Here is a 119,506-nt window from a genome sequence, read left to right on the forward strand (position 1 = left end):
ATGATGTCTATGTCATCAGCATAAGCAAGTAACATGTGGCTATTGGTGTAAATTGTGCCATTTCTTTTGACATTTGCATCTCGTATTACCTTTTCCAGCAAAATGTTGAATAGGTCACACGAAAGGCTGTCTCCTTGTCTGAAACCTCTTTTGGTACAAAATTCTTCGGAGAGGTTCTTTCCAACTTTAACTGAGGACCTAGTATCAGTTAAAGTCATCTTACAAAGCCGGATGAGCTTTGAGGGGATACCAAATTCAGACATTGCGTGGAATACCTTTGATCGGAGGGGACTGTAGAATGCTGCTTTATAATCGACAAAAAGGTGAAATGTGTCGATCTGCATCTCATGGGTCTTCTCTAGGATTTGTCGCAGGGTAAATATCTGGTCAATGGTGGACTTGCCAGGTCTAAAGCCACATTGGTATGGTCTAATTATTTCGTTGACCATAGGCTTTAGTCGTTCGCACAATATCCCTGACACTATCTTATAGGCAATAGGTAGAAGACTTATAATTGGAGCATACAGTCTTATCTCCTTTCTTGTGGCCGGGACATAGGATGCTCAGGTTCCAATCGTCGGGTACGCGTTCTTCCTGCCAGATGGTGCTAACTAGCTGATGCATATACCTTATCAGCGCGTCGTCTCCGGTTTTAAACAGCTCGGCTGGTAAGCCATCGGCTCCTGCTGCTTTATTATTCTTTAGCCGGTTGATTGCTGTTTTTACCTCATCTTGGCCGGACGGTATGCATTCTATACCATCTTCTGGGATTGGATCTGTGGTATCATCGTCTTCGCTACTATTGGATACCAGCAGATTGGAGACATGTTCCTTCCATATCCTGAGCACGCTATCTGTATCTGTTACCAGATTACCTTACTGGTCTCTACAGGAGGATGTGCCTGTACCAAAGCCATCTGTTTGGTGTTTCGCTCTTTGGTAGAATTTTCGGACTTCATTCTGGCTCCTGTACATCTCGATTTTTTCACACTCCCGCTTTTCTATTTCTCTCTTTTTCTTGCGGAAAAGACGTTTCTCTTCTCTCCTTTTCTCCCGACATCTCTCTCGTGCGCTACGCGTTGCTACTGATTGTAAAGTAGCTCTATATGCCGCATTTTTCTCTTCGGTGGCAGCACGACACTCATGATCATACCATGGATTCCTTGGTGGAGGCCTCTGGTATCCAAGTATGGATTTTGCATGGAGTGGGCAATGCTTTGTCATTGCGCTGATATGTTATCGGGATGAGGAGTGCTTTTATTAAGCAATTGGGCTAGTTGAGTGGAATATGCTGGGGCTATCTGTTGTGATTGCAGCTTACCGATGTCTAATTTTCGTGTTGTGTCTGTTCGTACTTTGTTTGCCACGTTTAAGCGGGTGCGTACCTTTGCTGCAACAAGGTAGTGGTCCGAATCAATGTTTGCGCCTCGAAACGATCGTACATCCAACACGCTCGATGAATGTCTTCCATCTATCACAACATGAACATTTTGATTTCTTGTTTTCTGATCTGGAGACAGCCAGGTGCCCTTATGAATATCGAGATGATTAAATCTGGTACTGCTAACTACCATGTTTTTTGCAGCTGCAAAGTCTATCAGCCTCATACCATTGTCAGATGTTTCTCTGTGGAGGCTCTGTTGGGCCAAAGATATTCTCCTTTCCAATTTTGGCATTAAAGTCGCCTAGAATGATTTTAATGTCGTGGGCAGGGCAACTGTCATATGTTTCTTCTAAGCGCTCGTAAAATATATCTTTGGTCTGTTCGTCCTTTTCTTCAGTGGCAGCATAAGCGCAAATAAAGCTGATGTTGAAGAATTTAGCTTTTATTCGAATTGCAGCAAGTCTTTCTTTAGGGTGACGTAGGGGATGGAAGATACCAAGCAACGGTCCTGACCGGTTTTAACATGGCAAAGCTCAGGATTTATCTTGGTCCCTCTTTCAACTCAAGTGGACACTGACCTCCCCGTGGTGTCACCTGGAGAACTGCCTTTAACACCCGTTAAAGGTAGTGAGCTAACATGTGCCGCGCGTTCTCCCATAAGAACGTTAAAAACTTGGGTTTGGGCGTCGGGTTAGTAACCCTCCCCTAGAAAAAACAGCATTCTATGAAAAAACGAAAGAAAAGAAAAACAACCCCCTCTAAAGTTGACGAACCCCGCAAACGTTTTAAGGACCATGATCTGCGAATCTGCACCTGGAATGTTCGCACTCTTTATAGAGAAGGTGCAGTCTTCGCATTGGCAGACGTACTTGAAAAGTACAAGGCCGATATTACTGCCATACAGGAAACAACAACACCTAAAGGTGACGCACTGTATTATTGCTGCCATGACGTAAAGCATGAGTTTGTTTGCGGATTTGTAGTTAGTCGGAGACTAAAACATCTGGTATCCAGCTTCACTCCAGTAAATGAAAGACTTACCCATTTGCACAATAATGTCAAAATAATTATTCCCATCTCTGCAAAATAAAGCATGGCATAGGTAAAACGAGCACTTTGCAAAAAAGCTTTAAAACGCACATTCACACAAGAATCAAATATAAAGAAGAGAGAACAAGTTTTTAATTTTTTGCAAAAACATTACAATAAACAAAACACTTGGGGTTTTTGGCTGGTTTTAGTGATCGCGCGATCGCGAAGCCAAACAGACCATAAAGCGGATAACTAGAAGAAAACTCACAAACAAAGAAAAACGGACAACACTAAAGGAAAAAACAGAAATAATTAGTGAAAAATTATAAAATAATTAATTATTAAAACTTTGTTAAGGTTACCACCACCAACCAGCAGCAACTAAAGCAAAAATATGTCACAGTAAGTTAAAGTTTTGTAACAAAATGAAACGAACAATAATAAGTAAATAAATCCCAAAACAATTAATTGCATTATTCGGCAAAAAATGAAATGAAAGTCAAGGTCAATTATGACAGCAACACAAAAGGAACAACAAAAACCAAATAACATGATTTATAGACGATAATTAAATAACAAATTATAGGTATTTTTTAAATAAATAATTGACCTTCTTTCGTAGTCAATTCCTTGCCATTTTCTATGTTTTTTTTATACCCCTTGCTTCCCACTCCTTATCTTTATTTTACAATTAAAAATCATTAACCGCTTGAATTGTTTTATAGAAAAGCTGATATTGCCTTGATCGGCTTAGCGGTCATGGGTCAAAATCTCATTTTGAACATGGATTCAAAGGGTTTTGTTGTCTGTGCCTATAATCGTACTGTGGATAAGGTAAGAATCGATTGTTGATGAATTAAAAAATGTTTTGTAACCACTGAATGTTTTTATTCTAAGGTTGAACACTTTCTACAAAATGAAGCCAAAGGCACAAAGGTCATTGGAGCCACATCACTGGCTGACATGGTTAGCAAGTTGAAAACTCCACGCAAAGTCATGATGTTAGTAAAAGGTGAGTGGTAATCTATAGCAGCAAACAGGTGTCATAGCAATGTCATTACTTTTACAATTCCAATTTTTTTTTTTTTTTTTGGTTTTTGTTTAGAAATCAATGTCAATACTTCATTCGGCGTTTTAGTTGCTTGCTGTTATCGTATTGAATATTTACACATGCACTTGAGCCGCATATGTACATGTAAATGTCTACACTCGAATCGAGTAGAATGCTCATACAGCCATCAAAACGCATATCATTATCGAGCCCCCTCTCTGATTACGTCGATGTTCTTCTTCTCTTTTCATTTCAACACGCTTTTATAAACCTTATGTTCTGACATTGCTAAGTTGTTGCATTAGTTTTTTGTGATTTGTCATTAAAAAGGTTTCGAATGCTTGCATTTATTACGAGTTACACGTCACGCCAGATTTTAGTTTATTGCAACGTCATTGTTTTGAAAATTGTCATCGTACGACTATCATTACCTACGAACATTTCCGAAGAAACAATCAGGGCAGACGGATTAGAATTAACGAGAGCATATTATACACACTTTGATGCGATCAAAAATGTGCCTCCTGATAACTATAGTTTAGACCCAAAGTATGTTTGCGAAAAATTAGTCAATATGGAACCGATTTAGCCCTGTTCGTCCGTCTGGCTTGGTTCAAAATTTGGTCCACGTAATATTCTGTAAAAATTTAGATCAAGTTCGAATATGGACCCATATCGGTACTTCCTCCATAAGTGTTCAACTCTTGAACAAATCAACAGACTTGGTACAAAATGTTTTGCTCGTATTACTTTTTCCAGACATAGATCAGATTTGAATATGGACCATATCGAACGGACCATTCCATTAGGTACCTTCCGCGTGTGCTTTAAGGACATGAAAGAATTTTATGGGGAATGTCCATTCTTCCTGAGATAATGGTCCAAAAGCTCTAAAAATTCTTGCCGGCATAAATAACTAATGACGACTATTATTTACTAGTTAAGTATCCAATATGGGCGAAACTTGATACATTGTAAAATTTATTCCGAATGTACATCATGTTCCAAGAAGGTCTACATCGGAAAGCACATTAAAAAAAGAATCAAAATGTTCGCTTTAATAAATTTAGTTGTAAAATTAAAACTAAAATTAAATTTAGTGGTAAAATTTTAAAATAAGATACTACTAGTGGTCCCGTTTATTGCGATAAAATGTTTTGCCCATGAAACATGCTTCCAGATATAATGGTTCCAAAGCTCTTAAAAATGGCTGGTGATCGCAATAATCGTATAGAGTGACTGATATTGCACATCGTAATTGTTTTGAAATTTTCATTGAAGTTAGTCCAGGTGATTCCGACAATATATTTATACCCTCAGCCTTTAGGCTAAAGAGGGTATTTACACTTTGATACGACCAAAAATGTGCCTCATCGAAATAATGGTTTTAGACCCCAAGTATGTTTGTACGATATCCGTTTCAGACAACTTTGAGTAGATCTAGCAATGTCCGTCCGTCTGTCTTTCTGCCTGGCAGGCTGGTGCGCACTATAACTCTCGAACGGATCAATCGATTCGGTTCAAATTTTGGGTATCGAAATATTTTGTCCAGATTCGATTTAAGTTCGAAGATGGGCCATATAGGTCCACTCCTTCAGGTACCTCCCCCACAAATGTTCAAAAATTGTCGCAAAACTTGTGCGCGCGATAACCCTTGTAGGGAATAACCGTTTTGGTCCATACTTTGCACATCGTGTAATTTCTACCGAACTTAGTTGAGGTTCCAATATGGACTCAATCGGTCCACTCCTTCGGGTACCTCCCACACAAAATTTCGGAAAAGTTCAGTTTAGGACCTGGTCTCGAATCGCTTAGATTTTTGTTTACGCAAGTTGTATTCGCTGTCCTCTATACGACGCTGTAAGTTTCATTAGGGGCAAGTCCATACTTCCTGATAAAATAGCCTGCAAGTTACAAAAAATCCTATGACACCGTGTGTAGTGGTTGGAGCGCACGATAACTCTCGAACGGATCTGCCGATTCGGTAATATTTTGTCCAAACTTAGTTCAAGTTCAAAAATGGATTATATCGGTCCACTCCTTCCGGTACCTCCCCCACAAAAGTTCGGAAAATTTGTGCGTACGATAACTCTTGAAGGGAGTAACCGATTTGGTGGTCCATACTTTGCACATTATGAAATTTCTACCAGACTTAGATGAGGTTCCAATATGGACTCAATCGGTAAACTCCTTCGAGTACATCGCACACAAAATTTCGGAAAAGTTCAGTTTAGGGCCTGATCTCGAATCGCCTTGGTTTTTGTTGTAACAATTTGTATTCACTGGTCCCTATACGAAGGTACAAGTTTCCTCAGGGGCAAGTCCATACTTCCTGAAAAAATAGCCTGAAAGTTGAAAAACAAATCCTATGACACCATGTTTATGGGTGAAAGCGCAAGATAATTCTCGAACGGAAATGCCGATTCCGGCCAAAATTTGGTCTTCGTAATATTGTTTCCAAACTTACTTTAAGTTCGTAGATAAGCCATATCGGTCCACTCCTTCAGGTACCTACCCCACAAAAAAATTTTTGCACAGGCTGAGGGTATATCTCTGTCGGCAAAGCCGACTGATACTTTTTTGTTTTTTCTTGGTTCAGTCCATGTTTCCTGACATAATGACCCAAATGCTTCTTTACACGATAACTATCGGAAATAATGACTACCAAAATTACATCCAGTTCCAAGGTGGGCTATGGGCTAATACTAGAGATCTGTCCTTAAGACACTTAGCTCCACTCTCCTGTTATTGTTTTGTGTACAGTTGCAGACTGGGAGTATATTTTTGTCGTTAAAGATGACTGATGCTTTTTACTTGTTTTTCTGTGATTCTGGCTTTGGCCACAAAGCTTCTGCAGATTGGCTGGACAGATGAAAAGTTTGTTGGTCGTATCTTTTCCGCATGCAGTACAGATGCTTTGCAGGTTTCGTCATTCCTTAGCAAAACGTAGTACACCAAACAAGTTGAACTTATTTATTTGAATTCAGTTTAGGAGAACCATATGAATTGCTGACATATTTAAAATAAGGATGAGCTTAAGGTTGAAAAGTCAATATTCGCAGGTTTCCAAAAAAAATATGCAACGTTTGATTTGTTCCAGTAGCAATTCACCTTCTAATTATACATTTTAATTGGCTGTGACAACATAGCTTCTGGAGATAGTCGAGTAGGTTTGACTGGGCAATTGAAAAGGTGCATTGTTCAAACTGTAGCGTAGTTGACACAATACTCGTAATATTTCCTAGTTGCATTGGGTTCAGTTAGGAGCAAGACACAGATTACTATGAAATTTAAATTAGAGAATTGACTTGGGCAGCGAATTCAATTAACCGGAGAATTTATTTATTCTTCCACTTATTGAGCACGAAAAATTATATTTTTCGTGAAATTTTTACAAGAAATCTACCAAATTTTTTCAGAAGATTTTGTTTTCATCTGATAGATCACACTTTGAGCTACTTTTTTTGTTGAAAAATATTACACAGTGTTCTGACAAATGGCCGTCCACGAAACACTGTTTTTACTAAAGCAGTTTGCGGTGCCCACTGTAGCTCGAAAACGAATAAACCGAACAGCTTATGCTTTTGTGGTATCATTCAGAAATGAATAATCTTTTACTTAAGCGAAACGTAATTCAAAAAAATGGTGAACTGTCAAAGTCACTGTTTAAAACAGTTTTTTCGCCATAAATCCGTCAAAAATATTGTTTCAAAAAAGTCTCTCCCACTAAAACATATGAAGATCAGATCATCCGTTTTCGAGCTGCAGTGGGCACCGCATTCCAAAATGCCATTTTGAGAAAACCACGTTTCAAACTTCGCTCATACCCCAGCTAATTTTTGTCCGATCGACTCGAAATTTTTGCAACATAATTTTTTTTTTCGATTTTGTAAAATTTGTAAGTGGCCATAACCCCTTAAAAGTCGTAGGTTCCCAGCAAAATAACCCAGCGAAAAGTTTGCCTCTAAAGAGGCAGTTAAATTATATATACAAGTGATTTGGAAGTGCATCAAATTATGCATTTTCACTCATGATTTTTACAAGGGAGTGACCCCGGAAAGAGGCACTCCATTGCACCGCATTTTAACTGACCCTTTGGCATTGCATTTTAACTGAGCCTTTGGCACTGCATTTTAACTGACCCTTTGGCATTGCATTTTAACTGACCCTTTGGGGTAGAATAGGAGGCAGTCCAGAGCACGTGTTTTGAATAACAAAATAAAATGCATTTATTATTTGTGTAAAACGAAAATATTAATAACTTTATTAAATTAACACAAATTATGAAAATTCTCTATTGAATTCAATCGCAAACATTTGTGTTCCTCTGCTCTTCATTTAACCCAAGCTTAAGTGCTTTTGCTAATTCTGCTAAATGGGTTTGATATTGATTTCGACATGTACTCCAACAGCACTCCATTGGGAAATTTTCTTCTCGTGAGTTACCGGAAAAATGTTCACAAATTAAATATTATTTAGTTTGTATTAACAAATGTTTGGAAATGTTAACACGATTATCTCTTTTTGCAAATGTATTCCGCTGCCTGTAGAGATGTACAAACTGATTTATGTACATACATATAGGGACCTCTAACAACTGCTAATAAAATGTAGCGAACGGAGTGCCTTTTTCACGACTCCGTTTGGACTGCATCCGGATGCTGTTAAACTGTGAGGAATTGGAGTGCCTTTTTCACGACTCCGCTGAACTGCATCCGGATGTTGTTAAAATGTGACAAATGGATGTGATTCTTTGGATTGCATCCAAATGCGGTTAAAATGTGAGGAATGGAGTGCCTTTTTCACGACTCCGTTTGAACTGCATAAAAACATGCCGTGAAAGAACTAGTCTACATTGTACTAATTCCAATTTATTTTGCTGGGAAATTGGAAGTAGTGCAATGTAGACTAGTTCTTTCACGGCATGTTTTTATGCAGTTCAAACGGAGTCGTGAAAAAGAGAATTTTCATAATGTTAATTTAATAAAGTTATTAATATTTTTGTTTTACACAAATAATAAATGCATTTTATTTTGTTATTCAAAACACGTGCTCTGGACTGCCTCCTATTCTACCCCAAAGGGTCAGTTAAAATGCAATGCCAAAGGGTCAGTTAAAATGCAGTGCCAAAGGTTCAGTTAAAATGCAATGCCAAAGGGTCAGTTAAAATGCGGTGCAATGGAGTGCCTCTTTCCGGGGTCACTCCCTTGTAAAAATCATGAGTGAAAATGCATAATTTGATGCACTTCCAAATCACTTGTACATATCATTTAACTGCCTCTTTGGAGGCAAACTTTTCGCTGGGTTGTTTTCAAGAACTCTAGACATACATAGCTGGAATATGCAACTTAACGCTTGACTTGTTGTATTTAACTGGTCACCTTTTAATTGTAAATTCAGAGAAGGAGTCCATGTTGGTTTGTAGGTTGTTTGATAAAAGTGCAGCTACATGAACTGGTGGACCAAAATGATTATGGTGTCAACTGAATAGGTTTTGCTGAGCATTTGAGCATTGCATGTGAATCGGAACATTCTATTTTCCGATGGTTAAAATCAGAGAACGGAATTTATGCTGTATGTCTGATAAGCCTATTGATCTAGCTATATTATGATTAGGACTCCCAATGCAAAACACGAGAAAACATCACTGAAGTAAGAAGCTCACTTACATAGGGCAAGAGCTTTGAGTAATAGGTTTCAGTTCGCCAAAGGTTCATGGAACTTACTGGCAAGTCTGTAGTAAAATATATAGGGGTAGGATGTTACCAAAAAGCTTTTATAATTATCTAATACTTAATTGACCCAAAAGTCCGGTACAAAACCCGGGTTAGACCCGGCTCTACTGGACCGATTGGAAAGCTTATGGAAATACCTATCCAGCAAGTGGTGAAGTGAAGGTGTTATTTGCAGTTGTTCTGGTTATTTAGTCCAAAACCCCGGATTTTCCATAAATCCCTCAAAAAGCCAAAAATAGTTCCATTATTGGTGCTCACTTAATGTAAGAGGCAAGCCATATTGAATCTCGCAAGCTAACCTATTCAAAATGGTGCTATATGTTATAGTACTATGGTCCTTAGAATCTTGTAGCAATCGGTACCGTATAGCCGGACTTCCGTGTCAAACAGAATCTCCCCCAAGAAAATTATACATTCGTGTGATCAACAATATTTACCTCTGCAAAAAATTTAAAAAAATCGATCAGTTTTTACTAAACTTATGTTGCAGTTAAGATACGGGAGAACTTCCTTACTTAACCCAATCACTGCGATGGTTCCATATGGAACCACTTTTAGCGTTTTGGGATTCTGCGAACAAAACACTACAAACATAATATTTTTAAATCGTTGAAAGTTGTTTCTAACAGTAAACACATGCAGCTAACTTTTTCTCTCTTGCGTTTCATGCATTCCAGTTACAGGTGCAGTTCTAGAAGCAAGTTAAAAGTGCATAAAAAAGAATTGAACAAAAAAGTGAAAAAAATGAGTTTTCGCTAGTAGAAAGTGAAAATTAAACATATTTCTATATATTTTTCAAACAAAACATTAATACATAATGAAAGTAGACAAAAAGGTCTACAAAATGTGAAATATCCCCATTAAAAAAAAATAGTTCAAAATGTGTTCAAAAAAAGTGGTTCCATATGGAACCACCGCAGGGACGCACTATAAAACTGTCAAAACAATAATACTCCTATTTTTTTGGGTTTTAAGTGTATAAAAGGGATTGTTTATAAATTTTTTGGACACTTATATGCATTTCATTTAATTTTTATTTGTTATGGTTTATGTTAAGTATGACACTGTATGATATACAAGACTTTTTATACTCTTTGAGTGACGAGAATTGTAAAGAGGAAGAAATCGTTGCCGTTTATGTACAGTAAGGCGGCCCAAAAAATTACAACATTTCTTTATATTTGATCCGAAAACAATCTATAAATGCAATTTTATGGAGATCGAGTATTGCTAACCCCACCAGAGCGATCTTTGTTTCCATAGTAATTTGTATGGGGCTAAAGGTGCTTTTTCACAAAAAAATTGTTAAAGGTTGTATTTATATTTCAATCGATGTTGGAAGATGGAATTGACGAAGAAATTCCCAGAGTCGAGAATTTCAATATATCACAGGTTCCATTAATATAAAGAAATAAATAAAGATTCCGCCAAATGTGCCAAACTTGAAGGAACAATTCAAATGGTCCAAGTCTGTATTAGATGGCTCGAAGACTATTTTTCCCAGACGCAAGCTTTAGGGATTGTAGCAAGGAAGGTCATTTCTTTATTAAACAACAACGATTTGAACAAACAGATGTCAAAACTAAAATTACATACAGTGAGTCAATTAAGTATTTTGCCTCTTTAGAAAATTGAAAAAATATAAATAAATTCATTTACAACCATCAAATTAGTGGTCAGAAAGTCGAATATTTGTATGTATTATGTTTGTGGATATTTTAGTATCCAATGGATGCAAGAACCGCTGCGAAAGGCTTAATGGTTTTCTAGATATTGGCAAAAATCTATAACAACACAAAATATTTTACCTCAAAAAAGTATTTTGCCTTTTACATATTTTTTGAGAAAAATACATTTTTGTTACACGCTAAAGATTTTTATAGTAACCGTTGGAGATTATCACATTATACAACTGTTTCGGCACCAGTTCCACCACCTTGCGATATATCTTCGCGGTTATTTTCTCCAATTTTCCTACATTAATTTCTTTGACAATATGTTTTATTAATTTTGGTCATTACCGACATTAATCTCTAAGAAAATCAGTGAAAAATGATTCGCCGCTACATTCAAATCCTAACAAAAGCGTAAAAAATAAATAAAAAGCTAAGATGCATCGCAAATAGTGAAAGAAATTACAGTTTGGAACTATGAAAATCAAGAACAGAGGCAAAAAAATATTTAAAAAATCGCGAAGATCCTTTCTGACCGCTTCCAAAAATTAATCGTGTCTTCAATATCAATCTCGGAACCAATGTCTTGGATGAAGTGTCCACAAGGTTCCAAAATCCAGAGATATTGATGGTTATGTAGCAAATAAAACATTAGAAAATAATTGGAAAATATAGGGACAACCATCCCTTGCCAAGACCTCTGAAATTATAAAATTGGATTTTAAAAATGGTGCGGTTTAGTGGCGAAGGTATTTAAATATATTTGCATCGGGTGACCCTCACATGTTGCGGGAACATATCAATAAAGAGTGATCTATTTTGTCTTATTTATTAAAAAATAATATGGTTTTTTCTTGCCATAATGCCGTCAATATCTTTGGATTTTAGAACCTTGTGGACACTTCATCCAAGACATTGGTTCCGAGATTGATTTTGAAGACACGATTAATTTTTGGAAGCGGTCAGGAAGGATCTTCGCGATTTTTTAAATATTTTTTTGCCTCTGTTCTTGATTTTCATAGTGCCAAACTGTAATTTCTTTCACTATTTGCGATGCATCTTAGCTTTTTATTTATTTTTTACGCTTTTGTTAGGATTTGAATGTAGCGGCGAATCATTTTTCACTGATTTTCTTAGAGATTAATGTCGGTAATGACCAAAATTAATAAAACATATTGTCAAAGAAATTAATGTAGGAAAATTGGAGAAAATAACCGCGAAGATATATCGCAAGGTGGTGGAACTGGTGCCGAAACAGTTGTATAATGTGATAATCTCCAACGGTTACTATAAAAATCTTTAGCGTGTAACAAAAATGTATTTTTCTCAAAAAATATGTAAAAGGCAAAATACTTTTTTGAGGTAAAATATTTTGTGTTGTTATAGATTTTTGCCAATATCTAGAAAACCATTAAGCCTTTCGCAGCGGTTCTTGCAGCCATTGGATACTAAAATATCCACAAACATAATACATACAAATATTCGACTTTCTGACCACTAATTTGATGGTTGTAAATGAATTTATTTATATTTTTTCAATTTTCTAAAGAGGCAAAATACTTAATTGACTCACTGTACGTCGTTCACGTACAAAGTGCCAAAAATGCGATGTGGCCTTATGAATTTTTCGAAAAATATCAGATTTTCAGCCAACAAAATTGATTGAAAAACGTAAAATTAGTTTTTTCCTCTTTGTTTAATTTGAAAAATCTTTGAACTTAAACATTTGTACATAAACTATATTATTTTTTAATTTTAACAATAAAACTCTTTGATTTACACAAACAAAATAAACATAAATTTTATTTGAATCATTTTATAAGGAGTCCCTGCGGTGGTACCATATGGTACCGGGCAATAACGGTTAAACGGATAATAATACAGAATTTTCTTTATGATTTTCGGATTCAGGAGGTCAAAATTACTTAATGAGAGAATTTTCACTAAAAAAAATCGAAAAAAAATTCTTCGCAGGGATTGGGTTAAATTAGCTAAACTCGATCGTTGTACAATGGATAAAAAGGACTTACCTATAATCACGAAGACACTAAAGAAGTATCAAAATAACACAAATCTTTGAAATACACATTTCCCCATCATTTACGGTCAACAATTTTTTCATTGAAAAGTTATTAAAATATATTTTTGCAAATCGATCAACAACAAAAAAAACGAAAACAAAACTAATTGTGACAGAATTGCCATTCATTGCTTTGTTTTTTTTTTTTCAAGCAGGGTTGTATTTATCGGCAAACAGTGTTGCCGTTACATGTCCTTTTGTGTAGGGATTCCCCTGGATTAAAATAAAAGAGTATAAAGCTCTGTTCCAGAACTAAAAAGTTTTTACAATTTTTACCACTTTTACACATTTTGCGTTCCCGTACACAAAATTTATATGAAAATCGTTTACGACTTTTACAACTTTTACGACTTTTACCACTTTATAAAGTACGGGAACAGGCCATAAAACTCCGTACACACTAGAGCTTTTTGCCGGGTTAACCTTCTTTATGAGGATTTGTTTGACATATAAGCAATGGAATTGACATTTAAAACCCAGTGGGTTTTGTTAAATCCGGTTATATGTAAACGTGCTATAATAGAACGTTTATATATAACCGGATTTAACAAACCCACTGGGTTTTAAATGTCAATTCCATTGCTTATATTTCAAATAAATCCTCAAAAAGAAGGTTAACCCTGCAAAAGGCTGTAATATAAACATGGCCTAATACCCTAGACAGACGGCAGAGTTACCCCCTGTTTTTATAAAAAATGTTATTCTTCTCTCGTGAATTCTTATTATTGTTATTTGACAGATACTCTCTCTGTCCGTAATTGTATTAAAGACCGTGAGCAAGTCTTGTTCTCTCATCATTGCGTATCATTATACACTAGTCATGTCATATTAGCATGTAGCTTTACTCCATTCACTGTGTATTAGAACAAAACGAATATAGTTCTAAGTTTGCTCTGTGCTATCATTTTATTAAGGGGTAGTTTACACTATATGTAAATGTCATCTGACACGAAATAAAAATATTCCATATCTACCCACGGAGGCAATGTGGAGACGTAGTTTTTTTACATTTTTGCTGGTATGGACGCACAGAGTAAATCGCGTAAGGAAAATCTCCAATATTGCACATATTAGCGAATATATAACGATGGTAAATTTCATGTCATATGACATTTACATATAGTGTAAACTACCCCTAAGTACAAAACATATATAGCTCTGTTCCAGAACTAAAAAGTTTTTACAATTTTTAACACTTTTACACATTTTGCGTTCCCGTACACAAAATTTATATGAAAATCGTTTACGACTTTTACAACTTTTACGAGTTTTACCACTTTATAAAGTACGGGAACAGGCCACATACATATGTAATCGAAAAGAAGAAGACTACACAAAATTTATATGAAAATCGTTTACGACTTATACAACTTTTACGAGTTTTACCACTTTATAAAGTACGGGAACAGGCCACATACATATGTAATCGAAAAGAAGAAGACTCAATCATGGTATAAGTAAAGAGGTAGATTTAAATGGAAAAATCTATAGAACCCTTGTTTTTCCTGAATTCCTAAAACATCAAAATTAGTAAACAAAAAAGCAACAAGTGGGTTTGTTTATAATACCTTATTTTGAGCATTTTATAAAAAACGCGAAAAATGAATGAAGTGTCAAGGTTTCTCCACATAATCGAATTGTGGATATTATGAAATGATTGTTTCAATGCAAAGCTGAAGAATTTCTTCCATACAAATATTCTAAAAACAATTTTAAAAATCATTGAATTCGATTGTTTTTAAAATTGTTTGGCATATTTTTCAAACAATACACACACATACACAGATTGTGTACTTTGTTTTGACATTTTAGGAATACTCGAATGAAAAAAATTAAATTGACTGAAAGCTTTAGCTAACCTTTCTTATTAAACCATGGACTCAATAAAAATAATACTTAATACTCACACGAATTGTCAAATTTTGTAGATCGAATTTTAAATGAGGAATTCTTAGCTGTATAAGGAACGGGTATACGAAAAATTAGGTATGTATGTCTTCTGGGGGCTGAGCTATAGATGCCTAAATTATTACGAATATTGACGAACGAACAAAAATAAGTTACAAAAACAGGGGGTTAATTTGCATTAAAAATTCCTTAATTTGAATTAACTTTTTACCCTGACAGACGATAGTTTATGCATTTATGAAACAGCTGTTTGTGTTGTTTGTTTGTACCCAGCAGACCATTTCATAAAGTTTTACAAAAGTTCGCCAAAATATGCGAAACAAATATAAGCTGTGTTCCAGAACTAAAAAGTTTTTACAATTTTTACGACTTTTACACATTTTACTCGAAAAAGCGATCCCGTACACAAAAAAGTTGTAAAATGTTCACTTCTCTTTAAACAAAAATTGCGCTGAATGACGCTCTCTTTAAAAACTTTTTACACGACAAATTTGGGCGAGTAAAAAAATAGTAACATGGTTGCCGGCGTCTGATTGGCTGATACGCCGACTTTGACATTTGTTCCAGTCTTTTTGACGTATTTTCCATTTTTCCGTTCCCGAACTATTTCAAAAAACTTGTGTGTGGGAACAAATTTTTTGCAGTTCTCTCTTTTACGAGTTTTACCATTAAAAAGTACGGGAACGAACCGATACTTTCTACCATTGACCTTTTCACCACGATAATGCAAAAATAAATAAAATTTATTCGCGATATTTTTGTGTCCTTTTAATATTAAAAAATGTCGCAAAACTCTAAAGGAACATTTGAAGAAGATATTATTTTTGATAGAATTGGCATGGTGGGTAATGAAATGCTTGTGAAATTAAAAATTTTAAAAATAGATTTGATAGAAGGCGCGAAAAACGATTAGCTGCTATTCTATTCGAGAAAGACCACTACATATTTGAAGAAACGCGAAAATTTCTGATTTGTTTTCCTTTTTTATTTTCTTAAACATGGAAATTTGACAAAAGACAATTGTTTTTCAATGAAAATTGTGTCTCAGAGCATGAATGTGCTCTCTCTCCTACATGAATATGGGCTCTCTTTTACAGCATTGCCATATTGAAATACCTAAATTCAGTTTAAATTTCTTTTGATTTTGTGCATTAAGAATGTGGATAATGCACGAATTAATTTGAATTAAGACAGTTAATGCAAATCAACGCTGCCGTCTCTCTAGGGTATAATTAGTGACAACGGACTATAATCCCATTACAATAATTCAATTAAAACTGAATAGCTAATTACAGATCTATCTGGTTACTTTCCCAGCAAGAATTGTCCGGCAAGAAATTTCTCAGATAGTAAGGACTTTTTATTCTCTTTTGCAAGAAAATTGTAAAAAAACCAGCAAGCAATCATCTGACTTGCCAAAACAGAAAAATTTGTCCGCCAATGAAGGAACCGAAGGAAGCAAAAATGTTGTATTTTTTTTAAAAATAAATAAGAAAATGATCCAAAAAAGGACGTCCTCCACTTTGCAACTTTGTTCTCCAAATAGCAAATAGCAATTAGGCTTGCTATTTCCACAATAAAATTATTTTTATTATAATATATGTAACCTGAAAATATAAAATTCTAAGATGAAAATATTAAATTTCTGGAAAGGTGTTTCCAAAGGTTTCTTTTGATACCCATATTTCCGGTTTTTACCCGGACTTTCGGTTCAAATAATCGGATAACCGTTTAAGACCGCCGCAGAGTATCGAGATCTATCTATGGTAAAAATTTCAGATTTATCCGACAGTTATAGCTAAACTAGGAATAAGCCAAATACGGTTATGCAACTCTTCATGTCTTCAGAGTTAAGGCCTCGACACATAAGAAGCATGGCATTCTTGCTGAAGTCATATCTGATAAAAAGATTTCAGAATCACATTTGAATTTAGTCGAACTTGGTCTTTAGTCATTTACCAGATATGACTTAAGCAAGAATGTCATGCTTCTTATGTGTCGACCCAGCGAAAAGTTTGCCTCCAAAGAGGCAGTTAAATGATATGTACAAGTGATTTGGAAGTGCATCAAATTATGCATTTTCACTCATGATTTTTACAAGGGAGTGACCCCGGAAAGAGGCACTCCATTGCACCGCATTTTAACTGACCCTTTGGCATTGCATTTTAACTGAACCTTTGGCACTGCATTTTAACTGACCCTTTGGCATTGCATTTTAACTGACCCTTTGGGGTAGAATAGGAGGCAGTCCAGAGCACGTGTTTTGAATAACAAAATAAAATGCATTTATTATTTGTGTAAAACAAAAATATTAATAACTTTATTAAATTAACATTATGAAAATTCTCTATTGAATTCAATATCAAACATGTGTGTTCCTTCGCTCTTTATTTAATCCAAGCTTAAGTGCTTTTGCTTCTTCTGCTAAATGGGTTTGATATTGTCTTCCCATCACCAGTTAAGATTTCGACATGTACTCCAATAGCACCCCATTGGGAAATTTTCTTCTCGTGAGTTACCGGAAAAATGTTCACAAATTAAATATTATTTAGTTTGTATTAACAAATGTTTGGAAATGTTAACGCGATTATCTCTTTTATTCCGCTGCCTGTAGAGATGTATAAACTGATTTATGTACATGTAGGGATCTCTAACAACTGCTAATAAAATGTAGTGAACGGAGTGCCTTTTTCACGACTCCGTTTGCACTGCATCCGGATGCTGTTAAATTGTGAGGAATTGGAGTGCCTTTTTCACGACTCCGTTGAACTGCCTCCGGATGTTGTTAAAATGTGACGAATGGATGTGATTCTTTGGATTGCATCCAAATGCGGTTAAAATGTGAGGAATGGAGTGCCTTTTTCACGACTCCGTTTGAACTGCATAAAAACATGCCGTGAAAGAACTAGTCTACATTGCACTACTTCCAATTTATTTTGCTGGGGAGGCCTTTACTAGTAATTATGGTGCCAAGGCATATTTATACAAGGTAGAAGTGACAATCAACTGTATTCTTACTTTTTTTTTTGTAAATTTAAGCACTGTTCCTTTACGTGCAAGAATCTTCAAGTTTTACCACTTTTTACTCGAAAAGCGTTCCTTTACTTCAGACACCATACAATTTATATGGGAGCAGTTTACAACTTTTACCACTTTTGCCGGTTTTACCATTTTCAAAAGTAAAGGATCAGACTATTAGTTTTCAAAATGCAATAGGGTCTACTCATGAAATTTGAAACTTCGAAATTTGCTACCATAAAATTCTTCTTTTCATCGTATGTGTTTGTTTTGTATTTTAAGGGGAGTACACACTAACAGTCAAAACTGACAGTCAACGTACTTTTAGGACAATTTTCCGGCAAATAACAACTTTTATTTAGCTAAAAACGTTTGAAATACAATATTTACGGTATTATTTAGAGATTACAAAAGAAATTTTTCAGTTAGGCTTTGATATTCACGAAATAGACCTCGATGACTGTCAGTTTTGCTTGTCAATGTGTACTATACTTTAAAAACAAAAGCCCAACAACATGAAATACAATTCATTGCAAAGGAAACTTATTTGTTTTACGAATGAAAACATTTAAGTTTCGGTCGCGGATTTTGTGTTTTAAATGTAATTTGGGACTCAACGTTTTTGGGTAATACGGAAATACGGACGCTTTGGTAGGTTGAAATAGGTGGGTGAAATATTTGTGTACGTCCCGTCGTTATTTAGGTTTAGCAGTAATGTATCAACACTTTTTTGTTTCTACTGAAAAATAAGAAATTTTGAGTTACTACCCTTTTGTTGAAAAGGTTGTTGTTCCCACAACATCCCCGAAGGGACAAGAGAGACTTCTCTCATATCAATGAGTGCACGCATATTGGCTGAATGAATTCGAACAGCGTGTCTTACCACACCACTCGTTGAGAAGTTTTTCATGGCTGAAATACTCAGGAAATGTCACCTATATTACACTAAGGGAGGGATTTTGCCACCACCGAAAATGTTGATGTTCTGGCCAGGGTTTGAAAGCCAGACCTTCTGAGGGCAAGGCGGACGTACTTACCACTGCACCACGGAGGCTCTTACATTGTGTCTAATATGTTGTTGTTGTAGCAGGTAGGCTGCAACCGTATGTTTTTCCCTGTAGATGGAATGTAAAATCTCAATTAGATATGATTGTGTGCTGGTGTGTTATGTGTGGAGTGGGTGTGTATTGGGATATTGGTTGTGTGGGTGAGGGATATGAGTGTGTGGATTGATGTGTGTGGATTGATGTGTGTGGATTGATGTGTGTGGATTTATGTGGTTGTGTAGGTTGTGTGATGGATATTGTGTATGTTGGATGGAAGTGTTATAAAATATATCTATTGTTGAACAAGATCATGTCATGGGCTATTGTTATTGTTGATCTGGAGGAACTGTGCCACTTCCACCGGTCTCACCCAGAGGTCCACAGGGCGCAAATCTGTGGGCCTCGCTGGGCAAGAAAACAAGTGCGACGTATTATGCGGGCTTTGGCGACAATTAGGGCACTGGTCTAGTGTGCCTGGAATAATTCTCGCTCGATAGCAGTTTAGGAATGTACTCCAACCAGATCTGAGCTGGGCTAGTGTTGTTCTGACGGATCTGGGGAGCTGCTGCTCGCTGTCTGAGATTGCTGGAGGGTGTTGATTTAGGACAACGTTAGGGCTGTACCCGTTGACGGCTTCATTAACCGCCCTGGTATGCAGCTGTTTCAGGCCTTGCGTTATTGACAATCGGTTGACGTCCGATGGAATGACGTCTTGGATGTCCGGACGAAAGCGCCTGATGTCCTTCCGGATGTGTCGTGGAGGTGGATCCTGCACCACGATGTGGTGGTTGGGATGACTGGGCAGATGGCAGGCCAGGAGGAACTGTCTCGCCAACAACACGTTATGTTGTCTAACTGACAGAATCCTCGTCTCCTCATGTAAATGATCCACTTTCGACATCTGAACACATCCGGTAGCAATCCGCAATGCACTGTTCTGAACCACTTGCAAGTTTTGCCAGAGAAAGGAAGTCCACACTGGGGCAGCATAACTCAAGATTGAGCGACTGATGGCCTTATATGTCGCTGTGAGTGTTTCCTTGTCCTTGCCCCAGGAAGTACCTGTGAGTGCCTTCAGTACTTTATTCTTTGCTTGGACTTTTCCTTTAATGTACGTGACATGTTTTGTGAATTTCAGGAGGTTATCAAACACAACACCTAGGATCTTCGGGTGTTGGACGGTCGGTATTGTTCTCTCTTCGACCTTGATGTCCAGCTCTCTCCTTAGTTCACGTGTGTCCGAGGTAAAAAGGGTAGCTGTTGATTTGGACGGCGATATAACAAGTTTCCTTTCCTGCATAAATGTGGCGATGGTGGCTATATAGTCATTTATTTTAGCACTTACTTCTTCAATATTGACGCCAGATGCCATTATGGTGCAGTCATCTGCGTAAGAAACCATTTTGACGCCATCGGGTGGTGCAGGAAGCTTCGCAAGGTATAAGTTGAACAGGAGTGGTGACAATATGTCTAATATGTTGTTTAGCACTCTGCTTCGCTTTTGAACTTTCGCTTAGAGATTAGTGGCATGCTTGAATAATGTAAGGTGGTTGTCGAAGGTGACACCCAGTATCTTCGAGTTTTGGACGGTTAGGTTAGGTTAGGTTAGGTTTAGGATGCGCAGCTGCCGTGTCGGCAGCCACTCCACTCGGAGACCTTAAGGTCCATTGTGATCATCCTGACTATTGTGTTGTAAATGGTGATGATTTGAAGGGGTTGTAAGTCGTCTATGAATGAAATAATTGCGGATCCGGCTATATGGTGATGTGTGCAAGTAAATGGTGATGATGTGGAGTAGAAGTGTGATGTTGTGCTTTTTGCCTGCAGATGGTGATACATGATGATGATGAAGTGTGCTGTATGGGAGAAGATGGTGTATTATGTTGGAAAAACGGGAAAGGAGGGAGGTGGAGAGTGATGAGACGAGAGAGAGAGAAATAAAAAGAATAAAAAGAATACTTGAATTTATAAGCCTACTTTCCAGCATGCTATCAATCCAATTAGTAAGGATAGAGGGGACACCCAGTGACTCTAGAGCAGAATGAATGGATTCGAGTTTCACGTTATTAAAGGCACCTTCGATATCTAGGAAGGCAGCTAGGGTGGAACTCGAACCATCCAGATTCTTTTCTATACAACTCACAACGTTATGCAGCGCTGTTTCTGTCGATTTCCCCTTGGTATAAGCATGTTGTGAACTGCTTATGATGTCATCATTCATGTATGATCTAATTTCCAAGTCTAGTAACCTTTCCAAAGTTTTTAGAAGAAAGGAAGAAAGGCTTATCGGCCTATAGTCCTTAGGTAACGAATGACTTGGCTTCCCTGCTTTGGGAATGTAGGTCACAGTTACCTCTTTCCATAGTGCCGGTATGTGCGAAAGTAGAATGCAGGCCCTAAAGATCCTTCGCAGTATGGTAACCAAACTAGTCGGTGCATTCTGAAGCATCGCTGGAATTATACCATCAGGTCCAGGAGACTTGTAGGGCTGAAAAGTACTAATCGCCCATGAAACTCTGTGATCACTTATTAGCTCGTCAACAAGGACCGAATCCTCCAAGGTGTAAGTCCTGCTCAAAGCCACCCTATGCGGGCCCGGATTGGCATCCTTACACCCTGGGAAGTGGGTCTCTGCTAACAGGTCAAGAGTCTCCGAAGCGGAGTTAGTCCAGGTACCGTCGTTTCGCATAATGCTCCCAATGGGTTTGGGGTCCTTTGAGATCACCTTGCGGAACCTCGCTGCTGCACTAACCTCCTCTACGGCCTCGCTAAAGTTTATCCATGAGTTTCTTTTGGCCTTCCTAATCTCACTCTTGTACTTGTTGAAGGCATCTCTGTAAAGATCCCAATCGGTACTGAGTTTTGATTTACTAGCCTTGTTATAAGTTTTCCTACTGTTCTTCCTAAGTTTGGCCAAATCTTTGTTCCACCAAACTGGTTGAGTTCTCCTACCAGGATATGTTAATGGGCAGGTCTTCTCATAGCAACCTCGAAGAATGCCTGTGAGACCTTCAACCTGTCTATCAATTTCCTCCGCTGTGTGGGGCTCAGGAAGCTCACTCAGCCTTGAAGAAACGAGAGAGTTGTAGTTTTCCCAGTTGGCTCTTCTTGGATTGCGATGAGGCGTTTGCCTTTTACTACTATAGCAGACTCGAAAGTGTATCGCTCTGTGGTCCGAGAAGGAACACTCCTTCGATACTCTCCAGTCTGCTATAAAAGTATCTTCCAAATTTGTAAGGGTAATATCAATGACTTCCTCCCTTACCCTATTCTGGAAGGTGGCAGTGTTTCCCCTATTACATACTCGCAAATTATTAACTAAAATAAAGTCGAATATGGACTCACCTCGCACATTGGTGTCACTGCTTCCCCAGTGGAAGTGATGAGCATTTGCATCACAGCCCATCACAAGTTTGCAACTGCCCATGGTCTCCTCCACCAGTTTACGTACCAGTCTGTTCGGCGGGTCAGGTGTCTCATACGGCATGTAGACCGAGGCTAGCACTAAGGCCCTTCCGGTATCCTCCTCTAGCCTCACTACAGTCGTATCGCCATCGCTGTAATTGTAGAGTTGAATAGGATTAAGACTTTTCTTGGCTACAATACAGGTTCTTACCTTATCCTCACTGGATGCAAAGAAGACAGAGTAGCGACCATCGTTTAGTCCAGAGACCCTATTTTTGTATAAATAGGGTTCCTGGACTAAAGCGATGTCTATTTCGGTTTCTGTGAGGGAGAGCAGGAGTTCGGCAGCCGCAGCCTTGCAGTGATGCAAATTAATTTGCACCACACGAAGGCCATGCTGCCTAACCTCCTTACTGCAACTGCGGAATCCGGAACCGAAGTCCTCCAGATCCGAAGTACAGTACTCCCTCACAGTTCCTAATATAGCTCGCGCTCTCATTATCCATCGTGAATTTCATCACGGTTCCTCCACCATTTTTGAAGGACTTCACCAGCCTCCAGCTGTCCGTCAGAAGACCTCTGTTCTGCTTCCTGATCATTTTCAGGACATCCGCCAAGTCTGATTCCGGCGGTGGCACCCATGTCGTGGCTGCGATCCTGCGAGGTATCTCGCCCACCGGAACCGCGGCTAGCCTACAGCCGTCCCATAGTGCACCAGAGTCCTTAATTGTTTGGATGAGGAATTTCTTAGATTCCTCATCCTGACAATTCAGGATCCTGACGCCCATATGGACGACTGCCCTGCCAAAGCCGGTATTCCTGGCATCTACCTCGTCTGAGGTAATCACCTTCCTCAGAAGAGTTTCCACCAGGAGCCAGTGGTCGTCGTCGATCATGCCGTCCGGATCAGATCTATCGATGATCGCAACCTGGAGGTCATCCGGGGCGATCATCTTAGCGGATCTTGTTGGATCCCGCGTCCTCCCACCTGAAGGTTGTGGGGGTTTCAAACCCTGGCCGACTTGGGTGGTCTTCCCTGTTTGAGCCCCTTGAACCGTCTGGTGAGCGGCCACTTCAGCAAAGGAGGCCGAGTGATTGTTCGCCCGATTTTCCGCCGTCCTTTTAGCAGTCGGGTGTGGGTCCTCAGAAGATCTAACCCTCTTTACGCATTCCTGCGCAGATGTCTTCGATTTCCCACCCTGCTTTGAGGTCGATGGACCATCGGACGTACCAGTCACTATCCTCCTGGCTGTACCAACGCCTTTCCTCACAGCGACAGAAGGGCAAGATTTACCAGGGGCAGGCAATCCTACAGTGGTCTGTGAGCCAGTCCTCTGTACAATCGGAGCTCCTGATAACTCTCCGCTCTTCTTTGCCCCTGCAGATCCAGAGGCAGACGCCGACGAACCAGCCGAAGTAGGAGACACCCTGTGCGGTTGGTTGGTTTGCGTCTGTCTCTCTTTCCGCGCCAAATTCGAATCGGCTTTTGACCGATCCGACATCCTAGGGGCCGAGGGTATCGGATCGCTTGACCCTACCGCAGACACCAAGGTTGTCCGCAAAGTGTTCGAGCTGCCCGAAACTCCCGGTTTTTCTTTATTGCCTGGAGACGCTGCCTTCATCACAGCCGTTGGGCTGGAGACTGCTTCGTTTCCAGGGGTTGGAAGCTGGTCGATCGGAAGGAAGATCTTCTCGACGTGAGGATATTTGCGCTCAAAACGCCTCACGAATCGAAGCTTCAATCCGATCTCCCGAAATTGCGCTTGAGTTACCTCAGCGGGATTCACGCCTATGAAGCGCTTGCAGTAGAAGATAGCCCTTTTATAATTATACTTGTCTTTCCTCTGTCTGGGCCCGCTCTTCTTGGCTGCTGAGGATAAGGAGTCTGATGACAGTTCCTCCTCTTCATCCCCTTTCACCAAGGCATCTTGCCTAGACAGGGAGGGCTTGTCGGTAACGACCGACGCTTTTTCCCCTGAGGGAGTAGGTCTCTCGACTGCTGGAACTATACCCCCTTGAGTGGCTGAAGGAGTTACCTCCTTGGACGATTGAGATGGAATGATTGTGACATCCATCTCGTCGTCCGTCAGAGGGAAGTCCTCCCAGTCCCACGGCGGGGGGCTCTCCTGACTCAGTCTGAAAGTCTCATTCTCCTCCAGGAGACCGAGCAATTCCCTGCTCTGAGTATTTATGGCGTCGCTGACTACGTCCATTGTCAGAGTCGTCGTTCTGTCGTCCCCGCCCATGGATGGGGTCATTACTGCACTGGGTGCATCATTGTCAGTTGTCGTAGCCGGGGTCGATATCGAGGGTTGATTGAGGTTTGTTGTTTTTTGGGGGTTTGTTTTAAAATTTGAATTATCCATAGAAAAATTTGATTAATGGGGGAGATGAGGACAGTCATGGCATAGCCCTCCTCTACCATGACTAGGGCGCTGACTACTCGCTGAGGTGCCCAGGTATCAGCGAGGCTCCGTACTAATACAGTTGGTACCCTAACTGCAAACCATAGGAACACCGATGGGCACGAGGTCGCGTAACACCCCGGTGTTAGGGGATCTCACAATTACTTTGGTAGGAGATCGCTACCAAATATATGTCACTCAACTTGGAGATACACTTGGGTTCCAGTGCACTAAGTTGTTGCGTGACAGAGAGTGGATAACCTTTGGTCGATCACAGCCTCCCAGTTCAACACTACAAGAAGTTAAATGAGAAGATTGTGACGTCTAGCCCCCGCATCGCTTCAAGATTGTTATCCCCGGCGGGGGATAATTGCCAAATTTGGAATTGCCAAATTTCTAAATGTTTCATTAGTCCAAGTTTCGGCCCTGTATGAATGATGATAGCGTAATTCAAAATATCCTCTAGCTCTTTAAAGTTCACTTCAGTTGAAATTATGGTGCAGTCTTATGCATATGAAACCATTCGGAAATACAGGTAGTTTTGAGAGGAGTGGTTAACAAATAATTGCACAACTATTTCTTGAATTTTTGAGACAGGTCAATATAGACTATTGTTCTCTTATATGGTCCGGTTTAAACCATTGGCTATATTCGACATCTGTGCTGAGCAATTGGTAGTTATTCAGTCATGGTGGGCAGAGGGATTCCAAAACCTTTACCGAGGGTGATAATAGGGAGATTGGCCTTTATGATTCTCCGTAGTTGGCAACTTTATCCGCTTTTGCTATAGGAATAATTCTGTCCCTTTTCCATAATTCTGGAATCACTGACTTGTTTTGAGATGTCAGGATGTTGACTATGTAGCTCTTTGTTGCTAAACCAATATGTTTGAGCATAACCATAGATATGTCATCCGAACCTAAGGCTTTACTTGGCTTGGTATTATTAATCGCTGCCTTAACCTCATCTGTGGTTTAGCGGTTGTCCTTCCTGGTGTTTTCTTCCAAAATATATTAAATGGTTGGTTCTAAAATGGCATTCTTATTCTTCCTCCTGAAATTTATTTTTATTATTTTCAATTGATAACTTTTCTTAGCTTAACTATTCCACCTGATACTAATAGAATATTAATTTCCTTCTCTTTGTAGCCGGTCAAGCTGTAGACAGTTTTATAGAACAACTTGTTCCTCTACTCTCACCGGGTGATGTCATCATTGATGGTGGAAATTCGGAATATTTGGATACGGCACGTCGTTGTGATGAGCTGAAGGAGAAAGGTATACTCTTTGTGGGTTCTGGTGTTAGTGGTGGTGAAGAAGGTGCTCGTTATGGACCCTCACTTATGCCCGGTGGTCATCCCGAAGCTTGGCCTCTAATAAAACCCATATTCCAGGCAATTTGTGCCAAAGCAGGCAATGAACCATGCTGTGATTGGGTGGGTGAAGGTGGTGCTGGTCACTTTGTAAAAATGGTCCATAATGGTATTGAATACGGCGATATGCAATTGATTTGCGAAGCCTATCATATAATGACAAGTTTGGGTTTGAAACCTGATGAGATAGCTCAACAATTTGATAAATGGAACAGTGAAGAATTGGATTCATTCCTTATTGAAATTACTGCAGATATTTTGAAATATAAAGATGATAAGGGTTATTTGTTGGAGCGTATCCGCGATACAGCTGGTCAAAAAGGTACTGGGAAATGGACAGCCATTGCTGCTTTGCAATATGGTATACCGGTGACACTAATTGGTGAGGCCGTATTTTCAAGGTGTTTGTCGGCACTGAAAGATGAACGTGTGGCAGCCAGTAAGCAACTAAGTGGTCCAAACACACCCATTAAAGTTGATAATCTAAAGGAGTTTTTGAATGACATAAAACATGCTTTGTATTGTGCCAAGATTGTCTCCTATGCCCAGGGATTTATGTTGATGCGTGAGGCAGCCAATGTTAGTAAATGGAATTTGAATTATGGTGGCATAGCTTTGATGTGGAGAGGAGGTTGCATTATTAGAAGGTAAGTAGAGGGAATCATGTTTAAAAATTCAACTCACACATGTTGTATGTTTTTTTTAGTGTCTTCTTGGGTAACATTAAAGAGGCTTATGAAAAAGATCCCAAATTAACAAATCTCCTGTTGGATCCATTCTTCAAAAAAGCCATTGCAACTGGCCAGAATTCATGGCGCCAAGTTGTCTCCAAAGCCTTTTTATGGGGTGTACCAGTACCTGCCTTATCCACTGCTTTATCATTCTACGATGGTTATCGCTCGGAACGTTTACCAGCCAATTTGTTGCAGGCCCAACGTGATTATTTCGGTGCCCATACCTATGAACTACTGGGTCAAGAGGGCAAATTTGTACATACCAATTGGACCGGAACTGGTGGCAATGTATCAGCCAGTACATATCAAGCTTAAGGATATTAACTCGAATTTCAATCAAATTGTTCGGTTTAAAAGGGATTGACGGATTCTCTTACAAATTCTAAATTAAAATTATATAATTTATAAAAAAAATCATTCATTGCGTTATTAAACAAATTCACTTTTCACTTACCCATTTTGTTAATTGGTTATATGCACACATTCATATATTCTTAAAATATATAAACATGTACAATTTGTATAAACAATCGCCTTTTTATAAGCATATAAAAATAAATAATGTAAAAAAATACAGAAATTTAGATTATATCTTTTTTTATTTTAAATCTTAACAATAAACTACTTTTATAGTTTCTTTTTCATGTTCATTTCATACAAAATCGCCTTTTTGAAATGCAAAAACAAAACAAGCCAAAAGTTATTTCTACGAATTAACATAAGACGCGACTAATTATCAACAAACTTTGTGGAATTTCCAATTGAACAGCGGCTGCATTTTAATCGTCTGAGTGTTTAAGTCTTTTCTTGTTTTCGATTACCAACTTTTCTGCCGAGTAGAGGTGTCCAATGATGGCCTGAAAATATATAATAGTTTATACATTGAAATAATTGAAATTCTATGGTTTTTGATTTTCCAATGTATTGGCCTGTTGCAGTACTGCAACATAACATAAAATTGTTATAGTAGTAAAAAGTAGTAGCTTCTTGCAGGTTCTGGAACAGAGCACATATTTGAAAATGCAATGAAAGAAGTATGGGAAACATTTTGGTAATCAGTGAGAATAATTAGGATAGTTTATTTTATTTATTTTATTTTATAATAGATTACAAACATTCAATTACAATAATATGTAATATCCCAGCAAACACAATGTCGGACGTCCGACGCGTCTGCTCAAAGTCGGAAGTTTTTTCCGACGCGTCTGACCGACTTCGGTCCGAACTCTGTCCGACTAGTCTGACGAACTTTTCCCGTCCTCTCTCTCCCTCTCTGAAGGGAATTTTTCTATTTTCTCTTGTGCTGCTTTGGCAAAATTAAGTGTAAATAAGCAGAGAGAAAAGAAAGTGTAATTGTTGATGCAGTACGAACGAAAAATTGAGTGCTCGGGTTTTAATTTCTGTATCGGGGAACAAATTTGGTTTATTTTTGTTATGCGTGTTGATGCATAATAGTGTTTAAATGTTATTCATAGTGATCGGTTGCATAGATATTTCTTTATTTTTATTAAGGTAATGAAAGTAAAGATTTTCTTCGTCAAACTTCAACACTATTCCGTGGAAAGTCATATGTTTTATATTTGTATATGACCAAATTTAAGTTTAAGTTTTTTTTTTAAGTTTTTTTCCACTAATAAATTAAAGTTGGTTTAATAAAATATTAAAACAACGACTATGGGATTAAGCCTGACTATTTTAAAAAACAAAAAAAAAAAAGTTTCTGAACACTTTTATGTGTATCAAAATTTCTTGCATGTGAAGACATGTATTTTTCATATATTAATAACAATTGTTTTACATATTTCACAGAACGTGTTGACGAATTTGTTGTTCTCCACAGTTTGTTTTTCTACCAAATTTAACACAGCATAAGATGATATTAAAACCTTTAATATGTTTATAGTAGATAAACTTTTATAGGATTTGGATATTTCATGAATTAACTGTGTATTTTCAACATCTTTTAATAATAAAAACAAATTCTGTTCGAATATTGGTAAATAAATCAGAAGTTCATACGATATTTCATCTGACTAAGTACCAAATTCGGTCCGAAAGTCGACAAACACTTTCGAATTTCATAAGATTTTACTTCCGAATTCGGACCGATATCTGTCCGATAGTCGGTAAATAAATCAGAAATTTATACGACAGTTCATCAGAGTTCGGACCGAATTCGGTCCGAAAGTCGGCTAAAACATCCGAATTTCGGTCAGAGAACACGTCAACCACGCCATATGACTTTCGGACAGAGTTCGGACCGAATTTGGATCCGAACTCGGACGTTTCATCCGACTTTCGGACCGAATTCGGTCCGAACTCTGATGTTTCTTCCGATTTTGGTTTGCTGGGATGTTGTACTTATATATGTATGTGTATGTAAATCTATATTCGTCTTAACATTTTTGTGTTGTGAGACGGAATGGCATTAAAATTAATATTTTTGTGTAGTGTGTATAAGAAAAAAAAAAAAACAAAAACATGTTTAAAAATTTTAGTTAAATTCATCTAAAATTAATCTTCTATATTGCAAACAGCATACTATGTATTCATACAATGCTTTAAATCCTCTTGTATCATTTAAAATGTCTAGAACTTCATTATTTGTAAGACAGGTCTTTAAGAAATAGCGTTGTCTGTATTGTTTCAAAACAGGACATTTTCCAATAAAATGAGAAGTATTCTCTACTTCATCTAAATTGCATAGTGTGCAGAGGCCCACGGAAGAGGATTTAAAACATCGAGCGTTCAAGTCTAACATTCCACCCCTAGCTTTGATAAGAACACCAACCATGTATGAAGGTAGTTGTATTAAAGATTGTGATTCACCGAAATACGTTAATTGTGGATATAGATCGTGAAATTGCGATCTTCTTGCCAAAGAAATGTTATCCAACAATTCTTTGTTATAAAGAGATTTAAGGATATGTTTCGAGTACATACACAGTGGATTATGAGCATTAGGAGGAACGTATTGAATTTTCTGGCTTATGTTACACCATTCTGCAGCCCAATATGAACCTTCACTGATAACAACATTTGCTAGTATTTTAGGCAATCTGTGATTAGGTAGACTAAGCGCTCTGTTTATGTAACTGAAATGTATTTTTAAAGTATCTAGATACAGACTTGTTAGGCCTGTTTCAAGGAATAACATGTAATTTGGTGTATTTTTTGGAAGTCGTAGCATTTTTTTAATAAAAAACCTTATGAGTTTTTCTACTTCCTCGTGTTTTACATATCCCCAAATCGGCGCTCCATAGAAAAGGATTGACCTGGATGCTGCAGAAAAAATTTTCAATTTATTATGATTGTTAATTTTAGGGTTATTAATATAAGTTGACCATGTAGATGCAATTGACATTTTAGCCGCTTTTAGTTTAGATGATAGGTGCTTCTTGAAAGAGAGATTGTATGTTAATTCGATACCTAAGTATTTGTAACTGTTAACGATTTCTATGTTATTTTCCCCGTATTTCCAGCATAGCGTTTTGGATATTCTTGGCCCGTTACGAAATATTACAAATTTCGATTTTTCTAAATTTACTTTTAAACACCACAAATTACAGTACTCGTACAATGAGTCAATCATTTGCTGTAATTTATCAATAGAATCAGATAATATTACTATATCATCTGCGTAAAGCAGAATTTTAATTGGCGAGCCTGTTACGTCTACACCGTGGGGCAGTGTATCAGCCAGGTCGTTTAGATAGAGAGCAAACAAAACTGGGCTTAATACACAACCTTGACGGACACCTTGGTCAACGGAAAACGGATCTGAAAGTGAGTCACCGACACGAACTTGGCTAGTATTGGTTGTATAATAAAGTTGCAGTATGCGGATAAATTTAGAAGACAACCCAGTAGCCGACAGTTTGTAAAAGAGAGAGTTTCTGGGAATCATATCAAAAGCACACGAAAAATCTACAAAAAACGCATACGTGTTTTTCCCTGCCAACTTATTTAAGTGAATTATATTTACCAAATTGAAAATATTGTCTGTGGTAGAATAGTGTTTTCTGAAGCCAGCCTGATATTCATTGAGTATGTTGTTATGCTCTATCCATTGTGTAAGCCGGTTCAAAAGAACATTGTTGAATATTTTGCAAAGAGTATCCATCAGTGATAGGCCACGGTAGTTATTTGCGCAATTGGGATCACCTTTTTTATGGAGCGGCAATAAGATCGAGTTATGAAAGCTAACTGGGAATTTTTCTTCAACAAATATTACATTAACAATGGTTAGAATCTCTTTCACAAAGCAAGGGGGGGTATTTTTATAAAATTCATAACATATGCCATCAGGACCAGGGGCTTTGTTTTCTTTTAAACTAGATATCACTATATTTAATTCACACAACCGTATGGGGCAATCAAGATCATGGTCTGAGTTCTCTGGTAAGCACCAATAGAAACAATTTTGTTGGGTTGAATTTAATAGATTGCCAAAATATTGTCGAAAATCATCTGCAGTAAGTTCCCCTATCTGCTTGAAGTTTTTCCTTTTCAGGCTGTTTGATACTTTCCACCAGTCTTTGGAAGTGGACACAAAGTTCAACTTGGATAGGTTATCATTATAAAAATCCAGTTTCGTAGTGTAGCAACAGCGTTGGTATTCTTTCCTAGCACTTAGGTAACTCTCTCTATTGTTCAGTGTGTTGTCTCTTCTATATATGTTAAGATGGCTCATCATTCTTTTACGCAGACGCGCACATTTCCAATTGAACCATTTTTGTTTGGGCTCAAAACAGTGTGGTTTTTTGTGATCGACATGAGCACTTCGGATTTTACTTTTGATTGATTCAACCATAACGTCTACAGACTCATTCCTGCAGTTATTTGTAGTGCCGGTTAAGTTAGTAAGATTTTGCGAATATGTCATAGCAGCTTGTTTATTCCAAAGAAGTTTTACTGGTTCATTATTTCTTACAATAGTATGTGTGTTTGGAATCTGAAATTCTATTTCCAATGGCATGTGATCAGAAAAGGGTTTGTTTTCAATTTTTAAGTTACGTGTGTATGCTAATAAACCAATAGAGCATATACAGTAATCGATTACTGAGCAACCAACACCGCCACAAAAACTTATTTCACCGTCTAAATCCCCGCTTATCCTACCATTCAGCACAATTCCGCCTAGAACGTTGTCTTTTGAGTTACGAGTGGCATTTATATGTGAAAATTCTTGAAGAAGCTGTTTGTCAAGGTCTTGTTCTGGACCTATTCTGGCGTTGAGGTTCCCAACAATACAAAAGTTGGCAGGCGAAAGTTGGTTTAAGAAGTCATCGAAAGAGCAGAAGTCATCCTCCCAATTTGTGCAATTTAAATAACGTGGAATAAAATAAATCAAATCGTGATTAAATTTGGCAGAAAGTGCGACATTATTATTTGAAATAGTTGTGAATTTTAAATTATATACTTTTTCCAGATTTCTCCTGTAACCATAGAGACATCCACCTTTAGCACGGCCAGCGTTGTGTGTTTTCACGGCATCAATCCAATGAAGTAAATAATTTTTAAACATATAAGAGAAATGATGACGTTTATCTTGAGTAATGTGAGTTTCAAATAGGAAGAATATGTCGAAATTGTTTATGTATGAAATAAAATGTCCAAAAATGAGCGAGTTTCCGAAATTTGCTACGTTGTACGAGAGTATACGGCATTGATTGGATTGCTATTGAGTTAAAGTAGTTGTTTGTGTTTCAGGGAAAATCTCATTAGCATGACGTTAAGTAACTGATGTGGTAATATTTGAATCCCGAAGTATATTATTTAAAAACTCAGCATCAGATGGGTTGTGGGCAACAAGCTTAGGATAGTAAGAGAAGAGAATTGGACATGGTAACAAAGACTACTAAAAACATTAGTGAGAGAGATGTATGAAGGAGTAACCCTAAATATTGGGACATTTCGGAACCCATATTAAAAATTTTGACAAGACCGGAGAAGTGGCCCTAAACTGGATTAAGGCTCAAAAGTGTTGGGCTTTGCCAAAGAGTTACCTGTAGTGCGATTCTCTAACTCATTTTTTGAGTTACCGACAAAAATCACAAAATTATGGATGAAAAGTTCAACTTTACAACTGCTTTTTATTCGTCGCTAACTTACGGAAAACATCGTTAATTACCGAAATTATAAGCATTTTATTTTTACCGACATTTGTCGGTAACTCAAAAATGAGTTAGAGAATCGCACTACTGAAGAAGTAACCCTATATGGTCTATCGTAGAGCTGGATCTAATAATACGAGTCATTACTTTCGATAATTATAGTATTATGCAGTCATTTTAGTTTGTCACCTTAGGATTTTTAGAGCCTTTGGGTCATTATCGTTGCAATCAGAACCACAAGGACAACCTTCGAAGAAAATTTCAAAATAATTCTCGAATAGCCCTTAAACTGCACCGAAGCAAACATTTTTAACTTTCGTGGAGTGTATGTTTGATAGAAATATTACAATGTGAACAGGTTGGACCAGTGTCAGTCATTCGTTTCGATAACTATCCTGCCAACAGCCATATTAGTATTTTTTAGATCTTTTGCACCATAATATCAGGAAGTATGAACTTCCTGAACGAAAAACTTTATATGGCTGAGAACCTTCGGTAAAAATATCCAACGGATCCCCACATTAGTTTTATGTATAATGTAACCATCTATTTTGTCCTAGGCTTTGTTTGCAGTAACAAAATTAAATAATTGAAAAAATCAATTGAAACGGTACACTTTATGAGTCGGAGAACAATCATAGTCGCCGCTATCCACAAAACAAAGCTCTTCGTCACCTGTAGCTTCCAAAGTTGCGATGGTTTCAACGTTTTACGAATGGTTCGTACAAAAAGCGTAGGGGGAGGACTCGCCTTGCTTATACACAAGTCTGTACAAACAAACCAATATTGCCTCAACTTGACTCTACTGACCCATACAGGAATGTATGGGGGGCATAGAAACTGCCGATGAATAGTTGTATCCTTCGTCATATGCCTGATATTAGTCCGCTTTTGTGGGACTCATCATCATGAACATTGGCATTCCGTTCTAAGCAATGACCAGAGGGCTACAGAGCTGGCCGAGAAAATTGATAGCTTCATTTATGCTTGTGCGAGGATTAGAGGATCTTGTAACACTTATCAGTATTTTGGCGTTGGGTTCTATTGTCGGTGACGAATGCAATGGGTTAAATATGTACCTAGCTGACTTCGCGCAGTTCTTCCTCCTGAGGAATATGAAAATATGCGCAGCTACATCCACTGCCACACTGTTCACCCATGGACGGCTGAAATGAGGCTCCGCTGAACACGACCACATTCCGACCACAAACTACGTACACCAAAATATGGGCGCTTGCCACAACTATTTGGGAAAATTAAAGAAGTGGGAACAATGTGTTCCAATCGCTGACCAAATAATCTTGTGGTGCAGACAAAGAAAACTTGTTGACTTCTTACAAAGAGATAGCCCGGTGTGGTTTGCAAATGTTGGCGCTGAGTGGAAGAATTTTCAAAATGTCAGAATGCCGCCCTGAGGATTAAAACAGGATGCCACCTCATGACACCAAAGGAACATATTCATGAAGATATGAAGATTTTACTGAAGCATCTGCACAACAAGATGTTGTCGATGCATTACCTACTTGGGTGTTACAGGCTTCACCCACCCAGGCACTACAGGTGAGATCTTCATGATCTAGGGAACATCTATTTGATAGAATTCACACTAATGAAGTTACGCAGGCAGAAAAAATAAAAGTATGAAGAAATTGGATTTGGAAATGAAAAATTCGAATTACGAATGAAAAAATTATAAATGTAATAATTCGAATTTCAATTGGAATTCTCAAATAAATAATGAAATCACAACTGAAATTCTTCGAATTACATGTGAAAATGATTTTGCTACAGCATAGGAGCATTGCTGAGGTATCAAGTCTGAAAATTTCTTGAAACAGCTTTGAACTTAAAAGGCTAAATGAGCTGGCGTTTTTACAAAATGTTGCCGAGTTCTTATCCTGATTTACGATTTATTGTTTGCATTTAATTTATAAATCATGTCCTTTATTATGAGTCTGTTATTCGCAGGCTCCCTTTCCGCTGTCACCAACTTATCTTCAGTAATTTAAGTTTTTATCAGAAATATCAGTGGAGGATTTAAACATCTACGTATATATTGCCAAAATAGGGTGACCGAGATCTACCTTGGAAGCAGAGCAATTCCCTATATACCAAACTAATAGTATCACAGAATTTCACCATGTTTATTTTATTTAAATACATACATTCAATAAGATTTTGCACACTCACCTGTCTTCTTAGCATTTCCAAACTTTGTTTTGCTGTGGCTATTTCCCTATCGATGGCTTCAAAATCATTGATCGTTTTGTTGGCTTGGAATGTGTCGCGTATTTTACGTATGGCATACAATCTGAAAATAATAAATTTCATTTAAGTTTTTCTAAAATTTACGTTCCATCTCGAGATAAGAAACAACAACAAACAACATAACAAAAGATAAAATACCTGAAATTATATGCAGGTAACTTTTCAGCTTCACGTAGTAGCTGGCGATACAGGGACTTGGCTAAGCGGCGTGTGGACATCTTTTTAACTATTAATTTCCAATTACTTGTTATTTATTTTTATTGCATAAATTCTCCCAATGCCGCAAACAGCTGATTGACTTATGTATAAAAAAGTTCAATAAAATTTGTTCAGTAAAAGGAACAAAGACGTATAGCAATAAAGACCCGAACAAATGCATTTTCCAAAAACATATGCTAATAGTTCCACATTTTGGTTACAGATGGCTACACAACACACTGGAATTGATAACAGCAATGCCAATCGTTTTTGATTCCCATTTCTCGCGGCAGAAAACATTAACGTCGTGTTTTGTGGCTGAAATTTATTTCTTTTCATTTTTTAATGTTCATTCAATGAAAAAATCAAAAGCGAATGCCGTCAAACTTGAGTTTTAATGTTTTTCTTGTCAATATTCCAATGAATAACAGTTTTCGTTTAACAGAATGTTGCTATGATGTCGTAGCAACAGAGGTTAACTCCCTCTACAGTTAATTTTTCACAATTGACTTTTCCTATCTTATAATATTGACATCTTTGTTTGTAGAGACATAAGGGAATTATAAGCAGACATTTGACCAGCAATGTTCTTATTGGATCGTGTCTATGCTAATGTTGGATTTTCCCCCAATTACCGTTGTTTGGTTTCCAAACCACCCCCATTTAAAAGGAACTCTTTTTTTATGAGATAAAAAGAGAGATTACTTATCAAACACATTATACATTTACAACTGTCAAACAGGGAAAAATAACATACTTGAGCAATTGATTTTTTTCTCGGGAGTGTGAAAAGTGTTTAGAATTTTTAAATACATCGGGAAAAACTGCTTAAAATGTTGAATAAATTATAATGCAGCACTTCCAGGACATTCTACAAACATGAATACAACAGATTGTGAAAAAATTGTGTGTAAATTTGCCAAAGAATTGCAATTTGAGGCAAAGAAATTCGACGAAGGCTTTGTGGAACAAAGCAAAGAAGATGTTGTCCTGTTAACACTAGAAGAAAGTGTTGGAGGTGGTGATGGTAGAGGAGGAGGGCCGTTAGGCATAGACAAGGTTGATGACGACGACACATTTATGACCACAAAAGAAGACCTCGAAACAAAATTGCAACAATTGCGACCAGAAGAAAACTTAAAGATTGGGGAGAGTAGCAGCTGTTGTGAAAATTCCAATGAAAACGAAAGAGAAACCGCTTCGGAAGGTTTTGCCAACTTTTCGCAAATGGTGACAAATAATGAACTTCCCAAATCAACAGATTTGTGTGCTACTGTTGTACTCTCACCACCACCACTCCCACCCGCACCACCGCAAACAAATGACAACCAACCTCTGGATGTTTCCTTGGATTTTTCACCGGGAGACTTTGATGATTCCTTGCAGCCTTTAAGTGAACGTTGGTCTCCCCTTGGGGCCAATTATGATGATGCAGTTACACCCTCTTCGGAACTGCTTAGTCCGGAATCTGAATTAGAACTTTTAAGTCAATCAGATGTCAGTCAAGAAAAGCAGGATTTCGCACATAATGGAGATGATGGCATGGAAATAGCACGTTTAAAAACACTTGAAGAGGAACAAGAAATGCTTACATCCTCCCTGATGGCCTTGACATCCCACTTTGCCCATGTCCAGCTTAGGGTACGACAAATTGTGGAAGCCCCACCACACGAAAGAGATCAATTGTTAAAAGATTTAGAAGAATTTGCCTTTCAAGGTATTCCAGATCAGTCCAACATTTCTGCTCTAAGTAGAACAGCAAGTCGCTGCGGCTCTTCCCTGAAAAATCACACTGAAGAGGCTCGCCAGTTCGAATTAATTGAACAGCTAAAATCACAATTAACTGAATTGGAAAAAATTGCCTATGAATCGGGTGCACCTGTTCTGCCTCAACATATCCTTTTGGAAAAACAAAAAATCATTATTGATGAACTAAAAACCAAACTCAATTTTAAGGTAGATGAACAAAAATTACCCGAGCTTACTGCCGAAGAACTCAAATCGCAGGTAGACAATGCCATTGGTGAATTTGTTGGTCCTTTGAAAATGAAGGAGCAATTGGTGGCCCAATTGAAGACTCAGATAACAGATTTGGAACGTTTTATTGCATTTTTACAATGTGACACTGAGGAAAGTAAAATGAAAACCCTAACATCGGGTAGTGAGAAATTAAGTGAAGCCTATAACAGTTATTCGGCAAAAAAGAGAAATGATTCACTTAAACCAAATGATCCCACGGCGGCTTTAATAAATGGTGAAGAAAAAACTGAGGGTATATTAGTACCTCTAGGCAGAGAATTTGATATTAATATTGTTTTCTTCTTTATATTTATTAAGGTTCCCGTGTTAAATCCTCCGAGGCTACAACAGCTGCAACTCGCGAAAGTTTACACCACAAGGCACATAGTTTAATGGATAAGGCTTCGCTGCTAATGCAAATGTTTGCTACCACACATTTTGGTGCCAAGCCCGAGGAGTTTCAAAAGAATACCCTTAAGAAAACTAATAAAGGAAATCATTGGGGGTAAGTACAAAGTAGGATATATAAAAAAATTGAATCGAAATCATAAAAAATTAAATCAGAAAGGTTGTAAATTGATGTTTCAATTAAGATGGAGTACAACACAGAGAGAGAGAGAGGACCTCTTGAGGTCTTCTATAGACAAGAGAAGACCTCATTAGGTCTTCCATAAACAAGAGAAGATCTCTTGAAGTCTTCTATAGACAAGACAAGGTCTCCTGTGGTTCAAAGACAATAAAATACCTCCTGAGGTCTTCTACAGACAAAGAAAGGTCTCTTTAGGTCATCTATAGACAAAAGAAGACCTCTTGGGGTCTTCTATAGAACAGAGATGACTTCTTGAGGTTTTCTATAGACCAGAGAAGACCTCTTGAGGTCTTCTATAGACCAGAGAAGACCTCTTGAGGTCTTCTATAGACCAGAGAAGACCTCTTGAGGTCTTCTATAGACCAGAGAAGACCTCTTGAGGTTATCTATAGACCAGAGAAGACCTCTTGAGATCTTCTATAGACCAAAGAAGACCTCATGCGATCTTCTATAGACCAGAGAAGACCTCTTGAGTTCATAGTCAATAAAATACCTCTTGAGATCTTCTATAGACAAGAAAATACCTTCTGAGGTTTTCTACAAACAAGGAGATGAATCTTGATAGCTTCTATAAACAAGGGAAGACCCACTGAAAAACCTCTTAAGGTCTTCTGTAGACAAGAGAAGACTTCTTGAGGTCTTCAATAGACCAGAGAAAACTTCTTGAGGGTTTCCATAGAGAAGATAAGTCCTCTTGAGGTCTTCTAAAGACCAGAGAAGACCTCTTGAGGATTTCTACAGACAAGGGAAGACCTCCTGAGGTTTTCTATAAGAAAGAGAAGACCTCTTGAGGTCTTCAAGAGGTTATAGAAGACCTTTGAGGTCTTCTATAGACAAGAGAAGGTCTCCTGAGGTCTTCAAAGATAAAAAATACCTCCTGATCTCTTCTACAGACAAAGAGAGACGTCTTAAGGTCTTCAATAGACAATAAAATACCTCTTGAGGTCATAGACAATAAAATACCTCTTGAGGTCTTCTACAAACAAGGAGATGACCCTTGATGGCTTCTATAGACAAGGAATACCACCTAAAGACTTCTTTAGGCAAGAGAATACCTCGTGAGGTCTTCTGTAGACAAGAGAAGTTCTATTAAGGTCTAGTGTACACAACAGAAGACCTTTTAAGTTCTTCTATAGGCAAGTGAAGACCTCTTGAGGTCTTCTATAGACAAGAGAAAGCCTCCTGAGGTCTTCCACAGACAAGAAAATACTTCTTGTTGTCTTCAAAGACAAGAAAATATCTCAAAGACAAGAAAATATCTCCTGAGGTTTTCTACAGACAAGGAAATATCTCTTGAGGGCTTACATAGACAAGAAAATACCTCCCGAGGTCTTCCACAGACAAGAAAATACCTCCTGAGATCTTCTACAGAAAGGAAATGCCAGACAAGGAAATATCTCTTGAGGGCTTACATAGACAAGGTATTCAAAGACAAGAAGAAAAAAGGAAATGCCTCTTGAGGCCTTCTACAGACAATGAAAGACCACTTACGGTTTATATAGACAAAAGAATACCTCTTGAGAGAAGGCCTCTTGAGGTTAAGGTTTCTATAGACAAAATAATGCCTCCCAACTGTAAATCAAGCCCGTTTTTACTTGGCAGTTTATCCGTTAGGATGTGGGATCGAATCCGACCAAGATCTTTACATCGGTAGGGTAGGTTTCTGTACAAGAGGAATCAAGTTTTAGTCGAATCAAGTGAAAGACTAAATTAAGCAATACTCGCGGCTATCAAGTCCACGATCTGAAAATACCTCAATCCTAATAGACAAGAACCGTCAGGGCAATTCATTCTGAAATAATAATACAGCAATAAGCGACGTCAACACCTTGTAAATGGTAACACCAACTAATCAATTTAAATTCCCCATTTGATTCCAGTGATTTACGTGCCCAGCTCGAAGTGGATATTCAAGAAGTAGCCTCATTGGCAGCAACATTAAATTTTGATCGTGAAAAATTGGCAAAATTACGAAAATCTATGAAGAAAGCACGATCAGCAGAGGTAGCCACCAGTCAACCATCGACATCGGCCGGAAATGGTATGCTGACAACAATCCCTCCAAGAGCTACCAGGAATGGCATAAAAGCTGCCGCAAATTATCGCAATCAAATGAAGCCCTATCAAGTTTCTTCAGATTCCGATGAAGATGATTACGATACGATGAATGATTACTACAATTGGCAACAACAGAATAATCGAAGAATGACTCACTGTGCCCGGGTAAGAGGTGATACCATAAACACTTTGAACAAGGAACTAACTACAGCGGTGAGGAAAAATTTCGCCATGACATTATTGAAACTTATACAACATGGTCTAAGGATAGAATCTTCACCGCAAATGACTTCAAGTCTCATTGTACCTTTCATGCGCTGCCTTAATCCGTCCCCTGTTTTTATGGCTGAACATAATTTTCGGGCACGTGACTGTGATGCTGGTGGTTCATTTTTGTCTTCGTCATCGGCAGCATTTGGTTATGATGATGTTGAGGGTATGGACACCAGCAGCGGTAATATTTGGCCAGATGCTGATAATGGCGGCAATGGAGGAGGTCTGTTTTCGACGGGCAATACAAGGCCCATGCATGCCTGGGAATTAATATTGGAATATTACTATTTGAAACATGGCGATGAGTATAATAATACTCCGGCACGAAAACTGTCGCAGAGTTTTAATTTGGACATTGTTAACTCCCAGGCAGTAACATCTAAGCAAAATTTGTTAAGTACAGTGGGCAGTATAATTGCCATGCATCGTCCCTATAAGAGAAGTTATAATGCACACTTTAAGGCATTTGTTTGTGCTGGCCTAAAGTGAGTGGGAATGAAAAATGTGTGTAGATTGATGCATTTAATTAATCGATTTTTTGCTTTTACAGTTCTCATCAATTGGTGGAATGGTTGAATCTTATATTCAGCTGCAACGATTTGGTGGACAACTATTATATGGCGAATAGTTATGTTGCCTGTACTGGCTTTCGTGATGCTTTACGTTCCATTGATGTCTTAACCAAATATGATTTCGATTTACCTGTTGATTTGGCTGTGCGACATTTTCGTAATCTTTAAATTTTCTTTTGATTTATGACATTGTTTTTTGATCTGCATGTATGGCGGGGGGTGGTAATTGAGTCCATTGGAATATTTCATGTTTTCATGCAACATATTTGACAATTTTATTGCTATAAAGCAGAATCCATATCGTCGTATCCAAATTTAGTTTAAGCAAATTTTCCTTACTACTTACCTTTAAGCACATCTAGGGATCCAATTCTCTACAACATTCTCGCATGGAAGTTCGATTTAAGTATTTTTCCTAGTATTTCCCCATCCAACGTACTGATCATAACTATAAGCTAAAGTGCAATATTAATAAAAAAGTGTCAGCTTTGGACGGATTTATTATGTTTAACGTTTAGCCGAACCACAAACAAATATTTAATGCAATTTATTACTTTTTTGTTCAAAATATAAAATAATCCAAATTAAATAAATTTGCAAACCGTAAATCCCAACCTTATATAACAAAATATTTATATGTATATGGAAGCATATATAAAAAATAAACACTCTAGTCATAATTAATTTTGTTTTTAATGTAAATTTTAATGAAACCAAAATTAATGAACAACTGCATGGACATCTTCGTCCAGAACTTTTTGCCCATTTTCTATCCATTTACATGCATATTTACTTACATACATATATACCCTAAAATACATATAAACACATGTTCTTATATTTAAATGTATTATAGTAAAAATCCAAAACAAAATCCCTTTGTCCTTTTTAATCCTCAAATTAATAAAATAAATAAATAATAAATAAAAATATATCACTATAAAAGTTATAGAATATAACCTAAAAAACTTGTGGCTTTTAATTATGTTTGAAGCTCTGTAGTGCCATTCTCCAACTCATTTTTCCGTTACCGAAATAAATCAGTAACATTAAAACGCAAAATTTTGAATGAAATATGGTCACCAACTTACCGAATACTATCGTTAATTACCGAAGTTATTAGCATTTTAATTTTTCCGATTTTTGTAGGTAACTTAAAAAAATAGTTAGAGAATCGCACTACTGGAACCCATAAAAATATAAACAAGTAAGAAAAGCGTTAAGTTCGGTCGGGCCGAACTTTTTATACCCTCCACCACAAATTTCAGCCATTTCGGTGGATTAATGTTGCCACAACCTTCAAAATACCGAAATTCGGAAGGTACCGTTCTATGGGGCTATATGATGGCGTGGACCTATACCTACAAATTTCTGGGGGAAAGTTTTATACGCCTAAAAAAGACTGAGGCTAAAACGTTCAAGATATCCTAAATCGGGAGATATTGTATTATGGGGGCTATATCAACACGTGGACCTATATAAACATTTTATTATAGAAATGTTTCTTAGCCTCTGGAAACACAAAATACAAAGTTACGACCGATTCTTTGGTCAAATGGGTCAAATACATTCAAAATATATTAAAATGACGCGTACCTTATAAGGGGCCTTATATGGGGGCTATACCAAAACGTGGACCTATATAACCCAACTTTGGTAGGAATGTTTTCTGACCTCTGAAGACACAAAATACCAAATTACAACCAATTCTGTGGTCAAATGGGTCTAATATATTCAAAATATATTAAAATGACGCGTACTTTATATGGGGCCTTATATGGGGGCTATACAAAAACGTGGACCTATATAACCCAACTTTGGTAGGAATATTTTTTGGCCTCTGGAGACACAAAGTACCAAATTACAATCAATTCGGTGGTAAAATGGGTCAAATATCTTAAAAATTCCTTAAAACGACGACGCGTCACCCGTCATTTTATATGCGGGCTATACGAAAGCGTGGACCTACATAGCCCGTTTTCAATACCAAAAATCCTACGTAAATATAACATATTTTCCCAAAATTTCAGCAACCTACGTCAATCCGTTCGGACGCTAGAGTGATTTCCACAGACGGACAGACAGACAGACGGACGGACATGGCTATATCGATGTAGAATTGCACGCTGATCAAGAATATATATACTTTGTGGGGTCTACAATGATTATTTCGAGTAGTTACAAACGTAGTGACAAACTTAATATACCCCCATCCTATGGTGGAGGGTATAAAAATGTCAATATAAGTTTACGTACCCACATTAGAGTTGTACAATCTAGTTCATTTAAAAGATCTAGTTCAATAGCTCAGCTCTTTTAACTGAACTATTTCATTAATCTAGTTCATTGTTCAATATCCAGTTAAATCATTCGGATCGACTACCTTGATCCAAAACATAAACACATCACATTACGGGGGTATCACATAACACAGACGACGGCGTCACTATTCATTTGTGAACGACATGTTGAACTAGATTGTGAATCGTTCGTTCGTTGACCGTTTTTCGTGGATCTTTCGGTTGGCGCTCAGTGAGCTATTGAACTATAATGAACTACATATATTGACTGATCTAGTTCATACACTCTTTTCGATGAATCGTTCAATTGAACTAGTTCATTCATGAACTATACAACTCTAACCCACATAACGTCTGAAATCGTACATTTTGGGATTTGAGTGAGTAAGGTTATATAGGCACCATATTCATTATACCCTTGGATGTGACGCCAACGCCCACCATTTCCCCAGGGGCAGTAAAGATACAAACACTAGAGGTGAGTCAATTTTCAATTTTATATTATCTTACAATCTAAGAATACGTAATAAAGGAAATGTCCCTACCTTTAAAATTAGAGACAGGGAGGAGGTCATTGATCTAACACTGTCAAATTTAGATGATTCTGTCGTCAAGAACTGGAGGGTATCCAACAAATGCTCCTTTTCGTATCATATGAGGATATACTTTGAAATCTCTTTCGACGGATTCCGCCAAAATCCTTATAGGAACCCGAAAAGGACCGACTGGGGAAGGTTCACTGATCTGACGAACCATCAACTGACACTCACCGGAAGGATAGTAACAGTTGCTGAGCTTAACAGTAAAGTGTCCAACCTAACAGAAACCCTTCTTCGCTGCCATAAGGATGCCTGTCCATTAACTTATCCTGGGAAGAAATCCCAACCGGTGGGGTGGAACAAGGGTCTTGGCGAACTGCGGAAAACCACCAAAAAGCTGCAAAACAGGGCGCATGCGACGAAACTTGACAGTGACTGGGAATCGTATAAAGCGAGTTTCAACAAATACAAGAGTGAAATCAAGCGCGCCAAAAAGAAGTCATGGGATTATTTCTGTGAGTCTGTAGAAGGAATAAACGACGCTGCCAGATTCCGCAAGATACTCTCCAAGAACCCTAAATCCATTGGTAGTATCAAAAAACCGGACGGCACGTGAACAGACTCAGATCTTGAGACTCTAAACCTTCTAGCTGAGACCCACTTCCCTGACTGCACGGACGCCAGTAACCTTCACACTGGATGTGACAACTTCGAAGTCCAAGAGTCAGTGGACGATAGCCTCATCGATAAGGTTATAAGCAGAACCCAGATAAAGTGGGCAGTAAGTACATTCAAACCCTATAAGTCACCTGGTCCAGATGGAATAATTCCTGCGATGCTTCATTTTGCCGCACCGAAGATATACCTAATTCTGGAGGAGATCTTCAGGGCCTATTTGTTTCTTTCCTGCGTACCAGATCTGTGGAAGGAGGTAAAGGTAACTGCACCAAAATATTACAGACCTATAAGCTTATCCTCCTTTCCCCTCAAGACACTTGAACGGCTGATCGATCTGGAGATTAGGAGCTTTGCAGACACTGCCTCGCTGAGCAACTCGCAGCATGCTTACATGAAAGGTAAATCTGTGGAAAACGCTCTACATGAGGTCGTGGGTTTTATTGAGAGTAATATGGAGAATTCAAACTTTACCTTGGCTGCTTTCCCGGATATAGAAGGAGCCTTTAACAACGTAAAACTTGAGTCCATTCATCTCTCGCTTAGAGCGGTCAACCCCCCGGAAACTCTGATATGCTGGATAAATAGGATGCTGGAGAGCAGGATCATTAATTCCAGTATTGGGGAGATGACAATAAGGAAGACAGTAACTAGAGGTACCCCCAGGGAGGTGTACTCTCATCGCTGCTGTGGCTACTTGTGATAAACAATATTTTGGCGGAATTCGACAATCAGGGCATCAAGGTTGTCGCATACGCGGATGATGTGATTATACTAACAAGTGGCAAATTCTTGTCCACAATATCGGAGCTTATGCAAAGAGCCTTATCAAAGCTGTCCCGTTGGGCCACGGCAAATGGCCTTGGTGTAAATCCAACGAAAACAGAACTGGTATTGTTCACCAGAAAGCATAAGCTCGGCGACTTCGTGCCACCAACATTGGATGGAGTGCAATTACATCTATATCCTGAGGCCAAATACCTAGGTACAATCCTGGATTCTCAATTGAGATGGAAGAGGAACGTCGAGGAACGGACGAAGAGAGGTATGATTGCACTTTATTCATGTAAGAATTCGATTGGGAAAAGCTGGGGATTAAATCCAGCTATTATACACTGGCTGTATAATAATGTTGTGAGACCCATCTTATCCTACGGATGTCTTGTCTGGTGGCACGCGCTTCGACATAAATCGAACTCCGCCAACATAGACAAGGTGCAAAGGGCAGCCTCGATCCTGATAACTGGAGAGCACCACAAGCAGCTCTAAATGCGATGTTGAACCTCTTTCCCATGAGACTCAGCATCAAAGGTCAAGCAGCACGTAGTGCCCCTAAGGCTACATGAATTGAATCGTTGGCGTGACAGCACCTATGGACAGGCATGCATTCTTCGGGAGCTAGGACCAAACCTTAGCTTAAATCTGCAGGGGAAATTCAGCGACTACTTATCACCAATCCAAAGATTTGAAATTTTTGAGGTCGTTATCCCTAGTAGAGATGACTGGATCCGTAGTAACCCTCCTCTGGACGGTCTGGCTTTCTACGCAGACGGTTCTAAGATGGAAGAAGGTACCGGAGCTGGCGTCTACTGCGAAAAGCTTTGTCTCGAATACTCATATAGGTTGAACAGCGACTGTAGTGTTTTCCAAGCAGAAATCTTCGCGATCAAAATGGCTGCAGAGTGGATGCAGAAATCTTTGAACCAGTGACTATCTTCGTTGATAGTCAGCCGGCTCTTAAAGCCATCAAATCCTCCAACATCAAGTCTGAGGCCGTTCTTGAGTGTAGAACTGCTTTGGCGAACCTCACAAACGCTGTCCGACTCTGCTGGGTACCGGGACAATGTGACATTGTGAGAAACGAGAAGGCAGATTAACTGGCAAGACATGGATCCCAATCAACAAGTCTAGCAATCACTGATTCAATCAAACCACAAATATGTGACCTTTTTCGGAAAGTGGAGACGTTTTTTGAAGAACGAGCCAAGGAACTATGGCATCATGAACCAAGGTGCAACGTGTCAAGAGCCATTTGGCCGACTATATCAACAAACATAACAACTTCACTCTTAAATTTGAGCAAATCAGAAATCAGGGTATTGACGGGAGTTATTACCGGTCATTGCAACATCCGAGCTTTTACCGGCAAATGGCAGATGAGGAGGAAACGGAGACTATTGAGGATATTTTATGTCGTTGCCAGATGTTAACTCGAAAGCGATATAGATTAACAGGAGTATGCTTTCCACCAAGCTAACCTTCTACTCAAACATGGAACCAACAATCATAAACAACATCATCAAAAATTTGAATAGGCTGGGACGGTGCGACCCATAAGCGTAACTACTTCTCTGACAGTTTTCTAAAATCACCAAATAAACCATCCTCCTTTCTTTATTACATCTTCATCTTCATCTTCATCTTTAATAATCCATTTATTATTACTTTCCCAACCCCACCCTCTTTTCTTTACTTTTCTCTTCTTTTGTCTTTTCAGGTAATTCTGACCCTCTTTTTTCTGATTTATGGATGATCACAATGGACCGAAATGTCTCCGAGTGGCGTAGTCAATATATATTGATTACACATCCCCAACCTAACCTTCATTATACCCTCAGCATTTGGGCTAACGAGGGTATATACAATTTAATACGGGCAAAATGTGCCTAATCGAAATAAAGGTTTTAGACCCCAAGTATGTTTGGATGAAATCCGTTTCAGACAATTTGGAGACGATTTAGCAATGTCCGTCAGTCTGTCTGGCTGGCTGGTGCGCACGATAACTCTCGAACGGATGAACTGATTTGGTCCAAAATTTGGCCTTCGTAATATTTTGTCCAAACTTAGTTTAAGTTCGAAGATGGGCCACTGCTTCAGGTACCTCCCCCACAAAAGTTCGAAAATGTTCGGAAAAATTGTGCGAACGATAACTCTTAAGAGTAGTAACCGATTTTGTCCATACTTTACACATCGTGAAATTTTTACCAGACATAAATGAGGTTCCAATACGGACTCTATAGGACCACTCCTTCTGGTACCTCACACAAAAAATTTCGAAAAAGTTCAGTTTAGGACCTGCTCTCGAATCGCTTTGATTTTTGTTTTAACAACTTGTATTTCCTGCCTCCATTACGGCAGTAAAAGTTTTATCAGGAGCAAGTCCATACTTCCTAAGAAAATAGCCCGAAGTTGTAAAAACCCCTATGGCACCAAGTGTACTGGTTGGAGTGCACGATAAATCTCGGAGTCCAAAATTTGGCTGTCGTAATATTTTGTCCGAACTTAGGGCCTGTTTTACTATGTCGAAAGAAACTGAATGCGAACGAAAAACAGCTAAACTTTGCTTTTCATGGTAATATTGACTTTGTTTTTGTTCCGAAACAACTACAAAATTTTCAAATCATACACGAGTTAAGTAGTTTTTCTTTCGTTTTCATTTACGTTCGACATAGTGAAACAGGCTGTTAGTTAAAGTTCAAAGCTTTTCACCATAATGGTACACACGATAACTCTCGAAGGTAGTAACTCCAAACTTTGCACATCGTTATATGTATACGAGACATAGATCAGGTTCGAAAATCGGCTATATACATATGTCAACTCCTTCGAGTACCTCTAATATGCTGTTTATATTAGAGCTTTTTGCAGGGTTAACCTTCTTTGAGAGGATTTGTTTGAAATATAAGCAATGGAATTGACATTTAAAACTCAGTCGGTTTGTTAAATCCGGTTATATCCCAGCAAAATTTGTAGGAAGGGGTTCCATGCGATGACGTGATTTCATGGCATCTTTTGTGTTGGTTCAAACGAAGTCGTGCAAGATCCGATCTTTTCATTAGCATTTGAACCAATGCAAAGGAAGTCGTGAAAGATCCGATCTTTTCAACAGCATTTGATCCCATGCAAAGGAAGTCGTGAAAGATCCGATCTTTTCATCAGCATTTGAACCCATTCCATCGATCCAAGAGAGATTAATTTTGTGTTTTTATCTATACATACATATTTTTTCTAAATATATAAGATAAATTATTTACTATAGGCTTGATGTTGTCGGAGACTCGAAATCACAACCAACGCTGTTAAAATTTTTGTCGTAATGATAATGTCATTGTAAAGGGTTGGTGAAAATGACATGAAAAATCATTGGTGGAAATGACATGCCAAAGCATTGGTGAAAATGACATGTCAAAGCATTGGTGTAAATGACATGCTTTGGATCCAAAAATGAACAGCATCTTTTGGGGTCCACGCACATATAAAATTCATCGATGAAGATGCTAAAAAGATGACATGCCAGATCACTTTCACCCATGATTGAATGGCATCTTTGGCATCGAACATTTTGCTGGGATATAAACGGGATATAACACAAAATTTCTTAAAATGCAGTTTAAGGCCTATTATCTAATCGCTTTGATCTTTGTTGGAACAATTTTTATTCGCTGCCATTACGATGGTACGTTTTTTTTTCAGGGGCAAGTCTATACTTCCTGAGAATATAGCCCGAAAGCTGAAAACCGCTCGATATTAGCTGTGTCTTTTTACGTGATAATTAGTAATAATTATTACAAATGTTTCGAATTTTGACAGTTGTATAGAGGAAAAGTTGCTGAAAAAAATTGTTTCAGCAACATTTAGTAAGCAAAAAGACACACCAATTATGTATTTCGGCAAGACCATGCTTTTCAGACCAACTGAAATGACAAGTGGGTACAATATCTATCAAAATGAATGACTCCAAAAATAAGATCCACTTCCAAAATGGACAATATCGGCTCATTCCTTCAAGTACATCATCCGCAACACATTTGAGCATCAAAACATATATTTTTTTGGCAAATTTCAAAAAGGGACACAAAATCCGTAGATTTGATATTGTCAATAGATTAACGTTTCAATTCACACAGGCTGAGGGTATATCTCTGTCGGCAAAGCCGACTGAAACTTTTTTAATTGTTTTTTTTTTTATAACATAACTGAGTCAAATAAATGATCTCCAAATTTCCCAGCTCTACCTTCACTCATTTCGAACATATAGATTTTTGGGTTCTACTACACTGGATCGATTCACTAACATGTGATTCTCTTGCTGATCGTAGGCTCGCAGTACAACAACGGCTGTAAACAACACTGTCACACACGCATTGCGAACGGATTCAACCTGAATCGGCCTCCAGGCCGTACTGTAGTCGCAAATCTGGATCTGTTAGAAGCATTTAAGAAAGAAAATTGACCATATCACCATCGAGGTCGACTGTTATCCTGTTTACATTCTGGACTCGTGAATGAAGAACAGAACTAAAAATCACAGTCGAAGATAGAACCGTCCCAACCCTCCCTCACCCAAATATCCTTTGTGTTGGTTCGACAACTATCTTAATTTACATCAAAGGAAAAGTCCAGTCAATAAAAAATTCCTTAATGATCTTATGGGAACTTCAATCTGCCTAGTTATCCCATTCATCATCATGCACGACACATTCGAGGGGACACCAGAAACTTCCGTCCAGACATTCAAAAGGTATTACCAACTGACGTCAAAAAATACTGCATTAAAAGAGTCTTATACAGCATCCTCCAACAGTGTCCGATAGCAAGAGACAACTTCCTAGATCCACCAAAACACTCATGACACAACTCCGATGTGGATGGATGAAGTATCTAAATTGATATTCAGATAGAAATATTCCATGCACTCAAGACCAATGACGCAATTTCCAACAATCTGCGCACAAAACAAAACATTTATTTTGAGCTAGGCCCACAGACTTGCGAACTATGGACCTCTGGTTGAGACCTACCCACAGGTTGTAGGCAAATTGAACTATGGAACCTCTGGTTGATATCTACCCACAGGTTGTAGGCAAATTGTTACAACAACTACCTCTTTCAGCGTTGTTGTGGTTATAACGTACTGCGGCAGCATCGTACCAGAAGTGGAAGAGATGTACTAGCGTCCCTGCTACACCAGTCTGTTGAATTTAGACCTATCTCGCTTGAGTTACTTAACGTATACATTCCGACAATAGGCCGCAATTGGTAATGACTGTCCGGTCTTAGGGAACTTTAATGCTCAACATGAGTTGTGGTAATTGGTCCTAGGTAATGACCAGAGGGATGGCTGCGCACATTAATGCCTCTACGTTTTGCACTGTCAATGAGGACACCGCTACCGGAATCGCAGTTAGCCAGACATAACCAACGTGTCACATACACGTGAGACACGTTGGCCCCTCCAAACGGCATCGAGATCGTAACGTACGCGGAGATCTTAACGTCTCCTTGCGTCAGGTACCTTCCCTGATGACATCTGTGAGAGACTGAACTCCTATTTAACCGATCTCGCCACCTTTTTCCGCTCGGGCAATATTCAGATTTCCGCCACAAAATCTACAGCCACTCTGTTCACCACATGGACAGCGCAATTCGGAAGAGAGTTGAATGTCGTGGTCGACGGTACCAGAATTCCGACCGCAAACTGCAATCGACACTACGTTCAAGTCGAGCGCGCACGCCACATCTATCTGCGACAAACTGAAAAGTAGGAACAAGGTCCTTAAGTCCCTAGCCGGCAGCACTTTGGGTGCAGATAAAGAAACCTTGTCGACCACATATAACGCGATAGATCGGTCTATGGTAAGCTATACGGCCCCTGTTTGGTCCCCGGGATTATGTGATACGAATTGCAAAAAGATTCAAACCTGTCAGAATGTCGCCCTGAGAACAGCAACAGGCTGCCTCCTCAAGTCTTCAGTGGACCATTTGCATGAAGAGGCAAAGATTCTTCCAGTACAACAACACAATGAGATTCCCAATTACCATCTGATGGGTATCCCGACACATTCAGGCACATCAGGAAGGATATCCACGCTCTAGAGGGAGAGTTTCAACGATACAGGAGATAACCCTTGATCAACAGGCATATCAAGCAGGTTTAAATAGCATTCACACGGACGCAGCTGCTAAGGCCATAAGTAAATATAGTGTGAATAAAGTTCTATCGCAGCTGAGGTGCATCCGCTGACACGACAAACCTGAGTAATTTTGGCTCATCTACGTTCGGGATATTTTATTTATTTATTCATACAAAACTAATACAAAATCCTTCAAGGCCTATAAATAGTATTAACAAAATATTAATTTCCGAGTAGAAATAATTATAAAATCTAATTCTAAATGCGTGTTGATATAATTGGCTCCACAGCCATAAAAAAATGAAAATCAGCAAATGGCCAATAATGCAGTCGCTTAAATTCTTATTGGGCGACATGAGCCCGCACAACACAAAGCATCTTTTCAACTGTCCCGCCAAACCTACTCACCTAACTCCAGTGCTTCTGTGGCTACATCCCATCGAAGCAGCCACTTTCCTGGAACTGGAGATAGACCCAGAGCCAGATTGAACAGAAGAACGAACATAGAAACATAATAATAACACTGTTACAACAACAACGTGTCACCTGATTTGACAAATGACGTCACCTGGCAACCAGTCGTTTCTTTTGGGTCAGACCTTCTCCCCGTAACTGTCTCCATCAGCAGACCGGCTCATTTCATCAAAGCGTTAAGTTCGGCCGTGCCGAACTTTGTATACCCTCTACCAGGGATGTACGCAAGATTTCATTTCGGGGGGGCCCAACACAAATTCTCCAACAGAATTGACGCACCAACTAAAAAATCTTTGAAATGAATATTACCCATATAAGTTTAACTTTTGGTGTATCCCAGAAATTTCAACCACATTAGCTCTTATTTGGACTTTTGGGTTCTAATTTCCGCAGAGAACTGCTAGTATAGGTCCAAGTTTTCGCTATCGAAAGATTTTCAGTATTTCAAAGCTTTAGCTAAATTTTTAAAAACATTGTCCGTAATATGGATTTTGGAAATACTTTTGGTGGGAGAACCACCTTTCCGAAAGTGGTCAAAATAGATCCACGTTTGAATATAGGGATTGCAGGGATTGACGAATGGAGATATACAGTGTTTATGCGGTGGAGGCCCGAACACAACACACTACCTTCCCATTAAAAAAATTTTGTGTTATTTTTGCCCTATTAATTTTACAATTGAACACATTTTCGACCACGAGGACTGATTCTGATAAGAAGATCTATTTCAAAAACTTTTTAATGTTATATGTATACCAATTATTAATTAATTTAAATAAATACCTCAAAAAATCTGCAAGTGCAGGGGCCTAATTACGACATTCGATTCGATCGAGAATTTACTCGTGAATGAAAAAATCGAACTATGAACACCTTTGTGCTCTCCAAAGAACACTAAGAAGGTAGATGGTAAAAAAATTGTTTATTTTAAAGCAAAAACTAAAAAACAAAATTATTAACGAAAAAATGTAAATATTTGTTGAAATCGTTGAATAATACTTTCGGAATGAAGATGTGCTAGAAAACTGTACGAAATTATTTATTTTTGTTAAACTTTTTGACTTTGTTGTAACAAATTTCTAATGCATATACCTTAGTCGATGGTCAGACTAGCAAGGTTTCATGAAACCAATTTCGTTAAAGTTTCTTTTCAAATTTCGTTAATGTCCACACACGTTAACGTGAAATTTAAGATCTTTGCGTGTCCTCTTTATTTTACCATTCGCGTTTGTTGTGTTTCTCATACCAATAAAAACAAAAAAAGACATAAATAAACCAAAAAACAACACAAAATAATTAACATTAATAATTAAATTAATATTAATAGTTAAATTTTCACTATTTCATTTATTAAATGTTTTTATTAAATATATTTATGTTTGTTTTGTTGTTAACGTTTGCTTGAGAAAATAAAAATGAAAGAAAATTGAAGAAAAAATCTTGCAACGAAGAACAAGAAGAGGCAACACAACAAACACAGAAAACCATGTACATGGGTTTCACTACTTCATACCCCTCGCCTATAAACTTGACGTCGCCATGTTGAAATCGTGCTAGTCTGACCATCGACTTAGTAAATTTACAGTTGGTGGCGCGAATAGGTTTTCATAGTTTGAGTTTTTCAATCTCGAGCAAATACTCGATCGAATCGAATGTCGTAATTAGGCCCCAGATTAGACTTATTTCTATCTTAATTGTACGAGTAGATGTTTATGGACTTGATGACTTTAAAAACTTTCCAAGGACTATGCCCAACGATTAATCACTTCTGTCGATACAGCGTAAAAGGTATCGGCGTTTTAATTTCAATAATTAGAAAAAAAATCTAAAATAATCGCGGCTTAATATAATAAGCTGTTATTGTACTAAATTTTTTGAAAAAATCTATTATATCTTCGCAATAGTTTTAAATATCTGTTTTCGCACAACTTAAGCAGACGTATAGCTCTATTTTTTGCTTAGGAATGACACATCGAAAACGCGTTTTAATATGCGATATTTTCATAAACACTTTTAGAAGATTTTCCAAATTTGAGGGGTATCACATCCGCCCATCTACTGGATAGATTTGGACGACCTTGGCTTATTAAATTCACAATCCAAAAAAAAAAAAACTCAATTTACGCGGGTTTCCACGGAAATCGAAACTTTCCGACAAGAATATTGAAACATTTGGGGTATATAACTTCACGATTATGGGCGTTTCGAATAAATACCTATATTGTGCTCATGAATTTGACTTCGATGAATGCGTAAAAATTGTTCACCTTTTTGGAGAAAATACCTGAAAGAATGGGCAGATATATTCCATTGCAGTGCACTGATTTAATACAAATTCGAACCCAATCTGTCTCGAAAAAATCGATCTGGACCATCGATTGTTATTGTGCGCATCATTTGTTAATATGATAGGAAAAAATGCAGATGGGTATGTTAGTTATTGCAGATATAAGCACTTTGTGACGCACAAAAATACATTTTTCTCCATTATCTGCAAGTATATAGCAACAAATTTAAATAAAATATGAATACAAAATTTCGATTAAGGCACTGAAACTATTCTCTAATTGGGTTTTGCGAAATACTCCTTGAAAAACCTTGATATGTCGTAGTATATTTTGTCCAATAGACATGTCATGTCATGCACTTTTAATCCGCACAATACTGAACTCGTAATATTTTGAATACAGAATGAGTTTATAGCTTCAAGGTCCTTATATTCACTACAAAATTCCTCGACCCTTTATTATTTGATCATGAAATTACATGGCATAAAGAATAAATTCAGATTTTACTGGAAACTGGAAGTTTCGCTCAAAAAGATTATTCAAACAAATTTTTTTTTTAATATTTCTTAAGGTAAGGTCGCATTAGGCAAATATTTGCTCCAGTGACTGGCAGTGTGTGCTTACTGAGAGCAAGTGAGCGTAAATAATGCGGTCGCTGGAGCAAATATTTGTCTAATGCAGAGGTGCTCACATTGAAAATGCGTTTCTCCGTTGCAGGCCAAACAACGACTGATGCTTACTCTCAATTTACGCTACCGTGAAGAAATGAGCAGCCCTGGTCTAATGTGACCTTACCTTTAGACAACTTGTTAATAAAGTACACTTTCAGTACGGAACCTTCAGAACAATAAACGTTTTCATTTGAAATTTCCAAAGAGAAAACCCTAATTATTTGTTAAAATAGCTAAAAAAAATGTATTGGACCAAACCATTTCCCCCCTGCGTACGTCCCTGCCCACTACCATTAAATATTCTGAACTAAAACGGAATAATAATTATTTTCTTTCAAAGTTTGGATCTATGTTTGTGGTGGAGAAGTGACCTCTGGGAACCTCAAATGTCGAATTTCAGATACTTGGTTCAAAAATTGTAGCTAAAATCCAAAAAACTGAAAAACGGGAGGTACCGTTATATGGGGGCTCTACCAAAACATGCGGAGGGACCGTTATATGGGGGCTATACCAAAACATGGTCCTATGTTGACAATTTATATAGGGGGCTATACAAAAACATGGACCTATGTTGACAGTTTTTGGTGGAGATGTTGTGTGACCACTGGGAACCTCAAATGTCGACTTACAAATAGTTCGGTCGAAAATTGTAGCTAAAATCTTCAAACTACCGAAAATCGGGAGGTACCGTTATAGGGGGATATACCAAAACATGGACCTATATTGACAGTTTTTGGTGGAGATGTTTTGCCACTACTGCGAACCTCAAACTTGAAATTTCAGGTAGTTCGGGCGCAACATGTATGTACAAACCTCAAAATACCGAATATCTCGAGGCACCGTTATATGGGGCGGTTCCAAAACGTGGTCCTATGATTACAGTTTTAGGAGGAGATGTTTTTTGACTACTGGGAAGCTCAAATGTTATATTACAGGTAGTTAGGTTAAAAATTGTAGCTAAACTTCTCAACATACCGAAAATCGGGAGGCACCGTTCGTTATATGGGGGCTATACTAAAACATGCACCTATGTTGACAACTTTTGGTGGAGATTTTTTGTGAATACTAGGAACCTCAACTGTCAAATTACAGGTAGTTCGGCAAAAACTTTTAGCTAAAATCTTCAAAATACCGAAAATCGGGAGGTACCGTTATATTGGGGCTATACCAAAAATGGACCTATGTTGACGGTTTAAGTGGAGATATTTTGTACCCAAACGTGATATTACAGGTAGTTCGATTCCCAAAATACCGAAAATCGGGAGATACCGTTATATGAGGTCTATACCAAAAAGTGGTCCGATATAGCCCATCTTTGAACTTGACCCCTATGGAAAAAATACACTCGGGTGATTACAACAGGCGGACATGGCTAGATCGTCTTAGAATTTTATCCTGAAAAACAAACTTTATGTACCCTCCATACTATGGTGAAGGGTATAAAAATATGCGATCTGGTCGATGATGCAAAAGTAACGGATCCGTGGGGGTTTTAAATACATGCCAAATTGAGATGGAAAATGTTGTTTTTTTCATCACCAACAAATAATGTGGCCTCTTCTGGTCGGATCTTGACCTCCCCAAAAAATTTCGTGACGTTCGGCCCATAATTGTAGCCTGGAGTTTTTATTATAATTTTAATGGACGGACGCACATGCATAGTTAGTTCACTTTATCTCGTCGAAATATGAAAAATATAAATATTTTATTTAAAAAAAATCCGTAAATTGAAGGACAAGGTCGTAAGTTCCAACAAAAATTCAAAACTATACGAGGAAAAGGTCGTAAGTCCAAAGATAACACTGTGCAACATTTTTAAGGTGATCTTGTGCAAACAATTCGAACTGAGGATTTTTTGAAAGTACAGACCCAAACGACGAGAAACCCTAGTTGTGTTTTGTTGTGCCAGATCCAGTTTGGATTTTATGGCCCCATCTAAACATGGTTAAATATTGAGTTTTTAAAGAAATTCGGGGCTATATCTCTGAAACCAATGCGAATCTTCTTCTAACGTCTGAAGCAAATTTGTAGATAAGGACAAGAATAAAATATTTGGAAAAATAATAAACTCGAAAAACTACATTTATTGCCTCAAAATTCAAAATATATGCAAAAAACCCGTTAATTTTTTCTGAATATTTTCTTTTGGAAAAATATTCCCTGGAATGTAATACACAACTCTTCAGTACATGTCATTGTTGCAAAATGCCTCTATGCCGTTGTTTTCAGTACATTTTTCAACGATGATTTAATAAAAATGTCAATAATAGCTGTGTCTGGTTACCCTAAAATTTGTAACAATTTGTACCAATTGTTGCTGGAAGCCGTCTGTTAACACAAAAAACCAGCAAAAGAGAGCGATTCGAGAGAGACATTTTGACAGTTCTTTCACTGAGAGCTTGCAAATTCTTGCTGGACAAATTTCTTCTAGCAAGCACTTGCAAGCTCTTCTTCTTCCTGAAAACAATCAATCAGTTGTTTTTAGTTTTTTTGTTGATTTATGTTTGTGAACATTAAAAACAATTTTATTGTGGAAATAACATAGTCTAATTGTATTGTTTTATGGAGAACAAATTTGTAAAGTGGAAAAATACTTTTTTGTTTCATTTTCTTTTTTATTTTTAATAAAATACAACGTGTTTGCTTCCTTTGTTGGCGGACAAATTGTTCTGTTTTGGCAAGTCAGCTGATTGCTTGCTGGTTTTTGCTGGGAAGGTGTCTGTTTACTTTTTAAAATTTTCTGGCAAAAGAGAATAAAAACCCTTTACTCTCTGAGAAAGTTCTTGCTGGGAAAGTACCCAGACAGACTTAATGTAGTGAAATCCGAAATGCGAGAATAAACTGTTGGTGTGAACTGTGTTTGAAATACGTGTTGTTAAAGATATGATGCTAAATACCGCTGAAACAACATGAAGAAAGCATTTTAGAGTTTCAGAATGTTCTAAAGAATTGTTGAGAACTTTATTTGGAAGATTTTGAAAAAGATTACTTTGTTCAACTCCCAATAGTTTAGCCGATACTGACTAGAATTTCAGCAATTACGTAAAATTTTCTATATTTAATAGATTTTGATGACCTAGATGGAGTTTTTCTAAAGACAGCAAGGCCAAATTTCTATTCGTTTCGGAGATAAAGGCCTGATAAATGCAAAAAAGTGTAGATTTAGCCCGGTTTAGATGAGGCCATAAAATCCCTACTAGGGTTTTTGTAGTCTAAATATGTACTTTCAAAAAATGCATACTAGAAGTTGTTTGCATTTTAAGTGTTGCATAGTGTAACCAATTATCTCCTAAACGCGATGAAATTTGATCAAACAAAATGCAGATATCAAAGCCGAAAAAATAAACGAGGAATACTGTTTTTACCACCATAATAAAATCTTTAATACAGAAAGCGGTAGATTGTTTTTTCTTCCTCCTGAAAACGAAATGTTAAAAAATGTAATTTGTTTTTTTATTTATATTTTGTTTTTGTAATATAACAAATGTTTAAAATGTAGTTTAATATAGAAAAATTTCAAGAAAATCGAAGAGTACAATCATTGATAAAACTTGATTTTTAATATTAAATCGCAATAATTTCACCCAAGCCCACCCACAAAAGATTTTGTCTTTTTGGAACAATAGTAAAGAAGTTATGAGTATTTCTTTACCTATAGTTTTTACAGAACTCGAATTTTTGAAGGCGCGATATTTCTGGATCAAATGAAATCTGAAAATAGGTCTGTACTATAACCCAAAAATTTGTACAAATTCGTACAAATTTTTACTGAATGCTGTTCGATGACAAAATTATCCAGCAAAAGAGAGCGAGTTTGGAGAGTTTTGTGGCCGAGAACTTGCAAATTTTTGCTGGGAAAATTTGTCCCGCAAAAATTTGCAAGTCTGATCAGCTGACTTTTAATCACCTGTTCAGTGTAAACAACTCGAAATGTTAACATTTTTGACCAAGAAAAATTCACATTTTCAATTTTAAAATTTATGTTTTTGTTCCGTTTGGTTTAAAATATCAAAAGAAACAAAAACATTTTCGTACATTTTCGGAAACAGCTGACTTTCTTGCAGTTTTTGCAAAATGCTGTTCGATATCTTTCTGCAATGTTTCTTGCCTGAGAGAGTAAAATTCACTGCGAGAGGTTGCTGGAACTGACTGAGTAATTATTGCTGGGAAAGTTATCGTACACACCTAATATACTGCATAGCAAAAAAATAAAGGAAATCAAAAATCTCTTTTTGGAAAAGTGTCTGTTTTCACTCAGAAATCCCCATATACTTTATGGGGTCGCAAATAAGGTCCATCCCTGTTATTGAGAACAATTAGAAACGCCGTGTCACCATAGACAAATTAGCTCTGTTCCTTTACGTGCAAGAATCTTCAAGTCTTACCACTTTTTACTCGAAAAGCGTTCCTTTACTTCAGATACCATACTACTTATATGGGAGCAGTTTACAACTTTTGCCGGTTTTACCATTTTCAAAAGTAAAGGAACAGACCAATTATCGTATAGACAAACAAATACTCATGTTATGTGCTGTCAACCGACTCCAACAGAAAAACTCAAAAATGTTTGAAGGCGATATTTGAGGAAAATGGAAAGATTTTCTTCTATATTTTTATCTGAGGATGTAGATTTCGTCAAAAACTAACCCCATACAGTCTTTGTTAGAACAAAATGTTTATAAAATCGTGTTTATTGGCATTTTTAATTGAGTTGTTCTGTCAACTAACTAAATGTTAACAACATTGGTGAGAGCATTTCTTTGCCTATACAATTCAATTTGTCTATGGCAGAGCTGAGCAAAATCGAGAGAGAGGCAAATTTAAGGGAGAATTAATATTTAATTTTTCTTGATGTTTCATTACTTATTTCAACATTTTTTAAACATTAATGTTGTCTAAAATCGTCCACAATGTAAATTATTAAAAATTATAAATAAAAAATTGCATAAATTTTTAATTGTTTATGGTTCACAAAAAACTACCCAGCAAAAAAGTCCTCCCAAAATCATGGGTTTCGTAAGGGATTTTTGGCAGCCGTAACTACTCTCAAACCCCTCTTTCTTCCCCATTATTTTTACAAGGGCATGTCGCATTCAGTTTGTAGTTATTTTATGACCACTAGAAGTTAAAAAGTAAGGTGTAAAAAGTAAATTAAAAAAAGTAAAATTATATTTTTAGAACAGTAGATGTAGAGAATTTGTTTTTATTTCATCACACTTCTTACTTTTATTTTACTTTATTTTATTTCCCTGTCTGCCCGAATTGAACCCACGAACCCTCTGATTTCTAGCCAAAGACACTACACACTATGCCACGCATACGAATATTAAGGTTTGCTTAAGAAGTTAAATGTGCAGTGCACATGTGCACCACGAACTGTTATTGTTGAATTAAAAAAACTCGCGTGCCGACGGTGAGCGTTGAACACACAACCGTAGGATTTATAGTCGGACGCACTCTCACTGTGCCACCGTCGTCATTACTTAGTGAGGAGTAAAGTAAGTAGGTTTACCTTGTACATTTTTAAGAAGTAACCCATTACTTTTCAAATTACTTGTAATGCGAAAAGAAGCTTGTTTACATTACTTTGTAAATGGTTACTAATGACTGCCGGCTCCAAATTTTTGCTGGGTAAGAGTATGTTCTTACAATTTGGCTGTGTGCTAGCACACAGGCGTGCTCACCCCTGAGTCTATGGTGTCACTCGTACATACATACTTATCACAGTAACAGTAAATCTCTTCAAACTCAAAATTCTCATTAATGAAACTTTTTTTCATTTGCAATGGAAACAGTGTGGAATTGAAAATAGTTTAGCCATTATAAAGTAGTAGCAAACATTGCAATAAAATCACTTCAATAGTTTTTTCTTACACTCAAATAATCTTATCAGCTCCGCAAATATCTGTCATAAAAGCTCTCAAAATTCGCCTCAGTGATATGAAATTACACTTATAATTACTACCTACTCAGTGCGTTAGAAACCTACTTGTAGATCAGTTAGTAAAATGGATTTCACCGGTAAAGTTGCTTTAATAACTGGTGCCAGTTCGGGTATTGGTGCTGCCACTGCCGAAACATTGGCAAAATATGGAGCTCATGTGGCGATAGTTGGACGTAACTTGGAAAATCTCAAAGAAACTGAGAAAAAATGCAAAGCGGCCAATGAAAAAAGTATCTGCTTGTCCATCATTGCTGATGTCACCACCGATGCAGAGCGAATCGTCAATGAGGTCATTGGAAAATTCCAGAGATTGGATATTTTAGTTAATAATGCCGGAATTCTCGCTGTGGGAGGTCTTATGGATATTGATATTGAACAATTTGATAATGTGCTGAATACAAATTTGCGTGCAGTGTTCTCGTTAAGCAAATTGGCAATACCTTATCTAATTAACAGCCAGGGAAATATTGTCAATGTTTCAAGTGTTGCTGGTTTGCGTTCATTTCCTGGTGCCCTGAGTTATGGTGTCTCCAAAGCGGCTCTGGATCAATTCACCAAATGTCTGTCATTGGATTTGGCCAAAGAAAATGTTCGTGTAAATTCGGTGAATCCTGGTGTCGTGATAACCGAAATCCATAAACGTGGTGGCGGTATGTCGGAACAAGATTATGCCAATTATTTGGAACGTTGCAAAGATACTCATGCTATGGGTAGAGTGGGTAATGTTTTTGAAGTTGCTGAGACGATAGCATTTTTGGCTAGTAGTAAGGCAAGCTTCATAACCGGTGCTTTGGTACCCGTCGATGGTGGTAAACATGCCATGTGTCCACGTTAAAAGTGAATTTTGTCTTTTTGTTGTTGTTATTTGATTTGTAAATAAATTTAATTATATTGAAAACAAAATTACATGTATCACTATGAGGGGAGGGAATTATACGTTAGATTTCCAACACATCGGAATAGCGGTCGTAAACCAACCTTCAGACGATCTGACATTTGTAACATCGTTCATTGAAAATTGTGTTGGTATCTCTTCGGATGAGAGGGCTCTTATACGACGTGGCACATACCTGTTTGGCCTATGACTCTCGGGGTGCTCTATAAATTGCCGGTTAAAATAACACGCACCTCTTCAGATCTGTCACTGTAACGCCGTTAATGGGCCACCAGTCCCGGGTTCTTTTGAGTCCAACTGGTAGTGGTATTTTGCTACGAGGTCGGCAGATAATGTTTTTATGTGGGTTACCAGTCCCGGACTGTTATGTTCAGCTGGTAGTAGTCTTGGCTACGAAGCGTCGGTAGAGGTTTTTTTTCAGTGGATTACCAGTCCCGAACTATCTGGAGTTAAACTGGTAGTTATTTTTATACTACGAAGCTTTTATATTTTACTAGCTGAACCCGGTGCGCTTCGCTACCCCGACTAAGATAACACTATGCAACACTGAAAATGCAAACAACTTCTAGTATGCATTTTTTGAAAGTACATATTTAGACTACAAAAACCCTAGTAGGGTTTAGTCCTGTCAGGTCCAGTTCGGATATTATGGCCTCATCTAAACCGGCCTAAATCTACACTTTTTTGCATTTATCAGGCCTTTATCTCTGAAACGATTGGAATTTGTCCTTGTAGTCCTAAACGAGTAGAACTTATCTTTTGAAAAAAAAAAAACACATAAGAAAAACTCCATCTAGGGCATCAAAATCTATAAAATATAGAAAATTGTACATAATTGCTGAAATTCTGGTCAGTATCGGCTAAACTATTGGGAGTTGAACCAAGTAACCCATTGCAAAAATCTTCCAAATAAAGTTCTCAACAATTCTTTAGAACATTCTGAAACTCTAAAATGCTTACTTCATGTTGTGTCAATGGTATTTTGCATCATATCTTTTACAACACGTATTTCAAACACAGTTCACACCAACAGTTTATTCTCGCATTTCGGATTTCACCCCATTATTGACATTTTTATTAAATCGTCGTTGAAAAATGTACTGAAAACAACGCCATAGAGTCATTTTACAACAATGACATGTTCTTAAGAGTTGTGTATTACATTCCAGGGAATATTTTTCCAAATGAAAATATTCAGAAAAACATAACGGTTTTGGAGATACGGTGCGAAATGTATAAAAATTGTGGAATTTTTGCATATATTTTGAAATTTGAGGCAATAAATGTTGTTTTTCGAGTTCGTCATTTCTCCTAACTGCTATGCCTAAATACGACCGTATTCCAAAAACGTATGAGGTGAAAAAAGTAGAACACATGTATTCTTCTGGGTGACGTAGGGGATGAATGATACGAAGCAACTGTCTTGACCGGCTTTAGCATGGCAAAGCCCAGGATTTATCTTGGTCCCTCTTTCATCTCAAGTGGACACTGACCTCCCCGTGGTGTCACCTGGGGAACTGCCTTTAACACCCGTTAAAGGTAGTGAGCTAACATGTGCCGCGCGTTCACCCATAAGAACGTTAAAAATTGGGTTTGGGCGTCGAGTTAGTAACCCTCCCCTAGAAAAAACAGCCTACTATGAAAAAACGAAAGAAAAGAAAAACAAACCCCTCTAAAGTTGACGAACCCCGCAAACGTTTTAAGGACCATGATCTGCGAATCTGCACTTGGAATGTTCGCACTCTTTATAGAGAAGGTGCAGTCTTCGCATTGGCAGACGTACTTGAAAAGTACAAGGCCGATATTACTGCCATACAGGAAATACGATGGATTGGGAAAGGCGTCACAACAACACCTAAAGGTGACGCACTGTATTATAGCTGCCATGACGTAAAGCATGAGTTTGGTTGCGGATTCGTAGTTAGTCGGAGACTAAAACATCTGGTATCCAGCTTCACCCCAGTGAATGAAAGACTTGCTGCAATTCGAATAAAAGCTAAATTCTTCAACATCAGCTTTATTTGCGCTCATACTCCCACTGAAGAAAAGGACGAACAGACCAAAGATATATTTTACGAGCGCTTAGAAGAAACATATGACCGTTGCCCTGCCCATGACATTAAAATCATTCTAGGCGATTTTAATGCCAAAATTGGAAAGGAGAATATCTTTGGCCCAACAGTCGGGAAATTCAGTCTCCACAGTGAAACATCTGACAATGGTATGAAGCTGATAGACTTTGCAGCTGCAAAAAACATGGTAGTTAGCAGTACCAGATTTAATCATCTCGATATTCATAAGGGCACCTGGCTGTCTCCAGATCAAAGAACAAGTAATCAAATTGATCATGTTGTAATAGATGGAAGACATTCATCCAGCGTGTTGGATGTACGATCGTTCCGAGGCGCAAACATTGATTCGGACCACTACCTTGTTGCAGCAAAGGTACGTACCCGTCTAAACGTTGCAAATAAAGCACGAACAGACACAACGCGGAAGTTGGACATCGATAGGCTGCAAACATAACAGATAGCCACAGCATATTCCACTCAACTAGCCCAATTGCTTAACGCGAGCACTCCTTGTCCCGATAACATAACAACACAATGGCAACATATTGCCCACTCCATGCAAACAGCCGCAAAATCCATACTTGGATTCCAGAGACCTCCACAAAGGAATTTATGGTATGACCAGGAGATCTTTCGTGCTGCTACCGAAGAGAAAAATGCGGCATATAGAGCTACTTTACAATCAGTAGCAACGCGTAGCGCACGAGAGAGATATCGGGAGAAAAGGAGAGAAGAGAAACGTCTTTTCCACAAGAAAAAGATAGAAATGGAAAAGCGGGAGCGTGAAAAATCGAGATGTACAGGAGCCAGAATGAAGTCCGAAAATTCTACCAAAGAGTGAAACATCAAACAGATGGCTTTGGTACAGGCACATCCGACTGTAGAGACCAGCAAGGTAATCTGGTAGCAGATACAGATAGCGTGCTCAGGATATGGAAGGAACATTTCTCCAATCTGCTGGTATCCAATAGTAGCGAAGACGATGATACCACAGATCCAATCCCAGAAGATGGTATAGAATGTATACCGCCCGGCCAAGATGAGGTAAAAACAGCAATCAACCGGCTGAAGAATAATAAAGCAGCAGGAGCCGATGGCTTACCAGCCGAGCTGTTTAAAACCGGAGGCGACGCGCTGATAAGGTGTATGCATCAGCTAGTTAGCACCATCTGGCAGGAAGAACGCGTACCCGACGATTGGAACCTGAGCATCCTATGTCCCGTCCACAAGAAAGGAGATAAGACTGTATGTTCAAACTATAGGGGCATAAGTCTTCTCCCTATTGCCTATAAGGTAGTGTCAGGGATATTGTGCGAACGACTAAAGCCAATGGTCAACGAAATAATTGGACCATACCAATGTGGCTTTAAACCTGGCAAGTCCACCATTGACCAGATATTTACCCTGCGGCAAATCCTAGAGAAGACCCAAGAGATGCAGATCGACACATATCACCTTTTTGTCGATTATAAAGCAGCATTCGACAGTCCCCTCCGACCAAAGGTATTCCACGCAATGTATGAATTTGGTATCCCCGCAAAGCTCATCCGGCTTTGTAAGATGACTTTAACTGATACTAGGTCCTCAGTTAAAATTGGAAAGAACCTCTCCGAAGAATTTTGTACCAAAAGAGGTTTCAGACAAGGAGACAGCCTTTCGTGTGACCTATTCAACATTTTGCTGGAAAAGGTAATACGAGATGCAAATGTCAAAAGAAATGGCACAATTTACACCAATAGCCACATGTTACTTGCCTATGCTGATGACATAGACATCATGGCACGATCAGTAAAGGAAGCAACTGATACCTTTAGGAAGGTTGAAGCAGAATCTGCGAAAGTGGGTCTGGCGGTAAACGGCGAAAAGACCAAATTGATGGTGTCGACGCGCAAAGCGTCCATAGAGCTCGGACCAACTGTGGAAGTTGGTACCTACAATTTTGAGGTAGTTAAAGACTTCGTCTACCTCGGCACTGCCATAAACACAACAAACAACATCAGTTGTGAAATAAGAAGAAGAATTGTATTGGCCAACAGATGCTACTATGGTCTAAGTAAGCAATTTAAAAACAAAGCCACATCTCGTCAAACAAAAATAACACTATACAAAACGCTGATATTACCCGTGCTAATGTATGGTTCCGAAGCATGGGTACTTGCGCAAGCAGATAAGGCAGTGCTTGGTGTGTTTGAGAGGAAAATTCTTCGAAAGATCTACGGGCCGATTTGCGTTGACGGTGAATATCGACGTCGTATGAACCACGAGCTATATAAGCTATACAAAGACATGAATATAGTTAAACGTATCGAGATGCAACGATTGCGTTGGCTAGGCCATATCATGAGAATGAGCGATGATGAACCCGCTAAAAAGGCGTATGAATACATGCCACATGGCGGTGCACGCAGAATCGATGGAGCATACAAGTGGATGAAGAAATGACAAGGCGCGGTATTCCAAAAAGTCAAGCGAAAAACAGAGAGGAATGGAGATCTTTCCTTAGTTCGGTCTATGGAACAAATGTTCTGTAATGGGCCAACTAAGTAAGTAAGTACATGTATTCTTATGAGAACTACCGAAATACGTCGAGCGTATACTTTTTTAAGTTGAACATTTCCAACTTTGACAGAACGTACGATATGTTATTTGGTGTGTCTTTTTACTTACTAAATGTTGCAGAAACACATTTTTCAGCAACTTTTCCTTTATACAACTGTCAAAACTTGAAACATTTGTAATAATTAGGTTTGTCCTTTTACGTACTGAACTTTACTGAACATTGTTTCTTCAGTAATGTTTAGCAACATTTCAATTATACAATTGTCAAAACTTTACTGAAGAAAAAATGTTCAGTAAAGTTCAGTACGTAAAAAGACAAACCAATTATTACAAATTATCGAGTACGCAGACAGGCATATTGTATGTGTGTGTTTTGTATTTTGAAAACAAAAGCCCAACAAAACATGAAATACATGGTTTGTTCCAGAACTGCAAGAATCTACTAATTTTTACTATTTTTTCCGATAACATAGAGGAAAAAATGCTATCGTAGCAAAAAATAGTAGCTTCTTGCAGGTTCTGGAACAGAGCAACAATATATTGCAAAGGAAAAATGTTTGTTTTACGAATGAAAACATTTAATAAAGTTTCTGTCGCGGTTTTTGTGTTTTAAATGGGATTTCGGATTCAACGTATTTGGGTAATACGGACGCTCAGAGAGCATTGTTGTGGTAGGTAGGTGAATATTTTTTGTACGTCACGACTTAAATTAGGTATAGCTGTTATATTTTATTCTTGTCCTTATCTACAAATTTGCTTCAGAGGTCAGAAGAAAATTCGCAATGGTTGCAGATATATAGCCCCGAATTTCTCTAAAAACTCAATATTTAACCATGTTTAGATGGGGCCATAAAATCCGAGCTGGATCTGACACAACAAAACCCAACGAGGGTTTCATGTCTTTGGGTATGTACTTTCAAAAAATTCCCAGTTCGAATTGTTTGCACAAGATCACCTTAAAAATGTTGCACAGTGTAATATATAACACTGTGCGCCTTAACTTACTTTCAATGAAAAGTGCTTACACCTGGAAAGTTTCTGCACATTATGAAACTGCAATGTTCATAGATGGGAAAAATCAAAAAAATAAACAAAAATCGCCGGAGGGATTTTCAAATAAATCGCGGTCAAAGTTCGCATTTTTAGGTTTTCACGATTTTGCTTGGAAACCGCAAGCTCTATAAGATTTGAGAAAATGTTATAGCAGTGAAAATTCTATACAAGATTAAGCTTAATGGTATTTTCGTAGATTTTTGAGATATAGAAGTTCAACTTTCAACTTTCCTGCTTCATTTTTGACATAATAAAAACAAGTGAGAAAAAGGCTATAGTCGGTACGGAGCCGACTATGTGATACCCTACACCACTACCTCTGTGCATAATCTTTTTACTCGAAAACGTTTCTTTTATGGAGATACGAAAGTTTTCACCTATCTGGTTTTTAAACCAAATGACTTAAGGCGAACTGAACTAAAATAATTAATATTTAATTTTATATCTGACTACTATCGACATCACCAACATCAATAGGCTTCTTTCTATCTCTATGAGAAAATTTCGTGATGATCCGATCAAAATTCCGACCTGTAGTGTGATTGCAGAAAAAGTGGAAAAAAGCGATGCATTAACGACTATTGCGATATCTCTATTATTTGGCTACCTACGCCAACCTACTTTGCATATTTTAAAGGTGGGATTTTCTGCCTTCTTAGTCAGGCTTTGCTTTTAGAAGGTCCCCAACCAAAGGTGTGATATCCGTCATTATTATTAAAATCGCAAAAATGAAAAGTTGGGTTCTATTAGCGACTATTGCGATATCTTCGTTGTTTGACCACCTACGACAACCTACGTTACTTACTTACTTAGTTGGCCCATTACAGAACATTTGTTCCATAGACCGAACTAAGAAAAGATCTCCATTCCTCTCTGTTTATCGCTTGACTTTTTGGAATACCGCGCCTTTTCATTTCTTCATCCACTTGTATGCTCCATCGAAGCTTAGGCCTGCCGATTCTGCGTGCACCGCCATGTGGCATGTATGCATACGCCTTTTAGCGGCCTAGCCAACGCAATCGTTGCATCTCGATACGTTTAACTATATTCATGTCTTTGTATAGCTTATATAGCTCGTGGTTCATACGACGTCGATATTCACCGTCAACGCAAATCGGCCCGTAGATCTTTCGAAGAATTTTCCTCTCAAACACACCAAGCACTGCCTTATCTGCTTGCGCAAGTACCCATGCTTCGGAGCCATACATTAGCACGGGTAGTATCAGCGTTTTGTATAGCGTTATTTTTGTTTGACGAGATGTGGCTTTGTTTTTAAATTGCTTACTTAATCCATAGTAGCATCTGTTGGCGAATACAATTCTTCATCTTATTTCACAACTGATGTTGTTTGTTGTGTTTATGGCAGTGCCGAGGTAGACGAAGTCTTTAACTACCTCAAAATTGTAGGTACCAACTTCCAAAGTTGGTCCGAGCTCTATGGACGCTTTGCGCGTCGACACCATCAATTTGGTCTTTTCGCCGTTTACCGCCAGACCCACTTTCGCAGATTCTGCTTCGACCTTCCTAAAGGTATCAGTTACTTCCTTTACTGATCGTCCCATGATGTCTATGTCATCAGCATAGGCAAGTAACATGTGGCTATTGGTGTAAATTGTGCCATTTCTTTTGACATTTGCATCTCGTATTACCTTTTCCAGCAAAATGTTGAATAGGTCACACGAAAGGCTGTCTCCTTGTCTGAAACCTCTTTTGGTACAAAATTCTTCGGAGAGGTTCTTTCCAATTTTAACTGAGGACCTAGTATCAGTTAAAGTCATCTTACAAAGCCGGATGAACTTTGCGGGGATACCAAATTCAGACATTGCGTGGAATACCTTTGATCGGAGGGGACTGTCGAATGCTGCTTTATAATCGACAAAAAGGTGAAATGTGTCGATCTGCATCTCTTGGGTCTTCTCTAGGATTTGCCGCAGGGTAAATATCTGGTCAATGGTGAACTTGCCAGGTCTTAAGCCGCATTGGTGTGGTCCAGTTATTTCGTTGACCATTGGCTTTAGTCGTTCGCACAATATCCCTGACACTACCTTATAGGCAATAGGGAGAAGACTTATGCCCCTATAGTTGGAGCATACAGTCTTATCTCCTTTCTTGTGGACGGGACATAGGATGCTCAGGTTCCAATCGTCGGGTACGCGTTCTTCCTGCCAGATGGTGCTAACTAGCTGATGCATACACCTTATCAGCGCGTCGCCTCCGGTTTTAAACAGCTCGGCTGGTAAGCCATCGGCTTCTGCTGCTTTATTATTCTTTAGCCGGTTGATTGCTGTTTTTTCCTCATCTTGGCCGGGCGGTATACATTCTATACCATCTTCTGGGATTGGATCTGTGGTATCATCGTCTTCGCTACTATTGGATACCAGCAGATTGGAGAAATGTTCCTTCCATATCCTGAGCACGCTATCTGTATCTGTTACCAGATTACCTTGCTGGTCTCTACAGGAGGATGTGCCTGTACCAAAGCCATCTGTTTGATGTTTCACTCTTTGGTAGAATTTTCGGACTTCATTCTGGCTCCTGTACATCTCGATTTTTCCACACTCCCGCTTTTCCATTTCTCTCTTTTTCTTGCGGAAAAGATGTTTCTCTTCTCTCCTTTTCTCCCGATATCTCTCTCATGCGCTACGCGTTGCTACTGATTGTAAAGTAGCTCTATATGCCGCATTTTCTCTTCGGTAGCAGCACGACACTCCTGGTCATACCATGAATTCCTTTGTGGAGGTCTCTGGAATCCAGGTATGGATTTTGCGGCTGTTTGCATGGAGTGGGCAATATTTTGCCATTGTGTTGTTATGTTATCGGGACAAGGAGTGCTCGCGTTAAGCAATTGGTGTAGTTGAGTGGAATATGCTGTGGCTAACTGTTGTGTTTGCAGCCTATCGATGTCCAAATTCCGCGTTGTGTCTGTTCGTGCTTTATTTGCAACGTTTAGTCGGGTACGTACCTTTGCTGCAACAAGGTAGTGATCCGAATCACTGTTTGCGCCTCGGAACGATCGTACATCCAACACGCTGGATGAATGTCTTCCATCCATTACAACATGATCAATTTGATTACTTGTTCTTTGATCTGGAGACAGCCAGGTGCCCTTATGAATATCGAGATGATTAAATCTGGTACTGCTAACTACCATGTTTTTTGCAGCTGCAAAGTCTATCAGCCTCATACCATTGTCAGATGTTTCACTGTGGAGACTGAATTTCCCGACTGTTGGGCCAAAGATATTCTCCTTTCCAATTTTGGCATTAAAATCGCCTAGAATGATTTTAATGTCATGGGCAGGGCAATGGTCATATGTTTCTTCTAAGCGCTCGTAAAATATATCTTTGGTCTGTTCGTCCTTTTCTTCAGTGGGAGCATGAGCGCAAATAAAGCTGATGTTGAAGAATTTAGCTTTTATTCAAATTGCAGCAAGTCTTTCATTCACTGGGGTGAAGCTGGATACCAGACGTTTTAGTCTCCGACTAACTACGAATCCGCAACCAAACTCATGCTTTACGTCATGCTCTACGTTACATCGTTGTAAAGGTGATAATTTCTACTTTCATTGCCAGGTTTTGCTTTGCTTGCTTTTTGTATACCCTTTATAGACGCTGAGATATTTGCTATGGAATAAAATGTTGACTTTTTCTCCAAATGAAGTTTTTGCTCATTCCGACCTCTAAATATTATCCGACCATCACCAAAATCAATAGACTTTTTCCTCTGTGAGACCCTCAGTAACTCTCGAAATTTCGTGACGATCCGATAAAAATTGCGACCTTTAGCGTGATTTCCAAAAAATGGAAAAATGGGATGAATTACCGACTATTGACATATCTCCGGTATTTGGTCACCTACGCCGACCTAGTCTGCATCATTGTAAAGGTGGAATCTTCTACTTTCAAAGTCAGGCTTTGCTTTTGGAAAGTCCCCAGCCAAAGCTGTCATATTCGTCATTATATTTAAAATCGCAAAAATGAAAATTTGGGTTTTATTTGCGACTATTGTGATATCTTCGTTGCTTGATCACCTACGAGAACTTACTTTACATCATTAGAAAGGTGATATTTTCTACTTTCATTGTCAGGTTTTGCTTTTGGTTTACCCCTTATAGAAGCTGAGATATTCTATTTGGAAAAAAACGTTGTCTTTTTATCCAAATTAGTTTTTTGCCCATTCCGACCCCTAAATATTATCCGACCATCACCAAAATCAATAGGCTTCTTCCCCTCCGGGACCCTCATCAACACCCAAAATTTCGTGACGATCCGATATAAATTGCGTAGCGTGATTACAAGGTTTAGATGGACAGACGGACGCACGGACGGACACACATAGCCAGATCGACTCAGTTCGGCGAGACATTCATTTTGATATATATTTGTTTTGATATATATAAGTATGGGTCTACGACCATTATATCGATGCGTTACAAACTTTTTGGCCAAAACCAACTTATAATACCCTCCCCACATAGTGGTGTAGGGTATAATAAAAGAATAAAGGTGGCCGAGCAAATTTCGAACTGGGTTCACCTTTTCTTTTTTATTCCAAAGATGTCAATATTATAAGATAGGAAAAGTCAATTGTTAAACATTAACTATAGAGGGAGTTAACCTCTGTTGCTACGACATCATAGCAACATTCTGTTAAACGAAAACTGTTACTCATTGGAATATTGACAAGAAAAACATTAAAACTCAAGTTTGACGGCATTCGCTTTTGATTTTTTCATTGAATGAACAATAAAAAAAGAAAAGAAATAAATTTCAGCCACAAAACACGACGTTAATGTTTTCTGCCGCGAGAAATGGGAATCAAAAACGATTGGCATTGCTGTTATCAATTCCAGTGTGTTGTGTAGCCATCTGTAACCAAAATGTGGAACTATTAGCATATGTTTTTGGAAAATGCATTTGTTCGGGTCTTTATTGCTATACGTCTTTGTTTATTCTTTTATCAGAGGTAAGCAAGGTAAGCGGGCAAGGCAGCTTATGTACGTAGGCCTTAATAAGACCTGGGAAGTTTTTGTGGAATTCGAAACAGCACCGTTAAACGTTCGTTAAACTGGAAGGATTTTTAAATAAATCGCGGTCAAACATCAAATTTTTAGGTTTATTTTAGGTTTTTTTATTTTGCTTGAAAACGGCATGTTGTATCGAAATGCGACTAAAGAAACTGTTGTAGCAGTGAAAATCATTTACAATATTTTACTTAGTTCCATTTCGATAGGACCGATTCCAAGCAAAATCCTGAAAACCTAAAATAAACCTTAAGTTGAGAAATTTGACCGCGATTTATTTAAAAATTGACGCAATTTGAACTTCTATGTGTCAGAAATGATAAAACCTAGGAAAAAGTTATAAAGGCTAATCTTGTAGAAAATTTTCGCTGCTACAGCATTTTATTTAGTGTCATTTCGATAGGACTTGCGGTTTCCAAGCAAAATAGTGAAACCCTTAAAAAAACCCTAAAAATGCTAACTTTGACCGCGATTTATTTGAAAATCCCTCCTGCGATTTTTTTTTAGATTTTTCTCATCTATGAACATTGTAGTTTCAGAATCCGCAAAAACTTCCCAGGTGTAAGCACCTTTCATTTAAAATTAGTTAAAGCGCACCTTGATATAGGAATAACTATATATAACCATTTTTAATACTTTAATGAACAAATAAAGGAGATAAGAAAGCGTTCTCTACCCGTTCAATGTTGTGTATGGTGCATGAAATCGGCCGAAAATATATATTGGACCTATATCCAAATCTGAACCGATTTCAATATAATTTGGCATACTTATTTCTAGATCAAATTCCGTCACACATTCCAAATTTTATTGAAATTGGACATTCATAGTGTGTTTGGTGCATAAAATACACGAAATCGGCCGAAAATATATATGGAAGCTATATCCAAATCTGAACCGATTTCAATATATGACAAATTTATTTCTAGACCAAATTCCGTTACTTATTTCAAATTTGGAGACCGTTCGTTAGATATCAGCATACAATATCTAAATTTTTTGGAAGTATTTCCGATCCTGATTCTATATCTCAAGATCGACGAAACACAGAAGAAAAAGTCGAACGCTGACAAAACTAAATTCAAAACTGTCAAATAAAAGACGAAAATTGATTTTTTATGTTTTTGACATTGCTACCAGATCTACCATTTTTCCGTTCCTTTACTTTTCTGGAAAAAAATGTTCATGAGAGAGCAATTTTCACACTTTTCTCTTTTACCACTAAAAAAGTAAAGGAACAAAGCTGTTATATCCTATATTTCATATTTTATGGTACTTACTCACTCCCTGTAGTGGATGTTAGTCTGTATTAAGTGCTTCAAAAGAAGTTTTCTATCTGAAAATGTATTCTGCTACAAAAAAGTGTTCACAAATCATAAATTCAATAAATATATATTTTTACCTATAAATATTTTAAACAAAATATTAAAAAAATATTACAAACAATTATTGGAATAAAATATAAACATTTTCGATTGCAAAGCACTTATTCGGAATGTCTTATAATTTCAGGCGGTGCTGAATTCCATTCATTTCCCATTTCATGATATTTATCTTCATGCAGGATATCATCATCGCCAGCCTCATAGTGATTTGATGGTTTTAAAATAGTAATATGCTCGGGACGATCCACAGGTACGGCAAACGGTACAGGGACCTATTGCGAAAAAAATTAAATATCATCTTTTGTATAAAATTCATATTTTACCTTAACAGTAACTGGAAATGGTACTGGTCTGGGAACTGGGAACGGTACAACTGGTGGATAAAATTTCTTTGCAATCAAAGCATGCAGCAGTGAGGCAACACTCAACGTGGCAGCTGTATGAGCTGGTAATATTATGGGTGCTGGAGCTGGAATTGGTGGCGGCGGAGGAGGTGGAGGAGGCGGCGGTGGTGGTGGTACAGCTGGCACTGGCGGTGGAGCATATGGATAACCACCAAAACCAAATGGCGGTCCAGGTGGATAAAATGGTAAAGGAAATGGCGCTGGAAATGGTGCCGGCAATACGGGTGGCGGTGGGAGGGGAAATGGTGGCGCCAACGGTGCAGGGAATGCACCAAATGGTGGAGGAAATGGTGGTGGCGGAAAAGGTGGTGGAAATGGTAAAGGATAGGGTGGGAAACCAAAACCAAATGGTGGTATACCAGCACCAAACGGAGCAAATGGTGGTGGGCCAGCAAAAGGATCTAGTATACTGCGTCGTACTTTATTTCCACCACTATGTGGACTCTCGATAAGGGTATTATTTTGTCCTCGGCAAAAACTCCACAACAACGGCAACAAAAAAGACTGTAAACAATACTTTGTTTTATATTTCAGGTAATTTCACTAAAATACGGATTGACGACTTACCAATCTTAAAACTATTTTTGAAAAATTCTCCAATAACATTTTTTTAGAGTTTGTTGACGGCTAAAATATTCCATTGAATATGCAAATTTTCTGCACTTGAATGTTGTCTTACAACGACTGCCACAGAGGCTATGGAATAGATCTTCTTTTATACCTGTCACCTGTAGCATTTCAATGTCATCTTCATAGGTTGACCATTCATCCTAAGAAATGTCATCCATCTCACATGAAAATGAAATGAAAAGCAGACGCTTTTCCACAAGTCATTCTGCGGAGATGTATTAATTTTCACTTTTCATTCGATCATTGTGAGCAAAAAAATATAATTGCAAAACTTTTGCTGAGTCATCAAAACAAAAGTTTTCCAGAAAAATTTGCAAAAAGCGGAGGAAAATCAGGGAAACGGTATTTTATAAAAAGAGTGGATTTTTAAGGAATAAAGTTATTTATAATAACAACAAAAATAACAAATAAAAATTATCAGCTACTCAGCCTGTGAGATTTAAAAAGAAGCAAACCCAGAATGGTTTGTTTTTCCCCATTACATCATTGTAATAAGTACTGCTAGAACTATACGCAATAAAGTTTAAAATATATTCGCGAAGGTTTGAACCTGTTTTTAAGCATAAATGTTTGAACTTTTGTGGGGAGAAATTGGAACGACATAGTTCACCTTCGATGAAGCCGTAAGATTTTATAGCTTTAGGGTAATTATCTCAATCGGTGTGGAATTACCCCCAAAAATTATATGTCTTAATATTTACCCCGTAAAAATATCTAAACTATCCTACACTCATCCTTAAATTCCAAATTTGCAAATAATTTTGAAAATCTATGTGGGATGTACTCGAAGGATTGGACCGATATAGTTCATATTAGAGCATGATTTAAATGTGAAGGTTGGACCAATGTCAATCAGTCCTTTCGATAGTTACCGTGCTCATCTGCCTCTTTAGTTGGTCACTGTGGTTTTTAAGGCTTTTGGAACGTTAAGTCAGGAAGCATGGACTTGCCCACGAAATACATAATATGGTTGTTAACGGGGTAACAAGAAGTATTTTTGGTAAACATTTGTAAACGATCCTTGAACAGCCCTTAAACTGTGTTTAAGCGTAAATGTTGAACTATGGTGAGAGAAGTACCCGAAGATATTTTCCAATATATTTAATATATCATCCAACCAAAAGTTTTCCAGAAAAATTTTGCAAGAAATAGAAGAAAAACGAGTGAAAATAAGAGTGTATTTCTACACCCTCAGACTTTAGGCTAACGAAGGTATATACACTTTCATACGATCAAAATGTGCCTCATCGAAATAATGGTTTCAGACTCTAAGTATATTTGGACGAAATTCGTTCGTCCGTCTGGCTGGCCATCAATTGAATCAGAAACGTACAATTATACAAAATTTTTCGCCCCTATAGTGACGGTTATGATCATAGTACAAAAACGGCGTTATTCCCAGTATTAATTTCTTCCTTTTTTGGTAGTGTTTATATTTTGATGCTTTGGAAGCTTTGGCAGCAGGTTTGTAACAGAATATTTCACATTTCTAATTCAATTGAGGTCCAAGGAATGTATCGGATTATATTACAAGGCAATTAAAGGCCTTCTGTATGTAATTTGCGCCAAGAATTCCGTGGAATCTATTCACTTCCTGAGAAATCTGAAGAAAAAACGTGCATTTATCGACGTTCGGGAAGGTATATTGTGCACAAGAACAAATTCAAAGCTTTCTCGGGCCTTAAGACTTGCAATCTGATACTAATTTTGTTCTAATTTTAAAGTGCAATACCTAAAAACGCAAAGAATTGAGCAAGGGTAAGCTTTAACAAGCTATACAAGAAGTTTGACCTTAAATAACGGCATTTGACCCCCAAAAATTATTTCCTCTTCTCTAAAATATATCTCAGATACCCAGAGGCATTCGCCAAAACAATAAAATGTATAAATTTTGCTGTTAATTCCATAAATTGCACGGTAAAACCCACATTTCCTTAGGGTGTATGTAAACTTTTGTCCCCATCATTTTTTAGGTTTTTGTAAAATTTACCGTTATTTGTATTATGGAATATACTTTTGTTCTATTAAATATTGTTTATTAGTGAGAAGAAATAAAACTGAATATTTGGAATTTCATAAAAATCACTACTATCCCTAATACCCGAGATTTAGGGGGTGTATGTAAACTTTTGTCCCTGACTGTAGATGAGGTTCGAATATGGACTATATCGGACCACCCTTTCGGGTACCAGCCACACTAAATTTACTTGTATTCGCCAAACCCATTACGACGGTACAAGTTTTTTTTTAGGGGCAAGTCCATACTTTCTATGGCGCCATGTTTAGTGGCTGGGGCGCACGATAACTCTCAAACGGGTGAACCAATTTTGTCCAAAATTTGGGCTTCGAAATATTTTTCCGAACTTAGTTTATGTTCGAAGATGACCTTCAGATACCTCCTCCACAAAAGTTCAAAACTTTTCTCTAGAATGGCGTGCAGTGTATCTCCTTGGAGATTTGGTGCGTACTTTGGACATCGCAAAAACATCCTACTATGAAAAAACGTAAGAAAAAGAAAGAAAATTCTCTAATCCCTTAGCTATCGAATTGTAATATAGATACCTGTGATACTATTTTTTATAACCTCAGCATTTATGCTAACGAGGGTATTTGGTAATATTAAAAAAAGTTTTACAATCGTTGAAGTTGAGGTTCACCATTTAATAAGTCGCGAACTGTTAATATATTTTATAAAATATGAATATATTTATATTAATTGAAGTGTTTTAGCCACAATATGGACCATAACAAATAATTTTTCTTGATTTCTGGCCAAACCACGCAAAATTCAAACCTGTGCCGAAAAAAAGAACTAAATAATACCCCTTGGGCAACATGGTTCTAGTGTATGACTTTTCGATATATACACTGCATCCCCTTAAAATCGATGCTGACATTTTGAAGTTTTGATTTCAGTGTTTTTCGAATTTTTCTTATAATTAGAGGGTGCAACTAAACAATAATCCATACTAATAATAGTATTGTAAAACTCGCGATTCCACGTCGTTCGATGTATATCTCATTAGTGTACTCCGTACAGCTTCCTAGTAACTGGAGTCCAAAGACGATAATTTGGTGCGAAAATTTTCTGAAAAAACCTATTTTTGGCTTTAAAATTTACAACTGTCGTACAGGTCCCCCTGAACCCCGCGTGATTTTAGTTTTTTTACGTGCCGGATCTAATAAGCCCTTCCGCTTTCGAATCCATCCACTAAACCGCGGGATATATTAACCTTAAAAGTAGGAAAATCTGCAAAAATATATTTTGACAATTCTGCGAATTAAAACGCTATTTTCTTTTTACATAATTGTAATCCTTTATACGCGATTATAATATTTGCCAAAAAGGTGTGTCAAAATTACAAAGATTCGGGAGTAATATCCTTATTTATCCCAAAATAGAATGTTGACGAATCTGTCTAAAATAATTTATATTGACGTATTTTTAATAGGCGGCCATTGAAATCGGATGCACATTATAATCATATGCACATCGCGTAATTTTCAATATTACTCTGTACTTCTTAACTCTATTGCTTATCACACTAAGCAAATATACTTTCACGATGATAAACTATTTTGCTTAAAGAAGTTTTAGCAAAATACTTCAGGTTTTGTATGGAAATTTAGCGAAATAGTAGAATAACTCCTAAAAATGTTTCTCCAATTTTTCGTATTAAACCAACAAATATATTTTTGAAATAATATTCCAACAATAATTTTTTGTCTTTCGTTGTTGCTGCAATATGCAAGTTATAAACCCAATCTATCAAATTTTGGTCTCACATTTTTTTGGACATTGCACAGTGTTCGAAGATGTACCATATCGGTCCAGTCCCTCAGGTACTACCACCACAGAAATTCAAAACTTTTCGCTAAAATGGTGCGCACGATAACCTGGCCAAAACTCTAAAAATGGATGTATCTCGGCCAAACCTTGGGTTTTTATGTTTTTCGGCTCGCTGGTTTCATTTTTCATATCATTTAACCCTCAAGTGGTCATTTAAGGGGTCATTTTGGTCCCTCCTCCTATAAAATGTGATCTTATCGGATCAAAATATTCTACAAATTTGTTCGCCATCAATTTTTAGTATAGGTCCTAGAATACACCAAAACTCTATATCTTACCTTTGCTCCAGAAATATGAAAATTAGAAAAACATTTTAGGGTTAATGTCGTACTTCATCAAAGTTTTGGCCAAATTGTCATACAAAACATGAGTATAGCAGAATGGTGTCAAAGACAAAAATTTCTCCCGCTAAATTTCATTATGAGTCATCAATGAAATGAAATTTGTAAGGTACTAAATAATTAAGAAAACATTTTTTTTTTAAATTTTACAACCAAATTTTCAAATATTTTTCATATTATTTTTGATCATTTAAAAAAGTTTAAATTAATATGATGATTATAAATAGGGTGAAAAGGACCATTTTATATACATACATGATATATATGTAATTGCTTCGTTTACTATTAAAATACACACAATAAGTCAATACTATTCGCTGTCAGACTCGTACTCGTCTGATGATCCAGAATCTATATTGGGGTTTACAGGTACTACCTCAGCATTCCCAATGACGTTAGTAGATAATAATTTAATAGCAGCTGAGGATAGCTTTTTGTTTCTTTTTGGAGGGTTTGAACGCAGACTTGAAAAGAGAGGATCTGAGGATACAAGTAACCAATTCATTATATATGTCATTGTGTTTATTTTAGAAGATTTTCGAGAAAAGTTTTCCCGATATTTCTTAATATCCTTATTCCTGGACTCCTGAGCTTCTTCGGAAAGGTGACCGATGGGCAGTGGTGCCCACTCAATAATGAGAAAACCATGGATGAGTACTTCATGAATTGATGTGGGCATGTAATACCACGGATACGTGTTTATTAATAATGTTGCAGTATCCAAGCAATACTGCTTAAAAACATTTATATCTACTGCGAAACCACAATATAAAACTTGCATTATAACGTGTGCTCGGTTAAGGCATTCGGCATCTAAACCTAAAATTTCGGCAGATTTCTCCGAATCGGTAAAGAACCTTTGGGCCGTGTTACCATCATTACTGTTTCCGAACCTTCCAACTTTTGGCGTGTCACTAATAAGCCCCAATTTCTGTTTGAAACTCTTTTGTATTTCCCGTATTTTTTTCATCCAATCTTGTTTTATCTTCTTTTGAGCGGGCTTGCCACTTTTTGTTTGCTAATTTATATCCAGCCATTAGTTAACACTGTTTCTCAATATACGAGCCCTAACCACTATTAACTCGTACACCAGGTATTTTTTCACTCTTTAACATCAAACGCCAGAATAAAGGTTTAATTATTATAATAACACCGACATATTTATACTTTTCTGAAAGGTCATTTTATTTCCTCTAAACTGACATAGAAATAATATTAAACTCTGTGTTAAAATGCTTATAATATTAGGTAAACAAAAAGACCTTTAATTATTGCTGCAAATTATTTGACCACTATTTATTCGTTCAGTTTATAAATTGAGCTCAAGCTAAACGAAAAAGCAAAATTTAATCCAAAAAAAAATGTAAATTTATCGTTACAATGAGAGAATAGGAATGTAAAGGAGTCAAAAAAGATAAAATTTTCACTTTATTTTATTTTAATTTTCATCATTTCTAAAAATGGCATGCCGCAAACCTATTTGGGGGGAAATTTGAATTTTAATCGTCGATATATTTAAATCTGGAACGACACATGGACAGATTTCGACTGATCTTACAATTCCAAAGTAAATATGAGAAAAGAAAATATGAAAAACAGAAAAAGTGAAAATATTAAGAAATTTCAGCAATAATGTTTCAAACGGAGGCCGTACTTCCAAAATAAGTCTTCGCGATAAAAGAGCTTCGGCAAATATCATTAAACTAAATCGTAGACGCACTATTCGAGATATAGCAATAAAGTGGTCTGAAGCAATTGGAAAGCCCTTAGAACATGAGTGTACCCGACTGCATATGAATAGGTTATAATTTCTATAAGGTAAGTTAAAGATTAAGCCGGTATTTCGAAATCAACCTGATAATTTATATAATTTTTTAGGCCAAGGAAAAGGCATTGCTTACAGCGCTTTAAATGAAATAAACGCCTATTATGGACTAAAAAGAGAAGATTTTTAGTACAACGGCAGTAGGACAGCATTATACTTTAGTGACGAATCTAAGATTGATATATTTCTGTTTTGGTAATGTAAGGAAAAGGGTAGTACGTAAAAGCGCCGAGGAATACAATAACAACTGCTTAAAACGTACAGTAATGTTTTCAGTTAGCGTTATGGTATGGGGATTAGAGTGGGGCGATTTGAACACCATCACGGGCGCCTGGAGTTTCTGATTCTTGGGATTGTACTGAGCAAAAAAGTCAACTAGACCATATGTCTACGGTGAAAATCGAGCCCCCGGATTTTGACTTGAAGTTTTTTTTCAAGGATTTTTGGATATTTTGGCATATAACAACCAAACCACTGAGATTTTCGATCCAACACAAAGACAACAATTGTAGCCAAGACAATAACAAAGAACATCGCAAAAGCATTGGAACGCTCCTTCAAGTAGTTATGGCCTCAAGAAGGTGCACATTTTTCGGAAAATATCGATAAACGACACTGTGCTACAAAATGTAACTCAAAGTCAGTGGGTGGAAAATTTCTTTTGGAGATGAAAGCCCTAGGTGAGTGTACTGAGAACCCAAAAGGAAATTTTCACCATAGGTCAAGTTTCCGAGATATTGCGTGATTAATGGTTTAATTTTGGCCCCTTAATTTGTGATCAAATAGCTTTATATCTCTCTAAAGCGTTGTTGTAGCTTCCTTTTGCCATTACATGCCTCAGTCAAATCGAATGGTGAATCTTTTTGTAGAATATTTCATCTCTCTATCTCAATTCCTTTCATGTCCTTTTCGTCCTTTATTTTTTGAACCGTAGTAAAAGTACCACAGGGCGAGATTTTACAGCATCCAAATATTCTACAAAAATGTTGTTCAGAAGATTTTAGGTACGGTTCTCATTGATGACCAATCTATATTTTCCGTTTCCATGGTCCATTTTGACATTTTATCGGTTTTTGTTCAGAAAACTATGTTTTGTTTTTATGTATATTCGTTATGTGGTCTGTGGTGCTTCTGAAATACTTACCATAAATAGCTCTTGTAATGACGAACACGTTAATAACAAATTTTATTGGAGGACAGATCCGGTTATCTAAATTTTTGAACCGGATATTCTGATATTAAAACCTATTTTGGAACCCGTTTTAAATAACCGACTAACCGAATATTTATATCATTAGAAAGCTAATAAAATGGTCAATCAAATGACATCAAGTAGCTGATTACAACTTTGTTGGTTACGAAAATAAATATTGAACAAAACAAAAAACATTACATCAAAAAACATTATAGTTTTGGATAAAATGTAGAAAAAATAAGAAATATAACATTTTATAATTTTGCGCTATGGAAAAATGAAAATGATAAGGACAGTTATTGACGTGGTTCAAACTTCTGAGTTATGGCGAAATTAATTCATTCTTGATGAACTTTAAGTGCATGATAAATAAAAATAGGTAAAAAAAACTTTTTAAGTTAAACGGTTTTATGTTAAACATACATTGCAATGTTTAAGATAAATGTACTAAAAACCAAAAAATAATAAAATAGATACAGTCGTGGGAATTATAAACATATGCATAGACTAGACTAAAATAAAACCGTGGGGCACGTCAATTGTCTACAATCGTTGATTAAAATGTTTGTTTTGTAATGTTACACTATAATTAGGCAGTTGTTCAACCGACAACGATGGACGTGTGATAATTAGGGCTAGAATGTGGAAACAAGCTAGCAAGCTCGATTATAAGCGAGTTTTAGGGTTTCATAGTGGTGAGGGAGTAGTACTTTGTCGATTAAAGACAAACTACGAGCAGTGAAACGCTTCCTCGCCAGGCAGCAGTGTGAATGTCCAACGATAAACAAGTTGAAACATCTCTTTTATTTACATGGAGTGTATAACTATTGGAATTTCCATGAGCAAGAAATAGTAAGTAATTTCCTCACCGTCTGCGGGCCAACTGCCTAACGACGAATTAAACGATTCTTCTATCGCACATTAAGTCGATAATTTATAGACAATTGACGTGCCCCACGGTTTTATTTTATTCTAGTCTATGCATATGTTTATAATTCCCACGGCTGTATCTATTTTATTATTTTTTGGTTTTTAGTACATTTATCTTAAACATTGCAATGTATGTTTAACATAAAACCGTTTAACTTAAAAAGTTTTTTTACCTATTTTTATTTTCTAGTTTTTAGATTTTATTTCGCATTCTGTTTAATTCGTTTAGTGCTTCATTATTGCAAGGTTTCTTGCCCGTTAGTTTATTGCAGTCCAACTCCTCTATACGTAGTCCCTGCAAAGATCTTACTCTACTCTAGGCTTGACCTTCTTCAAACAGTTTCGCACCTAAGTATACGACTGCGTGATCCACAGTGCTGCCCTGCATTTTATGTATAGTAGAAGCCCATGATAGTATTAAAGGCAACATTCTTCTTTCAGCTGTCCCGTAATTGTACTTAGCTGGAAACTGTATGGCTTTCGGGTGTATAAGATGTACTGTATAGTGCACTGTATTCTTCTTGTCAAGCCCTTTCATGTGATACCCATATTGGTGGGATTGATAAAAAATTGTTATCAGCCATTTGGTAGCGGCGGCCATCTTAGATTTCAATTTTGCATAGTAAACAGTATTCTACTTGTTGAGACCTTTCATTTGATACCCATTTTGAGGGGATTGATAAAACCTACGTTATCCGCCATTTTGTAGCGGCCGCTATCTTGGATTTCAATTTTTTATAGTATATTGTATTCTGCTTGTTGAGCCCTTTCATTTGATACCCATATTGATGGGATTGATAAAACCTACGTTATCCGCCATTTTGTAGCGGCCGCCATCTTGGATTTAAATTTTTATAGTATATTGTATTCTGCTTGTTGAGCCCTTTCATTTGATACCCATATTGATGGGATTGATAAAACCTACGTTATCCGCCATCTTGGATTTCAATTTTTTATAGTATATTGTGTTCTGCTTGTTGAGCCCTTTCATATTGATGGGATTGATAAAACCTACGTTATCCGCCATCTTGGATTTCAAATTTTTATAGTATTCTGCTTGCTGAGCACTTTCATTTGATACCCATATTGATGGGATTGATAAAACCTACGTTATCCGCCATTTTGTAGCGGCCGCCATCTTGGATTTCAATTTTTTATAGTATATTGTTGTTGAGCTTGTTGAGCCCTTTCATTTGATACCCATATTGATGGGATTGATAAAACCTACGTTATCCGCCATTTTGTAGCGGCCGCCATCTTGGATTTAAATTTTTTATAGTATATTGTATTCTGCTTGTTGAGCCCTTTCATTTGATACCCATATTGATGGGATTGATAAAACCTACGTTATCCGCCATTTTGTAGCGGCCGCCATCTTGGATTTCAATTTTTTATAGTATATTGTATTCTGCTTGCTGAGCACTTTCATTTGATACCCATATTGATGGGATTGATAAAACATACGTTATCCGCCATTTTGTAGCGGCCGCCATCTTGAATTTATAATGATAATGAATAAACATAATTGTATTGTCACCAAAATCCAAAGTGTATACAAAATTTCAGATTAATCGGTTGACAGGAAGAGGGTGAAATTTGAATTACTAAATTTGACCCAAGAATAAATAATAAATAAAAAAAAACAAACGGGGTGAGCTAAATAAAACCATTTAAAAAAAAACAACATGACACATAACTAAGAAGTTTGACCTATGACATAACTGCCTTTCCAGATTTATAATATTATCTTAATCGACTTTCATCGCCAAAAAGAACCCAGTGATATTTTACATCAAAATCGGTTAAAGAATGCGTTTTTTTATATTATTATAGGTTTTTTAGCTATTTGACCTACGATGGTTTTAGCAAATAAAACAAAAAGAATTATTGCTTTTCATCCCTTCGTTTCGTCACTTTTTTGGCGACTTCTTCAGGGGACTTCGTCTATTTAAATAAATAAATTTATACAATTTGCATTACAACAAAAACATCAAGATAATGTAAACAGCTTATAACTTACAATATTATTTATAAAACGCTTTACATTAAGTTTATACTAAACAAACATATAAACTAAAAACACGAATTAAAAACTAATATCACATCTGTTTACAAAATTGCAACTCCGTAACTGGCGCTTATATTAGGTGTGTCTTTTTACGTGATAATTTGTAATAATTATTACGAAATGTTACTAAATGCTGTCTTTTTACAAAAAAGTTCAGTAAAAGAGAGCGAAGTGAGAGAACAAGTTTGACAGTTGTTTGCTGAGAAATTGCTAAAAGTTGCTTAAAGAATTTTTCCCAGCAACCTTTAGCAAGTTCGATCAGCTGTTTATTAATCATCTGCAAATTGTCAGCTGCTCAATGTTTATCTTATTTTTTGTGGAAAAATACTATAAATATTACGACTCAGGTTTATTTATTGATTATTTTATTAATATATTAATTATTTTCTATTTATTTTGCTTAAAATTGAAGAACTTTTTCATTGCTTTGGAGTTATTTTTTCGTTCATGCATTGGCGCCAATGTTTTTGTTTTGGTTATCAACTGTTATCTTGCTAAAGTTTACTAAATGCTGTCTTTTTACTTTTTTCTCTATTTTCGTATCAAAGAGTAAAATCTCTCTTACTCTCTGAAAAGAAGTTACTGAATAATTATTACTGAAAAAGTAAAAAGACACAACTATTATCGGTGTCTTCTTTTAAGTTCATCGTCCTTCTTATGTTTTGTTGAATTCGTAAACTTTCTATCATCAGTCTCTTCTTCTCTTTTCGTTCTTTGTCTAATATTACGACGTTGTCAAAATCAGGTGTGTGGCCCTTACTCAATGCATGTTGTGCTAGTGCCGTCGTTTCTTTTTGTTTCTCTATGTCTAGCTTGTGTTCTCCCATTCTGACGTTTAACGATCTTTTTGTTGTCCCTATGTAGATTTGGTTACATTTGTCGTTGTTATTACCCTTGCATTTGATTTGGTACACGACGTTGTTTTGTTGTTGCTTGTCGATGGGTGCTTTTGTGTTTGTGAATATTGCATTGAGTGTTGAGTTTGGTTTGTAGGCAAAGCTAACGTTGTTGTTGGGTATTATTTTTCTTAGTTGTTGATTATCGAAAAGGCCTGGGATGTAGGTTAAACCGTAAAAATGTTTTAATGTTGTATTTAATTCGTCAGTTATGGTTTTGTTGTCTTCTTCTCTTTTTATTTTGCTGGCGATTTCTTCTATGAGGGAGTTGATGATTATTGTTGGAAAACTATTGTTGCTTAATATATGTATGTTTTATTATTGCGATATTTTTGTTGTGAAAATGTTTGTCGCTAATACTCAGAATTCGGTATATTAAGTTTTTTGCTGTATTGAAAATTTGCGATTTCGGTTGTGTTGCATGGTAATTAATAATCCATCCAGATGAGGTCTCCTTACTATACCAGTCAAAAACTATTGTATCATTAGCTCGTTTTAGCTTGACATCTAAATACGGTATTGATTCTTCCTTCTCTACTTCTAGTGTAAATTGAATTTTGTTGTGATATTTGTTGAATGTTTCGAGAATTTCGTCTGCATCGTCCTTGTTTATTATTGCTAAAATATCATCTACATCAGCATCCGGCAAAAAGGGGCACACGTGCCCTTGATGAGAATAACAACAGAACAACCACCTCTCAGTCTTCGTTCAGAAGTCAATGAAGAAGGTTCTGTTGTCGGTTGTTTCAATGATTTTTAATTTTAGCAATGTATTAACGCACACGCTGTTTGTGGAGAGAGCGAGAGAGAGTCGTATGCGTGAGACCGCAAACAATGCATTTGTGTTAGTGCCGATACCTGATCTACATATTTGACTATGTATTTCAGCATCCGGCAAAAAGGGGCACACGTGCCCTTGATGAGAATAACAACAGAACAACCACCTCTCAGTCTTCGTTCAGAAGTCAATGAAGAAGGTTCTGTTGTCGGTTGTTTCAATGATTTTTAATTTTAGCAATGTATTAACGCACACGCTGTTTGTGGAGAGAGCGAGAGAGAGTCGTATGCGTGAGACCGCAAACAATGCATTTGTGTTAGTGCCGATACCTGATGTATTTGATATTTATGTCCTTATGTTGTAGCTCAGCTATTGTGTCGTCAAGTAGGTTATCTAGAACTATATCCGCGTTTTTTTGTTCTAGCTTCGTAACCAACAAAGTTGTAACCAGCTACTAGCTGTCATTTGATTGACTACTTTATTAGCTTTCTAATGATATGCATATACGGTTAATCGGTTACTTAAAACCGGTTCCAAATTCGGGTTTAATATTAGAATATCCGGTTCAAAAATTTAGATAACCGGATCTGTCCTCCAATAAAATTTGTTATTAACGTGGTCGTCATTACAAGAGCTATTTATGGTAAGTATTTCAGAAGCACCACAGACCAATAACGAATATACATAAAAACTAAACATAGTTTTCTGAACAAAAACCGGTAAGATGTCAAAAAGGACCATGAAAACGGGGAAATATCGATTGGTCATCAATGAGAACCGTACCTAAAATTATCTGAACAACATTTTTGTAGAATATTTGTATGCTGTAAAATCTCGCCTTGTGGTACTTTTACTACGGTTCAAAAAATAAAGGACGAAAAGGACATGAAAGGAATTGAGTTAGAGGGATGAAATATTCTACAAAAAGATTCACCATTCGATTTAACTGAAGACATGTAATGTCAAAATTAAGCTACAATAACGCTTTAGAGAGATATAAAGCTATTTGATCACAAATTAAGGAGCCAAAATTAAACCAATTATCACGCAATATCTCGGAAACTTGACCTATGGTGAAAATTTCCTTTTGGGTTCTCAGTACACTCACCAAGGGCTTTCATCTCAAAAAGAAATTTTCCACCCACTGACTTTAAGTTCCATTTTGTAGCACAGTGTCGTTTATCGATATTTTCCGAAAAATGTGCACCTTCTCGAGGCCATAACTACCTGAAGGAGCATTCCAATGCTTTTGCGATGTACTAGAGAGTTCTTTATTATTGTCTTGGCTACAATTGTTGTCTTTGTGTTGGATCGAAAATCTCAGTGGTTTGGTTGTTATATGCCAAAATATCCAAAAATCCTTGAAAAAAAACTTCAAGTCAAAATCCGGGGGCTCGATTTTCACCGTAGACATATGGTCTAGTTGACTTTTTTGCTCAGTACAATCCCAAAAATCAGAATCTCCAGGCACCCGATAACACTTTTTTCCTTCCATACAAATCGCCCCGGCCTAATGGGGATGTATGTCTTCAAAAGGTGTTGGTCGGCTCCATGGAATCGAGTCCTGGATTGGCCATCCTCTTCTTCAGACCTTAATCCAATAGAAAATTTGTGGGCTATTATGAAAAGAAAGCTTCGAATTGAACCCCAACGGACTGTTAACTGGTTAAAGTCCAAAATTCAGAAAATTTGGCCCTCGATAACCCGAGAAGATTGTCAAAAGCTAGTCAGTACCATGCCAAAGTGGGTCGAGACCGTTGTAAAAAACAATGATGGCGTAAAATAATTCTAACAATGATAATTGGTGACTGTACGAATTAATAGTGGTCACAATATTTTTGTTTAAAATAATGAACTTTCGTTTTTGTTTGTTTTTTCAAAGGACCTTTTTTTGATATGTATTTTTATTTATATATGTCTAAAGAGAATAAAATTATCTTTAAAACTAATAAAAATTTGTTTGTGTAGTCATTTTAGTTCTGAAGATATGCATATTTTAATATCACATTGTTGAAAAATGCTATGTGTACGAATTAATAGTGGTTGGGGCTCGTAATGAGTAGTGTTCTTTTAAGATTTTTTTCTTATTATCAGAATTGAAACCGCCATAACTTTTGCAATAACCGAAATTAGTATCTCGAACAGATTTGAGAAAGGGAATGTTTTCTCAATCCATGTACCAAAAATTTTTCATGTAGCTTAAAAAAATTTTTTAAATTTTTTTTTTTTCGATGGAAAACTAAAAAATTTTGTCTTTTCTTCATGTACCTGAAAGACAAAATATCACATAAAAACGAAAAGTGCAAAAATGTGCAGGATGTTTCGATGGAAATTGGTAAAAAACTCTTCCCTTTTTATGAAATGATAAGTTACACAGCCCAACTCGATCTTACTCATAACTATTTTCACTATTTTTTGTGAAAATTGATCTTAAAAAAATTAACAAGTACGGACATCAATTATTAAAGAACGCACAATTCATTGGCGACACTGAACATCATAAATGTAACAACTTGTATTCACGGCCTCCATGCGGCGGTACAAGCTCCATAAGAGGCAAGTCCATACTTTCTGAGAAAATAGCCTGAAAGGTGCAAAACAACCCTCTCGATCAGATGTGACGATTCGGCCCAAAATTTGGCCTTCGCAATAGTTTATCCAAACTTGGTTTAAGTTCGAAGATGGGCTTTATCGGTCCACTCCTTCCGGTACCTGTTTTTACCTAATAAATAAAGTAATTCGATCAAAAATTTTGGAACATTTTTTGATTTTATATGAAATTAAGGTATAGGGGCACGACACAACCAAAATGACATAACCGTTTGTTTCTCACTAATTTTATCCTCATACCATTCCATATATATCATTTATATTATATATAACTTTATTTCATATATCATAAAAATTAAAGGTAGTGTGTGCGGGACCTTTTTCAATATTAAATGGAATATAAGTTTTTTTCGTTATTAATAGGCAAAAGCTCATTCATTCGTGGAACAGGGAATTATTTTTTATTTTCATACGGGCAAAATGTGCCTCATCGCAATAATTGTTTTAGACCCCAAGTATGTTTGGACGAAATCCGTTTCAGACAATATGGAGTCGATTTAGCAATTTCCGTCCGTCTGTCTGTCTGGCTGGTGCGCACGATAACTCTCAAACGGATGAACGGATGGCTTTCGTAATATTTTGTCAAAACTTAGTTTAAGTTCGAAGATGGGTTATATCGGTCCACTCCTTCCGGTACCTCCCCCACAAAAGTTCGAAAATGTTCGGAAAATTTGTACGCACTATAACTCTTGAAGGTAGTAACCGATTTGATTTATACTTTACACATCGTGAAATGTCTACCAGTGTTAGATGAGGTTCTAGTATGGACTCAATCGGTCCACTTCTTCGGGTACCACCCACACAAAATTTCGGAAAAGTTCATTTGAGGATCTGTTCTCGAATCTCTTTGATTTTTTGGTAATGTCTTTTATTCACTGCCCCGCTTACGACGGTACATGTTCCATTAGGGGCAGGTCCATACTCCCTGAGAAAATAGCCTGAAAGATGTAAAAAAACCCTATGACACCGTGTGTAGTGGTTGGAGAGCAAGATTACTCTAGAACGGATCAACCGATTTGGTCCAAAATTTGGTCTTCCCAATATTTTGTCCAAAAATTGTTTAAGTTCGAACAAAAGTCATATCGGTCTACTCCTCCCTATAAAAGTTCAAAAATGTTCTCTTGATGGGATTGACCGATTTGGTCCATACTTTACACATCCTAATATGTCTACCAGATATAGATCAGGTTCGAATATGGACTATATTTGCCCACTCCTTCGGGTACCTCTCACACAAAAGCTTGGGTAAATTCACTTTAAGATCTGCTCTCGAATCACTTTGATTTTTATTTAAGCAACTTACATTCGCTGCCTCAATTACGACAATAAAAGTTTTTTTCAGGGGCAAGTCCATACTTTTTGAGAAAACACCCCGAAAGTTGTAAAAAACCCCTATGGCACCATATGTAGTGGCCGGAGAGCTCGAACCGAATAACGCGTTCGTCCACACTTTGGATATTGTAATATTTCTTCGAAAAAATGGTACGGGCGATATCTTATAGCAACAGATTTGGTCCAAACTTTGGATCTCTAAATATTGTCGAAACTTATTTTATTTTCAAATTTGGGCCCTATCTGTCCAATCCTTGGTGTACCACCCACACAAATGTTCAAAATTTTTGTTTGGTTAAGGGTCTGTTCGAGGATCCTTTGGACATTTTTACCGAAGGTTTTCCTAGTGACCGGTTTTACAGCGATATTATGTTTTTCGTAGGTTAGTATGATAAAAAAAGCCCCGTAAACGTTTGACCTTTAATCCTATCCATATTTTTGTCGGACGCATGGTCCAACATTTTGAAAACCCCTCTAAATACATAAGTTTTTTTTTGGGAAAAAAGTATTTAAATCCACACAGGCTGAAGGTATATCTCTGTAGGCAAAGCCGACTGATACTTTTTTACTTGTTTATAATAAAATGGATTTAACGTTATTTTAGGCATTAATAGGCAAAATGCAACGATAGCCATGTCTTGAATGAGCGATGATGACCCAATTAGAAATCAGAAGAAGAAGAAATCAAGAAGAAATCAGAAAACACGATATCCCAAATTGGCAAAATATAGCAAAAAAAGAGTAATGGAGATCTTTTCTTAGTTCGGCTTATGGAACAAATGTAAGTGTCAAAGTCCACAATTGTCGATATGTAGTGGGTTTCACCCATCTATAACTTAGCCCAATCTAGCTACCTATCCGCAGTAGAATGCACGTCCAAAACCGGTCATCCTGCCGTTCACATTGTTAATGTTTTATAAACAAACAAGTAAGTAACGGCTATAGTCTGGACGACTATGTGATACCCTACACCACTACCCCTGTGCATAAGATTTTCACTGGTAAACATTTATTATAGGGAATATTATCCGACTATCATCAAACTCAATATGCTTCTTCCTCCTGACAATTTCCTGACGATCCAATCAAAATTGCGACTAGTAACGTGACACAAAAAAATGGAAAATTTTGATGTATTGCCCAGGGCTTCGGAGTCGAGCCATTTTTGGCCAGACCCCGACTCCGACTCCAGTCCAATTTTTTCATGACTCCCACTCCAACTCCGAAGTCGACTCCGAAAATAAATCCCACCACTCAAATGTATTCAATATATTTTAATCAGTTAGGTGTAGCAAAGCCCTTCAAAATAACTAAAATCGAACGGTATCGTTATAAGGCTTCTCTACCAACACAAAGACATACAAGTATATTTACAATTTTCTGCATTTTACTTATGTACCCAACGAGACCCGAAGTACCAAATTGCGTAATTGCTGTCCTATAACACTGTTTGTAAATTTTTGAGTCATAGCAAATTTACTATAGCTTTGTTCCTTTACTTTTTTAATGGTAAAAGTGGTAAAAGGAAAAACTGTCAAAATTGCTCTCTCATAAACAGTTTTACCAGAAAAGTAAAGGAAGGAACTTTTTTCCCGACTCCGACTCCAGTAAAATTTGCTAGACTCCGACTCCGAAACCCTGGTATTGCCGACTTTTGTGATATCTCTCCGTTTGACCACCTTCGCCAATCTACTTTGCATCAATGAAAAGGTGATATTTTATTCTTCCATCGATGGCCGTTGGAATGCCCCACTATAGTAGGGGCTTCTATAGAAGCAGAGAAATTTGTAAAAAAAACTTTGAATTTTTCTCCACGTTAGTTTTTTGTCCATTCCGACCCTTCCTCTGTGGGACCCGCATCAACTCACAAAAGTTCCTGACTATCCGATCAAAATTGCCACCTATAGCGTGCTTACAAAAAAATGGAATGCATTACCGACTTTTGTGATGTCTCTGTCGTTTGACCAACTACGCCTACCTTCTTTGCCTCAATGTAAAGAATATCTTTTCTTCTTCCATTGACGAGCATTCCTTTTGGAATACCCTTCTAGAAGCGGATATATTCGCATATTAATTAAAATTTGATTTTTATACCCTCCACCATAGGATGGGGGTATATTAAGTTTGTCACTACGTTTGTAACTACTCGAAATAATCATTGTAGACCCCACAAAGTATATATATTCTTGATCAGCGTGCAATTCTACATCGATATAGCCATGTCCGTCCGTCTGTCCGTCTGTGGAAATCACTCTAGCGTCCGAACGGATTGACGTAGGTTGATGAAACTTTGGGAAAATATATTATATGTACGTAGGACTTTTGGTATTGAAAGCGGGCTATGTAGGTCCACGCTTTCGTATAGCCCCCATACAAAATGACGCGTGACGCGTCGTCATTTTAAGAAATTTTTAAGATATTTGTCCCATTTTACCACCGAATTGGTTGTAATTTGGTACTTTGTGTTTCCAGAGGCCAAAAAACATTCCTACCAAAGTTGGATTATATAGGTCCACGTTTTGGTATAGCCCCCATATAAGGCACCATATAAAGTACGCGTCATTTTAATATATTTTGAACGTATTAGACCCATTTGACCACGGAATTGGTTCTAATTTGGTACTTTTTGTCTTCAGAGGCCAGAAAACATTCCTACCAAAGTTGGGTTATATAGGTCCACGTTTTGGTATAGCCCCCACATAAGGCCCCTTATAAAGTACGCGTCATTTTAATATATTTTGAATGTATCAGACCCATTTGACCAAAGAATCGGTTGTAACTTTGTATTTGTGTTTCCAGAGGCTAAGATACATTTCTACCATAAAATGTTTATATAGGTCCACGTGTTGATATAGCCCCCATAATACGATATCTCCCGATTTTTGATATTTTTAAGGTTTTAGCCTCATTATCACACCGAGATGACTGAAATTTGGTATTTAGTCTTCTTTAGGCGTATAAAACTTTCCCCCAGAAATTTGTAGGTATAGGTCAACGCCATCATATAGCCCCCATAGAACGGTACCTTCCGAATTTCGGTTTTTTTAAGGTTGTGGTGACATTAATCCACCGAAATGGCTGAAATTTGTGGTGGAGGGTATAAAAAGGTCGACCCGGCCGAACTTAACGCTTTTCTTACTTGTTTTCTCCTTATAAATGTGTTGTATCATCAAAATACATAGGCTTCTTCCCCTCCGGCACCCCCATCAACACCCAAATTTGGTGACAATCCGATCAAAATTTCGACCTGTAGCGAGATACAAAAAAATTGAAAAATTGGATGCATTACCGACTATTGCGATATCTCCGTTGTTTCGTCACCTATGTCAACCTACTTTGCATCATTGTAAAGGTGGGATATTCTACTTTCATAGTCGGGCTTTGCTTTTGAAAGGTCCCCAGCCTAAGCGGAGATATTCACATAAGAATAACCCTTGTATTTTTCTTTACAGAAATTTTTTGCCCTTTCCGTCCCTTGAATATGAACCCCTTCCCCCAGCCTATTTCCACACGCAAAAAAAAATCGGCCTCTCTAACATATGTCCCAAACATATTTTGCAGCAAACATATATATGTTTGCAACAGTCCCAAACATAATATATGTTTGGGTCTGCAAACAAATATATGTTTGGGTGGAAACAAATATATGTTTGGGTGCAAACATATATATGTTTGGGTGCAAAGATATTTATGTTTGGGTGCAAACAATTTTATGCTTGGGTGCAAACATTTTATATGTTTGGGTGCACAAAAATACAAACGCAAAAGGCACAAAAAAAAACAAACTAACACATGCACCAGTGGGCGCTTACTGAGAGCAAGGGAGCGTAAAATTCAATGTACAACACTTTAAAATGTGTGCGCACTTGATCTCAGTAAGAACTCACTGGCTATCTCCATAGTATACACACAAATGTTGAGGTTGTTTATTGGAAGGCAAAAGAACAACAAACACATAGGTACATACAAAATTCCATAGAAATACATAACACAATTTAATAAAAGAAAAACTGATTGAAATAATTTGTAAATAGTCACACTTTTAAAAAGAAAAAATATATAGAAACTTAGTTGAACGCTTCTCCTTTGTTGTGAAATAAAACAAATTGTCCTCATAGTTGAAATCAGCAGCGGGGAATCGGCATCTAGAATCAAATGATTATGTAATGTAATAAATAAATATGGATATGCCATATTTCAAATATACATAAGTATGTATGTAATTACCAATATTAAATGCGATTTCCTCCTTGTCCAATAAAATAATTCCATTCAACTTTCCGATTCAATTATAAAATGTACTGGGCATTTAATTTACTAAAAACACAATTTCTTTAAGAAAACACAAAACACTGATTTATTCACACACTTTACCGTCTTGACTCTACAAGGGCAACTAAAACACTGAAGAAAGAAAAAAAATATAATTCATATCATTTCTTCTTTTCTTCTTCGTTGGTTAACAACAACAAAAAAAGAAACACACGAGTTTGACGCATACACGCCACCAAAGCCCCCTTCTTCGCTTCTACGTCTTCTATTATACAATACACACAACACTTCATTATAAAACAGCAATCCACAGCCGCGAGAGCACTGTTATTACTCTCGTTGACAAACATCCTCTCTCCACCCATGAAAAAAATGTTCTAACATAAAAAATATGTTGGTACCCAAACATATCAAATTGAGATATGTTACAAAATGTTGCAAACATATATTTGTTTGGACCCAAACATATTATGTTTGGATCCAAACATATATTTGTTTGCAACCGGTCCCAAACATATATTTGTTTGGATCCAAACATATTTCTAACATAAATTTTTCTGCGTGCAGCCTCTCCACTGTCGTATCATCATCACTGTGATTGTGAGAGATTTAGACTTAGGTCAAATTTTTGACATTTTTATACCCTACACCACTATGTGGTAAGGGGTATTATGTGTTAGTGCATTTGTATGTAACATACAAAAGGAAGCGAGATAGACCCATAGTTCCTTCTAGGGATATACATAGAATCACTTTCTGAGTCGATTTATGCATGTCCGTCCGTTCGCAACATACAGGTCGCATTTGTTGACCGATTTCGCTGAAAATTGGGGAATACCATTTTTTTAGCCGTCGGAAGATCAAGTTCGAAGATGGGCTATATCGGTCCAAGTTTTGGTATAGCCCCCATATAACGGTACCTCCCGATTAAAGGTATTTTAAGGATCTTAGCCGCATTTGTTGCCCAAACCAACTGAAATTTTACATTTGAGGTTCCCAATGGCCGCGAAATTGCTCCACTAAAAATTGTCAAGATAGGTCCACGGTTCGGTATAGTCCCCATATAACGATACCTCCCGATTTAAGGTATTTTAGGGATCTTAGCCACATTTTTTGCTTGAACTAGCTGAAATTTTACATATGTGGTTCCCAGTGGCCACGAAATTTCGCCACTTAAAATTGTTAAGATAGGTCCATGTTTTTTTGTAGCCCCCATATAACGGTACCTCCCGATTTTAGGTATTTTAACGATTTTCCCCAAATATGGCTCCAATTTGCGTATTGGGATGTATACTAATTATTCCATTTTTACATATTTCGACTGGTGTAGGGTATTACATAGTCGGCCCCGCCCAACTTTGGTCTTTTCCTACTGGTTTTGTCTGTAACACTGTGCGACACGAAAATTATTAACCATGTTCTGCAATAAATGAATAATAAAAAAAATGTTCTGACACCGCATCGTGATAGAAGACCAAAAATAAGAAGACACGTGTCCCGGCGTTTTCCCTATCAATTAACTTTCGCGAATTTTGGGCTTCAATAACCGTTCCTAGAATCTTTTGATGTTCTAGAACAGGGTCGAGCTTCTTTGCTTAGATCGTATAGTGAGGGCGCCCACTGAGTTGTTTTTGCATTTGCTTCTCTCTCTCACGTACAGTGTAATTTAATGAAAACAAACAAAAACATAATGTGGTTGTTGCTTTTTTCACTCATACGTTCATACATGTCTTCGCTTTGGTTGTATTTCTGTGGTCGTCGCTGTTCTAGAATGTTGTTTATTGAAATCTTAGGTACATTTTTGCAGTTGGCTGTATCCTTAAGTTTTGGGCGGTTCGGTATCTGTGGACCGGAATCGGAGAAAAAAGTATAAAAATCGAATATTTTTAAGAGTTTTTGGCTATTTTCACATTTAAGAACCAGTCATAGACATTTCGCATTTTCCAGAAAGTGGTTTGCTGATATCTTTGCTACCTCATTGTGGTCCATTGTTTTCTTGAATTTTGAACGGTTTAGTATCTATGAAGCAGGAACCGAGAAAAGAGGATAAAAATCGCATTTGATTCGCTACAGAGTTCGTATGTTCTAGAAAGTTGTTTACCAAGATCTAAGGTACATTTTTCTAGTTGGCTGTTTGCTTCAATTTTGATCGGTTTGATATCTGTAGACTAAAATCCGAGAAATAATTAAAAGGAAAATTTGACCTTGACGATTTTGACCTTGAAGGTGAGGTTGAATGGATTTTATGTGTTCACAATTATTATTCTTTAAGACGAGAGCTACAACTTTTCTTCCACGAGTAAACCCAAATTCTCAAAGATCTGAGGCCTTGATGTCAAAAGGGATCATTTTGTCAGGCCCATAACCGCGAAAGTTGAAGTGACGCCGAGGCACGTGTCTTCTTATTTTTGTTCTTCTATCACGCTGCGGTGTCAGAATGCAGTACTGCAAGAATCTACTAGTGTTTACTATTTTTTTTTCGATAACATAAAGGAAAAAATGTTATCGTAGTAAAAATTAGTAGCTTCTTGCAGGTTCTGGAACAGAGCACATGTGTAATTAAATTAGAGATGGGCGCGTGCCTAAAAAATTAGGCACGAACATGCACGAACACGGACCAAAATTTTTATGCACATTCACGCACAAACACGGCGTTTTTCGAGAAGGCACGAACACGCACACTCACGCACGAAATTAAAAAAAGGATAATCGATATAAAGTGGGACAGCTAATTAGGAACAATAAATTCAGTTTAATAGATTACTCGATTCCATTTAAAAATGTGTAGATTTTGATGAAATAAATTGTGCATATAAGATATTGCTAGAAGCACTATCGAGTGATGTCAAAACGTACTGAAATTAACCAGATGTGGGGGAAGTATAACCCACTTTTCTAAACACGGTCCATATTAGACTGGCCAGCTAATTAGGGATATTAGTAGTAAAATTCACTTTAAGGTTAATTGATGTACGTTTTATACAAGAATAGCTCGTATTGGTTAGTTTATAGTGTATTCCACTGATTTCATGCTTTACCCCCGCCGAAAGTCCTTTAGGGGCCGGAGTATTACTATAATCCCTAATAATGTGCTTTAAGCCTTATTTTCCGTTATAATGGCATTTTATAACAGAAACTATGATTTTAGTAACCCCAAACATCATTCCGAACCATACACTACAATTACCGCCCCATACTGGGTGTACAATTATCCTTGAATTACCTTTTTTAGGGGTCATTGTTAAAAATTGATTTTAAAAATGAAATCGCGAAAATTGAATCCAATTCCACTGTTCTAAATTGTTTTAAACACAACAAAACGTACAAATAAAGATTTTTTAAAATTGGACCAATATTAACACGTTCGCGGACGCAAGCAAATTCAGAGAGGTGAAAAAAATGACACCCAATTATTTTCGAAATTAGTTTTTTTTTTTTTGTTTTTATTTATTAACTAGTTGAACCCGGTGCGCTTTGCTACCCCGACTTAGATAAAATATAATGGAATGCTTTATAAATATTTTAACGTATAAATATAGGAGATATGAAGGCGTTCTCTACCCATTCAGTGCTGTTTTGGAGCTACTATGGTATTTTTGTATGTTTCAGGAGGTAACACTCCTCCTAAAGCCTTTCCGACTATAAGTATTCCTCCGGTAGTTATATACTCTTACAGTATTAATTTCTCTTTATTTGTACAGATTGGATTTGGAGTGAATAAAATTAAGAATAGAACCAGGTTTGAGAACCATATATGCTGTTTATATTAGAGCTTTTTGCAGGGTTAACCTTCTGTATGAGGATTTGTTTGAAATATAAGCAATGGAATTGACATTTAAAACCCAGTCGGTTTGTTAAATCCGGTTATATATAAACGGGGTATTAGGTTTGAGGATTGTTGTAATTTATTATGGGACTTATTATTTATTTATGGGACTATTATTTCCAGGTCATATACATATTGACATATTGTGATATCTTAAATTACTCTTAGGATAACTCCCATTCGTATTCATAATTTTTACTCAAATATTAAAACATAATTCTTAAGAAGTCTCTCAAAGATATAATATTTAAAGCTGTAGCCTTGGTCAATTTCTTCTCATCTATAAGTACTTGCGTATATAATGATTTCTAAGTATCTTCAAAATTTCATTGAAATTGGAAAATATATATGGGAGCTATATTCCGATCTGAACAGATCTGGATATCATTTTGCACTTTTTTACACCAAATCCAGTCTCACATTCCAAATTGCAATGAAATTGAACATACATGACGTGTTTGGCGCATAAAATGCAGGAAAGCGACCGAAAATATATATGGGAGCTATATTCAAATCTGAACCGATTTCGATATACATAATTTGGCACATTTGTTTCTAGACCAAATTCCGTCACACATACCAAATTTCATTAAAATTGGACATACATAGTGTGCTTGGTGCATAAAATACAGGAAATCGGCCGAAAATATATGTGGGAGCTATATCCAAATCTGAACCTATTTCGATATAATTTGGCACATTTATGTCTACACCAAATTCCGTCAGACATTCCAAATTTCAGTGAAATTGGATATACATAGCATGTTTGGTGCATAAATTACAGAAAATCGGCCGAAAATATATGTAGGGGCAATATCCAAATATGAACCGATTTCGATATAATTTGGCACATTCATTTCTAGACCAAATTCCGTCACACATTCCAAATTTCATTGAAATTGGACATAAATAGCGTGTTTGGTGCATAAAATACAGCAAATCCGCCGAAAATATATAAGGGAGCTATATTCAAATTATAACCGATTTCGATATAATTTTGCACATTTATGTCTAGAACAAATTTCGTTAGACATTCCAAATTTCAGCGAAATTGGACATACATACAGTGTTTGGTGCATCAAATGCGGAAAATCGGCCGAACATATATATGGGAGCTACATCCAAATCTAAACCGATTTCCATATAATTTGGCACATGTATTTCTAGACCAAGTTCAGTCACACGTTCCAAATTTTATTGAAATTGGATATAAATAGCGTGTTTGGTGCCTCAAATACATGAAATCGGCAGAAAATATATGTAGGAGTTATATCCAAATCTGAACCGATTTCTATATAAATTGGCACATATATTTCTAGGCCAATATCCATCACACATTTTAAGTTTCAGCGAAATTGCACATATATAGCGTGTTTGGTTCATAAAATAAGGAAATCGGCCGAAAATATATGTATATGGGAGCTATATCCAAATCTGAACCGATATTGATATAATTTGGCACGTTTCTTTCCGGACCAAGTTCCGTCACACATTCCAAATTTCATTCAAATTGGACATAAATAGCATGTTTGGTACATAAAATAAGGAAATCGGGCGAAAATATATGTATGTGGGAGCTATATCCAAATCTGAACCGATTTGAATACAATTTGGAAAATTTATTTCTATATCAAACTCCGTCACACATAAAAAATTTGGAGATTGTATCTGTAATAGTTCTAAAGATATTTGCATACAAAATCTAAATTTTTTGGAGGTACCTCCGGTTTTGATGCTATATCTCCAGATCAACGCTAAATTTCAAAAAATGATATAGCCTATTTTCATTCCAGGCCATGTAGCAATGTACCCTAAAAATTTCAGTAAGATCTGTTTAGCGGTTTTCGAGTCTATAAGGCACAAACAAACAAACGTACAAACAAATTTCAATTTTATATATGGGGATTTCTGAGTGAAATCGGACACTTTTTCAAGATGAGGTTTTTGATTTCCTTTATTTTTTGCTGTGGCGATGCTGCTGATTAACAAAACATTTTAGTATATTTTCAAATTTTTTTGACTAACGGTTTCAGAGATATCGCGCCTTGAAAAAGTCAAATTCTGTAAAAACTACATGCAATGAAATACTCATAACTTCTTTAATATTGGTCCAAATGGGACCATTTTTTTTTTGATTTGTTTGCTTTTTTATCAGCTATCGAAAGAAATATTTAAAAGAAAAATGCACAGTGGGCTTCAATGCAATTTTCGGGATTTAATATTTAAAATCAATTTTTAAAAATGAATGCACCCTTCGATTTTTTCAAAAAAATTCTATATTAAACTGCGTTCAATTACAAAAATTTTAAGCCCTATGTGGTAATGGGATTCGGACGATTACTATTTTTTCTGAATTTTTTAAAATTTGTCAATACAATTTTTCCTTTATACCTTTGTCCAAAATTTATTATTTTATTAAAAAAATTAAAAGTTTCATTTATAAATATTTGTTTTGATTTTATATTTATGAATTTATCTCAAACATCTTAAAAACTGCGTCATTTTTCGATTTTCAAAATGTATCAGCGAAAATTCCATTAAAGTCCACTGTGGATTTTTTTCTATTTTTTATGATAAATATTTAATATATAATGATAAATATGTACTCTTAGCTTCAAAAATTCAGGAAATACAAATTTTGGACAAAGGTATAAAGGAAAATTGTATTGAAAAATTTTAAAAAATTCAGAAAAAATAGTAATCGTCCGAATCCCATTACCACATAGGGCTTAAAATTTTTGTAATTGAACGCAGTTTAATATAGAATTTTTTTGAAAAAATCGAAGGGTGCATTCATGTTTAAAAATTGATTTTAAATATTAAATCCCGAAAATTGCATTGAAGCCCACTGTGCATTTTTCTTTTAAATATTTCTTTCGATAGCTGATAAAAAAAACAAACAAATCAAAAAAAAGATGGTCCCATTTGGACCAATATTAAAGAAGTTATGAGTATTTCTTTGCATGTAGTTTTTACAGAATTTGACTTTTTCAAGGCGCGATATCTCTGGAACCGTTAGTCAAAAAAAAAATTGAAAATATACTAAAATGTTCTGTTGGCTAGGAGCATAAATTGAACCAAAAACAATTGAAATCAAAAATTACTTTTCTCCGAACTGTCCGATTTCACTTGGAATTCCCCATATATAGATTATTGATTATTATTATTTTTTATTTATTATACACGCAGAAAAATTTATGTTAGAAATATGTTTGGATCCAAACAAATATATGTTTGGGACCGGTTGCAAACAAATATATGTTTGGGACCGGTTGCAAACAAATATATGTTTGCAACATTTTGTAACATATCTCAATTTGATATGTTTGGGTAAAACATATTTTTATACCCTCCACCATAGTATGGAGGGTATATTAAGTTTGTTTTTCCGTTTGTAACGCATTGAAATACTCATTTGCGACCCTATAAAGTATATATATTCTTGATCAGGGTAAAATTCTAAGTCGATCTGAGCACGTCCGTCCGTCCGTCCGTCCGTCCGTCCGTCCGTCCGTCTGTGGTAATCACTCTAGCATCCACAAAAATGGAGATAGGACGCTGAAATTTTGGGAAAATGCGTCTTTTGTTTGCAGGCAGGTCAAGTTCGATGATGGGCTATATCGGTCCACGTTTTGGTATAGCCCCCATATAACGGTACCCCCCGATTTACGGTATTTTGACGTTTTTAGCTACATTTTCAGACCGATTTGGCTATAATTTGACATTTAGGGTTCTTAAGTGTTAGTAAACATATATAACAAAACTTGTGGACATAGGTCCACGTTTTGGTATAGCCCCCATATAACGGTACCCCCCGATTTGCGGTATTTTGACGTTTTTAGGTACATTTTTAGACCGATTTAGCTATAATTTAACATTTAGGGTTCTTAAGTATCAATAAACATATATAACAAAAGTTTTGGACATAGGTCCACGTTTTGGTATAGCCCCCATATAACGGTACCTCCCGATATACGGTATTTTGACGTTTTTAGCTACATTATCAGACCGATGTAGCTATAATTTGACATTTAGGGTTCTTAAGTGTTAATAAACTTATGTATTAGCAGTTGTGGACATAGGTCCACGTTTTGGTATAGCCCCCATATAACGGTACCCCCCGATTTGCGGTATTTTGACGTTTTTAGCAACATTTTCAGACCGATTTGGCTATAATTTGACATTTAGGGTTCTTAAGTGTTAATAAACATATATAACAAAACTTGTGGACATAGGTCCACGTTTTGGTATAGCCCCCATATAACGGTACCCCCGATTTACAGTATTTTGACGTTTTTAGCTACATTATCAGACCGATGTAGCTATAATTTGACATTTAGGGTTCTTAAGTGTCAATAAACGTATATAACGAAAGTTGTGGACATAGGTCCACGTACCCCCCGATTTGCGGTATTTTGACGGTTTTAGCTACATTTTCAGACCGATTTAGCTATAATTTGACATTTAAGGTTGTTAAGTATCAATAAACTTATATAACAAAATTTGTGGACATAGGTCCACGTTTTGGTAAAGCCCCCATATAACGGTACCCCCGATTTACGGTATTTTGACGTTTTTAGCTACATTTTCAGACCGATGAAGCTATAATTTGACATTTGAAGTTCTTAAATGTCAATAAACTTATGTGACAAAACTTGTGGACATAGGTCCACGTAATTTGACATTTGAAGTTCTTAGTGGTCACAACACCTCTCCATCAAAAATTGTCAACATAGGTCCATGTTCGGATATAGCTCCCATGTAACGGTACCTCCCAATTTTCAGTAATTTGGCAATTTTAGCTACACTTTTTAACAGAACTAACTGTAATTTGACATTTGAAGGTTGTACTGGTCACCACATATCTGCATCAACAATTTTCAACATAGCCCCAATATAACGATACTTCCCGATTTTCGGTACTTTAAGGATTTTATTTAAAATGTTTAACCGAACGTAGGTCCATGTTTTTGTATAGCCCCAAAACAAACCTCCCGATTTTCCGTACCTTAGCTTTATTTTTTGGACGAACTTTCTGTAATTTGAAATTTAAAAGTCAACAAAAATTCTGCAACAAAAATTGTTCATTTAAGTTCATATTTTCGTATAGCCCAGATACCTCCGAACTAGCTGTTAATGACATTTGAAGTTCCCACATTATGTACCGATTTTCGATATTTTGAGGATTCTAGCTAAATTTTTTAACCGAATTAGGAGTTATTTGACATTAAAGGCTCCCATCAAAAACTGTCAACATAGGCCCATGTTTTATTATAACCCCTATATAACAGTACCTCCCAATTTCTAGCCCACCAAAAATTGTCAACAGTTAGATATAGGCACCATAAAAAAGGGCCTCCCGAATGAAGCATTTTATGTACATTATCTGACATTTTAACGTACTCACTTAAAGTTGGGGACAGGAATGAATATTTTATGGTGGAGGGTATGAAAAGTTCGGCCCGGCAGAACTTAATACTTTTTTACTTGTTTATGTTAGAACATTTTTTTCATGGGTGGAGAGAGGATGTTTGTCAACGAGAATAATAACAGTGCTCTCGCGGCTGTGGAATGCTGTTTTATAATAAAGAGTTGTGTGTATTGTATAATAGAAGACGTAGAAGCGAAGGGGGCTTTGGTGGCGTGTATGCGTCAAACTCGTGTGTTTCTTGTTTTGTTGTTGTTAACCAACGCAGGCGAAGAAGAAAAGAAGAAATTATATGAATTATATTTTTTTTCTTCAGTGTTTTAGTTGCCTTTGTAGAGTCAAGTCAAAATTATTGTAAATGTAGCATTGTAATTTCCTGCTCATCTTTAGAAAACTATATATTCTCACTTTGTATATCAAGTAACATTGCTTTTACATTAGCTAATTTAAAAATTCGTCTCGTTAGACGGCGGAAATAAAAATGTCCCTATAAGATGTGCCATTTTTGGTACAAATCGTTTAAGAAATGATTGTATAGTTTTAGCTTTAAAATCTTTCGTGAATTGAGTCAATGGTATCAATTGAGCAGACTTTCAAATGTTTTTTATACCAAAGGGCAAAGATGTGCATAGTAGGGTACTTTTCCGAGCTTAATTTTTCGTTACAATCTTTGAATATTTTATGAAAACCCAATAGAGGTTCTAGCAAACTTTAAGTCAGATATACGATCCAACTCATTCTTTTGTAGGAAAATACTCTTAATCTCATTATGGACTTGGTATATCCTCTCAAGCAACGTGTTTAGCTCCGAGTGTTTAAAATATCTTACAAGGTTTTTTTGGCAGTCAATCAGTTTTCCCAATTCGGGAAGAAGATATTCTTCAATAACATCATCCATAACAGATAATACAGTCAGATAAACATCCGATTTGCAATGAGAGTATATTGCGTTAACCCTCTGGGTAGTTTTTGTGTTTGCTTCTCTCATGAACAAAACAAATTGCATACAAACATCATCTTTTTTACTCATACTGTGGCCTCTCCATAACAAAACGGCAATAAATACCACACTACCAAAACGAAGCAAATAATTTTAGGCATTTTTTGGTCGGTTTTATATTTATGTTCGATTTTCGTGTTTTATATGGTCTCTTGCACGACTTCTAAACGGAGACCAAAAATTTAGCACGATCGTGTCACATAGTGCAGGTCGTGTTTAGTCGTGTCGTGCAAAATCGTGTCGAACAAAAAAGCACGATCACGCACGGCCAAAAATTTATTCCGGCACGACACGCACAAACACGGCGTTTTTCGAGAAGGCACGAACACGCACTACTCACGGCACGACACGCGCCCACCTCTAAATTAAATGTTTTATTAAAAAATTGCTTTCTCTCTTTTAATGTCCATATTAAGGCGATTCTAAACTTTAATTTTTGTAACTTCTTAGAACATTTTCTTGTTAAAAACTTTCCGCTTCTATTATTGACAGTTTGAAATGTTACTGATTTCTGTTGTGTAAATTTTAACTTCCGCAATGTTTTTCATTCATTTTATCTTTACTTAGACTGATAGTGTAAATATGTATCACATTACGTTTGATATGCTTGAAGAAACGTGAGTTCATGCTAATGGTTACAGAAGCTATTATACTCGTACATATGTACCTACATATACGATACATATATGAGATTTGTTATAAGTAATAGCAATACTACAGCGAAGATTGTTACAAAAAAAATATATTTTTTTTATGAAAATTCAGAATTAAATACAACATTTTTTATTAGTGTTTATATATATTTTGTTTTTTTGAGACACCTTTTACGTAATGTCTACTTCAGTTCCGTTTTCTTAGTACTTGGCAAAGAGTAGGCTAACATCGCGGCAACTGCAAGAAAAACAGTTAATGAAAATATTATCAATCTACAAAGATTTACCATTAAAACTTACAAAACATTACAAGTCCCAGCATAACAATTGGCGGTATACAACCCATAGACATGAAAATCGGAAATAAAATATTACCCAATATGGTACCAATAAGACCGCAAGACATGGATGAAGATACAATAATGGTTCTAAAACAAGAGAAACATTATCTAAAAACAAATAATAAATAATTGATTTTATTTGAAAAAATACCTGGATGATGTTGGAAACAAATTTACGCAGGTACCAATTGATGCTGTCAGGGCAATTGTACTCATACTTATGTAAGTGGAAGTGATAATAAGCGTTGTTAACGTAGACGAGGACCAATAGAGTGCTAAACCACAAGTTCCACAAATTATTAAGGCAATAACTGCAAATGAAATATAGATAGATAGAAATCTTAGTTATAGGGTAATCCAACTAGAGGTACCTTTTTAAAAAGATTTTTTTACGGATCACGTGTCAGTGGTGTCATGTTATTTCTGTTTAGTATTGTTTGGCATTTTATCGTCGAAAGACTAACGACTGAACAATGTTTGCAAACTTTATTAAACACGCAGAGAAAAAAATATGTTTGATCCAACAATATTCCAAGAGCAAAATATATATTGTTAACATATTGTTGGATTCCTCATGTAGTATTGTAAATCCAAAAATAGTTTGTGTCAACTGAACAATATTTCTCTCTTTTCTTCGAAAATTTGTTTCTCTTCTCTCGCTATTCGATGCCGTGTTGAAAAAACAATTTTGGTGAGTTGTGGTGTGTTTGTATGACATGCTGCCTTTACCTTTGTTTTTGTGTGTATGTACTTGTGAGACTCTTGTTATACCCTACACCACTATGTGGTAAGGGGTATTATGTGTTAGTGCATTTGTATGTAACATACAAAAGGAAGCGAGATAGACCCATAGTTCCTTCTAGGGATATACATAGAATCACTTTCTGAGTCGATTTATGCATGTCCGTCCGTCCGTCCGTTCGCAACATACAGGTCGCATTTGTTGACCGATTTCGCTGAAAATTGGGGAATACCATTTTTTTAGCCGTCGGAAGATCAAGTTCGAAGATGGGCTATATCGGTCCAAGTTTTGGTATAGCCCCCATATATATTTTCGGCCGATTTCACGTATTTTCTGTAACACACACGCTATATATGTCCGATTTCGATGAAATTTGGAATGTGTGACTGAATTTTGTCTAAAAATAAATGTGCCAAATTATATCGAAATCGGTTCAGATTTGGATATAGCTCCCATATATATGTTCGCCCGATTTCACGTATGCGATGTACCAATCACGCTATATACGTCCGATTTTAATGAAATTTGGAATGTTTGACTGAATTTGGTATAGAAATAAGTGTGCCAAATTATATAGAAATCGGTTCAGATTTGGATATAGCTCCCATATATATTTTCGGCCGATTTCACGTATTTTCTGTACCAAACACGCTATATATTTCCGATTTCGATGAAATTTGGAATGTGTGACTGAATTCAGTCTAGAAATAAATGTGCCAAATTATATAGAAATCGGTTCAGATTTGGATATAGCACCCATATATATTTTCGGCCGATTTCGCGTATTTGCTGCTCCAAACACGCTATATAAGTCGGATTTCAATGATATTTGGAATGTGTGACTGAATTCGGTCTGGAAATAAATGTGCCAAATTATATCAAAATCGGTTTAGATCTGGATATAGCTCCGATTTATATTTTACATATTCACAGTGGTGTAGGGTATCATATAGTCGGCCCCGCTGGTTTTCTGTATTGACAATACTTTTTGTAAACAAAATTATATTATGATAGTTCCTACAGTCGGTATTGTTAACGATTTTAACAATATTGCGGAAATTCGAAAGTTGTTTTTGTTTTCTATGTTTGGAACAAAAGATGGTATTTTTGGATTTGGATTACAATGTTTGAACAAAACAAATACATTTTTGGAACCAAAACATATATTTTTGTTCCAACAAAAGCGAAAAATATTTTTTCTCTGTGTGAACCTAAAGAGATTCAAGAAGTGTCACTTCATCCAGAAAAAACAACGGTTTCGTGTGGTTTATCCGCTGGTAGAATCATCAGCCCATATTTCTTCAAAACTGATGTCGGTGAGAACATAACCTTCAATGGCGACCATGATAGCCGATATTTGATGCCTAAAAATTAAGCTATTGATCTTGGCGACATTTCCGTTTCAACAAGACTTCCCAACATGGCATCAATCAATGTATATTTTAAGAGAACATTTCGATGAGCAGACAATTTCAGGTTTTGGGACGGTCGATTGGTCACCAATATCGTTTGATATTACTCCGTCCGACTTGTTCCTGTGGGGATATGTAAACTCTAAAGTGTATGCTGACAACCCCGCTTCGATTCAGGTCTTGGGACAAAACATCACGCGTGTCATTCGTCAGTTACCAGGCGAAATGTTCAAATGATTCAGCGAAATTTGGACTCTGCGGACAGACCGTCTAAGACGTCAACATTTGATAGACATAAACTTAAAATAATAAATGCCAAAGAATGTTCTTTTAAATGATAATAAACATTTCCAATTCAATTCGAATTTTCTGTACTTTTTTCTTTAAAAAGTTGGGAACCTGTGGTTGGATCACCCTTTATAACATTCTTGTGTGAGGGTGTTAGTAAAAATACTTCTCCGAAGCTGACTTCTATAGAAAGAACAATTGGTATTTTATAAAACATACTAGCTGACCCGGTCCGCGTTGCTGGCCCGTTGTTTGGGTTCTCCGTGTAAACTTTAGTTATCTATCCAGCATTGATACAGCCATAATTAGGCATCCCTCTAGAAACTTCATAATATAAATCAATGTTTTGACATAAATTCCATGTAATGGTATCAGCCAAATTTAAGATATAAAATCTCTTTTATTATACCCTTCACCATAAATTGACAGTTTAAAGCACTTTGTGACCCACATATAATGATCGGTGCACGTCAATTAACATTGCTATATATTGGATTGTTGGTCTCGGTTGGGGTCGTAATTATTACTGCAGAGAATTGTCAGTATAGGTCCACATTTTGATATAGCTCCCATAGAACGGTACTGGCTGATTTTCTCTATTTTTGAGGATTTAACATCATTATCACACCGAAATGGCTAAAATTTGGTTTTAATGTAATTTAAAGAGGAGAGCATAAATATTCGTATCGACCGAAAGACACGCCTTTTTATTTGCGCTCGGTATGCAACAGTTATAGGTTCACGTTTTGATATAGCTCCCATAAAGCAGTACCTCCCGATTTTCGACAGTTTGAAGATATAGTCACTTTTGGGCGTCGCACATAGGAGTAATATATGTTAAAAGTTGATTAAAATTCCTAAAACCCTCATTTATAATCCGATTGATATAATATTTTGCACAAATCATATCATTGGTCCAAGGACTATTTTTGTAGAAAATAATGAAAATCGGTCCAGATTTAGATATAGCTCCCATTTATATATTAGCATCGGATATGAGGTAAATAATGCACTAAAAGCGCAATATATATCCGATCAAGCTAAAAATCGGTACATGCATCCAGAACGAGACCAGAAAACAGTGTGTCAATTTTGGTTCAAGATTTATATAGTTATATATCCATTCGATTTTTTATTTCTATTATTATTTCTAAATTTCTCCACTTTTATATGAGAAAAAAACGTGATTTTTCGGAATGGCGCAAAGCTATATCAAAAGTTATGAGTCATTCCGATAAATAAGAGCCCCGCTAATAAGGTAGACCAAAAATTAGTGTTGGCAAACGTTACTAAAATATTTTTTTATATTATTTTACATAAATTATTCCAATTTTACTTCAGAAAAAACGGGATTTTTCGGAATGGCGCAAACTTATATCAAAAGTTATGATACATTCTGATATATAAGAGACCCGCTTATAACACAGACCAAAAATTAGTGTTGGCAAACGTTGCCAAAATATTTTTTTATATTATTTTACATAAATTATTCCAATTTTACTTCAGAAAAAACGTGATTTTTCGGAATGGCGCAAACTTATATCAAAAGGTATGATACATACTGATATATAAGAGCCCCGCTTATAACACAGACCAAAAATAAGTGTTGGCAAACGTTGCCAAAATATTTTTGTAATTTTTTTTAAAATTGTTTTACATAAATTATTTAAATTTCACTTCAGAAAAACCAGTGATTTTTCTGAATGGCGCAAACATTTATCAAAAGTTTTGGATTAGTCTGATAAATAAGAGCCCCGGCTATAAGACAGATCAAAAATTAGTGTTGGCAAACGTTGCCAAAATATTTTTGTAATTTTTTTTAAATTGTTTTACATAAATTAATAAATTTCACTTCAGAAAAACCAGTGATTTTTCCGAATGGCGCAAACATTTATCAAAAGTTTTGGATTAGTTTCATAAATAAGAGCCCCGGCTATAAGACAGATCAAAAATTAGTGTTGGCAAACGTTGCCAAAATATTTTTGTAATTTTTATAAAATTGTTTTACATAAATTATTTAAATTTTACTTCAGAAAAACCAGTGATTTTTCCGAATGGCGCAAACATTTATCAAAAGTTTTGATTTAGTCTGATAAATAAGAGCCCCGGCTATAAGACAGATCAAAAATTAGTGTTGGCAAACCTTGCCAAAATATTTTTTTAATTTTTTTAAAATTGCTTTACATAAATTATTCCAATTTAACTCCAGAAACAAATTTAAAGGTTTTCATGATTGCAGTGGAGAAAAATAGGATTATTTCAGATTGGCGCAACTGTGCGTAGCGTATTATCTTTGAATCAGCATAATCTGCAGAATCTTGCATAAAACATCAAAAGTAACTATGGTCCGCAAACGTTCGCATCATGTAGTATTTCACCATTGAAATTTGAGTTATCATAAAAGATATATATCAATGATGGGATGTATCTCAATAAACTAATAGTGAATATGCAAAAACAATTATCTTTGGCGATTTTTATGACCTCTAATACACATGAGTACAAATAAAATAAGTAGATTTGGCGAACGCTGGAACCAAAATATATTTCTATTTTGTAAATATTTTTCTTAAATACTTCCATATTTAAATATTTCAATGGTTTTAGTTGATAAAAATGAGATTTTTTCAGAATGGCGCAAATATGCGCAATATATTATGATTGGATCTAATGTTGGAGACTTCAGTGCATAAATCACCAAAAGTAATTATGGTCCGCAAACGTTCGCATCATGCAATTTTTCACTTTTGGAATTTGAGTTATCTTAAAAATTATCATAAAAAATATGCATGAAGGAAGACACGTACCACCATTATTAAAGAGTGAAGCTGCACAAACAATTTAGAACTTTTATAAGCTTATCTTGTACGGAGAATATACAAAAACAAAAAACCTTGAAAATTATAAATTTTCGCGAAAATATTTATATTTCAATTTTCACTTCATTTTATAATATTTGAACATGTGCTTTTTTGGTTTCATTATAGCTGAGTTCAATCGGCTGCTGCTTTGAATTGGTTAACCGCAGATAGTTGCGGATGGTCATAGCGAAAGGGGTAAAGGGTGAGGTGACTGTTTACCAATAGTTTGTTTTTAAAAACGCGATTTTTATATGTTGAGTTTTGATCAACTTTTGGCATATATTACCCGTATGTGCGTCGTAAACAGTCTAGCAGAGAATATTCAGTATACGTCATCGTTTTGATATAGCTCCCATAGAAGGGTGGCGCCTGATTTTCGCTATTTTTGGTGGATTTAACCTCTGGATAGTGACATCTCAAGTTATCGGGATTTTACTGTATTCCAAAATGTGGAGTTGATCGCGCTATCCCACTTATTGTTTAGTGTTCAGCGTTTATAGCATTTTTTTAGGCACGCAAAATTATGTATATTATCTGAAATAATAAATGTTTGAACATTTTGTGATGACCGCGATATTTCACTTCCGCGAAGACCATTCAGAGTCCAGACGGTAATTACAGTAGTATTGTAAACAATCTGTAAACAATACGTTCAAAAATATCATGGACTTTAAAAAAAATTGAAGGAGAACCGCCAGTCACTACACTTAGCCATATTAAAATAGCTCACGAGTGGGATAGTTCAAGCTAGTGTTCACATCATTTTTGTGTCACGCTTACTAAAATTATGTATATTAATTGAAATAATACATTTTTGAAAACTTTGTGATGACCGCGATCATTCAGGGAAAACAATCTGTAAACAATACGTTCAAAAATATCAAAGATTTCTGATTTTCTTAAAAACATTGTAGGGAGGACCACCGGTCACTATTCTTAGCAGTAAAAAACAGCTTACGACCGTTCTAATTAACTGAAATAATACATTTTTGAAAATTTTGGGATGAACGCGATATTTTACTTCCGCAACGACCATTCAGGGTCAAGACAGTAATTACCATAGCAATGCAAAGAATTTGTAAACAATATATTAAAAAGTATCTTGCATTTCGCGGTTTTCTTAAACAATTTGTGGGGAGGACCACCGGTCACTACACTTAGCGGGATAAAAAAATTGATTACGACCTATTCTTAGACCTAAAAACTCCACATACAAAATTTCATAAGATTTCCCAATCGATTTTTCGGAATTTCTATATAGTGACATCTCATGTTATCGGGATTTTACTGTATTCCAAACTATGGCGTTGACCGCGTTATCCCACATATTGAAAATTAGGTATATTATCTGAAATATTACATTTTTGAATAATTTGGGATGACCGCGATATTTCACTTTCGCGACGACCATTCAAAAAAATATATAGCCTATTTTCACCACCGGTGTTCCCAGTACATTATCTGATATTTTCACGAAAATCTATTCAGCCGTTTTTGAGTCTATTCGGAACATACAAACATACAAACAAACAAACATACTAACATACACACATTGCCTTTTATATATTAGAAGAAGATAGATTAATTGGTCTTCTTTAACGCATATTAGTCTTGTATAAGATTGGGAATAAGTAAGGGAAATTGGGAAATGGAGCGTACACAGGTTGCATTTAGTGCAGAGATGAACAAGAAGAGCGCTCGCCTTTAATTTAAATTACAATTCTGCATACAAATGCACTCTCCATGTTCACCTCTGATTTAGTGGAACAGCCAGAGTTGTGTAGTTCCTGAACGAACTAGTTCCAAGGAACTATTCCGGGCAAGGAACTATTGGAACTATATCCGGCTCTTTCATTTATATAGTTCATTTAGTTCATATAGTTCCAGCCATGCATATAATTCCTTTCATTTGCATAATTAATTTTTTTTTTAATTTACTTCCACACTCACTTCGATATTTCAAGTTCGGTTCCTTCATCATTCGAATGCGGCCGCATTGTTAAATAAACGTAAATCACATCCTCGTTACATCGCTGCAATTTATTTATTTGTATGTCAATTCATCCACCAAAGGATAAAAACAAAGAAAAGATTCGTTAAACTACCTCACTCTCGGACCTATTTGGAACGAAGGAGATAAAAAGAACGATGAAAGAGAAAGATTCATTGAACTATATCTCTCTCGGAACTATTGAACTTTATTAAGGAACTAGTTCCTTTTCCCAAAAGGAACTAGAAAGATCGATCCGCCCCAGGAACTAGATTGCCCAACTCTTATGCAGCTTATGTACCCAGGCCTTAACTCATTTATACATTCTTAAAAACTATTTGTAATAATTTAACCTTGCGTTTACACATGACAGGACAGTTGAGTAAATGTATTGATTGTCAAAACCCCAAAACTTGCCTGTGTGACGTAGGCGTCCAGGCAACTGAAAAAACAGTTGTAGAATTGTGAATGAAAATCGTCGATTTCTTTTTGTTTTCCGTTTACATATTTTTTTGTTCATGTTCATTTGTTTTCAACACATTTCAATTATTATCTCACTTATTTTTATAAAAAATTTCAAAATTTTGTTAACCCGGCTGTCTGTGAAAAAATGATGGATAGCTGGGAGACAGCCGACAAATGTATGTATGTGTTAGTAAATCAGAGTTGTATTTATATATATTGTAAACGCCAAGTAAGGGCGGCGATGTAGTTTTAGCGCTTCCATTAATCAGATCATAATCAATCAGTTCATAATTGATCGTAAACCATCAATTCGTAAGTAAATTCGTAAATTAACAAATAATAGATATTCAACAAAACTTACCTCTCTACAGTTGGGTATGTACACCATCGATAAATATCAGACGCTTGCCTTCATTGGACACTGTAGTGGGATTCTCGAACTCATTTTTTGCGTACCGGCAAAAGTCGTTAAAATTAAAATGCTAATAATTTCGGTAATTAACGAAAGTTGTCCCTAATGCTAAGTTTACATTTACGAAATCCACTCGATTTCAACTGTCAATTCCATAGCTCAAACGTCAAATGAAATCTCATCTGGATTTCATTTGACGTTTAACCTATAGATTTGACAGTTGAAAACGAGTGGATTTGGTAAATGTAAACCAAGCATAAGTTAATAACCAAAATAAAGTTGTCCCTAAGTCCTACCGATAGCAACAGTATTGTCAACTTTTAATGACTTTTCTTTCATTGTTTCATCGATTTTTGTCGATAACCAGAAAATGAGTTACAGAATTCCACTACTGATCATAAATATGTACACTAGGGCGACCCAACCAAAACATATTTTTGGAACTCCTATCTTCTAAATTTGTTCTATTTGATCCGAAAACTTTATATATAAAATTTTATCGGGATCGGTTAACGTCACCCCGTGCCAACCGAGCGATCTTTGTTTCCATAGTAATTTGTATCTAAGAAATAATTTTCCCGAAAATTCTCTAAATGCCGCAATTATGGTCCGATCTAAGAAAAAACTTCACAATTTCTAAAATTCTAACCCTACAAAAAATGTGAAAATCGGATAGGATTTTGATATAGCTATATCGGCCAAATATGCATATCGGAACTATATCAGAATCCGATTCGATTTTCACAAATTTTTGCATACGTCAAATAAATCCTCATGAAGAAGCTTAAACCGGCAAAAAGCTCTAATGCAAACGGCGCTATTGCTCCTCCAGACATTCATCCTGGTATTCATGAAGGTGGGTATAGGACAAAAATGTCGCGGTGTTGCATGCATTTTGGGCATAACAAACTTATAATAACGTTTTTACATTATGGTGATGGTAATAAATATAACGTTAGGTTTAACATGGCCTAACATGTGAAACAAGTTAACAAACCAGAAAACTGCATGTCATCTGTAATATGTATGTAGATTAATATCGAAACATGGTACAAACTCGCCATAAATAAAAATTTAATAAAAGGTTTAACTTCAGTGTGAATTGCAAGCAGATTAAATTCTATCCCAGTGTGGTTGAAACGATTGTTATAAAGTCGAGTGTGGTAATGGTTTTTGATTTTAACAAATTAGGACTATGGCAATTAGTGTTCCATCTAATCTGTTCGGTGGTCCTAACAGATGCCATGATACCTGGCTTACCAGGCGCCAATCAGGTGATTATCTCCAAATGTACATCAAGGTGTTAAAAATGTTGACATACAATTCTCTTGCTTTCTTTATTTCTAACAGAAAACATGGACTTATGAGGTGAAATCAATGGAGGCTCATTCAGCCGATGAGAGTATATTAAAATTTGACATAAGTATCGAACGAGTTTCTCGTGGTGTTTATGCCATATCAGGCTCAGTTACCTTGAATGTTGATGTTTACGAGGATCACCCATGTGATGTAATGTTGTCATAAATATCGTTTCCAGGATACACATACTTATTTGTTTAAATACTAATTTCAGATTGAGGGTGGTGCTTTTCGCAGTAATAATGGTGTAAACGATTACAAGATATTACCCTTTAAAGTGCCTCGTCAACACATAATTACTGCAATGAATACTTTTTACAAGGATATGCTAATGGATTCACTTAGTGAGTGTTCAAATTTACCTGTGTTTGACGATAAATTTGAGCCACCTTTACGAAAGGGTGTCTACTCACTTGAAAAATGCCAGTTTAGTCAAGACGGGTTTCCTAATCACATGTCTGAGGGTTTTTATAAAACAGAAATGTTCGGTAATGGATATGTGGATTGGTCACTTACGGTCGTTGTGCAAGTTGAATATGTACATTAAATAAATTGTTATTCATATAAACATATGTAAATTGGTTTTAAATATTAAAAAACGGTAATTTGTATACTACACCAGTAGTGCGATTCTGTAACTCTCTACCGATGGAATTAACGACAAATGTCGATAGTTAGCGATATTTGTCGGTAAGTGCTATTCTGTATACAAATTTTATTGATTTTTGTCTGTATTTTATGTCGGTAATTATCGAAAATCATCGGTCAGTAACCGACAAAAAGGAGTCGTTAAGTCTACCGACATAAAAGAATTTTCATATTTTAAACAATAAAATCAGAATAGCTCTGAATTCAAAGAATAGTATTATAGGGGGCCTTCGATCAATTGAAGTCCCCTTGCGAAAAATTTCTCTCTTTACAAGATCACTTACGACATATTATATATTAAATGACATCTTAGGAGGTCTTCTATATGTATACGATTCTTTAAGAGGTATCCATCTATTGAAAGCACTTTAGGAAATGTTATATCTACAAAAGAAACCCCTTTGGATATCTTCGATCTATAGAAGACCCCTTTGGAGTTCATCTATCTAGGAAGTCTCCTAAATATAGCAAACCCCATTAGAAGGTCTTCTATCTATAGAAAACCCCTTAGGAGATCTTCCTTCTATAAAAGTCCTCTTTTGGATAACTTCTATCTATAGAAGACCCCCTTAGGATATCTTTTATCTATAGAAGACCACTTGAGGAGGTCTTTTATCTATAAAAGACTTCTTTAGGAGATCTAATATCTATATAAGACGCCTTTACGATGCATTTTATCTATAGAATAACTCTTTAGGGGGACTTCTATATATAGAAAACCACTTGAGGACGTCCTCTATCTATCGAAGACCCCTACAGGAGGTCTTTTATCTATAGAAGATAGCTTTAGGAGGTCTTCTATCTACGGAATCGATAGAAGACCCATTTATGAAGTCTCCCATATATAGCAAACCCCTTAAAAGGTCTTCTGTAATTAGAAGACCACTTTAGGAAGTATTTTATCTATATAAGTCCCCTTTTATCTATAGAAGACCTCTTAAAGGATCTTCTATCTATAAAAGACCCCTTTAGAATGTCTTCTATCTATAGAATACATCTTTAGAAGCTTCTCTATGTATAGAATATCACTTGAGGAGGTTTTCTATGTACAGAAGACCCATATAAAAAGGTCTTTTATCTATAAAAGACCCCTATAATAGATCTTTTATCTATAGAAGTCCCCTATAGGGGGTCTTTTATCTATAGAAGGCCTCTTTAGGAGATCTTCTTTTTAGGAGATCTTTTATCTATAGAAGACCTCTTTAGGATATCTTCTATCTATAGAAGACCCCTTCAGGATGTCTTTTATCTATAGAACAACTCTTTAGGGGGTATTCTATGAATATAAAACCACTTGAGGAGGTCCTCTATCTATAGAAGATCCCTATAGGATGTATTCTATGCATAGAGGACCACTTGAGGAGGTTTTCTATGTATAGAAGTTCTCTATAAAAGGTCTTTTATCTATAGAAGTCCCCTACAGGGGGTCTTTTATCTATAGAAGGCCTCTTTAGGAGATCTTCTATCTATAGAGGAAGTCTACTATGTATAAAAGACCACTTGAGGACGTCTTTTATCTATAAAAGACCTCTTTAGGAGGCCTTCTATATATAGAAGACCCCTTTAGGAAATCTCGTGTGTATAGCAAACACCCTTAGAAGGTCTTCTATCAATATCATATACCCATTTTATGAGGTCTCTATTTATAAAAAAAACCTCTAAGGATGGTCTCCTATGTAAAGAAACCCAGGGTTTAAAATGCTAACGCCATATTAGCAAAAACACCGAATATTTGCAGCTTTGCCTGCTAAAATTTCTTCGAAATATGTTTAGCAACAATGAACAATGGCAACATGTAGCAACAAATTTCACAAAAATGTTGCTAGCGATGCTGATGCTATTTGATATTGTCGCTATAATAAAATAGCATCGAATACGCATACTCATATTTTGCAGCACACATGATCAACACATATCAGAAAAGAGAAAAAGCAACAAAGTTTCAACGGCTTATGCTAAGTTTACATTTACGAAATCCACTCGATTTCATCTGTCAATTCCATAGCTCAAACGTCAAATGAAATCTCATCTGAAATCCATTGGATTTCATTTGACGTTTAACCTATGGATTTGACAGATGAAATCGAGTGGATTTCGTAAATGTAAACATAGCATTAGCCAGGTTTTCAGCAAACAATTGTTTTTGAGAACAGGGTTACCAGTGTAATGCATTAAAAATCACGATATAACTAATTCCACATTTTCGTTCAAAGGACATGTGCATTTTTGGTGAAACCGTTCAATATATATATTTTTTTTAAACAATAATAATTAGTATTCTTCAGGTTCTACCATGGAGGCATTTTGACATTAAATTATTACTGCGTTGGCAACTCTAATCACAAAACCACCCTCGGTTGCTAATTCGCTGTTACGAATGATCAGCCGACTGCTAAATATGTAGCGTGGTTGTCGATTATGCCTAACGAAAAAAAGATTAGGCATAAAAAACGAAATAAGCAAAAATTTACAAAAATTAATATGCGTTCGGTTGCTTATTTAGCCGTGTGTGTCAATATTGTGTAGCAGTTGAAGTGTACAGCTAATGCTAATGTTTTTAGATGCTGGTTTTTAACCCTGAAGAAAACTCTTTTCAGAAGTCTTCTATATACAGCAAACCCCTTAAGGGTATTCCATCTACTATATATGACTCCATCATGCAGTCTTCTATGTATAGAACACTTCTTTTGGAGGTCTCTTATGTATACGTGAACCATTTTGTAAAGTAAACTTGTATTTCTTTCTTTTTTAGAGCATGTACTTACCTTGCATTCTTTTCTCTCCCACCTTATTTATAAGAGTTCCAGCTGCTAAAAATGCCACAAATATTACACAACTCACGATAATGTTATTCAAATAGGTTGAAGCAGTTACGATCTGTGTGAAATTGGAAGTTTGTATAAAAAGTCTTTAAACATGAAATTCTACCTACCACAATGCATGTCTCCTCGGGATTTGTTATCACCTCAGTTTTATTAACGCTATACTCCAATATTGTACACAGACTGGTAACATCGGAAGAAATCGCTTCATATTCATTAAGGGAGGCAAATAGTTGCGGCAACCAAAGGCGCACAGCGTTTTTTCTACAAAAAAAATTAAAAAATAAATAAATCAATTAATAAATAAATAAATAAGTAAATAAATAAATAAATAAATAAATAAATAAATAAATAAATAAATAAATAAATAAATAAATAAATAAATAAATAAATAAATAAA

At 36.6% G+C, this 119,506-nt stretch overlaps 6 protein-coding genes across 7 annotated transcripts in view; 4 read left to right on the forward strand and 2 right to left on the reverse strand.

Moving 5' to 3' along the window:
* Positions 1 to 2,208: 2,208 nt before the first annotated feature.
* Positions 2,209 to 27,427, forward strand: Pgd (phosphogluconate dehydrogenase). The gene is made up of 5 exons (XM_073974928.1): positions 2,209 to 2,818; positions 3,142 to 3,250; positions 3,314 to 3,428; positions 25,886 to 26,756; positions 26,816 to 27,427. Exons 1-5 carry the CDS (start codon positions 2,811 to 2,813, stop codon positions 27,156 to 27,158), a joined length of 1,446 nt encoding a protein of 481 aa, XP_073831029.1. The 5' UTR covers positions 2,209 to 2,810; the 3' UTR covers positions 27,159 to 27,427.
* Positions 27,424 to 35,541, reverse strand: bcn92 (LYR motif-containing protein bcn92). The gene is made up of 3 exons (XM_073974932.1): positions 35,366 to 35,541; positions 35,150 to 35,270; positions 27,424 to 27,700 (listed from the first exon to the last, which is right to left on the reverse strand). The coding sequence occupies exons 1-3, from the start codon at positions 35,443 to 35,445 to the stop codon at positions 27,623 to 27,625; spliced, it is 279 nt and encodes a 92-aa protein (XP_073831033.1). The 5' UTR covers positions 35,446 to 35,541; the 3' UTR covers positions 27,424 to 27,622.
* Positions 35,542 to 36,144: 603 nt separating this feature from the next.
* LOC141397938 (RUN domain-containing protein 1) lies at positions 36,145 to 41,810 on the forward strand. Of its 2 annotated transcripts, none has more exons than XM_073974925.1 (4): positions 36,145 to 37,697; positions 37,763 to 37,949; positions 39,914 to 40,849; positions 40,915 to 41,810. In XM_073974925.1, the coding sequence occupies exons 1-4, from the start codon at positions 36,305 to 36,307 to the stop codon at positions 41,102 to 41,104; spliced, it is 2,706 nt and encodes a 901-aa protein (XP_073831026.1). In that variant the 5' UTR covers positions 36,145 to 36,304; the 3' UTR covers positions 41,105 to 41,810. The 2 variants fall into 2 exon arrangements, with proteins under 2 accessions (XP_073831026.1, XP_073831027.1); XM_073974926.1 differs by having other exon boundaries at positions 36,159 to 37,679.
* An 18,800-nt stretch (positions 41,811 to 60,610) lies between these two features.
* Positions 60,611 to 61,644, forward strand: LOC141396439 (3-oxoacyl-[acyl-carrier-protein] reductase FabG). The gene has a single exon (XM_073971905.1). It carries the CDS (start codon positions 60,806 to 60,808, stop codon positions 61,574 to 61,576), a length of 771 nt encoding a protein of 256 aa, XP_073828006.1. The 5' UTR covers positions 60,611 to 60,805; the 3' UTR covers positions 61,577 to 61,644.
* A 44,193-nt stretch (positions 61,645 to 105,837) lies between these two features.
* Positions 105,838 to 119,506, reverse strand: part of LOC141396442 (uncharacterized) — a 17,630-nt gene continuing 3,961 nt past the window's right edge. Inside the window, exons 6-10 of the mRNA XM_073971907.1 lie at positions 119,217 to 119,370; positions 119,050 to 119,161; positions 106,259 to 106,418; positions 106,067 to 106,194; positions 105,838 to 106,004 (exon numbers count right to left, since the gene is read on the reverse strand). Coding sequence (XP_073828008.1) covers positions 105,949 to 106,004; positions 106,067 to 106,194; positions 106,259 to 106,418; positions 119,050 to 119,161; positions 119,217 to 119,370 — 610 coding nt within the window. The 3' untranslated portion in view covers positions 105,838 to 105,948. The remainder of the gene's footprint in view (positions 106,005 to 106,066; positions 106,195 to 106,258; positions 106,419 to 119,049; positions 119,162 to 119,216; positions 119,371 to 119,506) is intronic.
* Positions 115,374 to 116,208, forward strand: LOC141396441 (uncharacterized). The gene is made up of 3 exons (XM_073971906.1): positions 115,374 to 115,551; positions 115,628 to 115,786; positions 115,851 to 116,208. Exons 1-3 carry the CDS (start codon positions 115,444 to 115,446, stop codon positions 116,181 to 116,183), a joined length of 600 nt encoding a protein of 199 aa, XP_073828007.1. The 5' UTR covers positions 115,374 to 115,443; the 3' UTR covers positions 116,184 to 116,208.

The sequence above is a fragment of the Musca autumnalis genome, unplaced genomic scaffold, assembly GCF_047663935.1.
Source record: "Musca autumnalis isolate F117 unplaced genomic scaffold, ASM4766393v1 scaffold_3, whole genome shotgun sequence".
Classification (NCBI taxonomy): Eukaryota; Metazoa; Arthropoda; class Insecta; order Diptera; family Muscidae; genus Musca; species Musca autumnalis.

Bases quoted from the DNA above. Each gene is read 5' to 3' on its own strand.
- Pgd (XM_073974928.1), top strand. The intron at 3,251-3,313 runs GTAAGAATCGAT...TTTTATTCTAAG, and splicing joins ATAATCGTACTGTGGATAAG to GTTGAACACTTTCTACAAAA. The intron at 3,429-25,885 runs GTGAGTGGTAAT...TTCTCTTTGTAG, and splicing joins AGTCATGATGTTAGTAAAAG to CCGGTCAAGCTGTAGACAGT.
- LOC141396441 (XM_073971906.1), top strand. From the start codon at position 115,444: ATGGTTTTTGATTTTAACAAATTAGGACTATGGCAATTAGTGTTCCAT. The intron at 115,552-115,627 runs GTGATTATCTCC...TATTTCTAACAG, and splicing joins GCTTACCAGGCGCCAATCAG to AAAACATGGACTTATGAGGT. The intron at 115,787-115,850 runs GTAATGTTGTCA...TACTAATTTCAG, and splicing joins ACGAGGATCACCCATGTGAT to ATTGAGGGTGGTGCTTTTCG.
- LOC141396439 (XM_073971905.1), top strand. From the start codon at position 60,806: ATGGATTTCACCGGTAAAGTTGCTTTAATAACTGGTGCCAGTTCGGGT.
- bcn92 (XM_073974932.1), bottom strand. From the start codon at position 35,445: ATGTCCACACGCCGCTTAGCCAAGTCCCTGTATCGCCAGCTACTACGT. The intron at 35,271-35,365 runs GTATTTTATCTT...TATTATTTTCAG, and splicing joins TTACCTGCATATAATTTCAG to ATTGTATGCCATACGTAAAA. The intron at 27,701-35,149 runs GTGAGTGTGCAA...ATATATTTTCAG, and splicing joins TGGAAATGCTAAGAAGACAG to GCCATCATTGGACACCTCTA.
- LOC141397938 (XM_073974925.1), top strand. From the start codon at position 36,305: ATGAATACAACAGATTGTGAAAAAATTGTGTGTAAATTTGCCAAAGAA. The intron at 37,698-37,762 runs GTATATTAGTAC...ATATTTATTAAG, and splicing joins TGGTGAAGAAAAAACTGAGG to GTTCCCGTGTTAAATCCTCC. The intron at 37,950-39,913 runs GTAAGTACAAAG...ATTTGATTCCAG, and splicing joins AATAAAGGAAATCATTGGGG to TGATTTACGTGCCCAGCTCG.